This window comes from Polyodon spathula, chromosome 5 (assembly GCF_017654505.1).
Source record: "Polyodon spathula isolate WHYD16114869_AA chromosome 5, ASM1765450v1, whole genome shotgun sequence".
Classification (NCBI taxonomy): domain Eukaryota; kingdom Metazoa; phylum Chordata; class Actinopteri; order Acipenseriformes; family Polyodontidae; genus Polyodon; species Polyodon spathula.
In genome coordinates this window covers 56250870-56395048 of record NC_054538.1, presented here as the reverse complement: position 1 = coordinate 56395048, position 144179 = coordinate 56250870, and the positions used below count along the sequence as shown (strand labels likewise).

General features: G+C 37.1%; 3 protein-coding genes across 4 annotated transcripts in view; 1 reads left to right on the top strand and 2 right to left on the bottom strand.

The window, feature by feature from the left end:
• The window catches only part of LOC121316073 (nidogen-1-like), a 46325-nt gene extending 2192 nt beyond the window's left edge, over window positions 1–44133 (bottom strand). Inside the window, exons 1-18 of the mRNA XM_041250815.1 lie at window positions 43786–44133; window positions 33494–33796; window positions 32372–32616; window positions 30691–31103; window positions 29825–29974; window positions 28860–29111; window positions 28102–28302; window positions 27559–27792; window positions 25778–25915; window positions 20752–20880; window positions 20161–20304; window positions 19021–19149; window positions 16337–16567; window positions 13243–13421; window positions 5432–5558; window positions 4605–4776; window positions 3245–3402; window positions 2849–2972 (exon numbers count right to left, since the gene is read on the bottom strand). Coding sequence (XP_041106749.1) covers window positions 2849–2972; window positions 3245–3402; window positions 4605–4776; window positions 5432–5558; window positions 13243–13421; window positions 16337–16567; window positions 19021–19149; window positions 20161–20304; window positions 20752–20880; window positions 25778–25915; window positions 27559–27792; window positions 28102–28302; window positions 28860–29111; window positions 29825–29974; window positions 30691–31103; window positions 32372–32616; window positions 33494–33796; window positions 43786–43989 — 3533 coding nt within the window. The 5' untranslated portion in view covers window positions 43990–44133. The remainder of the gene's footprint in view (window positions 1–2848; window positions 2973–3244; window positions 3403–4604; window positions 4777–5431; window positions 5559–13242; window positions 13422–16336; window positions 16568–19020; window positions 19150–20160; window positions 20305–20751; window positions 20881–25777; window positions 25916–27558; window positions 27793–28101; window positions 28303–28859; window positions 29112–29824; window positions 29975–30690; window positions 31104–32371; window positions 32617–33493; window positions 33797–43785) is intronic.
• A 25931-nt stretch (window positions 44134–70064) lies between these two features.
• LOC121316072 (G protein-coupled receptor 137Ba-like) lies at window positions 70065–89723 on the top strand. The gene is made up of 7 exons (XM_041250814.1): window positions 70065–70599; window positions 77614–77663; window positions 82652–82874; window positions 85135–85284; window positions 85591–85716; window positions 87133–87254; window positions 88159–89723. The coding sequence occupies exons 1-7, from the start codon at window positions 70231–70233 to the stop codon at window positions 88268–88270; spliced, it is 1152 nt and encodes a 383-aa protein (XP_041106748.1). The 5' UTR covers window positions 70065–70230; the 3' UTR covers window positions 88271–89723.
• ero1b (endoplasmic reticulum oxidoreductase 1 beta) lies at window positions 76406–128756 on the bottom strand. Of its 2 annotated transcripts, XM_041250812.1 has the most exons (16): window positions 128298–128755; window positions 121860–121979; window positions 119761–119844; window positions 118383–118424; window positions 114819–114901; window positions 108967–109040; window positions 108508–108628; window positions 107874–107920; window positions 103694–103705; window positions 101560–101586; window positions 100415–100507; window positions 100065–100311; window positions 99257–99326; window positions 99036–99122; window positions 95803–95936; window positions 94754–95260 (listed from the first exon to the last, which is right to left on the bottom strand). In XM_041250812.1, the coding sequence occupies exons 1-16, from the start codon at window positions 128454–128456 to the stop codon at window positions 95200–95202; spliced, it is 1461 nt and encodes a 486-aa protein (XP_041106746.1). In that variant the 5' UTR covers window positions 128457–128755; the 3' UTR covers window positions 94754–95199. The 2 variants fall into 2 exon arrangements, with proteins under 2 accessions (XP_041106747.1, XP_041106746.1); XM_041250813.1 differs by lacking the exons at window positions 94754–95260; window positions 95803–95936 and adding an exon at window positions 76406–76628 and having other exon boundaries at window positions 128298–128756.
• Window positions 128757–144179: the final 15423 nt, after the last annotated feature.

Genomic DNA, 144179 nt, shown 5'->3' with positions numbered 1-144179 from the left:
ACTACAGTTTTTATAGTTGTTTTCTGTAAATCTTCCTTTAAGTCTCTTATGCTGTCCCTTTTCAAGTCAACAGACATGCTCCCTAAACATTAAAAAAAAATAAAATAAAATAAAAAAGTCCAAATAGTTTTTAAAACTTATACTGGTACTGCACAACTGCAAATAACGAAACAATTTTATTCCTTACTGATAGCCTTGCTTTAGCAATATAAAAAAGCATCCAAACACAGCATATTGTATCTAGTATATAGATTTACCTTCTAAAAATTCAGTTGACAGATAGGTAAATTGGTTGGTTAGGTTGAATGGGAACCAAGACCGTGCCGAATAATCCAGTCACTTATAAACCAGCAACAAAAGACGCATTGCAAGGGAGTGGATTCAACCGTAGGTAGATATTTTTATTTCAAGCCTGGACTGTGTTTCTGGCAATTCCCAGATATCTTACAGTTAGGTGTCCCACCGCTTCTATAATTCATTCTCTAGCTAAGGCATGCAGTACAGTCACAATTGACCATTGAGACGCCAGGAACCACTGAAGTACAAAAAGGTGTGCAGCAAAATTGCCATGCATATTCTTTAAACATGAAAAATATAAAGTATCATACATAGATCATATTTTTTTCAATGTGTAAAACATCCAACAGGCAGCTTAACCTGGCGCGTTGGTAGCCATTATTTTCATTAAGTTTCAATTCCTTAGTTATTCGTTAAGTGGTGTTACTGTTGCTTTTGTAGTCTATAGCCACAGTGAAAAAAGGCAGTCAGATTATTAGGAACTGTTATTAAACTTGTAATTGCATTATTTTGGTTCTTGGTCAATTTACGGACACAGTCATCTTGTATTAGAATAGGAACTTTGTGGTCATACTATACACTTATGTTTTAAGTTAACCTTAAAACTTCTAAACAATCACAAGCAGCTGGGGGATTTCACAAGGTTTGACCTTTCAAAAAACCTACTTATTAAAACAGCTTTAAACTCACTAACAAAACACTGCTGAAACTGGGGAATGCACGTCAGACAGTGGTTTACTGAAAGTTTAGTTATATGATAACAATTATTTAATTGTAACGTAGTCTTTACCAGTAAATTTTAAATCTTGTTTGCCAGTAAAAGTCTGGCAGAGTCACCTATGTCCCTTAACTGGTACTGGAGAAGTTCATAATTATAAACGTGCTAGGTCAGTGGTCCTCAAAGGTGTGCTGACCGAGACCTCAGTGATGTGTCTGTGAAGGGCTATAATATCGAATTACTGGAAGGTGAATTAGTCATTTAGCTTTCATGCCATTTGATAAATCTGTATTTCAATGTCCTTGTATTTTACATTTTGGAATACGTTGTTAGTTATAGGTCATGAATTACCATGCCCTCAGACTTATGAGAAAATCACTCATTAGCTTAAATCAGGTCTAGCTTAAATCAAGTTCCACAAATGGAACACTATTCGAATTGAAAAAGCCTTTCGTGTAACAGTACAGTATATCGCTGTTATAGGGTTTTCAAAAGAAAGGCACAGAATAGCACTACCCGAGGCAGAATAAAGAGTGGTGTCTGTATGTTTAACAGAGACAAGTGTGGAGCATGAACACATATGAAAGGCTTGGTGGGAGTAAAGCTGTGGTATAGGAAGCATTCCAGCCATGGCAGAAGAGGCATTCCATGGGAAACATCCTGAGAATCCACAGCCCACACAGCTGTACTATGAAACAAGCAAATCACTTCACAGAATAGGACTAGAAACAAGCTTTCTATACGCCTTTCAAAAAACATGATATTCGCCATGGTGTTGGATAACTGAATTTGAGCAGGAACTGACAAATTAATGAATATATCCTATTATTCTGGACCCTATTTACTTGCAGGATTAAAGCATTTCATTAAAAAAAAAAAACCCAGATGAAAGTTTATGAACAAATGCATTCATCTACTCATTCACCACTGCAGTTTTCTTTATGCAGCAACAATTAAAGCTTTCTTTTCTTTGCTTACTTAGTGACAAAAATGCAGTGTACTACTGTACTATTTGAAATTAAGTAGGCCTACAGAACTCCTCAATAGGGCATCCCACATTTACAAATATTTCAAAATGTTACTGGAAGCCCAACACAAGTTTGCATATGCGACATGTTTAACATACGTATAACTAAAAATAATAATAAAATAAAGATATTAGTTTTCACCATCAATAAAATCTAAATACATAGTTCAGTTCCCCACCATAGATTCAATTTGTAGTGAAGTAAGGTGATAAGAAAATGAAACCATCATTAATCCTTTGCGGTCCAATGTCTGACAAGGTCTGATATTACAATTTTTCCTTTCTGGTCCATCATCAAAAAGACAAGACAATCACAGGTCCCTAGTTGCTTTTTCTCGGGGGGGAAAAAGACGAGATAAGCTTTCAATGGCCGAAAAAAATGGGAGGTGGATCTGAGCAATACAGATAGTCCCTTCACCACAGACACAACACAGCACGCTCAAAGAATATCTGGGATATTTGCCAAGCTTTTTGAGATGTTATAGTAATAAAATAATGACTTGGATAGCATTATTGAGGAGTTTGGTGATAAAACGAGTGATCTGAAGATGATTTATCAGTATGCCCTACTATGAAGAGATATGTGACAAATACAGCGAACAAGAGTGGGACAGGGCCAGAGATGCAGTACTGAGTGTCCTTTTGATATGCAGTGCCTTTAAAACCGGTTTTACTGTAAATGAAATTATTTTTCAACCGTGCGTGTACAATAAACAGCTTTGTGAAAATAAATTGTACCTGACGTTCCTGACAGGAGCTGAATAAATGGACCGCAAAAGGTTAAAAGTCACAGAAAAAGCACATACCTCCTCCAGTCAGTGTAGTACAAATTCCTCCCGTAGCTCGTAATTCCGAAGGGATACTGGATTCCTTCAAGGATTTTTCTGCGGCCTGTCTGGTTTGGGTTGATGCACTCCACTCGTCGAGTGCCTGCAACGAAAAACAAGGGAATGTCATCTTGGATTTCATCAAGACAAATGTTATGATGTCAAAGGGTAATTGTACTGAAGATATTGGTACTGGCTTGCTTAGAGTTAAATCATTTAAGAATTACTGTATTTACTTTTTCTAACCATTTCAAAAGGCTGGGTAGAATGGAGATACAAAGAAATTAAGCATCTTAAACAAATACACACATGTACTTCAATCAGTTTTTAACCAACACATGCTCCAACCCCTCCACCATGGTTGCACTAACATACCTGCATCAGCCCAACAGAGTTGTGAAGAGTGAGAATCATATGTCAAACCGTTGGGAAGACCCAGGTCATCCTTCACCAGAATCCTTCTGTTTGTACCGTCCATGTAAGACGCTTCAATCTTGGGGGCCTCCCTGTTCCAGTCGGTCCAATACAGGTGACTGTTGGAAAAGCAAATCAAAAGTCATAATACTGCAGGGGTCCCAGAGTGGTTCACCTGGTAGCCGCGTGGTGTGCAGGGAGAGTCATACAGCGCAGGTTCGCGTCCTGGCTGTGCAAAGTTGCCGGTCTTTGCTGGGGATTCTGAAGGGAGTGTCGCATTGGCTCTGGCTGTCCCGTGGGCTAGGGAATCAAAACCAACAGGGACTGCTTCTCCTCATCATGCTACAGCGAACCCTGCTGGCCAGGCGCTCAAGCTCAAACGCAGACACCTGCAGCTGGCCTTTGTCCTCCAGAGTTCTAGGGTGTAAAAGAGATTGGAGGACGCCCACTGAACCTTCAGATATCCTGAGCTGTGTGGTGAATTGTTGCGGTGAGGGGAAACAAAATGTACTGGACATTCCAAATTTGAGATAAAATAATTGGGCACACTAAATAAATCAAAAAAATTCATAATACTGCTAACAAGGATATAACCTTACAGTCAACAAGGTATTACTGGATGTTTAACTGTGTTTATTTAACTCATGAGCAGGGTCAGAAACAACCCACTCATTTATGTAATAACTACCATAAACAGAAAATGATACAAAGCTAATCTAAACAAGAGCAGTACACTAGTTAAGACAACTGATATTTTATACCCATACCAAGTTGCTGTTTAATGAAAGAATAAACAGTTATACAAAACAGACACTTTGTATTCAGTCAAAGCATCTGACAATGTAAGACATACAGAAGCAAATTTTTCCTCCAAGGAAAAATGAGAACAGGTTCAATATAAATTGTTTATGTTTAAGTAATGTGGTTTGCAGGGTTTCTATAACTACCATTCTGCATTTCCATTCTGACAAACTCTCTGGAAACCTGATCCAGGCATGTTTTGAATGCAACCCATTAAGTCTTCAACAATGCTGATCCCAGATTACAAAAACAGGGCTTGGTATACAATAGGCTTCACATTGTACAAACCAAAATAGAATAATCCAGTCTACAGTCCCAATACTACATCCTGGGTAGTGAAATGGAAATCTCCTTGCATAAGACACTGGCCTTTACCTGTGGAACCTAGCTTAAATCTATCCAGGACAAAAGATTATTTACTTACTATTGCTCCATGTAGACAGTGGTCCACATCACAAAAAAACAATCAAAATTGGAGCTGGAGCTCTAACTTTCATAACACACTTCACATGTCACGCACCCTTTGGCGGAATCGGTGACGATAGCTCTGGGGTTCACCAGGTCATCGTCGAACAGCACACGCCTCTGACTGCCGTCCAGCTTGGCCACTTCAATCCTGTCCCGCATCGAGTCCGTCCAGTACAGGTTACGGCCCAGGTGATCTACAGCTAGTCCTTCTGGACTGTCCAGATCTAGAGAACAGAAAAATAGTGAATCCTCCCACTCTGAAGGCTAAAGAGACCACAGAACAGTCTGCCGCCTCACAGATTAAGTAAATATAAAACCGGGTCTTCTTACATTTGACCCATGTTGAGCTTTTGTGGGACAAGTCTTCCTTTTTAGAGTGAAAATGGAAAAGTTTGGGACAAAGGATAAAAAAAACAAAAACAAAAAAACACACACAGCAGAACACTTGTAGTGAAGTTTACAAGCTACCTAATTTTTGTAGAAATGTTTTTTGCTGAATGTCACTTCACCCAACTTTTAAACCCAGCTAATAAAACTTTATCTAGTACATGGCACACCTAATACGTCTGGGCTAGTCTGGTGTTCCAGTATTTCTGCAACACTTGTGGCAGACTAAGTCAGAATTGCCCCATTCCAATAGCTTGTCATTTCTGCTCAGTTACACGTCAAAACAAGAACGTTTATTACATTAAAAATGTATGTAACACAGCACATTTACTTCTGTGTAATGTTTATATTGTAAATATCTACATGCAGGTGTATTTAAATCCTATTCAAGTTATGGCTTGTTTTGCACACAGGGTTTCCGGCAGACTTCATGCACATTAAATTAAAAACATTTTAGAATCACTGCCTTATCCCAGGTGTGCAGCTACCCACCTGTTGTAATGACTGGGATGGCATCTCCTCCCTGCAGACTGGCCTTGCTGATGGACGGGCTAGTGATGTCGGTCCAGTACACCATCTTGTCTACACAGTCATAGGCCACGGCAATGATCACTTTATCCTGTGGGAACATCATATTTTACTACAGCACTTCTCTTACACCGTCTTGTACACCAGGTATTTAGTACACATTTTACTGATGCACTACAACCGCTATAGGTACAGTGCTTTGGATACTACACCCTGCTTCCTACACGGCAGCGGTGTCGTGACGAATTTTGCCCCTTGCTGAATTTTGCACTACTTTGAGATATGCAAATGCATGAGTGTTTCGTTGAACTTGTTCCGTGTGATCACTTAAGCTACCGGTATTAATTTATTCATCACCATGGTTTACTGTGAACTTTCGGTATTACAAATTAAATGTACATTTTAGACAGAAAAACACAAAATTGTGAATGTCCATTTCTGCACATTACATTTTTATTTTATATTTTACATGACTGATTACTTATCATCTGTTTAATCTAAATAATTTATTTATCGATGTGGTTTACTGTTAACTTTTGCTATTACAAATTAAACGTACATTTTAGACATTTTATATATATATATATATATATATATATATATATATATATATATATATATATATAAAAAAAAATATTTATAACGTGCTGTGGTGTGGAACATACTCTAATATCCACATGCCCTGGGTGCGTTATAAGTCATGAGGCGAAACCCGGACCCAGGCCGTGTGGATATAAGAGTATATCCCACACCCTGAAGTGCCTTATTGCCCTTATAAAATGGATCAACCAACATTACCAAAAAAAACCGAAAAAAACAAACAAAAAAAATATAGTAAAAATATGTTTTAAATTAACAAAAAAGTTATTTTTATTAAATATCCTTCCACCTCTGCCTGACTTTAGAAAAAATAGTCCCTTAAAACATAAAAAACTAAAATGCATTAATTAAAAAATAATTTCAGATGTTGAATTGAACAGTGCCACTGAAAGTGCAGTGTTCATTCGTTACACTTCTTGTAATTCTTGGTTTATTCATTACATTTTCAAAGTAAAATACTACTGCCCACTTTCATCATGACACAAATGAGTCTGCCTTTAAATCACTCAGCACAAATAAGACTACCTTTAAATCACGCAGACCCTTCCTCACAAGACCTGCAATAGTATCAGATGAGAGTGAGTTTTTTATAATCATCCTTTGTTATCCAGGGTAGTAACATGAGGTATCCATACCAGATTTGTGCTACAGCTTCACAGTGGTGAGAAAGAAGTTACAGTATTTGCATGGAATACCCGGTTACTTATCAAACTGACTTTGCAATTTACAGCTTGGTAACGTGGAGAACTACTGGGCCAGTGTTAAGAAACAATTTAAAACAATGCAGGGCACAGCAGAAGACATGATACCACAGTACACTGGACTCATTTAAAAGGTATGGCAGGAACTGTCGAGATGAATTTATAAATGTTCAGCATCAGATCACACAGCTGCGCAGGGGGTGGGTCCAGTGGCAGCAGGCAGGCAGACCGAAGAACGGACAGCGGGAGCAACGGCAACAAAACATCTTTTAACCCCAAAGTCTCTTTTGATAGGGACCCAAATCTTTTGTGAAAAGCTGAAAGTTTAAGAGATATTTTTAAGAAACTACTTATTTTCACAATGGGATAGGGAAACGTCGTAGTTCAGGGAGAAGGAACAGTGATCAGAATGGCGAGCTTTGAATTTTTGTTTTTAAATTCAAGGTGTATGGATATCTGCCAGTGATTTGCCCGTTTTTGAAAAAAAAAGTGCCGACCCATGGTGATATGCTGTAATATCAACACCCCCATGTGACCTATTTTGACCAATAAGGATAGAGTATTTAAAATACCTATATATAGGTATGGTTTTATATGGTTCACAAAATGATCATCGAACAATTAGACATAATGTAATAGAACTAATGGAAAACAATATAAAACGATATGAAATGTACATTGACTCAGTGACCCATATTGAAAAAATGAAATTAAGTGACGGCAGTATAGATTCTTGGGCTACAGAGGCAGAAGTTCTGGCAGCTGCAGACCTACTAAATAGGCCCATACACATATACATAGACTTAAAGAATAAGGATTGTTTTAAATATGAAGGCACAATAGAAACTGTTAAAAATAAGAATGATCCAATTAATCTTTTATACAACAATAACCATTTCTCAGTTATTGTATTTAAAGACACTGAAACCAGAGAAATGTCTGAAAACTGTGCCATCATTAAGAAAGACAATCAAAATACATCTAAAACAGTAAAAATAGAACAGTTTAAATGCAAAATAGAGAATTAAACAGGACTAGGACAGAGAATTCAAAACAGAAAGATAGGAGACCCAGAAATGGAAATGGTAACAAATACACTAAAGATAAAACAGAAGACATAGTATTTAATTTATCAAGGAAAAATTTAACCACACCCCAAAAAGAGGTATTGAGTAAAGGAATTAAGTTTATACCGACTAAAAAATACATTGATAAAGATAAACTGGCCACCGAATTAAAGGAATGGGAGAGACGCATGAGATTAGCAGAATATTTTTTCAATGAAGAGATCTCAGATTCAGAGGGTAATTATGAGCATGGGATTAAGGTTAATAGTACAAGCAGGTGGACTCCTCCAGATGGAAGAGACAAGTGGTTAGACATGTATATTGAAGTAGTTAAACAAGAAATTATAGCAGGCCTATACTTAATTTAACCAATATTGAAGAACAAGCTTTGACTGAGTTGTTAAATGATGATGATATAAGTATAATACCGGCAGATAAAGGATCGGGAATAGTGATAATGAACACAGAGGACTATATGAAATCTGTAGAATGTGAAATAAAGAATACGGATACATATGAAGAAGTTAAAAGCAATAGGATCAATAAATCGGTAAAAGAGGTTAAGGACATTGCAGAGAGACTATACAATAAAGGCATTATATCAGAAGAATTAAAAAAATACATGCAGCCACATAATGCAAGACCAGGCCTAGCAAGGGGAAATCCTAAAATGCACAAAGAAAATCATCCTATGTGAATGATAGTCAGCACAATTGATAATCCAACACACATAATAGCTGAAATAGCAGAAAAACAACTTAGGTCACATGTTGAGAAATTACCAAGCTATGTTAAGGATACAACACAAATTTTAAAAAGACTTGAATCACTAAAGCACAACCTTCCAGAGAATACAATTTTATTTTGCATGGATGTAAAATCCTTGTATCCAAGTGTCCCTCGTAAAGAAACCTTAGAAGCTTGTCAAAAAGCACTAGATAATAGACTAGATAAATCAATACCCACAGCAGAGGTGCTGAACATGATCAATGTAGTTTTAAAAAACAGTTATTTAACGTTTGTTTATAAAAATTACAAACAAACCGATGGTACAGCAATAGGATCTGAACTAGGAATGCATTTTGCCAGTACATACATGGGGAAATGGGAAGAACAATTACTTAGAAAATCAGAAAGAGAACCTTTAGAATACATTCGGTTTGTAGATGATATTTTTGGGGTTTGGACACATGGAGAAGAATCTCTTTTCCAGTTTCATAAAATGGCAAACGAAATACACAATAATATTAAGGTGGACCTTCGATGGACAAGAAAAGAAATAGAATTTTTAGATACCGTAGTAAAACTTGAAGAAGGTTCAATTGAGACTGACCTCTTCTATAAACCTACTGACATGCACCAGTATTTACACATGTTCTCTGCACATCCAGTACACACTAAAAGGGCAATCCCAAAGGGGCTAGGAATAAGAATACAAAGAATATGCTCTAAAGAAAGTGACTATGTAAAACAAAGACATGTATTAAAAACAAATCTTAAAAAAAGAGGATACAAAGAAAGAATTATAGAGACAGAGTTAAGAAAAGTGGATAAACTAAAAAGAGATGATCTACTAGATTATAAAAATAGAGATAAAAAGGTCAAAAGAGTCCTATTAGTAATGATGTACTCTAAACTTTTGCCCAATATTTCTAAGATAGCTTGGAAACACTTGCGTATTCTACATAATTCAGAAAAATTGAAAAAAGTGTTTCTTAAGGCCCCAGTTTTAGCATTCAAAAGAGAAGCTAATTTAGGTGATATTCTAGTTCACAGTAAACATAAAAGAATAATTGACAGAATAGGTTCTACAAATACTTGCACTAGTACATTTAAGTTTGTAAATACATGGACAAAAGTAGAAATATAATTAAACATAAGAACACCACATATCCACTAAAAACTAATACCTACTGTAAAAATAACAGTGTTGTTTATGGAATAGCCTGTGAAAAATGTGATGAAATAAAATATGTTGGAGAGACTGGAACAACTTTATATAAAATAATTCAGAACCACCTTTCATTAATTAGAAATAAAAAAATGAATGAACCAATAGTACAGCACTTCACCAGTCAAGGACATGACATAAATGATGTAAAGTTTGTAGTATTAGAACAGCTAAAATTAGATAATGCGACATATAGAAGAATAAAAGAAAGTAAATGGATAAATAGACTGAACACAATTATGCCAGCGGGACTCAACAGAAAAGAATGAACTAATTAATTCCAATAAATATATAAAAGTTAAAAATAATTAAATAAACAAAATTAATTCAAAAGTTGTGCATGCTGATGCGCTGGGGAGACCATATCAAGGCTGATCCTCTGAGCCAGCATTGCATGATAATATAAATATAAGCTTATATAAAATAATGTTAATTAGAATTAATATAGATTTAAAGATACAAGTAAAAGTGATGTCACATATATCTCACACATACACACACACACACAATTTTCTACACAGAAGGGATTTTGTCAGAAATGCCCTCAAATATATATTTTTAACCATTTAAATCATTTAAACTTGTGTCTCATTTTTGTACACTGTTATACCTCCTTCAAATTTAGAGAGCTACATAGTTAATTTAGCGGATGCCTTTATCCAAAGATACGTAGCTTTTTAGTAACATTATTGGCATTCATGTACGTGTCTGCATTTGCGTTGCCATGTTTCATTGCTATGTTTATTACGCTAACCCGTGCTTTGCTATATTTTATAATTCTTGCTACATTTTGGTTTACTGAAACTTGCATTAAGCATTTACCATTAGGCTAACATTGCTTGGTTTATGCATCAATCTTTTCATACCGCTATTCGCAATTCAGGTACTGTGATGCAATATTTCACCGCTAATAAAAGACTACGGCTTACTAATACTGTACTGGTATTACACATGTAGTGTATGGAAAAGGGTGAGTGATGTATATGTTTAGATGATTTTAAATGAGTCTACCTTTAATTTTAGTTTCTAAACACATACCGGTATATGTAATGTAATGTAATGTAACTTTACGCGAGGACATTGCTGTTCACAAGCTCTTTGTGTTTTGATCTTTTTATACTGCTTTCATGTCTATAATGTACATTTGTAATACCAAAAGCTCACGGTAACCCACGGCGATTAATACCTTAATAGCTTAAGTAATCACACAGTCAAACTTATCTCAAAGTAGTGCAAAATTCAACATGATAGCGGCACCATATAGAGTTGTTCCGTATCATGATTTTAATACAACTTTTGTTTACATAATATGCATTACACAAAAGCAAAGATCCAATTTCTGCATGCGAGTGACATTTAAATGCATGATTTATAGCATTCACATTGTCAAACGGTTTCTGTTAACAGAGGAGAAAACACACACACACACACACACACACACACACACACACACACACACACAGGAGTGTGATCGTCAACTGATGACCCTTTAAGTTTTAAAACTACCTCTGAATTCCTGGCTCGCAAACTCACCTTCCAATACAGCCCTACATATCTGTATTTATTTTTTTTGAATACAAACCACTTGAGATAAAAGGAACAAGCAAGACTTTGAAACACAAAGTTTTGCAATACCATATGTGAAGAGCGACACACTGGTTTGATTTTTTTTTTTTTATACATATAAAAGTTCAACCGAGAAATATTGCAGCCCACCACATGTTCTTCACTTGAGAAAATGTGGAATGTGCAATTGAGGCTTGTCTGTTGGTCCTGAAATATCTCCTTTGAGTAAAGTGACTACTCATGCAAGGAATGAACTAACACCAACACACAAGCTTTGCTGTACACAACCTGCATGTATCAATAACAATAAGACTGTTAAGTAGAGATGTTAATGCTATCTACTGCCATGTATAGTCTGAGAACTTGTTAATGTAAATCAGTCATGGAAGCTATTTATTTGAGGGTAAACACAGCTGTTTAGGACCCCTAGATTCTCTAGTGTCAAGGGCAGTCATCTCAGACAAACTTGAAATTCTATGTTTTCTCCGAAATTCATTTTTGGACAATAAAAGTTCAACTGCTTTGGTCACTAGTCTTAGAAATCAATACCTTTACGGCTGGATTTTACTGTAGCACTTTACAAATGGCGCTTACAAAAGTTGACCACAGTAAAAGCATAGCAGAATGTAATAAAAGCATTGTGAAAGCACGGTAAAGTATAGATAAAGAATAGTGAGGTATGGTAAAGAACATTGCTAAACATTGAAAACCAGGGGTAAATACACAGTATACCCATGGGAAAAGCACATTAAAACTGCAAAAATACAGCTGTAAACTTTTATACAGGAGTTTTTGATGAATTCTCTGATGCTGTAAAACGTTCCAGTAAAATCTAGCTGTAGTTGATCCTTGCAGAGTATAGGTTTATCAAATCAACCCCTTAGCAACCGTGTGGAAAACAAAATCTGCTTGAAAGGAACTTTAGAGAGAGCAAAGAATTATGTCCAAGGGTAACAGACCAAATTTCATATTGCAAAGTATTTGCAAATGTTACTACAGTACACACTGCTCTACAATGTCTCAATATCAATTGTATAATATATTATCTATATATCTATATATATTTATATATATATATATATATATATATATATATATATATATATATATAGCTATATATATATTATATAGGATGAGCAGGGATGGAAATAAGACTCCAAGTGCATAGCAGTTTCACCCATTCTAGATTTTAATACGAACTTGATTAGCCACAATGTATAGGTAACAAGCTCAGGTGTGCCATCTTAAACTCCTAGTAAATCAAGGAATAGATACAACTGCTATGTAATGGGAGTCCAATTTCCATGGAGGGGAAGGGTGCTACCCCATAGTGCCACTAATTATGTATAATCTAATGTTTGTCTTTTTTTTTTTTTTTGCCATTCCCCTTGGTTCATTTGGAAAATTATTAGATTACAAATAACAGGGTAAGGCGGTAACACTGGTAGAAACTGGCCATATAAAAATCTTTACAAAGCCAATAATAATGTACAATGTAATGACATGAACTGAAAAAATATATAAAAATTTTCCAACAACTGTGAAGGAATTACTGTGCATGGGCCAAAGGGTTACTTTACTTCATTCTCCAAACTAAGCAAGTCCTGAATTAGCAGAAAATAGCCCGCTGACATGAAAAATCAGTATGTCCCCTATTTACACCCCTATTTCCACATAGGGAATTACCATTTAAGTAAACACTTCAGTTCACAACACAGGTCATATAGCAATGCTTTCAAAGAAGGTCTTTCTTTTCTCCTCGGTGGCTTGAAACAGTTGGTAATTGAAAAAGGGGAAGGGGGCTCTCTTCGCAAGCCGGATTATAAGAGGGCAATGGGTGGAAGTGGTATAAAGGTCAACTGATTTCATGTGGTGCCACTCAACACTTACGGGGAGGTGCAGCACAGCCTTGGCTTCGCTCTTCTTCATGGTATAGCCCTCCAGAGGGACATGCTCGATCTTCCCACTCTGAGTGAAGAGTAAGTGAGTGCCGGGGGGCAGCGGGTGCACATCTGGCCTTGGAGTGGGTCCCACAGGAGGAGGGGAAGGAGGGGTGCCCGATTCAATGCCTGAGAAGATGCGGGAAGAAATCATTGTAGAATTAGATCAAGTGGATCTGACTAGGAACTGAATGTTCATAACTATTTACAAAACTCCTCACCACCACCTCTCTGAAATACTGATCACAGACAATGATGGGCACAATCTTTACAAAAACAGAAAAAAAAACAACCCTCACATTTTCATATGCATATTTGTTTTGGAATTGTTCTTAATCTTCTCTGTCATGTTTCATGATTAATAATTTCTCATTACAGGAGTAAATAAAATGAAGCATTATTATTATTATTATTATTATTATTATTATTATTATTATTATATTAATATATAATAATAATAATAATAATAAATTAAGAGCTAGATACAGATTTGGGAGTAGTCCTTACAGTCCAATTATACAAATAGGGCACTACAGGTTTAAGTTTACTGTTTGTATTACCAGCTTTTTTATTTGGGAAAAAAAAACAGAACAAGTATGTTGCCTTTTATTTTCATTATAACATACATTACCAAAACAATCACATTCTTGAGAATTATAAATACGGATTTTGTTTATATATACACACATACACATATACACACATAAACACACACACTGCCATGAAAAAGTATTTGCCCCCTGTCTGATTTTCTGCATTTTTGCACATTTTTCACATTGAATTTGGTCAGATCTTTTTGTGGGTTGTAGTAGTATATAAAGGGAGTCTGACAGAAAAAATGACACCAAAGTTTGGTGCTTCTTTCATTTGTTTGGTGTGCAAGGTAATCAAACATGTAGTCTTCAGGTGTGAAAAAGTTATTGTTCCTCCCTAGTTAACTCAACCCAATTAGATGGATAATTAGGGTCAGCTGTTTGAATACTTTGGTTAACTATCAGGCCTGATTTGGGCCAACCCTGCCCAATATAAATCTGATTAACTTTGGCCCTTACCAACAGAGTGAAGGTTCTAAAGGCACATCATGCCACGATTAAAAGAAATTCCTGAAGACCTCCGGGAAAAAAGTTGTTGATGCCTTCCAGTCATGGGTTTGCCAATGACAGATGATGTTTCTCTGTACTTGTTGATTACGCTTTGGATACCACATCTTGAAAATCAAGTAATGCGTGCTATTTCACTCTGTGTTTTTCCTTCTTTATGCAAGTCAAGGTTGTTATAATAGTAGAAAACACTACTGGAGGCTTTGAGTAAATTGCTGATGCTCATTATGCATCAGAGCAGAAAAATGCAACATGTCTAGACTTTTGCACAGCAGCGTGTGTGTGTGTGGGTGTGTGTGTGTGTATATATATATATATATATATATATATATATATATATATATATATATATATATATATATATATATATGTAATTACACACACACACACAGTGGCTCTCAAAAGTATTCACTGAACACATTTTATTGTGTTATAACATGTAATCAAAATGGATTTAATTAGTTTTGCCACTGATCAACACAAAAATAAGTCCATAATGTCAAAGCGAAAAATAAAATCCTACAAATTGTTCTAAATTAATTACAAATACAAAACAGAAAATAATTGATTGCATAAGTATTCACCCCCTTTGCTATGACACACCTAAATAAGCTCTGGTGCAAACAATTGTCTTTAGAAGTCACATAATTAGTTGAATGGAGTCACCTGTGTGCAATTAAGGTCTTTCATGATTTCAGGTTAAATACACCTGTCTCTGGGAAGTCCAACAGTTGGTTAGTACATTTCTAAAAAAAAACTACACCAGGAAGACAAAGGAACATTGAAAGCAAATCGGAATAAGGTTCTTCAAAAGCACTAATCAGGGGTAGGAGACAAGAACATTTCCAAGGCATTGAATATCCCTAGGAGCACAGTAAAGTCCATTATTAAGAAATGGAGAGAATATGGCACAACTGTGAACCTCCACTGCTGAGCTGGGAGACACTGTGCATACAGCAACAATAGTCTGGGTGCTTCACAAAACTGGCCTTTATGGGAGACTGGCAAAAAGAAAGCCATTGTTGAAAAAAACTCGCAACAAATTTCGGCTAGAGTTTGCCAGAAGGCATGTGGGAGAGTCTGAGACCAAGTGGAAGAAGATTCTATGGTCTGATGAAACCAAAATAGAGTTTTTTGGCCTCAATGCTAAGTGCTATGTTTGGCGCAAGCCTAACACCGCACATCATCCTGAGAACACCATCCCTACCGTGAAGCATGGTGGTGGCAGCATCATGCTATGGGGATGCTTCTCTGCGTCATGGCATGAAAAGCTTGTGAAGATAGAGGGCAAAATGGATGCAGCAAAGTACAGAGAAATCAGAGAAAAAACAAAAAGGTCAATGTCCTGGAGTGGCCCAGTCAAAGCCCAGACCTCAATCCAATTGAGAATATGTGGAAAGAGTTAAATTACTGTTCACCAAAGGTCCCCTTCCAACTTGATGGAGCTTGAGCAATTTTGCAAAGAAGAATGGGCAAAAATTACAGTGTCCAGATGTGCAAAACTGGTAGAGACTTATCCAAATAGACTCATGGCTGTAACTGCTGCCAAAGATGCTTCTACCAAATATTGACTCAAGGGGGTGAATACTTATGCAATTTCTGTTTTGCATTTGTAATTAATTTAGAACAATTTGTAGATTTTATTTTTCACTTTGACATTATGGACTTTTGGTTTGATCAGTGGCAAAAACTCCTAATTAAATCCATTTTGATTCCATGTCGTAACACAATAAAATGAGCAAAAGCCCAAGGGGGGTGAATACTTTTGAGAGCCACTGTGTTTGTGTGTGTGTGCGTGTATATATATATGTATGTATGCATATGCAAATAATTCAATGGAACTGCAAGAAAAGGTTCCAATATAAAATGTTACTGCTGCACCTGGGACAGCCACAGTGATTTCATTACAGTAACCCCCTGCCGGAGACATTCCTCAGCACTTACAGGGAGGCCTGACCCCACGCTCAGACCTGGTGCCAGGGATCTCTTGGCCGTTCCTATCCACACACCAGCACTGGCCTGCGCTGGAGTGACACTGAAGGGGGCTGTAGTTGCCGTGATCGTCACAATTTGGGACATACTGGCCGGGGACGGGACGAGGTCCCCGGGGGAAGGACCCAGAGGAGGTGCGCAGGATACTCTCTCGGTGACGCTGGCACAGGGTCTTCTCTGGCTCTGTTAAAAGAAGGGATATACAAATCGAAATGAAGTGGTACTGGAGAAGGCAGCTTCCAGCAATATTGGATATACCAGCATCAAAATGCACTAAAACAACATCAGTAACGGCTTGTCCATCACTTAAATTTATGGTACCTGCAGGGTTTTCAGTGAATAACAAAAACCTTTTTATGCTGGAGAGCAACAGTTTACAGTTTTTTGTACTCTACAGAGGCACACAAAACGCGTTATCCTTGGTTTGAATCTATTAGTCTATTTTAAAACTGCAGAACATAAGTTGCTTACAATTGTTTTAGTTTTTCTTTGCCCTCAACTTCATTAGAAGACACATCTTCAATAGGATTCTTTTTTTTTTTTACTGGATCTCAAATTAATTCAATAAAAACTCAAGGCAACAGGGGTTAGAAGGTTTACGTTCCACATCTTTTCAGCATCTCAACCACATTTATTACTTGTCATAACAACCACCTTCAGGATTCCCACAGATATGGACACATCACAACAATACTACCATTCTTCCCTTCCACTCAGCTGGGAAAGAAACATTTCAAGGGGCATATATTGAACTGTTAATTAATAATTAATAATATTATTATTATTTATAAAGGGAATTAAATAGCTATGCTAATACGTTTGATGTCAGATTTTAGAATATTACAGAATCATTCCAAATTGATTACATATCATAAATGTGTTTTATTTTGTATAGACAAGTTTGGGCTAGCCCTATTTCCTCAGCCGTTGCCACCAGCATCACTGTGTTTTGATTAGCCAGAAGGTGAAACACTACCTGCGCTTTTAAATAAAAACATTACAGCCCTATATATATATAGTCTTTTTACTGTATTATGACAGATGTGAATGTAGTTAAAGCTGACTAGAAATGATCAACTTTTTTTAATACACTTGTAAAGAGAGCAGACACTGGGCACAAACCAGCATTCCAAACACCGCAATAGACAGTCTTATTTACTGCAAAAAACAGAGTCACTGGAGCGTTTAACCTCATGTCGCTGTCAGGGGACAAGTCATAACGGGATGTGCATCACACAACACTGCATGCCTACACTACACACACACACACACACACACACGAGTGGTTGCACAATAGTACTGGAAACAAATAAAAAACACTTGGAAAGGAACATTTTTTTGGAAAAGAAAATGCATTTTAAAATGGTACAGAAGTAGCAAGGGAGGAGTAATATTTCAAATGATTGTTCTCTCTAACCTGGAGAACTATCGTTAATATATATATATATATATATATTGGTATATATAAACTATATCTATATATATATATATATAATTGCTTCTCGAAAATGTGCATTGCCACTCTACGGGTACAACGGCACATTCTTTAGTTTCTCACAGGAAGAAGTCTTAAAATAAGACTGAAGACACATTTTTATTATCTATCTTTATCTTAACATGATTGCTTTCTTTTACTGTCTAAGGTTTTATAGTTTTGCTGAAATTGTTATTTTAGGTTATCTATTAGGTTGTATTTTATGCATTTAATTTCATTGCATTCTTATTGTTAAATTGGTCTTGTTTTTATTTACTCCTGTTTTATCTATTTTTTTTTTTTTGCATTTACTCTCCTGCTTGTATATTTTCATTTACTGTGATTATTGTATTTTCAGCTTTAGCCATGCAAAGCACTTTGAGGCATTGCTTTTGTGAAAGGTGCTATATTAAAAAACAAAAACAAACAAACAAACAAAAAAAAGCTGCCCTGCCACCAAAGAGCTTTTTTTCCATTTCCTAAGCATGGAGAACCTCATCTGGTTCTTTTTTATCTGGAAAATGGAGTACAAAGGTTTTCCTTATTACTAGAAACAACATGCCTTAATTCTCTGTGCCTGTCTGTACATCTATGTGTATACAGGTACGTGTGGCAGGTAAAAAAAAAAAAAGGAGCCATTTCTTTGTCAAAAACCCCTTTGAATACCAGACCATATTGCAGTTGAGAAAGAAGGCAGGCAAACATCAGTCTGGATTCCAGGGCCAAACAAGTTATGAATCCCACAATTAGAATGCAGGATATGAATAGCCACCACAATTGGTTCTGTTCATTCATTTGTTCTTTAACCTAAGCTCAGCCAAGACGCTTCATTTCAATCCCAGCAAGGGTGCTTCACATATTCAGATTTGGAACTGTGCTGAATTTAGTTACAGAGAAGAGAAGACAAATTACAGATTAATTCAATGGAATTCAAATGGTCTTTGAGAGGTCTTTCAACCAATTACATTGATTTTATAGCTGTACACTGTACACCACTAGATTTTATATGTACACTTATACCCATATGCAGAGTGTCTGTCTGACGCAATAATAATAATAATATTAATAATAATAATAATCTCAACTCCCTCAACATTGGCCACTACAGCATAGTGTTTCCAAAACCAAGTTACAAGGGTAAATGAGTGATGATGAGGCTTACCTGTACTATCCGATGCACACTGGAACCCATCACCACGGTAACCTGGCCTGCACTGGCACGTGAATGACCCTTGAGTGTTGTAGCAGATGGCTTCAGGGTGGCATCTGCTGAGCTGGCATTCATCTATGTCTGTTAGTTAGATATAAGGATTCACTCATCAGAAATGTAGAAGGTATTTGGGGGCTAGGTGCGTAAACTACTAATCCATAAATGTTTTACTACCTCTGGAGGCTTGAGATAAAATCTGACGTGCAAAAAAAAAAATCTGATGTGCATTGGAGGCCTTAATGCTAGAGCAAACTTCAATCCCCATAAAAAAAAACAAAAAACCAAAAAACAAAAAACAAACAAAAAAAACTACCACAGAATTTCATACAATTGTCAGTCTGTGCTTGGAGAGATCTAGGGTTGTTGGCCGCATGAACAAAGTGTGTTTGTTGTCGGTTTCTTCAATTAAAAAAACTCAAGAATATGGCCCTTCTGTTGAATCATTCCATTGTGTAAATGGTAAGTACATTAGATTCTCCTGTTTGCCCTGTCATGCACAGTAATGATCACTAGAACCTGAAGGTCCTTTGTATGATATGCAAATGTGGTAAAACACTGCTTGCCTGCTGTAGGGGGCTTATCATTGCAGTCAGCCAGGGCACACATACCAGAACATCCAGGGAGCTCCCATTCCTCTCACAGGGTGCTCCCAAAGGAATCTTTTCAGTGCCAAAATCAGGTGTTTTTACTGGACACCTTCAATACATCAGACACTGTGATTCAGTGAACCGGTACGGCAGACAGTGGCTTGTTAGTGCACTGGTCTGAATCTATGCAATTTCAAGCATTTTCTGACCAGCAGCCATTACCTGGAGGTAGTTTTTTATCTTGAAACCGGCTTGCCACAACATCACTGTTGCATTTTTTTCAACATGCCATTTTTGTTACAATTACCCATGCAATGTATATTTTCAACTTAATAAGGCCTTCTACAACATGATGGGGCACTGCATGTTCTAAACAAATACATTTTGTAGCAAAATGAGCTTCATTTTATAGTTATGTTTTTACTAATTTTAATTTTTTAACAACCACCAAGGGTTACATTATGGCACTGTGTGTGTGTATGTGTGTGTGTGCTACTTCACCCACCATCACAGGAGCGACCATCGCCAATAAATCCTGGCAAGCAGGAGCAGATGTAGGAGGAGCCCCCTGTGTAGCTACAGCGTGCACGCTCAGGTATGTCACATCTGTGACTGCCGCTCCGGCAGTGGTCAATAGGCAGGTTAATCGCTAAAAATCAAAGAAAAAAAGGCTATGAGATTATTCAGATATTTAAAATATGTTTTCTTAATTAATCCAGCACCTCCTACCTGCAACCTTTAGAAGGGTATCCAATTATTACAATATGTATATAAAGATATTGTTATTAACTATCTATGGTTGTGAGTTATGCAGAATGTTTGATTGTACTGCATATGAAATTCTGGTTTGTAAGGCTGGATTTAAATAACAATACAGAGGAGTGGCAAAGCACTGTATCTTATGTGATACAGAGATGCGCATCACAGGGTTAATACTGTTAACATTAAAGGGATATCCATAACCCTCTATTGTCGTCACATTACTGCTTATACACTCCTGAGATCCTATGGGTTTTCCTTTAAATATTCTCCAAATTGTTCCCAACACATATACCCAAGGTGACTGAGAAAAGACACACAGTATGAAAGAACTTACCAATACAAGTCTGCCCATCGTCAGCAAACTGGTAGCCCTCAAGACACTCACAGCGGAAAGTGCCGGGCTGGTTGTTACAAACTGCGTTGTTGCCACAGATGGTAGGGCTCTCTCGGCATTCATCAACATCTATGTTTAAAAAACCACAGTAAAAAAAATGGTCACTGCTACCAGATGCTCCCAACAACACACATTTACACCCCCCCCCCACCCCCTCACGCATAGACTGCCACCCACCAAGAATATCATAGATGTCTCAAAGGGAAAGAATTTGGTCCTGAAGATTTTGCCTTTATTAGTCCAACCATTTAGAGGCCAACACTCTAACAGAAATAAATCACTGCACCACAGATATCCTTAATAAAATGTAAGCTTTACAAAATGTGACTAATGTGATCAACAGAGGTAAAGACAAAGAAGTATAATATAATAAGTCCAAGTACAAAGATAGTATAATCAAAAATCCACAGCTAAATTTGCATTTCGATGAACTAATCTGAAACAGTGGTACATCTAAATATTGCCAACCTTTAACATTATATTGATCCTGCTAGAATTTTCCCACAGAGGTGATTTACTGACTCACATTATTAACATCATCAAATACAATAAAAAGTACAGTGGAACATCTAACATACATCCCCTCAGTACATACAGTCAGATCACTTTTCAGCGTGGTAGGCTGGAAGAACACTTTAGCAGAACTTATATCAGTATTGATACAGCTTATGGCACAAAGACAGGCAGCACAAATGGAGTAAGCAGCACAATAACAAAAATGTTTCCAAAACATAAAAGCAGTCCTCAGCAGCAGCTTTTCTTTCTCTACAAAGAGTTTCATAATGACAGTGTCAACGAGAATGGAAAGCATGAAGTACTGTACCCCTTTATGAGAGTCATTAACTCCTTAAGGATCAATGACAAAAAGGGACACAAATTAGCCACTTATGTTTTACTATGAGAGCCATTCCATACAAAACCTGGAATGGCTTCAAATGCCATACATATTTTTCCATCTCTGGATCATACCCTCCAAGAAAATACAGCCGATATCTTTAGAATGCTATAAAGTTGCTATAGAAACTCTTCACTTTGTTGGGCAGGTTCAGCCCTCAAAAAACCGTCTGCACAAAAAGTGTCGGATGTATCATGCCGATATTTATGGTACTGCACTAATAGCTGGACACTAATTAGATTAGATGGACACAAAATTAAATACTTTTAGTGCTTTACTACAGCCCAAATTATCAATATGTCAATGATGTATAATACAAAAATTAAATATGCTAGCTTCAACAGTCATGAATGTTTTGTAACAAACTAAAATGAAAAGCAAAAATCTTACTGTATATTGAATCCCAAGAAAACATTTTGACATTGTGTTCCTTTGGTTTAAGATAAACAAAGGAGTGCCCATCAGAGACTTAAAAGGGAAAATGTGTGGGTCACTAGCTTATCTGAGATGGATTACTCAAATACTAATGCAGGTGTTCAAACAATTGTTTAGCACAGACGGCCTCATCTAAACAACCAGCAACTGCTGCACCCTGCATCAGTAAACATCAGACCTTATTTAGTAATTCTTTCAAAACCCCAGGCAAACATGGCTCTCTTCAAAGCCTAAACATCAAAAAGATACTTCAAAAACCATGTGGATGCCATTAAGCTATCTGATTAGAAATATTTCACTAATTAGGAAATTGAAGCTTGAAGCTTTACAAAAATGTACTACATTTTAGAACAAAGCAAAGTAATTTTTAAAGTTGTATTGCATTACACATTAGAGGAAAAATATATTTTGGGGTCTTTGATATTTTTATGTTTGATGCATGTTTGGAAAAAAAAAGTACAGCCTACATTTTTAACACACATCAATTCACACAAATGTGTAGCAACCAAGGTTTTAGCCTTTTTCCTCTCAATTCATTCTCTCCTCCATGCTGCTGTGAAGGGATTTTCTACAATGCTCGCTAGTGTCCTTGTTAAAGGAAATGCAACAGGATTGCACGGCTTGTGTTAAGTGTAGTTCTGACTATCCAGCGAAGAAATAATTGGAAACACTTCAGGGTTATACGTTTAGATTCTTAACTACTGGCCCCTTGGACCACTGAGCTTGTGTTTTTACTGGCCCGGATCAATTTTATCTGGCCCAATATATATTATTTATATATTTGTCATGATGGCTTTTATTTTCACTGTGTTTCTAACTGTGTATGGTTACCAAAGATAGCCCACGTCTCTCAAAAGTAAAAGAAAGTGGCTAAGCAAAGCCTTTCAGTATAGGTCACATCAGCCATTTAACATGCACACATCTGTGTGCTGATCAGAAAATGAAAATACTATTAAGATTTGAAAATGTATGTGTACAAACGATGCTCATTTTTTCACAAGCAACCCCGTAACCGAGCTGTTACCATATGGTTACAGCAATGCTAAAACTGAATTATAATAATCCTAATTAGGGATGGGTCAGTGTAGTCAAATACACGATTACACAAAAATAAAACTAAAAAAAATATTCGAATAGCATATTACATATTCGAGTACACACACAAATGTGTGAACTGAAATAAAATAAACCCATATAGCAAGTGCTAAAAGAAGGAAGTCAAATGTGGGAAACGTTGAAATTAGAAAGTAAATTTAACATTATGATGAATATAAAAGGCATACTAAATGTCAAGCAGAACAACGTAGTGACTAATAAGAAAAAGCAAGATACTTGGGAGTTTGTTATTATTTTTTAACCCTGGTCTGCAGTTCTCATCTACTCTTGACATTGTGAATGGATAGTAACATCAACATTTGCACTGACCATTAAAAGCACAACCAGGAATGTTCCTAGTTTTGAATTACTTACAGGTTATTGAATAAACAAAGTAACTTTGATTCATCTGAGGTCAGTACATAATGACTAGTTGTAATTGGTAGAAATGTTATGCTATTGTAATGTTGAAATGTACAAGATTTTTTATTGTTTTTTTAACAATATTTGCACTATTCAGATTATTTTATAAATGTTCTTATTTATTTGTTAGAATTAAACAGGGTGTAGAATATTTAGGTTGTTATATGATAGGTGTTACTTTATTCTGAATACAGCAAAAAAAAAGATTTGGTTATTTGTTCAACATTATGCTACTGCTTTAATTGGAGGAATTATGCTCTCTGACGTTGCTACTCATTGTGATCTGTATTTTAATTCAGTAAACAAAAGGAAAAACGTGCAGAAGGAAATAGAATATTGAACAAAGAAATATCATCTTAGACATTGTTTGTACACTGTGATCCCCGCTAAACCTTATTGGCCTTCACATTTTCCTTTTATTCTTTGGAGCGTAAGAGCAAGGACTTTAGTTTGGGTAATTAAATATGTGAAAATGTTGCACCCTGTGCATTCTAAAAGGAAACTATACTAATAATAAACACTATTAAAACAATATTCATAATACAAAATAACTATCCTTCTCCGAGCGTTGTCGCTTGTGTAGCCTCTCCCAAGTCCGTGCTAATCTTGCTGAGGGATGCCAACAAGTCCTGGAAAGATAGAAGTCACAGCAGGCCAACTACCTTGCATACTATTACTGTGAGACTGGATATGATGTAAACAGATGTTGAATTTTCAACAAATAAAGAATTTTTATTTGCAAGTCTGGGAAACAAGGCAGAACATTACTTTTTTTTTTTCCACTGTCATAATGAAGCAAGATGCAGTCTCCACTCTAAATGTTTGTCTTTCTTTATGATTATTGACTTCAGTGCCTTCATTTGGCTTATTGGTTGCTTAGCTGTAGAAAATCTGATTTGTAAAGATTGTCCATGTAGCAGAAGCGATTTTTACCAACACAGCACTTTGGTAAGCAGTCTTAGATTCTGACAGTACAACAAACATGACGTGCAGCGGTAAAATTTGGATTAGTTCAATTAGTTATCGGAGCGGGTGGGGATTGGTCTGTAAATTAGTTTTTGCAGCTTTTTGGCAGACTGGTCCATTTCCCTCGATTCATGAAAAGGAAGCCATGTGCATTATACTTATACTATGCGATCTCTACCGGCCCCGGGCTGCCTGGCCATTGTTAATGTCGAACCCTGTCTTTATAGAGCAAGAGTCGCCCTCTATGTTAACGGCACCAATAGTGTGAAGATGTATTGTGTACCTTTAAAAAAGCATTAAAAATAAAAACAAAACAGTTAAACTGCTGTGCTATAAAAATATATATATATATATATATATGCCATATATATTATCTATATATATATATATATATATATATATATATATATATATAAGATAAAGAGGAACAGTGAAATGGTACTTGCTCATTTAAAACACAAATCATAAATTCAAACTTCAAGAAACCAAGTCAAGTAGACAAACATTTCAGCGAATGCCTTTAGTGTTAGGCTATATACCACAGTGATAAAAGGCATTAACTGAAAGGTTTCCTCCTTAACCGAAATTTGGCACACATAGGACCAGCACTTCAGATAAGCTGCATAAGGGTGTTTTACGCATTGAAAAAGTATGAATTACTTACGATATGTAAATGTAATGTGTAACGAATACGCAGAGCAATTTTGCTGCACAGCTTGAGTTCGTACGTTATCAGGCTCCTTGTGCTTCATTGGTTCCCAGCGTCTCAACGGTCAACTGTGTATTTGCTGCATGTGGTAGCTAGAGAATTCTGGGAAAGCTAATTGTAACCTGCCTGAGAACTTCTAGAAACATGTGACCAATAAGTCTAGGTTTTCAGTTAATTAAAAAAAAGTAAAATTAAAGAAACCGTATGGTTGAATCCACTCATTTGCACTTCGTGTTTGGGACTGGTGAGTTAGCGACTGGATTCTTGATTTTGGATTCCGGATTTCTCTGTGCTGTTTTAGTCCCCCTCAACCTATTCTTTGGATGGTAAAGCTATATAACAAAAGACAATATTCTGTGTTTGGAGAGGGGTGCATTATATTGCTATAGCAAGGCGACCAAACTGAAACACAAGTGAATGTAGTTCTAAACAACCTCTCATACCATAACATGTGCGCCCATCTCCACGGAAACCGGCAGCACATTCACAGGTGAACCGATTTCCCTGACCGGGCCGACAGGCTGCGTTGGTGTCACATCGATGTGTTCCGGTGAAGCAAGGATTCTCAGTGGTTTCACCACCTGTTAAAAACAGATTGAAAAGATTACACTAAGGTACAGCTTTAATTATTACACGTACAACAGATTTTTGCCCATTCTGATAACTTTTTACTTTTATAGTCATTTGTATTAGTTTTCTTTATATATTAAAAACGATAAACAAATCAACCAGTACTTAAACAGCCAAATATAATCTCTTGTTCCACATAACCAGATGTAAAACCCATAGCATTAAAAGTTAAGTTTTACTGTTAATCATAATATATTTCTAGCTGCTGCATGGTTGCTTACCAATCAGACACATTAGCCCAGAACACACACTACAAAACCAATTTTTCTTCCCCACACTGCGATTCAAAAGTAACCTATGGAGTAAAAGTTGCACCACATATAGAAAAACTCACTGCCTTCCTCCAAGCATTCAGTTGGTAAGCTGCTTACAGTTATGTAGGGACTGCCAATGTTACGCAGTTTTTACAAACAAACCGCTTTTACTCTCAAAGCTGTAATGCGGTATTCAGAATTCTTGAAGCTTTATACATTATAAATGTGTTCTTCATAATTCAACAGCAAGTATGTGGAATGCAGATACTCGTTCACTGTATTTGTCTTCACTCACAATACTTCAGGATTCGTATTGATTTGTTTTTTACACTCCAAATCAATCAATCATTCAGTGTCAAAACTACCAAATGACAATGGGCTTCCTGTCATGAGAAAGTACTGCTATTTAGTTTTCATTACTTTTGTGTGAGTATTGTGACTGTGTCTTTGACACAAATGACTTCTGTCACATTTACTAACAACTGACCAAAGTACAATGCAGAAGTAGCATCCATTTTGGGGTTCTTATAGTGCTAATAATTTCAGCAATGACCTTGAATCCAAGCCAAGTTCTGTTCATTCGTGTCGTTGATAACCACACAACTGCTTATAACTGGCATTCAATAGGACGATGCATTGCCATGTTAGTCTGAGTTCAACTCTTTCTGTAACTAATTGTTTCTGGCAACTGCACCATCTGATTTTAAATCAGCATTTTCTAAAACAAGAAATAATTTCTCTTCACAAACCAAATGTAACATGGAATTTGGCAGACTTCACAAAGAAAAACAAGCCAAAGAGATTTTCATACTGCATACAGATTAAATAAATTGAGCATGGCTGTATAGCACTAAACTGACTGCAGAGAGCAAGGTTTAACCATTTAATAACTGTAAACCATGCACACTGAATTTGATATCTTGTTTTCTTTTCTTTACATTTATAAATTATACCATACCGATATTACTCAGTTTTTTTTCAGGCTCTTTTAAGATGGGAGTCAGAGCATACAGGATGTATACTACTACCTACAGTATGCACTGCACAATGGTTTAGGTTAAATAAATGAAGGCACAATATCAGTAATATTCTCCTTTGTTTACCAGACAAAAAATGTAATCTTTGTAATCTTTCTTGTTTTTTTTTCATTGTTTAACTCAGAAACCCTGTATGCTATATTCTATTAGAATTGTTCTCTATTTTATCCCAAGTTAAATCGTCCTTTAAGGTAGCCTCTGTTTGAAAACAAAATGTATATTTTTGGATTGCTCGGATCAAGAAATCCAAATGAACTTTATATTGTATAAAAAAATAGATCAAATAATAAGTAGAGTTGGTACCGCTGATTGAGCCAATCTTGTTGCTCGTAGCGTAGCGCATCAAATGAGCGTTGGAGTCGTACAGGACAAAGATGTTGTCCACAGTGAGCTGCTGGGAGGTGGGGATAGACCTGGTTCCTTCATCATGGCGACAGTCATGGAAAGTGATGGTGTCTCTCCACTGGTAGGAGCTGGTCTGAGTTCTGCCATCAGGGAAGGTCACAGTATACTCCCGGGTGGAGGAGGAGGTAATCACTGAAACAGAAAAGAAAAGCTCAGAAAACAGATACAGTTGAGATATCACAGAGGGGCTGCATCAATATCGGAAATTACACCAAATTCCAGATTATTACATTTAAAAAAAAATGTGTTCCTGTTTCAAAAAGCTTTGATAACTAGGACGACCCTGTGTATCCTCACTTACTGTTACTGTTGCCGGTTTCACCTTGAAAAAAAAAAAAAAAATAACAACTGAATATTGACAGGCAGCCGTTTTGTTGAAACAGCCAGGGCAACATTAGATTCACTTAGCTTACATATTTTAATTTATTTTTTTTTTTTTACCCGTGTTGCTGTAGTGGTAAATGTCTGTGTAAGGCTCGATCTGCACAGCAGAACCTTCCGGAATCTCAGGCAGTCGCCCGTCCAGCTCCGTGCTGACAACAAGGTGCTCGTGTTCATCAATGCCTTTGAAATCCTGCGTGATGTGGATCCTTTCATTCCCAGGGAGGAATATCACCTCAGCCTTGCGTTGGAACTCTCCGCCTTTAGATACACAAGAGAGACTTGAAAGGGTTCAATAAATAGGTACATGCATCTTCTATTGCCATTTTCTGGAAAAAAAAGCAATGTTATTCTGTTTGCACATTAATACCCCTATATCTATCAAACATAAATGCACTTGTCGTCACAGTGCCGGATTAGCACTAGTTTTGGATGACCTTATCCAAGGCAAGATTAGCTAATCCAAAATTTAATCTGAAACCAGCCAGAAGTCTTCACTAAAAGCAGGATTTAATACAGCTGGTTACAAAATTGACATTCCCATTTTTAGTCAAAAAGCTTACACTTAATGAAAGATACCTTATCGATAATTTCAGAAACATTTTCAGCTGGTTTCAGACCCCAATCTGCACTAACCTACTCAATGTTTAAGTCATCTTGGGAAGCCCTCCATATGACTGATTTTACATTATTTTGATGCACTACATGTTAATAAAAATATCAAAACAACCACGATTATGTTGAAAAAGAATACACATAACAAGCTGCATTGCTCTGGAGCGCATAGAACCCCCCCCCCTTGTGATCACTGCACTTACCAGTGATGCTAAATCCATTCTTGTAGCCAGGCTGCTCCAGTGCGAATGCCCAACCAACAATTCCACCAAGGGAGGAGAGCGCGGTCAGAGAGGGCCCCACACGCTCTGGAATGGAGCTAATGGCCACATACGCGCGGCCATCGTTTGCCACCACATACGAGTGCAGGTCATTGTTACTGAACTCCACAGGAGTGGGGTTACTGCCCACGTAGACTCTCCCATTCACTTTCCCATTCATTCGCTGAGGTTTACCTGTCAAAAAAATAGCTGCTTTAAAATATTCCAGCATGCATTTCAATTTATTACTGCCTAACAACTTAAATTATACTTGATTTCCAGGCCCTTCGTTTTATTTAACTGGAACTACTTGGACAAACAATGTCAGTTGAGTAGTTACTGTTAAATACAGTGCACTTTTAATTAACCACACTCAACATTTATGGTAGGTAACTATAGTCCTTTTAGACAATATTACAGGTGATATTTCTTCTAAGATTCTAGAAATTTTGAAAATAGCCGGCTACTGTCCCATATGAAACAGAAGGTACAATGTTATTTATTTTGCAGTAGAGCCCCCTTTGTCCAAGCTACAAAAACTTTGATTGAACTGCTGTTTGGATACATAGTTTGTGTCAACCAGAACGGATTTGAGAGGAAAATGTTAGGGAACACTCCTTCACTTTTCACAAACTGAGAACCTTTATTCAAGGAATAAACAGACTTCCTGACAGGCAGTTCAAAGCCAGATAACAAAAGATATCTCATGTTTGGAGCAACAGAACCCAGAACCACTCAGAATGAATGGCAGACACCAGCAATTAAAATTACATTTGAAGAGCCGAGAGCTAAAGCATACGGAAAAGAAATTTGAAAGTCAGCTGACTGGATGGGGTTCGGTCTTTACAGTCTGAAGTCACAGTGGACCAGAGTAACAAAGCTTTTTGCTTGTGGAAAAAACGGTTTACCTTCTGCCAAACACTGCTTGCCATTTCCATAGAAACCGGATTTGCAGCGACAGCAGTAACCAGTGGAGTAGTCTCTGCAGTCTGCAAAGTTCGAACACTTGTGTCTGCTGTTGGCACATGTCTCCCGGGTACCCGGGTTGTATTGAAAAACTAATGGGAAAAAAAAAAAAAAAAAAATTAAAAAAGTAGGAAGATCAGCGCCAGCCAAGACAGAACGGAAGACACCAGCCCCCTCCCCTTTCCTTCAACAGCCTGGGGTGACCTTCGATCCCCCCCAACACAGTAACGGATATGTCAGAAAATACCCTCCTACACTCCTCATAATACTGACATTTCTTAGTGTTTTAAAAATAAACACCTGTGCACAGTACATTTTAGAGGTTTCCAACATACCTTCCTTTTTTGGCTCTTGCAATCATTCCGAGTAGTCTTTTGTTCCTGTTTTGATGCAGCCAGTGTTCAAGTGCTTTGACCCGTGCCAGACTTTACCATTGCCATGTGTATCTCAGACTATATCAAGTGTCTGTATAGTTAGAGTCATTAATATCTAAAACAGTTATTGTATATTAAACTAAACAGCAAAGTTAAAGAAAACTTGATTCACAGCAGATGCCCACTATATCGTACTTGCGGTGACAGATACTGATATTGACCATGATATTAGGATGATGGTACAATCCAGCAACTACAATGGCCCCGACATACAGGTCAAAGCACAACAGCATAAACTATATCAAAAAGTGAATAAAACAATTAAAAACTCTCAAACTCGTTATTGCAAACATCATAAAAAAGGAGCATTCTAACTTGAAACTACTCTAAGTGAAATAAGGCTCTAAAATAAGGTTTTCACTTTCAGAGCTTACCATTGACATCAAATTCATCTTCCACATCAACTACAACCTGTGGATACTGTGGGTACTGCTGCCTGACTGATTGAAATTGCACAGGCTGCACCAGAACATAGGGTTCTGCAGGATGTGTTTCTGTTGCTCCAGTGGGCTCTTGTCCTTCTAAATCCTTGCTTTCAGGCTGCTGGTTTTCAGGCTCGGGGAGAGGATAATGGATCCTCTGCTGCTCCTCTCTCCCCACTACTGCAGGAGCAGGAAATTCCGTGACCTCATCGTCGTAACTCTGGTCCTCCCACGGCCGGGTTTCTTCCTGAGAGGTGTCTGGATCTTTTGGGAAGGCGCTTACCTCTCCAGGCGCAATGCCGCTGAAGTAAGGCGAGGTTCCAATCTCATACACCCATACTCCTTGCTTGCCAGAATTGCTATTCCTGAAAAAGTGTTCAATACTAGGCATTGCTGATTGATCTAAATGATCTGCAATCACTAACACCTTTATTAGACCGATTTAATATAAATAACACACAGAAAGGGTAACACATATGCATGCATAGTTGTACTGAATCTTTATTGTGTGCCCAGAATTGTTCCTAAAACAAGCAAATGGAGAATGTATTGTATTTTTACCCACGTATAAAAAAGAGATTGCCCTAAAATCCTTATACCACCGGGCAATAGTCTCTTTCTGTCATGTGATTGGATCACTTCAATGTCTGTCCTGCCCCATTTTAAAAGGAGCACCATCCACCTCTACTCATAACAACAAGATAAAATGGCTGAATGAAAAAACTACTGAACAGCTATTCTGTGACAACAAAAAGTTAATGACAAAACAAACTACAAAAGAAAGAAAACTTGCGGTATGAACTTTAAAAAAAAAAAAAAAAAACTTCTGTTATTTATTTATGTCATTTAGTTGTTTAATTATGTGGTGTCAGCTATCTGTAAACAAAAATACTTTATAGCCATAAATATTTGTGACCAAAACATTTGGCGAATCATACCCATAAAACCTGTTTTGCTCCACAAATGTTGGCGACCTGTTGCACTGGTATATTACTACATTTTTTTTTTCCAAATGTGTAAAAAGGCATAATAAAAGACTTGTAAATATTTATGGCTTTACAGTATATAAAGTCATCTTTACTATCCAATCTTGCCTCATTATTTTGACTAAATATATACTGCAGACTCAGCTCATACTGGAAAATGAAATGCCTCAGGTGAAGACTATTGTTACCTCCAGTGGCTTTGGGCATTATTATAGCCCAAAGGGTAACAACAGCCTTCCATCTGGTCAATAATTTACCACTATAGCCCTCCTTTCCAGTCCATATTTACTATATTACTTCTTTGTTTAAATGCTCCCACATTATTATACTATGTTTATATCAAAAGTATATATATTAAAATAAATAGCAATAAAATGCATACACTTTTTATATTAATTCAGGGATTAATTTACCTGGCGGATCTTTGCTTTAATTTTCAACAGACTATGCTTCAACACGGATTCATTCCAAACCGATCAGTAACTGGCATTTCTTGACTAAACGTGTCCAAATCAAAACAAATGGAATCGGAAATTATTTCAGACTTTTTAAAAGTTGAAAAAAAGTTATATAAAATCCATATTGGTGGCATTATTGCTTGAACTATCGAAACGCAATATCGCTACAGAACTAAGAGGACTGCTTACTGGTAAAGGTCCTTGACTGACTGTTCACTGCTGGAGGTGATTGGGTAGGACAGCCCGTCAGTTGTTCCCCACAGGTAGTATGTGACGCTTCCTTTGCTGAAGCCTGCTCTGGCAGGAAGCTCCAGGTCACTGTTGTAAGTCTCCTTCGCACGAGTCACAAAAAACTGCAGGTCATCCCGTGGATACAGGAAAATAGCATAGGAGGCAGTATCACTGGAGGCCAGAACAGCTTGGAATGTATTTTTCTGGAAAACAGAGAGAAGTAAAACAAATAAAAAGTAGCATTTAGTGAGTTTGTTAGCCTGGACAAATACACAGCAGAGAACACAGGCAGCTTTACAAATATATTTTAAAATTAACTACCGTAGATCTTAACGTATCCATCCTTAATGGACTATGGTAGGTTTCCATACTGATTTGCACCACTCCCAATGTGAAATGGGGTTTGACCCAAAAAAGGCCTTTCATGACTTTAGAGGTTCGTGGGTAAACAATATACGCCAATGTGATCCAAACTGCTTCTACAGGTTTCATAAAGTGATTCCTACAGTCCTACATTAAACTGAACTTAAAATTCAGACTGAAAAGCAAAATATGCTCTCTCAATGTAAAATGATAACTACAACTGTCTTTTTTAACCAACCAACAACATAATTAAACATGGTAATTATGAACTAGCTTACACAATACTCAAACTTGTTACAGACCCCATACAGTAGAATACAATCTAAAATGTACTGCATTGAAGGTCTCCAATTAATTTCAACAAACTGCAGTTAGAAAAAGTAATAAAATATGTTTAATATAAGGTGTGCATTTTCCACATAGATAAATGTGAAATATACAAAGTGATGGTAATGCATATCCGACAGCAACTGAATCCCTTCCCTGTTTGTTTGACAAGTATCCTGAGAACTGAACAGACTAAAAATTCCCAGGAAGTAAAAAGTAAGCATGAAAACTTTGACCTTCCTTAAAATTAATAATAGTATTTATTTAATTTAATTTTTATTGAAATACATGTTTGCCATGGCAGCCCTCTCCAATTGAAAAAATAAATAAATAAATAAAAGGAAGACTATAAAACACAAGTTTCACTACTATTATTTCTCCCAAATTTACCTTGCTGTCAAGTACGTCTCCCCTCCTGGTCTCCTGGTGGGCAGCCACATCCTCCCAGGTAGCAATTAAAGTGTGACTCGGGTTGAATTCCTCATCTTCAGGAAATCCCCGGTTGATATGTTCGGCTGCGAGCCGGAGAGTCTCTGGGTTGGAGTCCTCTCTGAAGTAGACTCTGCCGACCCCGTCACTGGTATCCAGGTCAGCCAAAAACGGAGCAATGGATCCAAAGCTGGTAGGGAACTTATCTACATAGTCGCTCTCTTCAGTTGGTTCCCCTGTGGCAAGGACTCCATTGGTGGTTATCTAATGTTAAAAATTATAAAACACACTACATTAAAACCCAACAAATCTCTATTTAACTCCATAACATAACAAACATTAGCTAAACAGCAAAGAATGACAGTTAACTTGCAGTTAACTCCCCTTAAGTCCATTCTACATTTTTTATTTTAGTCTTAAAAGAGAATTTTGGTATAGGTTTGAAATTTCAGTGTTCTTAACTCCTGTGGGTGTTGCAGGTGGGCAGGTTTATGATTACACATCAGAGGCCGGTTTTTCAAAACTAATTTAATAATAACATTTGATAAAAATGATCCAGAGTTTGTAATTCTATATTTTATGATCAAGATTACTTTTATCTGGATCGTTTTGATCCTTTTTTTTGTCACTGCTGGATTGCATTTATCCAGATTACAAATAATTACGGTTACAAAAACATACAACTGTTTTTTTTTTTTTTTATTATTTTAATTTTTTTTTTATATCGCAGTTAAAGCTAAAAAACATGTAAATATGGTTAATGGCAAACTAGTTTTATCCATGCATACTGTATATTACAGGACATCTGAGTTTTAATGACAATTAAACTTGTTTTGTCAACATGGAAATACACTAGGGAACGCACTTATTGTGACGTCTATATCATTTATATTACACTATTTATTTCTGTTTTAAAATGGAACATTTACCTGCAAAAAAAAAAAAAAATTATATACATAGTATATAAATATATATAGTATATAAATATAACAAAAGTCTGGCATGCGTGGGATTTTAAACTGCAACCTTCAGTTTGCAAGCGTGATGAGCGAGTATGTGAGCTGTGACCGAAGAGAATATGCAGTGAAAATGCCAAGACTGAAACGTAGCGTTATTATTTTGGTGCTGTGAATTCCAGCCCCTGACTGGAATTCTCTGTATTTTCAAATAAAAAAACCACTGAGAATTCAACACCGTCTCTCTGAATACTACTTCATAAACAGGAAAATGTTACAATATACTAAATGAACGAATCAAGCTTATTATGATAGTTTGCAAAGCCAGATGAAAGCTTTCAATACAAAATCGGGACAATACATAATCATTATTTACAAAATCTTGTTCATCTCATTAAAACTGTAACTTTACTGCTATACTACTTGCAAATGTTGTGAAATGGAAGTACAAACTTTGTGTCGTGAAAGCTAGAGTGCCTGCATTGAAGCTGCATTAGAAGCATTTTCTTGGGCTCGATTCCCACACAGGGTTTATATTGCAAACTTCAAGATATTTTATTTATGTGTAACAAACACATTTTTAATGTGAAAAAAAGTTCATATGAATGACACCTTCATTGAACATACATACTTTTGCACACATAACTAGCGTGCACAATAAAAGCGGATCAAGCTTGCAAACATTTCACCTGTAAATATTTTTATAGGCTGCAAGTGTCTCCCAAAAACACAAGCCAAGTTAGAAGAAACAACTGGGGCAACCTTGACCCCCATCGGTTTTACAGTTGTGCCTATTTGCTTTGTGCTGGGCAAGGTTGCTCCAATGGTTTCTTGAAACTTGGCTTGTGTTTTTTTATATCTCTACTTTAAATAGCTGGGCACTTCTGATAACTTGGCGTTTTTATTCACATTTTCAATGTGTTTCATGTTTCAGTTTTCCCCTGGAAGCGTTTTTGTGCAACCCTGCCCTATACCTAAAAGATAATGTTTACACTCACCTGCTGCTTAAATGATAATCAGGTATTTGATTTTGCATTGTGCAGTAAATCTGGAACACTGCAATACTGGGGTATTTTTCACAGCTCATTGGTTACAAGTTATGCAAGCATTCCTGGATGTTCAATACATGTTCTCCAGTCTGAATTAATTTAGCAGTGACTTTTACAAAATGTATTATATAAACGTCAGTGTTCGGGGGAAAGTTTAACTATGAAAGTAAGCAAAAAAGGCTATTTAATGTATAATACTTCATTTCACTCTCACTGCTTCATTAGTATTATTATTTTTGTTGTTGTTTTGAACACATTTTATACAAGAATTGCCACTAAGGGTAGGATTGGATTCTTTGGGTGTTTTGTTAAACTCAATTCTCATACAAACACAACAAAAAGGCTGGACAATTGTATGATGACTGCTTTATACTGGCCATATGTGTAATATTAAACCAGTACCAACATTTCAGCCAATGAGATGTACAGCAGTTCCTTTCTGCCAACTGGAGTTCCCAATAGGGAGTGAAACAAAACACAAATTTGCAATATTTTATTCAGTTCCTAATTAAGATGTAGAGATAAACAGGACAAGCCCAGATCAGACAACTGTACAAACGTCATGCTAGATTATCAGTTATAGACCTGATGTATTGCAATTTCCACAGCACAGGTCTAAAACCCATTTATTAATATTTCAAAACCCATTTAGTGGACTACAAGTAGCTACGTAGTGTTTTTGGTCATATATCATGATACACACCCATCACAGATCCTGAATTATTTTAGGAATAAATCTGTGCATCCCTAGTTCCCACATTTACTTGTCAAAGAACAGCAATGGTACTGAACCCAAAACATCCTTTCCCACCCTGACAGTGGACTAACTTGTATTTATTTAAAGATTCTTATACATGACTTATCTGATGAGGCTTCCTGTCATCAAAGCCAGGAAATGCCTGCTGATTACATTTTACAGACAATGTAAAAAAAAAAAAAAATAGAAATCAGTTAAATTAAATACATTTGTACTTCCTTGGCTGTAGTGCTTCATTTATCTACTAAAGGGAAACTGGATTTTATGTCAGGGGTAGGCAGCCCTTTCAGTTCAGCCCAGGATTTAGTCCACTTCAGCTGTTATGACCCCTTTTTGCTTCATTTGAATATTTCCTGTTCATACAATATGATGAAATGTACCCGATACAACATGTTGTCTTGTGGTACCAATAAAAAGGTTCTACATTAATGGTGAGGCAATACCAAGAGTGTCCGAGAAGCCAGTGAAAAGTCTTGGTAGATGCTATGATGGGGATATAAAGGACACAGTTTGTGTGGGAAAAGTTAGACAACAAGCAGTGGAAGGGTTGAAGAGCATAGACAGCAGTGCTTTACTGGGCAAACTGAAACTCCGGTGCTTTCAGTTTGGTGTACAGCCAAGACTGCTGTGGCCAATGATGGTGTACGAGCGTTCCTTGACAACAGTTGAGAAGCTGGAAGCTTTAATAAGTTAACATGTCAGGAAATGGTTGGGAGTTCCACGCTGCCTCAGCAGAGTGGGACTTTATGGTAAAGGAATACTGCAGCTACCAGTCTCTGCTCTAACCGAGGAGTTTAAGTGCACCAAAGTCTGACTGGAAATTACATTTGTAGATTCATGAGACAAATGCATAAGGGAGGCAGCACCTGTGTTGGAAAGAAAAAGAAATGGCAAAGAAAGCTGTGGAAGATGCTAAGGCTGCCCTTCAAATCGGTGATATTATGGGGCAAGTTCAGCATGGAAGAGGGGGTCTTGGTATCAGTTCTGCTCCTCCTACATGGCACGGCAATCCCAGCTCAACAGAGGAAGCCGCTAGTCAACGAGGTGCAAAAGCAGCAGGACAGGATCAGGTGTGTAAAGGCCATTTCCCAGGCCAAGCAGGGAGAATGGGTGGAACAAAGCAAGATTGCTTGGCAAGACCTATGGAGGATCAGTTTTCTCATCAGATCAACATATGATGTTTTCCCACCATCAAAGAACCTAAACCTCTGGGTGGGTGAGGATCCCTCATGTCCTTTGTGTTCATCAACTGCAACATTAAGGGACATTTGGACAGGATGTAAGGTGGATCTTAACCAAGGACGGTTTACTTGGCACCATGACCAGGTGCTGTGTTGTTTGGCCTTAGCATTGGAAGAAGCGTAACCTGACCAATAAGTTGCCACCAGTTCCATCAAAGCATTACACACAAAAGACAATATTCCTCCGTCCAGGAGAGCAACCACCAAGAAAAGGTGTTAAAACCAAGCCTCACCCAGGTCAACTGGAAGCTGCTAGAGACTGGAAAATGCTGGCAGATGTTGGTCAACGGCTTATTTTTCCATCTCCGACTGCCACCACTAACCCTCAACCAGACATTGTCTTGTGGTGTGGATCAGCACGCCTTGTTCATCTGGTAGAGTTAACAGTGCCATGGGAGGTTGCTGTGGATAAGGCGTATGAGAGGAAGAAGCTTCGGCATGCTCAACTAGCTGCTGAAGCGGTACAGCGAGGCTCGAGAGTCCAGGTTTACCCAGTGGAGGTGGGTTGTCGATGATTTGTGGCACACTCTACAACCTGGTTTCTAAGAGATGTCGGGTTCAGTGGCCAAGAGTTGCGTTGCACAGTGAAGAACTTATCTGAAGCAGCAGAAAGGAGCAGCAACTGGCTGTGGTTGAGACGGAAAGATTCTGGCTGGGGATCTCAAGCACAATAGAAAGAAAGCAACGCTGATATACGGGTAAGGAAGCTGGGCTGTTGAGCCCTCTTGGTGTTGTGAGCTAGTCGACGAAACACAGAGGGCGGAAGGTGCCCACATGAAGACCCCAGAGATGTACCCTTTAGCTCAATCAAGACGATTGTCATGCTGATGCGCTGGGGAGACCGCACTGTGATTGATCTCCGGAGCCAGCATCGCAGCCGTTGTGTGTGCTGATGCGCTGGGGAGGCAAAATAAGCTGATCCCTGGAGCAAGCATTACAGTTCAGCCATCAACACCAGGCAGAAGGATATCTACATCATCAGATGTTAAGAAAAGCAAATGGATGGAGATGCAGACGGATCACACTAGTTTACTGTAAAGCTATGTCTTAGTTGGTGCTTATCCTGGCAAGGATCGAGTTCAAATCAGGATGAAGTTTTAACATCTACTATCATGTAATGGAAATAATTATGAAAACAACGTAATTAACAGATCAAATTCTGGGATAAAAAATATACCATGAGCAATCATGAATCTGTTAAACATTCCTTCGAGTTATAAGTGTATAGCAGAAAAAAAAAATACAAAAAAACATTTGACCAAAGGAAAACAGTCTTGTTTATAATTTAAAATATACAAAACAACTTTAATACATTTGTTTATTATAATTTATCTTATCTGCAATTCCACTGGTCAAATAAATGTATTCATAATCATACTGTAAAATAAAATACATTTTGTTGAGGTTAAAAATGTACAGTATTTTACAAAGGGGGTCTCTACAAAGCTTGCAACTTTAAATTAGGGGAAGAAGCCCAAGAACCGCTCCTGAAAATAACTCAAGTTTGTCAGGTCAGTGAACTCTTTTCTTTAAATTGTGAATGCACTCTTGTTGTGTGCAGCATGAGAAATTAACCACGTCTTAAAGCACTTCACTCAAAGAACCTCAGCAAGGCGGGCACTTGTATATCTGACCTTAAAGAATTGATGTGTCTTGCAGACATGCCTCAGGAGAAAAACAGAAAATCCAGTGATCTGTGATTTTAGCATCAAATGTTCACTTCAGGCCTGTAAAGCTAATTGAGAGCGCATGAAGCACATTCCCTGCTTCAGAATCTGTGCCTTGGACAGCAGATAACCTGAGGATTTCACACATCCGAATGGCAGTCTACACAGGACCGCTCCCAGGCATTGAGCATGATGCATGGCTGTGTGTGTGTGTTTGAGGAATATTTTCACAGTAATAGCTATATTTGAGTGTATGAGTGCCTTTTACCAATCCAATAAAATCCATTTACATATGCAGTAAACAAACATGCCATGGATGGAATTTGGTGTACAAAAGTATCATCAACATTTGCGTGTGAAACTGTCAAAGGAATGTGTATACTGACACAGATTAATTCATATTGAAATATTCTTTCATAATCCTCAGTAATGTACCATACACTTCTCTGGAGATCAATTAATCAACCAATTTACCTTACAAAACAATTAGACTGCATTTGAATTGTCAAATGTGATTTAATATAACAGTAGTTTTCGTTAACTTGAGTAAACTACTAGACTGTACACGCTTCATTACAGAAACATTGTCCCCCACTGTACTAAATAAGGGAGGTCTTAACCTCCTAACAAAATGCATTCAAATTACAGTTCAGTGTCTGCTGGGGGTAACTGAAGTCCGCTATGAAACCTAATGTCAGTCCAAGGATTTAATAAGAAGAAAAACAATTTCATGGTCTTCTCTCGCCTTTTCCTTTTAGAGGACTGGGTTCAAATTTATATTGCCCAGACAAGTTTACCTCAATATATGCTAGGCAGCTACTATATTTAGGGCTTCTGATTTTTGATTTTAACCGATAAAACACCCCCGATACAAAAAAAATGTAATTGGTGCATAGCCAATAAACACAGGAAAAACACTGGAAATGGTTACTCAATTCATTAATTTGACCCATTTACCTGTGAAAAACATTAATAAAAATACAGTAACCAACAAAAAAATAAATAATAAATTCCCCAGTACAGTTGGGCGATGACCCTCCTTCCTTACTTGTATCTCACATTGATTCGTTCTGAATACTTTAAACACCCCCACCTACTGCGTGGCAGCACATTCCTACATTTCTATTGGGGATTTGTACACGCTTGAGAGATTTAAAATGAGATTACAATTACTTGTTCAGGGCTGTTCTTGCTCGCGAGATTTAAAGCTATATTAGAGATCGACAGTATTTATATGCTCGTGGAATTTAAAACAGAACTGCAAACTGGCGAAATGTAAAAAAATGCCTAAACACACAGACAGCCCAGAGGAATATGCCCGTGACCATAAGGATTTCGTTATGGAAGACAGCAAAGGAAAGAATGTACAATTGAAGTGTGTCAGGTTAATACTGTGACAGAAAAAAGAGCCTACAAATTCTGAAAAGTAACCGAAAACAATAATTTCATGCAGTATAGAAAAAACGAAAGATCCAAATTTTTTACATAAAACTTGAACATAGCTAAAAAATAAGCACCGAAAAACGAAATTAATAAAAACTGAAAAAACAGAAGCCCTAACAATATTACAAACCACAAAAGAATAATACATCTTCAATAAATGATTGATTTCACAAAAAGAAATAGTATGATTGAGTCACTTTCTAAATCAAAGAAATCACTGAATATTAAGAAATGTAGAATTTGGCAGATTTAGAATATACATTAATGTATTTAAAGTGTAGTCTTCCCAAAGCTAGTCATCCGTAATGGCTTTGGTCCTGCTGGTTGAAGAGTGTTCATTAAGGACTCCATGGGCATCATTATGGAAGCACTCCAACTCAGTTATAACTTAAAAGTTGAGTTTCCATCAGTGATTTATCAACCAACTATCAGTTAAGAAGAAATCGCTGATGAGGCAAGTGGGGTGGAATTACTCAAAATCTTGAACCACGCTCTATGTAAAGCCAACAGGAAAGTATAAACAGATGACCTACTATATTCAACTAGAAGAGGATAAATAACATTAATTTCAGGTCGACTAAATTCTGCAGATATATTTTCACAGGGAAAAAGGGTTTCAGGTTTTGTGTGCATGCAAAAGAAGAGATGTATATTGTAACTCATGCCCCACATAGAGAATGCCCATTTTGATGACTAATTGATAGGGTTGAGCTAGAATTGCTGGTTTAAAAAAGGAAATTGGTTTCAGTTGGTTCTATTTGAATCCACATCACTTTTTTTTCTGAACTGACACTGCTATCATCAGAACGACCATCAGTAACCAAAAATGATTAACGTTTCCAGCACTTCAGAAAATCTGTGGTACACTGCAACATGTCCATTGTTTGAATGTGAATACTTAATACATTTACTGGAAACTTTGTAGTTAGTCAATTGAACTTATTTTTTCAATATTTTACAACCACTGGCTAGCAATTTATCAGATAATTTCACCATCAGCATCTCCAAAATAGCCACTGTCTTATCTCCAGGTTAAAAGGCATAATTGAAGAATGCCTGAGGATCAGCAGGAGTTACAGATTAATTTCACCCTCCTACAATAATATGGCACAGATTAGCAATGGCAACAGCGAGGTTCTTAAGGCAATAGCTGTTGGAAATCAATCAATTTCTCTCACACTGGCCGAGTCTTGCATGAACTACAACCGTATGCTGAAAGAATTTAACCTCAAGCCGAATCCTTTCTCGGTTTGCCCACTGGAGAAGCGGCAATCATTCTGGGTTAAAGTTCAATATTACACCCAGCTGTTGGGCGGGAAAGCGATTACCTTAGAAAAAAATGCAACTTGAGGTGCAAGAGAATAAAAACGGTCAAGTCCTCCTTCACCACCATCTGTTAATTCTTAACTGGAGTGACGAACAAAAGTCTCACAGCCTTCAATTAAAAGTACATTAAGATTTGAAAGTATGATGGTAACATATATATCCCCAGTTAGTAAGTGATACAAACACCACATTGCAGGTGTCAGTAAACATAAGTTACCATCACATAAAGCAGCCTAGGTCAGTCCTGTTGCTTACACTGGACCAACCGTGTAGAAGTAGGTACACATGACCTACACTCTGAGACTTTTCCACTGAAGCTAAAATATGAGTGTAGCATATGTTCACCAGGCTCATTTAACTCCAGATTTTACAAACTTAAAATAACGCTGAATTCACACTGATGTTAGCCTTCCAGCAAGTACTTCTGTGTTGCATTCCTGTACAGTTGGTACATAGTTTCCTCCAACAACCTAATTTGTGGAATTTGAAATGAATTACATAAAATGTGTTGGCTCTTTGAAATCAACAGTGGACTACTTCCATATCCATCATGAGGCAAGGTAGTGCAAGTCAGGAAACCCTGCTGTTTATAAATCCCAGATCAGTGGTATGATGACCCTGGGAAGGGAGAGGTCAATGCTGGGTCACTTAATCTTTTTTGTGACCAAATTATTTTATTGGGTAGCAATAGAAGAATACAAGAAAACTTTGAGCATAGCCTGGGGCAAGTGATCTTATCTTATGAATCTTTTGCTTAAGCATTAGCAATCCTTGCTATAAAACTTGAGTCAGCAGTGTCTGAAGCAAAAAAGCATATTTTCTAGAACAAGTTAATTAGCTGCTTTTGGGCTGGGTTTGGGTAACATGAAGAACATTGCTGTTCTTAGCATATGCTCTTAACTGATGGATCTGTATACTTTGAGTGCATGACAAGAAAATGAGGCAACATTTCAAACACGTATAAAATGCATTTAGTGAAAAAGCCAATTGCATTGAAATGGACTGGATTTTTAATGCACGTTGTGCACTGTACACATCTTAAAACACAACAGTGCCCAGTTTCACTCAACATCGCATTCCTCTCTTTGCAGATATGCAGAGCTAATCATAAAACCAGGTGGCTCCGCTCGCTCCGAGGTTGCTTATTCCTTGGACAGTCCCCTTAAGCCAAAACTTTACATCAAACTTCCCCACTTTTGGCAACTAGCTCGCATGGAATTGGGGCTGGCGGGGACTAGGATACACTGCAGCTGAACAGCAATAACTACTGACTTGATCAGAGCACTCGACAGGGTTTCTTTATCACTGATGTTCAGGGAGTCGAACTCAAAACTACTGTAGATAACGTATTACATTTTTATAATCGTGTTTTAAAACAAATCTTTATTGACCTGTGCGTCAGTAGTTGTCCGGTCAAGCAAACAAATTGATACACACGCTAAACAATAATCAATGCTATACATTTTCATAAGAATCAATTTTGTAATGCACGTGGAAAGTGCTTCAATCTAACTATACCACATCTAGGTGCTAATGTTTGTCATCAAAGACAGTGAAACTAGTGGTAACTAACGCCCAGTCCATATCTTGCACGACCGAATTGGTCAAAGTATTGTCAAATTTAAAATACCATTTTACACATTACTTATTACAAGCCACAAAAAATCTTTATATGCAATATAATATATATATTTTTTTAAGGTAGGTGTACCATTTAAAAAAAATTGTCCTGAAAATGAAACATGTGCAGTATATTCAGCATGCATTATCCAACTTCTTACCATGACTGTGTTCCGCAAATGAGATCTACTTACATAAACACTGCTGAAAGAACCGTCGTAGAACAAAAGTGGTTGTCGCAGGCTAATTCTTTGTAACTTGTTGTCTCCCTGCTCCAAAACCCGATCGCCGACCTCTTCTCCGTAGGGGAATAGCTCTCTGCGGCTCAGACAACGTACCGACACCGATAAAGTAAAAAAATGCAACCATACAACCCAGCTCTGTCCCAGTACAGCCATCACCAATAAACACGAGACAGCGAACCAGAGCGCAGTCAAATAGGTGGAATATGGGATAGTTAATAAAAACAAACTTCTAATGAAGCTGCCTGAAACAGACCTTGAACTCTCTGCAATAAGTTGGAAAACTTATTCCTCAAGCAGATCTAGGGTGTGGAGTAGGGGCGGGGTGAGTGATTGATAGTGTTGTGGGTTGTTTTTTTGTTTTATTTTGGGGAGGGGGGGGGGGGGGGGGGGGGACACACACTCTTTTTGATACTGTTTTGTGGAGCCATCAAGAATTGAGCTAGAACCACCAAACTCATTGCATTTGTTACCGAAGTAAAACTGCATAATAGCAGGAATTTGCTTTTACAGTAATGTCCACTGCACTGACTAGCAAACTCATTTCTGGTTGACGAGTTAATCATGGGTTTATATGTTGGGTATAGCAGTTTATTAGGCCATATTAAGAAACAACACTTAAGTGTTAATTTTCACTGAAGGGTGCTTCCTCAATGTGTGAAGATACTTGGGAGCACACTTACGCAAGCACTAACAACCCAGTGTTGTTTCTCAATAAAGCAAATAGATGAAATTAGCTACTTAGGGAAGACTGAAAGAGCTCACATTCTTTTGCTTCCTGCTTCTACCTCAACATCCAGAGGCAGAGCATATTTCTCAAAATAATCCAATGAATGCCACCTTCTTTCTGTATATACATGCAAAAATAGGAACTGCATTTAAAAAATCCCATTTAGCTGCTAACTTAATTTGTTCATTAACAGTTTTACAACAGCACGTTATACTGATATTGTGCCTTTCAAGGCAGTCTGCACAATAGTCTTAATTGAACAGTAAAATCTAAATATACAAGCAAGACTACATCCTTTTTTTCTGGAGAGAGACTTTCTTGTTTTTTTTTCTGATTGTTTTATTTTGAAACAAGTAAAAAAGTTGTATGTAGGATGTAAATATAGTCAAATCAAAGAAAGGTAAAGTAAAAAGCATCCTAAATAACAAACCATCATTGTAAAGCATGTGTAAAGCAATACAGTAAATCTGTATTATAAACATGGGAAAAATCATGGGAAACCACAACATTACAGTGCAAGTTTATCATGGTAAACTTAACCATCCCCTGGAAACTGAATCAGGCACTGTTGACTGGTATATCTTTCAACCACTGGGCATTTAAAGGTGAATACTACATACTTTTGGAGGGAGGTCCGGAAGCACTATGAATCCCATTTCTACTTGAGAGAGAACTTGGGATCAGCTCAAATTCCCTTTTTGAGGGAATTAAGTGTTGTATTACAGGTCAAGCCAGGTCTCAGGCAAAATCATGTGAGATATAGATGTCTGTGGCGAGGCTACTGTCCTGCACATGACATGGTAAATAACTGTAAATGTTACATGTATATTTGTATTAGGGCGGGGAATTAAGATTGTATCTACTTCCCCTCCAACAGGGAGGCCAGCCATTTGAGAATGTGGCTGAAGTAGGCTGTCTGAAGTGATTGGAGGAACTTAAAAAGCTTAATCGGGTATTTGATTGCCAATTTATTTTGATCATTTGTATGTAAAGTGAAGACAGCGCCTCAGCTTAGCTTGGGTGATTACTGGTTATTGGTTTGCTTTTTGTTTTGTAAATCCTGTGTGAGGTGACTTATGTGTGTGTTTTTTTTTTTTTTTTTTTTTTTTAAATAAAAGTGCACTACCAGATGCTGAACTGTCTGTCCAGTGGCCTGCATCCTCCCAATGCTACTCTTTCACATCTTGTTGGAACAGTGGCGTGTATTGACAGACAGTATAGAAGACGTGGCTGAACTCGACAGATTCCCAAGTGCTTTGGAGGGATCTGGAGGAGCTGAGAGGCCAGCTGGAAGCCCAGGAGTGGTGTCTCATCTGCAGGAATGTTGGACACGTTGTATCATGATGGCCCTTCAGGAACTGGTTGGGGGTTCTGCTGCTATCCTGAGAAAAAAGCTGTGTTGCACAATTACAGTCCATCCTTGTACATGTAGTCAAGCTAAACTGGCCATTAAATAACCAATTTAGTTAGGATAAATCCTTATTTCATTGACAATGACTCTTAAAACCTAAAGCTGCAGTCAATATTTTTACTCTAAAATATTTTTCCTTAGTGTATGTGTGCAATGTTATTCTATGGTTCAGCCTTCCATACGAGGTCATTTTTACAGTAGGAATACAAATTTCCTTCCTTCTTCAAAATATCACTTTGTTCAGAACTAAAAAACTGATCGATGGATAATACTTGAACAAAGAAGTGAATTAGTTCAGGGTACACTTGTTCCTCCATGCTGGTGCGAAACAGCTGTTCTGATTGAAATTAACCAGACGAAATGGCTGTCAGCAGAGGTTTGCCAGTGTTGACTTGATAGATTCCTAATGTTTATACAGCAACAAATTCCATTAGATAAGTCTAATATGCATAGCCTAATATGGTAAGCAAACCCCAGCCTACACTATACTGTATATGAGCCGTCATACAGTAAATGCTGTATATAGTCTATATGTTAGGACCCTATCGGGTTGAAGTTAATTAAAATTTTTAGAACCCCGAAATCTTTTCATATTCGGGGTGGGGTTGCCTTGCAAATTACCCCATCACGATGCAGAAAATTCACTTAACCCGAACCGGATCTGTGAGCAGCAACGTCATAATGCGCGTCGTCTTCTAATTAAAGCTACAGTACAACATTAACTGTGCAGTACACGGCACAACAGAATAAAATAGTACATCATATAGCAACCCCAATATTCTACGTTTATTTAATTCTAACAAATAATAACATTAATAACTACATAAACAAGATTTTTTTTAAATAGTTGTACCGAAGATTTAAAATTATGTTTGCTAATTTTGTTAGTTTTTATTTCTCTTCACACACAATCACCTTCATTTTCATAAGTAATACATAATAAATAATCGGATAGTTTGATCATTTTATTTGAAAGCATAGGTCTGCAATGTATTTATTTATTTATTTATTTATTTCCAAAGTAGCATAGTTTGACACATTTGGGGCTACTCCAAGAATTTCAATCAATCAATCAATCAATGTATTTTTATATAGCGCATTTCACTGCAATGCCATCCCAAAGCGCTTTACAGGAAAAAAATAAATACAAAGTACAATGTCATAGGTGAAATAATAAAAAAAAAAAAAACATGATTGCAAACATTAAAAAAACGATTTACATAAAATAAATACAAAAAATATCCCCCTGTTACCAAAAGCTAGGAAAAATAAATGTGTTTTTAGCAGTTTTTTTACATTTCTCCAGAGAATGAGAGCCTCACACAACTAGTAGCAACGAGTTCCAATGTTTAGGAACATTAGTGGAGAAACCTTGACCTCCAAGAGTGGAACACCTGGTCAAGGGAACAGCCAGCAGCTCTGAGCTTCAACAGCGCAACTGACATGTAGGTATAGAGCAAATCCAATAAATATTTAGGACCAATTCCCCAGACAGCCTTGAAGGTCAACAGAAGAATCTTAAAAATTACCAGATATTTGAAAGTTATCCAATGCAAAGTTTCCAAGACAATGTATTATGTTCAGTTTGTTTTGTACTTGTCAGTATTCTTGCAGCAGCAGCATTCTGAACCAGTAAAACTATTTAGATTTTATTAATGTTATTATTTGTTAGAATTAAACAAACATAAAATATTGGGGTTGCTATTTGATGTGCTATTTTATTCTGTTGTTCCCTTTCAATTCGAAGATGGCCATCAAAACATCTTTATGGGATATACGTCTGCCTACTGGTAGGTGTCACTGAGCTCTTTCTATCAAAGCTGCCAATAGGCTCCCTCTCCTCAGTGACCCCCTATCCAGACCAGCTGTATACTCCTCACGAGGCTTCCTCGTTGTTGAGTTGAGATGTACGCATAGCTCCTGCATGCGTATTTGGGATAATGGTAGCAAACTGTCACTGCATGCAAACCCTGCTTATTTCCCCAAGGTGGTTACAGCCTTCCATATGAATCAGTCTGTGGAACTGGAGTCCTTTCATCCTCCACCGTTTGTTTCGGAGGAGGATAGGAAGTTGAACTTGAGTGTTATGTGGATAGGACGAGAGCGCTGCATCAGTCTGACCAGCTCTTTATCTGCCACGGGACACATACCCTGGGACAGCCCGTTTCGAAGCAGCCACTTTCACATTGGATTGCGAACACAGTCTCGACCGCGTATGATGGTGCTGGCTTACCCCCACCTGGGCGCGTAGCTACACATTCTACGAGAGGTGAGGCTACGTCATGGGCCCTCTTCAGAGGCGCTTCCATGGCTGAAATTTGTGATGCGGCTAGCTGGGCTACCCTGCATACGTTTTCCAGGTTCTAACGCTTGAATGTGATAGATCCCTCATTGCCCTCTGTGGGCACAGGGTCCTTGAGGTTGCACACTCGCACCGCTGACCTTGGTCAGGCAGGGCTAAGGCATCCTTCGTATGCTGTCGTTCTTTTCTCCCTCGCGACGGCTCTGGTACTCGTTTTCCCATAACAATGTTTTGGTGGCCATCTTTGAATTGTAAGGGAACTTTAGTTTACCTATCGTAAACCTGGTTCCCTGAAAGAGAAGATGGCCACCAGCCGTAAGGTCTTGTCGGTCGACAGGTTATGTACCCTCAGTAGGCGGGACCATGGGCGTCCCTGAGGGGAGGGGGCCTATCGGCAGCTTTGATAGAAAGAGCTCAGTGACACCTACCAATAGGAAGGCGTATATCCCATAACGATGTTTTGGTGGCCATCTTCTCTTTTAGGGAACCAGGTTTACGGTAGGTAAACTAACGTTTTGTGTACTGCGCAGCTAATGTTGTACTGTAGCTTTAATTATAAGACCGACGTGCACTGTGACGTTGCTGCTCAGTGCTTGTGTTTGAGTGATCTTCAGGCCCGGAGTTGGTTTCAGGAGGACCATAGTACAGAAAAACAATTTTCTCCCAAATGATCGTGACAAGGTGATGTTCTCCAGACTGGGATCAATTCATTCAGTGCAGCTGTTAGTTGTTATTTGAATGCAACTGTTAGAAGCTGCAGTACAGACACACGGAAAGTTCAATTGAATGTTTTACTTACACAAAATAAAAGTAGGTGAAAAGAAACTAAAATAATGACACACTGTTCCTTTAAGAAAACATCCTACAGCTCTTCTGTAGAAACATTTGCTTAGTCAAACAGCATAACAAAAGTAAAGATAATTAAATCATTCCTTTTGGAACAACATGCCTGCTCAGGAACACTGCCCTGAACAATGGAGAGGCTGCCCCTCATACAGCAAAACCAGGTGATTATAATGACAACAAAATACGGAACTATATTATCACAATTTGTAATAATATATATATATATATATATATATATATATATATATATATATATATATATATATATATATATATATACACACACACACATACATACATATACAAAAATGCAGAATTTTTGCCAATGTATGTTTTTTGTTCAGTAGAAGTAGTTGATATATTTTCTTCCCATTACAGAAATAAAACAACCACACCTCTCCTGCTTACCTTTTACAGACAAGTTTATTTTGAATGCATTCAGACAGTGTACAAGTGAGTATACTTATTATGGATCAGTTCTTAAACGTCTGAGAAATGACACTAAGCGTAATGAAAATATTAGTACTTATTTTACCACCAGTACAAACAAACAACTTCTCTCACTGAAGATATCAAAATCCTAATTTTGAAAATATGACATTGAATATATTCCGTTTGCATTTGCTTGAATTGCATAGAAGATGGTCTTGATTACCAGAAGTGTGTGCTCTGCTTGGAATTGTTGTCTTGCCTCAAACCTTCAATGTTGAAACACCATTGTGACAGAAATACAATGAACTTTGGTTGTAAATCTCCCTCCCAATCTGTGAGGATGCTAAGCGAGGACAGAGTTTTTTGGACGGGCTGGCTTGACAGTTCTTTCCCTGGGTCGGGAAGTCGGTCAGTCTGGAAAAAAGGCGAGACTCCATTGCAAGAACCTATTGACCTAGAAGGGAAACAACGTAGGAGCTGCAGATTGTAAAGGCAGCTGCATTTGGAAGGAGAATTGTAATCTGTTCCTTTGCATTTGGTTTGTAGTGAGTAAAACCCAGAAGGACAGTAAAAGTGAATTGTTGCTAGAAATCATGAGTGTTGTGTTTTTGTCTCGTCTTGTACGTTACCAGACAGTTAACACAGTTCCAGAGCTGTCGCCAGGGGCCAGCACGAAACCGGACAACACTGCGCCTTTGTCACGAATAAAACTGTATTTGCACCACTAGCACTATTTCATGCACTAACGGACTTGTGTATGTGTTTTGTGTTTTCTGTGGGTGTATAATAATAATAGGATTATTATTTGTGGGGCAACACAGGGATTATAAATTAAGTAATACATGCTGCTCCATTATTATTTACTGTTTGTTTTGCCGTCAGGCTCTGGACTTAAAAATAAATAAAACAAACCTACACCTGGATTACAATTGTCTGTCTGTTGTTTAATCACATGCACCTGCACACTATCAACCACTTGCCACACCATTTACAGCAAAAACACCCAAAAGAAGCTGTACGTTGATGTTTTTTTAAAGTCTGTTTTGATTATTTAAATTGATTGTAGCTAACAAAATAATTCCGTAAATCGTACCTTGTGAATCGTACCTATACGGTCTCAAAAGTGCACGTTATAGTAACCTTTTTTTTTCAGCATTGTATGTGTTACTACACTTGGTTGAAGAAATCTGTTTGCAAGCGAAGCATTCAGTTTTCGTTGCACTTGCTTGGTCATTTCACCTGGAGAGCGTTCCCACTCCTTCAAAGGTTTATTTCTTGTCATAAACCGACCAGCTGCTTCTCCTATTAACTGACATGCTTTGACCCTGAAAACAGTGCTGTGGTCACATGACCCAGGAAATGTAAGTGTAATAAATGACCTGAGAAAAAGCATAGAAACTGAGAATGTTTGCTATAGCATGTATGTTTTTAAAAGTGCACATGAGTCGAATTTAACTAATGGAAGTGAAAAACAGGTCAAATATATGGAATTATTTTGTTAGCTACAATTACTGTAAATGCTATGTGTAAGCATTACACGGTTGTAGGCTGTGGATTTAGAAGCCAACAACAGTATAACAGTTTCATGAATATCAAACTTACTGTAATCCAATAAAACTTGAAATGAGATCCGTGAGATATGAGCTTTGTGAGCCAGGTACAAAAAGGATAGGCATTTAAAGCTGTCCTATATCATGACAAATGTGGTCCTAATTTTTTTTTTCTTTTTTTTTTAGGCTACTGTTTCCCACATAATTTCAGCTGCAGGTACACAAACCAAATTTACTATGGTAAACTTTGAACTTTTAACCAGAAACACAATTTAAATAACCTAAAATTAGGTGTCACTTTAAACAACTCAATATCAGAAAAACACAACTCACCTGTGTGACCATTCTACAGTATAAGGCCACTAAATAAATATTGTCTGACACTGTCAAAAACTTATGCTAAATAATGTTAATACCAAGCTTTGTGACAATACATGGTTTTCCAGATATAAAATGCAAGTGTGACATATAGATGGATGGACAGACAAAGAGACAGACACCCTCATATGCCCCCAGCATCTGATTAACTTATGCTAAATAGTGTTTAAAACAAGTTTTGTGACAATTGGGCAAGCAGTTCTCCAGATTTACTGCACCAGTAAACATAGAAGTCCTAGTTCACAAAAATGATTTAGCTTCTTCAGAACCAGATCTTAACTGCTGTACAATATAAGCAGGCTGTCTTGCCAAAGCTGTTGCAGACCTGGTATACAGTATTTCCCTTTGCCTGCATTACCTCATTTAGGTCGCAGTGGTCAGCCTTGGACTTGTGCCGATACCCGTGCAACATTCACATAACTCAAAATTGTAAGCTTTAGGTTTTTTTTTGGTTGTTGCTGTAAGCCTTTGATTGGTGCTAGTGTCACCGTAATATGAGACATGGGACCCCTCACCCTCTCACAGCCACTTGCAGCCAACAAATCAGAATGGCTAGATTCAAAGCTTAATATTTAATTATCATCCGTAACCTAAAGAGCACCTGTGGAGGGGTGCCCCGCCCCTGTGTGTAATTTATGTTTATATGTATGTATGTAATTGTGCACAGAGTGTGCGTTATGTAGCACAGGTGATTTAAAATTAGCTCATGTGAAGACTGTGCTGCTCAAATTACAAGCAAATGAGGAAGGCACAGTTGCATAAAAGAGAAATACATCTTTCACTCTGGGTTGGTGTGTTCAGGGAGAAGGAACTAGAGAGAGAAGGATAATTAAAAACAAATAATAACAATTGCTATGCGTGCTTGTTCTAATCAGACTGCTACTTGTTAAAGGTCAGTGTATGTTTGTTAGTTTGTTTTGGCCATTGTGCCTTTTCTTTTGTTATTATTATTCATTATTATTGTTTCACTGTTTTGGTTTGTATTTAGCACGTTAACTTAATTCCTATGAACACTGAATGATTTTGACACATTATTGTTTTTTATTTCCACCCAGAGCACACATGGATGGAAGTTGTTTAACAACAAAGACGATAAATGATCTGATCCAGATTGAGGGAGAGCTGAGAGAGAGACAGAAAACAGAAGAGAGAAAACAGTTGAGAGTAGGCAAGAGAGAGAGAAGCAATTAGCAACAGTAAGACACCTTGCTAAAGAAGAGTTAAGTAAATTGTGATGATTTTCATTACATGAAAGTAGTCTTCATGCTGATTTGAACTCAGCTCTCATCAAGATAAGCACCAACTAAGACATAGCTTTGCTGTAAACTGATGTGATCCATCTGCATCTCCATCCATTTGCATATCTTTTTCCATCTGATGATGTAGATATCCTTCTGACTGGTGTTGATTGCTGAAGTGTAATGCTGGCTTCAGGAATCAGCTCATTTTGCCTCCCCAGTGCATCAGCACACACAACAGCTGTGATGCTGGCTCTGGGGATCAACCCAGTGCGGGCTCCCCAGCGCATCAGCATGACAACCATCTGGATTGAGCTAAGTAGGTTACATTTCTGGGGTTTTCAAGTGGGAACCTTCCATCCTCGGTGTTTCGTTGACTAGCCCACAACACCCCAAGAGGGCTCAACAGTGATTCTGGTGTCCCAACATCACCCCCCTCCATCCCCCACTCAGTTCAGCCCAGCTTCCTTACCTGTACATCAGTGTTGCTTTCTTTCTATTGTGATTGAGATTCCCATCCAGAATCTTTTCGTCTCAACCACAGCCAGTTGCTGCTCCTTTCTGTAGCTTCAGATAAGTTCTTCACAGTGTGACGCAACTCTTGACCAATGAACCAGATGTCTCTGAGAAACCGGGCTGTAGAGTGTTCCACAAATCCTCGACAACCCACCTCCACTGGATAAACTCGGGCTCTCCATCCTTGCTGTTCCGCTTCAGCAGCTAGTTGAGCATACTGAAGTTTCTTCCTGTCATACACAGCATCTTCCCATGGCACTGTTAACTCTACCAGATGAACAAGGCGTGCTAATCCAGACCACAAGACAATGTCTGGTCAAAGGTTAGTGGTAGCAATCTAAGGTGGAAAAATAAGCCATTGACCAACATCTGCCAGCAACTTCCAGTCTCTAGCAGCTTCCAGTTGTCCTGGACGAGGCTTGGTTTTAACACCTTTTCTTGGTGGTTGCTCTCCTGGATGGAGTAATATTGTCTTTTGTGTGTAATGCTTTAATGGAATTGGTGGCAACTTATTGGTCAGGTTACGCTTGTCTTCCAATGCTAAGGCCAAACATCGATGCACCTGGTCATGGCGCCAGGTAAACCATCCTTGGCTAAGATCCACCTTACATCCTATCAAAATGTGCCTTAATGTTGCAGGTGATGAACACAAAGGACATGAGGGATCCTCATCCACCCAGAGGTTTAGGTTCTGTGGTGATGGGAGAACATCATATGCTGATCTGATGAGGAAACTGATCCTGCACTGTTCCATTGTCCATAGTCCTTGCCAGCCGATCTTGCATTGTTCCACACTCTCCCATCTCATCCATCCTGTTGTCATATCATCCATGTATGCTTGAATTGGTGGTAGTCGCATTCCAGAAGCCAAGTGCTCTCCTCCCATTACTAATTTTGATGCCCTAATAATTACTTCCATTGCCATGGTAAAAGCCAGTGGAGAAATGGTACATCCTGCCATTATTCCAACTTCTGAAGTTGAAAAACTAAATTGCAAATCTCCAAAACAGGCTTTCACTAAATTTGTTATTGTCATCGGTAAGCTGAAAAATCAAATGCTGCCCAAAGAAGTTAATGTGGCACTGAACCATATGCATTAGCCAAATCCATGAATGTCACATGGAGCTCCTTCCTCTCCTTGTTTGCTGCCAGATTACACTGATGTGTTCTAAGCATCCTGGGAAACCTGGAATGCCTGCTTTTTGTACTGAAGTGTCAATGAAGCAGTTCTTTAATAGGTAGGTTGACAATCTACGCAATAATGCTGAAGAAAATCTTGTCTTCTACGTTTAATAAGGAAATAGAACGAAACTGACCAATGCTTATAGAATCTTTTTCTTTTGGTATAAAGACTCCACATGCTCTTGGTACAACCTATTTTTCCCATGCCACTTTCATCAATTTCCACAGGATTTGTAGAACTCCAGAAGCACACTTGTACACTCTGTATGGAACTCCATTAGTCCCTGGAGATGATGATGCCCTTGCTTTTTCCACAGCTTGCTCTACTTCTTTCCAGTTAGGTGCACAGTCCTCCATTTAGTATTCGGATGGATTGATAGGTGGTATGTCTGAAGGAATTGACATAGGCTCCTGCCTTTTTTAATATGTATGTGTTTCCTCCAAATATCTCACCAACCCAAACTTAGATGATGTTAGTGTGCCATTTTTCTCACTGGTGAATATCTTCTTTACAAATTTGAATGGATCTTTATAAAAGTTAGTTCTCACATGCTTTTTCTTTTTGTAGCGTTTCCGTAGGTGCTCAGCTCTGCACAATGTTGCAAGCTTATCTTTTATGACCCTTTGTAACAGATGGAGTCTCTCCTTCTGACTTTGTTCTGCTTTTCTCCATTGCTTCCTCAACTGCCTCCTTTCTCTAACTAAGCGTTCAATCTCCTGCTGCCGTCTAGACTTTCCAGGAATAGTGTACTTTTTCCTTCCTTTTTTCAATTCCAAACCTCTCACTTCCATATGCGTAGATGATGTCCCGAAATTTATGCAGCTTCTTTTCAACTGTTCCATTTAACCTTTCCAAAGTAAAACAGAGATCCTTGTTTACTGTGTCCCACACAGTTTTCTCACAAGCTCTTGGCCATTTAACTCCAGGCTTGTGCCCGGGATCACTAGGTTCATCACTAGTTGTATCCATGCAAGTCCTCCTCACGTCTACGACAGGGGTGCTGATATCCTGTGAACCGTGGTTTGCTTCCTGTCACTGGATTTCATTCGACTGACTTGGCTGACTTCGTAAGAAGTACTGATCAATGCAACGCCCTTGTCCTTTCTCCCTCAAGCACTTAATTCTCCCTTGATGACTCTTCAAACCCCTGACCGTTGTTGCCTTTTTCCAGCAGCAGACACAAACCTGGAGTTCCATGTCTTTGCTAACTGCAAATCTTGAACTAGTCTTTTGTGAATTGAATTACACCTGTGTGTTAAATACGCGTAAGTATATTTATTTTCTAGTCTGACCTATGCACCCTGCTGATCGCACCAATAAGTAGTTGAAACACTTTACAAACGAAGAAGTTAAATAAATTGTATTTTAGTTGTGTTTGATTGCACAAGTATATTTCATTCTTGGTCTGTCATTTGTACAATGCTTATAAAATCCGTAATTGCATTAGTATTGGTTATAAATAGTGTATGATTTTAATTTTTTTTTTATTATTATTATTTATGAATTATAATTCAAAGTCAGTCAGTTGACTACTAAAATCACAAAAAATATTTAGTGGATACGAAGAAAAATAAATGTATTAAACTATATATAAATATATATATATATATATATATATATATATATATATATATATATATATATATATATATATAATATAATTAATTTAACAAAGTGCCATCAGTTTAACGGGCAGTTCTTTTTATACCGTATAAAGGAGGACTTGATACGTTCAAGCAGTTAGAGACTTCTAAGAACAAGGATTGAGAGTGGGGGAAAGCAGTTAGTAGAATTCTAATTGCTTTTTCTTTATCCCGAGTTGTAGTGCTGGAAGGCCATAGAGGGACTACTATTATTCCAATATCAGAGGCGGCACAGGACCATTGTTGGTGTGTTGTGTATGACAGAATGTGCACACCTTGTTGGAGACTGACCAGCGGGGACACCAGTGACACCAACTGAAAACCTTAGTCTGAGGGTTGGGCTCGGTGGTGGAGTGGCATCCCATGTTGTGGGGATTTAATCAATTTCCAGATTGGGGAGCAGGAGATTGGAACCATATCTGGTACTGATAACCTGGCCAGGGGAATTAGTTAGCAAAATGGTATCTTGACTGTTTATTAACTGTTCAATGTTTTTAATATTTATCCAGAATAAAAGTAATCAAATACTTACCATGTTGTCCTGTCTGTGTGTCTGGCTGTTGCCCCCCACTGTGGATGCCTCGAACCTGTGTGACACAAGAAATAGCAGGGTTAAAGCAAAGTTATCGCTGTCTTGACCTTTCTGCTCCCTCCTATCTCCAGACTCAAGCAATCCAAAATACTTCTACAGTACAAATCAGGTCATTCGAGGTTCCATTCAATTTGTTTCATTTCAGAATGGAGAACAGATTTATTAATTAAATTAATTATTAATTAAAAAGAGATTTACTTTTAAGACTCCAATAAACACGATTTTGTAAATTAAGTGCTTCCATTATTTATAATGCAACAAGAAAAACAGCAGCAAGTCTATTCAAAAAGTAACATCCTGTTTGTAAGACAATTGGGCTCTCTCCCCACTCTGAACATCCAAACAAAACAGCAGGATCCTCCTTTTTTCCCTTCCCACTACCCTTCCAGGTGAGTCCTGACTTATAGTTTTTATCAACAATCCCAAATCTATACATATTTCCCCCCTAAATTCCCTAGTGGATGAAATTAGTATTACCAGTCTAATTCACCACATTACATCCATATAGTATTTCACCCAGAAGACATTGCTGTTGAGAATTAGCCTAGCAAGTACAAGTAGGACTATCTGAAAGAAAGATAAATAAAAAGTCCTTAAATATAATACAGTCGGTGCCGCTTTATCAGGACACCTCGGGAGGCAGTTGAGATGACCATAGTCCCAGTTTTTTGATTCTTAATGAAAAGAATGAAATCACATCACATTATGATTAAATGTTAAATACTTCATTTAAAATATGAGTCTGTGACCAACTTTCTTTAACAGTAGCCTAAGAAACCACGGAAGGCTCCTCCTTATTCAAGAGTTCATCGTTGTTTACACAAGTCACAGTGTAATCATGTACTCCCTGCACTGTGCTACTCGAGCTGCCTTGCTCTGAAAATGATCTCCGTTCATCATTTGAAAATACTGTATCCCAATTAAACAAAGTCACGTCCCAATTAAACGACATAAATAGCATTGGGAAGAACTGTCACCCGAAGTTGTATCCCATTTAAACAGCAATCCTGGTTATCAGGATCCTGATTAGGCAGCACTGTCTGTCGGGTACAAAATATTACCTTTTCAAAAATATGTTTGTCATGAACAGTGCTTCCTTTGAAATCAAGACCAATATTCTGTAATGAACATCATTACATGTCAGGAATTTATGTCATTTTTAAATTAAACAAGAAAAATGAAAAGTCAAAATTAGACGCTCTGTGTACTGTTGCCCAGGTTACATTTTTTTCTTCTCACAAGGGTACTATACAACACATGTAGAGTAGGGTAACACCCTACAGTAGTGGTACAGTATACATAAGGAGGTTTCCTTTACTCAGCTGCCAACATGGGACTTAACAAGTCAACATCTCATATGGAAACAAATATACAATAAATATATTTTAAAAATATTTTGAAATATTTAAAAATGACTTCAAAAATATATTGAAATACATTGTAAAGAATTGAATATATTTTAGACATACATTGACATATACTTGAAATCATATCCCAACATATAGTATGAAATGTAAGGGAACATATTTCAAAGTATGCTTCCATATACTTTAAAATATGTAAAATTATATATTTTTGCAATATTTAGATTTATATTGCCTCCTATTGACTGCTACCCATGCATTCTACCCAGAATTCAATAGAGATAAATCAAGTTTTATTCATCCAACCCATACAGTAACAGAGTATAATACAGGTCAATGCATTTCGAGACGGGGGGGTGGGGGGGGTCATACCAAACGACTCACACACACTTTACGGTAACACATCGCACTTACCCCAGACAGGTACAATAACACAAAGGTTAATATCCAAAAAGGGGAAGAGAACAATTCAAACGCTCTGCCCAGCATTCCCCCGCTCTATACATATGCTAATTAGGTCCCTGATTCCTTGTACTGTGAGGTAATGTCATTTCTAAAATTGTTTGTGTCAAGATAATAATGACTTGTGTGTGATAATATAAAGTGTTAAACTTCTTCAGGAGAGGATAAATACAAATTAATAATCAATCAAAACTGTAGTATACAAGTGTTTCTTTGCTTTCCTATATTAGTAAAATATAATATCTGGTAATTAATTAAATTTAGACCCAGGATAACATTTTAAGAATTGTTAAAATGCACTAAAGAAATTGTGTATGTTACAGAAACAGTGTGAGCACGCCATGGCATGCAAAGTAGCCTTTTTCTTTTCTTTTTTCTCTTTTTTTTTTTTTAGAATGTTTTGCAATATATTTGATGCAATCCAAAATATATTTTAGAATTCTGCCATCTATAATATATATATATATATATATATATATATATATATATATATATATATATATATATATATATATATATATTATATATATTCTTGTAGGAATGTACTGCAAATAATTTGGAATGTTTTCTGAAATGTATGGGAATATATAAAAATATATATTGCACTACACATCCATTTGAGAATGTTCCAAAAATGTCAAAAAGAATTAAGAACATTAATGTGACATACCTCCTGCCAGGAGATATGCTGTCTGACATACCTATGTAGTCCAATTATGGTAACAAAGTGCAGGCAATATACTGGTTAATGTATTGGTGTATTTAAATAGTTCTATTATAATTAATTTTAATAACGATATAGTGGTATTATATTTATTTAGTTGCTGAAAGCCTGTGTTGGGCTTTTATAGAATAACTGTGTCCAGCATCTGGAATTTGGAAGAACATGATATCTGTAAATATGTCACCCACGTGCAACACTATGTTGTCCACTAGCATTTATATATACCACATAATTAGGACACAAGTTAGAACATGTCCAGATCTTATTGAGTAGCAACCATATTCCTATATTTAGTTTTCAAAGTAGACTAAAACAATATTCATGAAGTGTCAACCAAAGGGCTATTATCTTATTTTTTGTTGTTGTTTTGTTCAGACATAACAAGGTATATAAGCCACCATCACCATCACCACCATCTATCTTCTCAACACTGAACAAGAAAATATACTCTCTAATGTCTCCTGCTGCAAGAAACATCCCTTTGAACAAAGTACAACAAACCTCTTCTGCTTAAAACATCAGCAGCCAGCCAGCCAGCCAGCCAGCCATCCGTCAAATCAACCAAGAGGCTATTCAAACAGCCCTGTCCTTTGGCACAGAGAGATAAAGACTAATGGACGAGGAGAGAATGGACTGTTTTTTAAATCTGGTTCATTGTTGGGTTATACTTTGAAGAACTAAACTGCTTTGCTGAACCTACTATCTACATAGCCATCTCCACGTATGCTATTCTTGCAAAGAGATTTGTGTTTGAGGGTGTCAACAAATAGGCACTATTGGTGCAGTTGATAGACTAGAGAGCCATGTATATTAGTGAGTTAGGATCCTGGCAATCATAATTAGTCATGTACTGTATGAAATAAAAAAAAAAAAAAAAAAAAACATTATTACAGACTGAAACTTCACAACTACACAATATGCCGTTGTGTGACTTGGCTTGGTCCTGTCTCTACACTTTTCATGGTAGGTCTGCTGTAGAACAAGGTCTTTGCTCATGATCTTCATACACATTCATCATTACTGATGTGTTCCTGTCCACAATGACGGCCTACTTTTAAAGCTGAAATACAGTGCTTTGTTTATGAATTCCCACAGTATATTTTTTAAATGAGTGCACACATTATGCATTTTATTTTATTTAAAAGGGATCATATATGGTATTGTTTAAGATTTACTCCTTGCTATATTTTTTTGGGACATACATATTGAGATTCTAACAACAACAGCAACAGAAAACAGCACCGTCTTGGGTTCATTGTGTACTATGGAGGTTAATAAAGATGTCTAGACCAAATGTTTCACACTGACTGAAATAGTTTTTTTTTAGTACTTCTACATTTAGGAATATAGAAGACTAGACTTATGCAGAACAATACATGTGTTGCAAATCTTTTTAGGTTTTTAAAGTTTGAGGTATTATTGTTTCAAATTACTTTGTATCATTTTATTTTTCAGCCATCACAGCTTGCAAACTGCAACACTATGGCCCTAGTTGATGTAAGCAACACCAGATTGTTCATATGTAGTATTTCTTTCATGTACTGCAGGGCTACAGGTTAACTTTGCTATGCCAGATATATTGAGACCGCAGGGGTGAGTTTTAAAATAACACCAGCATGTAATCACTGAAACAGAAAATACATCAAAATGAATCAAATAAAAAGAATACCTTTGTGAAGATTATTAGGTTATCTTGCAATATGTTATTTCACAACACAACACAGCAAATAAAACAGAGTAAAAATCACCAGTTAAATAAATAACCCAAGCAGAAAATGTCTAATTTGATCAACAGCTGAAACCTGTCCAGTAACACACTTAACTCGCACAGCTGTTATTGCTTTGTACCCTTGTGGTCTCTATCAATATTATTGCAGTAGCTTGTGGTAAAAGTATAGGAAAGTGTAAAGGATCATAGTGAATGTATACTGCTGTGTAAACTGAACATAACTTTGGGACTACACAGCATTAACACATAACTATAGTTCTGAGAAAAACATTGATCTGATCTCCATACATCACCATAGGTTAATTCTTTTTCCCCAGCTGATGACACCAGTATTATAGACAGTTATTCAGCACTACTATTCAATAATCTAATGCTGCTTGGCACCAGGAAGGCGTATTTAAAATGTCAAACTAGCACATTTGTATCCCCTTCATTTAGACAACTGGAAGAGATCCAACAAATCAGCACAACACATGCTTGGTACAATTCATGGAAATTGAATTGTTCCCACTGTGAAATACAAAAAAGGAAACACTTTCAATGTAAATAGAAAAATAATTGCAATGATATTCCCTCAAAATATTATTTTCCACAATAGTAAGCAGTACTTGAAGAACTTTTAGCTGCTAAGGACACCCATTCAGCAAATGCTGATACCAGACAACTGAGATAAAAAATACAAGATTGGTGGAGAAGACTGTATTTCTTATACATACAGTCCTTGTATTTACATACTGTCCCAGCCAAAAGTCTGAGAATGTACTGAATTTATCAAAAAAGTCATGGTGTTGGAACCTTTATCCCTTTTTACTACAGAAAACAAGAATGTCAGTAATATACATCCTCCGCCATGTCTTTAAAATCCAAATTAGAGCTGTCAGTATGATGACTAACACATATACCAGCAGTAGGTATAGAATAAGAATTAGCAATGAAATGTTTAATCACAGTTTTATAACTGATTCTCCAGATCCTGTATATACAAAAATAAAATCGGAATGGATGAGTGTGGCAGGGTGAAAGCCCTGCTCGTGTAACTAGTATGTGGGGGAATATATGATTGGCAGGGATGGGGTTAAATCTGTCTCGGCCAGCAATCACATTTGTGGCCATTCCCCAATTAGGTAATTGAGTACTAATTAGGGAGTGGCCACCTGTTTAAAAGAGGAGAAATTATTTGTTTGGGAAGAGTAAGTTTTTGACTTGTGTTGTGATTACCTGTAGTGAAGGCGAATGCCTGGCCTACATCTGCTAAGTCTTTTGTTTGAGTTTTTATTTTGGCCCTGTTTATGTGTTCCTGTTTGCTTATTGTTATTTTGTTCTCTTGTGGGATTAATAAATGTGCACACTAGTGCTTGAAATGCAGTTTCCTGGTCTCTGTCTCTTTCCTGACGATAACATCTGGAGCCACACCGTTATCCTGCCAGAATGATTATCTTAAATTATTTTCTGGGTTGTTTATTTTCTATTATCTTAATGTTTCTATAAAAGCTAGTGGTAGACTATTTTTGAAACCCCCAATTAGACTTATTAATGCATTCAACTGACAAGCTCTGAAACTAAAGGACTGGTGAAAAACAGTGATGGATGTCAAACAATGAGGAATTTACAATTCCACTGGGTTCACATCTGTTTCTGCATTGTTTTTCTGGTTGAATGAAATTCTTTTTGGTCTATTAGTACTGGTGCACTTTTCATAACCAGAGGCTGTAGTATTAGTTGTTTAACCTAACAGGGCAAGGGGAAGAGAAATTGCAGTCTTTTGGCACCACCTTGTGTTTTTTTTTTATTTGTTTGTTTGTTTAAATGTCTTAATTAAGAAACTCATATAAGCATACTAAAGAGGAATTATTATGCATGGAATACATTAGGAGAATCACTTTTTCCAATTCACAAAGGTTTTGCAATCTACTTTTGCTTTGTTTTTTTGGGGGAAGTACATTCTTTTTGGTTTACAGTGAAAAGGAGAAATGCGATTGCATTTTATTGGCGCCACCTTGTGGTTATTTGCTTAAAAAAACGTATATAAGCAAATATGCTGGTTGATTCCATTCTTGTAAATCATTGAGATAAGTTTTAATCTGTTAGTAGTATCATTCTATAAACCTGTTTACATTGTCTTTAGTGGTGTGAATAATGAAGTCATTAAATCAAGTAAAGTTATTATGACAGGTCTGGGATCTGAGCTAAGTATTTAAGTACTGTATGTATTGCCTTAAATCCCCTTTTTGTTTTTTAATGAATAAAATATAGAAGGATATTTAAAAATATATATTCTGGACTGTTGTTAAAAAAGTCAACAGTCCGAAACAGTTTAGTGAATAGCAATGTTAAGAATCCTTGGTGCCATAGGCAAATACAAATGTAGTCTTGGGCACTGAAATTGTTTTAAAAGAAGTGTAATGAAATGTACAATGGACAGGCATGCTCCAATAGCTTCATAATATGATATTCAAGCAGACTAGACATTATAGGATGGTAGCTAACTTGAGGCGTCACGTTTTGATTTTTTTTTTTTTTTTTTTTTTACGATTTGCGTGATGGACTATTTGGCCTGTCCGAGTCTGTTTGTGATCCAATGTGGTATGCTAACTACAATCTACTTATTGTATTTCGCTCATGTGAAACCCATTTATTCTGCTACAGATATTAAATAATTTTGCATCCTTTTACCAATAACACAGGAAGTGAGTTGTGATACATAAAGCACATTAGAGATTCTAAATGGTATATTTATTCCAAATTGTTTGAGTACTTACTATCCATTAAACACAGTGGATGAGTTGTTTATTTCTGGTTTGATAACAATGTGTATGTTTTTCCTTTATGCAAATGTGTTAATAACGATTTGGAGACAAGCTTTGAGAAACTAGTCCAATATAAGTACATTTTCTTGATCAAAATGGACATAGCAACACAGCAAGTTTAAAATGTGTATTTCATTAACAATATCATGTGTGATAACTTTCCCCAGCAATGGGAACAGGTTGATGTTACCAGGGTGACTTTGTTTTTACATCACCTACAATAGGCTTTTAAATGTTAAATAAATTGTGTATTGGGTGTATGTAGCCAGGTGAAATGAAAAATGTGTTAATTGCTTGTTTAAAAGACTTAAAAGTGTGGGGGATAGATTGCACACCAGTTATTTGTTAGTAGCAATGTGTACAAATTAGCTTTTTACTTGTAATGTAGCAATGTTGTATGTTTATTTGTCCAATGCATCTGTTTTACTACAAATATGAATTACGTAGTTTATAGTGCAGGGGTGTCAAGATCCAGTCCTCAAGGGCCGCAAGGGCTTCTGGTTTTCGTTCCAATTTAAACTCTCAATTATAATAGATCTAATTATTTGTTGAATTTGACATATGTAATATTTTTCAAGGTCTTTTACAGTTGATGGTTTAAAAGATGCACTTGATTCAAGGTACACTACCTATGAAACATTTTGAGGCCTGAAGAGAAGTGTTAAATGTGTCCAGTTAATCAAATAATTAGACCAATTAAGTAATTGAGAACTCGGGTGGAACAAAATTCAGAAGACACTGCGGCCCTCCAGGAACTGAGTTTGATATCCCTGGTTAGAAAAACCCCGTGGCAGAAGCCCTGCTTTTGTAAATAGTGTGTGTGGGAATGTAAGACTGGCAGGGACGGGGTTAAATCTGGAACATTTGTGGCCATTCCCCAGTTAGGTAATTGGGTGCTAATTGGGAAGTGGCCATCTGTATAAAAGGAGCCAGAAAGTCTTTGTTTATTAGAGGTAGTGTAGATTTCAAGATGGTAGTGAAGGCCACATGTTATTATTTTGTTCGTGTTTTTGTGTTACTTTTGTTACTAAACGTATGCACCAGTGCTTAAACTGCAGCTTTCTGTCTCTGGGTGTCTTTCCTGCCGGTAACAGCTTGGGCCATGATGCTGCCTTGTCACACACCCTGAAAATGAAATATGTGTGTTTATAAAGTTTTGAAAGGAGCATTTGAATGTAACACACACACACACACACACACACACATATATATATATATATATATATATATATATATATATATATATATATATATATATAGTGCACGGATATTTTTTTGTGTTTTGTATTCCAAGGGGCTGCTATTGTCTTATTGTCATTGTTTATACACTTCCTTGTTATTTGCTATTAACAGAACATATATTGTGGGTTATATTGTTAAACTTTTATAATACTGTGCAAGAACAACACTTAGCAAAATAAAAACTTCATTAAACCTTGAGATTTGTTTGTTTCAATCTAATATATGCTTTAGCAACAATCCATTTATATTTAGTGAAACTGTTTCTTGGGTGTAAAGCCATCTCCCCACCTTCAAGCACAGAGAGGCAGGATAATCAAACAGTTAAATGGAAAAACAAAAAAGCACTTCTGCAAATGTTGCAGTGTGTATGAAAGATATGGTTATAAAAGCGTTGGTTAGATGGTAGTTAGTAATTTGAAACTGTAAAAGGTATAAATATGAGTAATGCAGTACCTTTGTATTTTAATGGTCTTATTCTGTGTCAGTAGGAGGTCAAGGGAAAGAGAGAGTCACTTGAGAAAATAATGTTCATAGCAAAGACAAGAACATTTTGTAATGGGAATCTTTTCAGAAACATGACCCTTAATTATATACATTTTTTTTCAAAGAGATTTGTGATGCTTTTGGCAGGCTTTTAGCCCTTTGCCCTTTGAAGCCTGGCACTGCAATCAAGATTGGAGTTGTGTATCTGGGAAACAGTGCAAAACAAACAAGCATTACCATATTTAGGAAAACCAGAGATGCAAGAGTTGTTTTTCTACTCAAAAAGGCTTTGGGGTCATGTGAGAAAGGGGGCACACAGGAGTAAGCAACAGAGTTGTAAATGTTTAAACAGATACAGGGTGAGTCATGCATGGGTGGTTTCAGTCCTGATGGTGCCATTTTGCCCATCTTTGCTGGAGACTCGCAGTGAATGTTACAATGGCCTACACAGATTTTTGGGCCCTTGCCTCCAGGATTCAACAGCTTGGTAACAGCCATTGCTTTATAGAGAGAATGGAGGACACTGGTTGATCTTGGGCTGACTGGACTGTTAGTGGTGGGGAGGCAACATTGAAATGGGTTACAATTGTTAACAAATTAAAATAAAGCAAAAAAAAAAAAAGAACTGGTGTAGGATGTTGATAGGGTGTAGGGCAGACAGGGTGTCACTGATTTGACATGACATCTAAAGTAAATTGTGCTGCTTGTATACTTAACCATTTCTCAATTGTTACTGCTAATCTAATTCCTTTAGTGAAGATGGAGTTGCAGTCTATTCTCCAGAGTGACATTGTCATGTTTTAGGCTGTTCGTATAGCAACAGGAACCAACCCTTATTCAATAGGACATTTTCACGCAGTTTAAATCAATCACATCGTATTATTATTGTCAAACAAAACCGATTTGTGGTTACTGGATGAGAGTAATAATACAGTTTTGCCAGCATAACACCTGGCACACACTCTCATAGCATGCTAAATATATCCCTTTGTCAGCAGATTAATAATCCAGTTGCTGCTAAACAGAGAACCTGACTAAGGAGTTCTGGGATATGCATCACTGCTTCTTGACTAACACTCTTAATGGCTGATCAATATATTCTCTACTGTTTGTGAGCATTTTCAGCAGTTTGTATTGGGGTACAGAGCAAAACCTTTTTTGACTGGTGAAAAACTCCTGCCACAATGTTCTGGTCACACGCTATGCTCACTATCTGCATTTGGTTGATACTTTGTTTAGGTTGCTTGTGGAGTAACTTTTCATAACGAAATATGAGAGAGAGAGAGAGAGAGAGAGAGAGAGAGAGAGAGAGAGAGAGAGAGAGAGAGAGAGAGAGAGAGAGAGAGAGACACTGACTACATTCCTTTTTCACCAAATGAATGGTTTCTCTTTTTTTCCCCAATTAGCACAAAATTACCTAATTGAGGAATGGCCACATCTGTGATTATTGGCAAGACAGATTTAACCCCCGCCCCAACCTTACATTCCCCACACACCGGCCCTGAATATCCAAGCTTTTCTGACTGTCGAGGAGGGCATTTGTGGCGAGGTTGTAACTTTACTAAGAGTCAGGTTTAAACAGACTGAGCCAGCAAGTTTTGGGGCACTATTTTCAGATGCAGGGTTTTCACCATGCCACATATAACATATCATTAAAGTGACAATTTGGTTGGAAGCAGAAAATCAAAATACAGAAACTAACTGTTCATTTAACAACTCTATTTATAAACAAGAATACTCCATGATACCAGCTATTAGTTAACACAGGGTCACTTGATTACCATTGCAGGTGCAATCTGGGATAATAATTGTTCTTTCTACTAATTTTTTAACCAAACAAGAAATGGGAAATGTTCCAGGCCTAAATGCACAGTTTATCACATGACATATGACATGGTTTACATTCTTTACATGGTTTACATTCTTTTTTCCTACTGCCTTTTCTATTTGCCTTGATTTTCTGTTTCTTTGGCAACATTGACTATTGTGCCTTTTCAGGATGGACAAGCAAGGGATGCAACACAAGCACAACTCTTAACAAAAACCAAACAAGTTGAGTAGAGAAATGGAAAGCAGTGCGCCTTAAGGGGCTTGAACAAATTATATTGATGTCAAAGCAAACAATCTTTGATAAAACCGCTTGTGCATCTACTGTGTTGCCATAGGGAGGCTCTGTTTACTGGCTTTTGCCTATTTACAATGTTATGTGATGCATGGCCTGTTATTAAATCTGACTTGCGCAAATGTGTCAGGCTCTTTTGTACAGTGTTTAATAGTCTTGCGTGTGTAGTCACTGGTAAAGTGAAATCTCAGTGACACAACTTGCCAGGTACCTGCACCACAGCATGTGAATACCTAGAATTGGTCTTAAAAAACCTCAATAAAAGTGGTTGCTAATGTTTATAACATTAATCTGACTGAGAAATTTATATTCTTTGAGAACGCTTCTCAGTAATTCAAGTGCCCAGATGTTTTAAAGATTGGGTTTTAAAGAGAGTTTGAAATGTAGCGTAATGTATGAGTTAAATAACATTGTGAGGGTTCAAATGTAGAATACAGAAGGGTTAACTTCAACAATTATTGAATAACATCTCAGATCCTTCCTACATAATTATTTTTAAATATTACTAGGCTATTGAAAGATTGAGCAATAAGCCAGAAGTCCATATTGCTTTACTTTACATTTATATCACCAAGTAATCTTGACAGTTAAAAACACAAAGCAGGCATTTCTATGCATTAGAAATTCTTAGAGATATTTGCAAACACAGAAAAAAGAGTATCTGTTGGTGCTCCTTCATTAAATAAGTGCTGAGGCATTAAAGTGGAGCATTTGTGTTTCTAGGATTTTAAGGTTGACTTGGCTGGGTGAGGAGCTGCCGTGAGAAAATCTGGATGGGGCAGAGAAAAGTCTTGCAACATCAACATCTTGACAAGTCTTTGTTAGTCAACGCTGTTGATTGGAGGCTTTCCAGAAGGCCCTTGAAACATCCCACCAATCATGGAACTACATCTACTATTGTCACAGTTATAACAACATTTTTTAGTGCACTGAAGCTGGTAGTATATTGTGGCAAAATAATAAGGGGTAGTTTATGGGTATCGTCTTGGGTGAAATACCCGCAGCACTCTATGTATGTTCCTGTAGTGTTCTGTTTCTAGAACAAGTATAATATATAGAAAATAAATTACGTTTAGTCCTAAATTAAAAAGCCAAATGTGTGAATTACGTTCCTTATATCAAGATGGGCAACTGCTGAGCAACAAGGCATAATTTGATATGAAATGTGCCCTTTATTATGAAAGTTTACTACCTCCTTTTGCAAAAAGGGAGAATGAGTAATAAACAAGCAAGCAAAAAAGACTGGTTTGGAAACCAGTTTTGTGAGTGTTAGGTTATGTAGTTCTTTTCTACATCCAGAAAAAGAGAGCTAGACCACCAATTATCATTTTACATAACTTCAAAAGGAAGTTAAAAACACCACAGGCTTAACATGTACAGTATAGCAGGGTACTACGTTCTGTCTAAATATATACAACTCTTGACTCTTTATGAGGAAGGTCAAAAAGCCTGTCTTTGTTTTGTAATGTTTAAAAAGGAAGACATAGACACAATGTTGCAAATCGCTTCCCTAGCACCAAGGCAAATTTTGACGATATCAATTTGTGGTAGTGAAAGTAATGCTACATAACCATCTACAACCTGAACAGATTTGAAAATAATAATAAAAAAATAAAAAAATTGTCATAATTGTTTCCATTTGAAGCAGAACAATATCATACCAAAACGATATGGGACACTTATCAACAGAGGATCAGGCATATCTATTTATATGTACAGTAGAGGCAATCTTACATCTGTTTAACATCTGCGTCAGAGCGTGATACTGGAACATGTTGATCTACTTTTTTACTTTTATATATATATATATATATATATATATATATATATATATATATATATATATATATATATATATATATATATATTACCAGAATGGTGAATTTTGAAGTCAGAATATCAAAAAGTTGACCACAATAAATGTGGACAGTAATTTTAATGCTGCCATGCCTTTCCCATGTCAAAAGGACCAGTGCAATTTCTTTTTAAAACTTGAGAACATAAATATTGTAGAACAGGGACTTATTTGTATTATTTCATAGTACTGGTTCTGGTTTTCCAACCAATTTTATTTCGTGTACACGGTACAGTAACGAGAAAAATAGACACAAAATATCTTTTGAAGAAACAAAGATAAATAAATAGCAGATCAGATATTCTTCCTAGACCTCTTACAGGTCTGCAGCGTTGAAAGAGTGAAACACCATTTTGCTTTTTAATCTCTTTCAGTCTCAGTTGTTATAAAAAAAAAAAAAAAAAAAAAGAAATCCCAACAGGAAGTAGCTTGAAAAATAGAGTCAAAATAAACAAACAAACTTACTGGTCAGAAAATCATTTTTTAAAACCTCAACACACAGATGGTAATCCCCTTTAAATGGTTTAAACAAATATCAGCACTTGTGGATGGTTTGGGGATTGCCCACAAAGAGCAGATTTCTGTTTCCTGCCAATTGCTGACAAATGATTCATTCTGAATAGAGATCATGTGCTGAGCCTCTGGCCGTCACTGTTCTGCAGAAGGAGGAAGTGAGGCTTGTTTTCTTTTTCTCTGCTAGAGTGTGTGTTTCTTTCAGACTGCATGGAGCTTAAACCAGGGACTGGGAACAGGTTGTGGTAAAAAGAAGTAGGCTTGTTGTCAGGGTGATGGAAGCACCAGTGCGGGACCTCCCGACGAACGATACTCAGCCCCCTACCCTGAGCCCGGCCGTGCCCCCTTATGTGAAGCTGGGCCTGACAATTGCTTACACTGTCTTCTACTCGCTGCTCTTTCTTTTTGTCTACATCCAGCTCTGGTTGATCCTCCACTACAGGCACAAACGCTTCAGCTACCAGACGGTCTTCCTCTTTCTTTGTCTGCTCTGGGCAGGCCTGCGGACAGTACTCTTCTCATATTACTTCAGGAACTTTGTGACAGCCAACTCGCTGAGCCCCTTCGTCTTCTGGCTGCTCTATTGCTTCCCTGTATGCCTGCAGTTCTTCACTCTCAGTCTGATGAACCTTTATTTTGCACAGGTTAGTACTATATAGCTGCATGCCTGCAGATTTGATTTATTTATTTTAGAATGTTTGCTGTTTTAGGATATGTGAAAGGTGAGGGGCAATGGCAAAGGCTCAGGCACAGTACTGGCAAGTGTCTCGACAGCCTCCACTCACATCCCTAACCTCCATTCACATACCTAACCTGTACTCAATTGTATCAAATTGGTGGCTTTGTTTATTGTTCACTTGGAGGCAAGGTTGACAGGCATGAGAATATAGTGTTATCTTCAAAAAATGTGTTAAAGGATGAACTGCGAACATTGGCTTCAAACTATTGTATATAAAACTAGAAATGCCTGGTATACACATGGAAAATTGCAAAATGACTGTGCAGATTAACCATAAGCAACTTTGAAATCAGAATAGTATTTATTATATGGCAACATAAAGTGATACAGTACAAACCAACTGAATACTTAACCAATCTCTCAGCTATTTACTTCTGGACTTCTCCCAGCAGAGGTTGCTAATTATAATAATACTGCATGTAAGTTTTGTATGTTTGTTTTGACCCACTGCACCACCCTTTCCCTTTGCTAGGTTCTGTTATACTGAGGGATGAACCACAAACTTTTGACAATCCCAGCAGCCCAGGGATGCTAAACAGTAATCACTGGGCATGCGTATCATCTGTAGCTCTCTTTGTTGCTTAATAACTAAGCAGCTCACCATTGTCAAGTGTTTTCTGCTCTGATCGACTGCTTCTATTGAATTACATTAAATAAAATCTTGCGAAAAAAATTCCTATTTTAAAATCTCAGCCTACGCAAGCAGCAACAAGTCACAGATCACTTATCCTCATAAAGGATCCTCGTAAATTCACAATTCTGAGAGAGAGAGAGAGAGAGAGAGAGAGAGAGAGAGAGAGAGAGAGAGAGAGAGAGAGAGAGAGAGAGAGAGAGAGAGAGAGAGAGAGAGAGTTAATAAGAGAGAGAGAGAGAGAGACTATTGAGTACTCTCTCTCTCTAGCTGGTGAAAATTTTGCCTCTCTCTCTCTCTCTCTCTCTCTCTCTCTCTCTCTCTCTCTCTCTCTCTCTCTCTCTCTCTCTCTCTCGATAAACCTTCATCATTTCCATGATTTATAACTTTTAGTAATCTGCTGGTGCCCGTCCTCTCTGATTGCTCATCTACTTACATTGGCTAATTTGAGAGCGTCTATAAAAACATCACAAAGGTTACTTTAATTGAAAACTAAAGGGATACTAGAATTGAACAGCAATAATGTACTTGAATTGAGGTATCTGAGATATTCTGCATCACACATCATTTATAAGCATTTTACTTACTTCATAGGGAAGAAAGCCCTCTGCTGTGACACCAGTTTATGAACTGTGCTCAGGGGCAGACTGGGACCAAAAATTGGCCCGGGAAGTTCGGGTCCACCGGTCACATTTATGTCAAAATCAACATACCGAAATAATAATGAAGTCAATGCACGCAACGCGCCGTCATGATGAAGTATCGGTAAAAAAAAATAGAGTTTTAAATTGTTAGGGTAAAACTTCTTTCTAAATTGTATGCTATAGCTACTACCAGGTTTTCAAACATATTAGAGGCGATTTAGGTGAGGCAAAGTATAGGCTATGGCAGTTGCCATACCATGGCTTCATGACCTAGAAGTCGCAAATAATAATTCATTATTATTTGTCTCCGCACATCTCTCTGTCTGCCACCGCTTATCGGCCAGTGAATGCAACATTGTATCAGAGCTAAATTATTTTGCTAATTTGTCCAGTTTACGCACCACTGATTATTTAATTGATGGCTCTGCTCTATGCAATTACAATTTTCTGTTTACAGTAATCGGTGGTCTAAGATCTAATTGCGTATCAGATTATTTTAAACACAAGATTGCGGTCAGTTGGTAGGCTATTACTTAGTATTGGTATTTACTGTAAGCAAATAATATACATGGGTAGCCCACAGCGGCGGCTGGTGAGGTCTGTGGCAGGGGAGGCGAGAGCGCGAGTGGAGAATCAGCTCTCTAACTCAAAGTTAAAAAAGCAGAACATTTTAATAATAATAATAAACAAAAAAAAAAATATATATATATATATATATATATATATATATATATATATATATATATATATATATATATATATATATATATATATATATATAAGAAGCTTCAGTCTGTGCTTACTTTCTGATACCTGACAAGATCAGGCCCCATGGTGGTACAGTGTAGGAACCAGAAGGGACAAATGGAACCTAAATAAACTTAAATGCAGAACAGAAAGTACACAGTGAGATAGCTTCAGCTGAAGTAACAGCTAAATCAATAAGATCACACACACACACAAAAAAAACAATTACATTCTGCTCCATTAAATTATATTCCCTTATATTGGGTAAATGGTGTGCTAGATGGGCCAAAGAGCCTCCTGTCACTCCCAGAGTTGAATGTGTTCTAAAGAATCCATTATTGCAACACATTACCAGTGTGTATTGGTTGAGCAGTGCCCATGCACACAGTGTTTAATTAGTGGCAAAATCATACAGATAAGCTAGCTTGGGGAAGAACAGAGAACCATGGTAAACGGCTAAATTACTGTTTACAATGAATACTTGAAAGTAGCTTTCAGTAATCCCTTTAGTTTTTGCATTCATTTTCATGTACTTTTTTTATAGGCATTTGATTGCATCTCTAGTTTAAATTAGCTGTCTTACTGTTTTAGAATTGGTTTTAATGTTAAATTGTTGTTCTTCTCTGGGCTGTTTCCTGTTTAAAACAGAAATGGTTTTGCCATGATGCAGTGCAACATCTTGAAAGGGCTGTTATGCAAAACACTCATCATTGTAATCATTTTGCAAAGTCATGGCACAAAACTGAACCCAGCTAATTCAAGCCTGGTTAATATCTATTGTTTAGTTATGTTCAATATTTCTTTCTCTAGTGCTCAAGCGTGCACTGGTACCTAAGGCATAGAATGTATCTAAACTACACTCCCTAAAGCAGGTGGGATGTTCATGTCTGTGTATTGCTCACAGGAGCTGGTCCTACGAGAGGAGTTAGATGTGTCTTCACTAATAGGCCTCTATGCCAGTGAAGGTTTACCCTGACCACCACCACCACCTACCTCAGATACAGGTTGGTGCTGTACTGAAGACCATTCTTACGTTGCTGAGCGTTTGCTGAAATATGAACATAGTCAGACCCAAAGCATAAGGGACTATATGACGGCCAAAAATAAAATATTGACTACGTAAGCTGTTTACCCTTACAGCTCCAGTCTTCAGTGTGTTGTTTAGCATTATGGAGCCCTGATAAATATTAAAAGGTGATATTGTTAAAAGATGGCACAGATTCAAAAATGGATGCAAAGTAGGAAAATTCCCAAAGGGACCTACATAGAAATTATTATACATGTAAAATAGGTGACAATAGCTCATTTCTGCAAATATGGTAGTTCTTTTAAAGGTTAAATTACTTTAATATATTTCATTTTTGGCTGTCACCTGTAGGCAAAACTCCCATCCTTAACCATTTATTGTCATGTGGTTGTAATATCATTATTATAATGTACAGAGGTGCTATTTTGTCTGTTTTGGTATATGGGGATAAAAATGGCTTTTATGGTTCCTGAATAATTTTTTGCCACTCATTGTACACATTCAACATTACTGTACAATAGAACTTTGTGATTTTAAAGCAAATAAAATAAACCAAAAAATAAAGTCTACTCCATCATAAATACAGTACAAAGGTGACTCCTTCAAAAATCTGGAATAGTGAATTCTTTAAAGAGTTTCTGACAACAGCACTCTGCTGGCAGTTTAATATTTTGTAGTCATCTAGTTCTTCAGCATACTAAAGCATGGCTATCCACCAGCAAGCAACTAACATACAATGAAAACTGCAGCAAAGAACACAGTCAGAAAAATAAAAATATACTACGCAGTTCCATTAAAGTTAAAATTATGTGAACTCAGTAAATAATTTGCAAAAATGCATACCTGTGATTGTCAGTGATAAGTACGTGTCTTTGCGCGTGCTTCATTTTGAATGAACTGCATGTGCCGGAACTGTTGTGATATGTACTTTGTAAAAAATATTTTATTCAATGAATAGAAGCAGTTCAGTGAGGGGCAGTCTGTTTTCACCTAATAGTGGAATGGGTATTGTCTGTGCATATAAAAGTGTTTTAACATTTGCTGCTCCCTTATAAAAGTACCACAGTAAAGTGCAGTAAAGCAAGTAAGCATTGTAAAGCTCACAGGAGTAGGATAAAGCAAATTTAAACAAATGACAATCCCTGGTAAACTATGGTAAAGGCATATAGTACATGGCAGATTTGCTTTTTGTCCTGTATCAAGTGATTGTTCACCCAGGCCTGCATTATGTATAAATATGTATATTTCTCAGTCTAAATGCTCTGCCTCCCTGTGATTGTGTTACGTGTGGACTGAGTTTTCAGAGCTGTAATATTTGCTGGTTCCTGTTCCTCGTTCATTGGTTTGAAGTAATTCTCAAACTTGCCTCAGTCACTCTATTTTCATTCAGATAGTTTCTATTCGTATTGTAAGGGTCAGTTTTCACAAGGGAAGTTTGTAATACTTATTTCTGTTTTCACAAGATAATTCTGCTAATTAGTTCCGTTTTCATGATAATTATTTTGTGAAAACGAACGCCAACCGCAATTTATTAGGCTTCAGACCATCATACAAACTAATGCACTACTTACATGTCATTGTAGACATAACTTGTTGCATCCTAGTTCATATTGTATTTTAGTAGTAATATTTATTTTGCATTTACTGTAAACTATACTGTTTTTAAATATTAAGCTTACATTGCAAACCCTTACTGCCCTGTAACAGGCGTCTGTCAGATAAAATAAATAAATAAATAAATAAATAATGCAATATTTCACGAGCACAAGTAAATTCATAAATCAGGAGAGACTGTAATGCATGGCTGATGTAGTAAATAAAATCGCATTCTATTTGGGGTTTGGCCTGAACCATAAGGACATGTTGGAATGTTAACATTAATGCATTTGGATGGAATTGTTATGCAGTGGAACACTTAGGTGAAAGCACCAATCTGCTGATGACAACTGAGCTGTATTTAATGTAAGAAATAGAACACTCTGGACAAGGAGAACAGATTAATGTACTTGAAATGCATTCAAGAAGGATTTGTTGTCAGCCAGAATGACGTTAGACAGTTGCTTAATATTAGTGACTCCCAAGATGTTAAATTTAGGCATAGAAATCGATATAACATACCATAACTCAGGCACTGATTTTCTATGGCATCTTTATTACTACGGCAAAAGTATCAAGTTATTTTATGGAGGCTGTGAAATGAAGAATGGGGATTCCCAAGCAAGTGTGTGGAGATTTGGGACTGACAAAATACTGGCACTGGTTTTGTTTATATTTTCACAAGAAAATTATTACTTTATAACCTAATAATTATCTTGTGAACAGAAACATTATTACATTATAACATATTAATTAGCTTGTGAAAACAGAAATAATTATTACATTTCAACGTTATAGGGCTGATTTTTTTTTTAATAAATTTTTTGCTCTACATGGCAGCTATAGACTCTGTACTTCTAAAACTGAAATACAGTTAAATTAGATCAAGTGTTCTGAAAATCTGTGCTACCTAGAAATCTGAGCTGCTTGCAATTGCAAAGAATGTGAATACAGATATGTCAGGACGTGCGTGGTGAAGTGCAGAAAGGGACTGTCCACACAAAGTTCAGTAAAAAAAACAAAAAAAACATGCTTTATTATTTTAAAAAGTTGTTGGTCATAATAATAACATCACCCCTGCTACCAACAATGGTATCGGGGGAAAGAAAAAGACAAGAGTCTCCAAATAAAAATACAATGATTAATCTGGTACAGGGTTACAACCTTGATCCCTCTGTTCACGAAAAGCTGAGCAGGTTATGGTGTGGAGCTGTGCTGGGCTATGTACTGCTGTGCTCTGCTATGCTGTGCAGTGGATAGTGTCCTGGATTCTCTCGCTGGCTGTGTAGCTGCAATGAAACAAATCAAACACAAAGCTCTCTGGCACATCATCAGTCAGCAACGTAAGGTCAATGCTCATGCAGCTCCACCCCATAATCAACCCGGCGATCTGCCTTATCCAATCGCTGCATGGCTCCCAGCTGATCAGAATGGATTTGTTTAGTAGCAGTGCAGCCATGTACCCCCCCCCCCCCCCCAAGATGGCCGACTTTCGCCGCAACACATACTTCGGCCATGTCAAAGACAGCATTACACTAACCTTACCAAATGTCCTTCCTGGTCGGGAGGCAGACTTACAGCTAGGATTCCTTCTCTCTCTATCACATATCCCACCTCTCAGAGTGGAGCCGAAGAAACACTCGGCTAACCTCAACTCCCCCGATGGTCCCCCCTCCCGGGAAAAATAATCAGCATTTCGGTGCTCTTTTCCTGCATGATGCTTCATGGTGTAAGAGAAGGGTTACAGCGCCAGATACTACAAGTTATCTGTGTGTTCGTGTCCCTCATCATGTCTAATCACTTAAGGGGGGCGTAGTCTGCGACAAGAGTGAAGGAACGCCCCAGGAGTTTTTTTTTTTTATTAAAAACATTGGGGTTCATCATAAGTTTAGTTCCAGTTTTGTTCTTTGACACCATTTTACAACCCCGATCAATTTCCTGTCTTCAATGCCATAGCTGTTGCAATACGCTATATAACATTGATGGACAGGTTTCTGACCAACCGACACTCATAACTATTATGCATGTAACTTGTTTAACAAATGCTAGCAAGTTTGGCTTTCCTGCCTCTCCTGTTTGATGTTTGTAAATACAGTAAAGTTTCAAAGAGATATGGAGACTGCATTTAGCCTGTTGAGATGTCTGTTGACATGGTTTGTGTTTTTAAAATGCAAATTCTAATGCAAATGGTGTCAGTAGAGGCTCACATTGCATACTGTGCACTAAGCTATTGTGTTTAAATCATATGCTGCTTTTCTCCCCTTAATCCTACAGGTTGTTTTCAAGGCAAAATCCAAGTATGCACCAGAGCTCCTCAAGTACAGGTCAGTCAGTTTATTATAGTTTCATTTTAAACATCGTTATCCCTTCCACTTCGGTTGTTTGATTCAAACATAATCGAAAGTGCTTAATTGAACCAATTAACCAACTGAGCTTAGCGCTGTTTATTACTCAATGGATTTCTTTCATGAAATCCTTATTCCTTGAAACTGACAAATCTGATGTCAACAACTGCTTTACTCATAACAGAGGCTTGGTTTCCACGCAGTTTAGAAACTCAAAATTCTTTCTCAATTGTCGTGAGAATGTGACATAGTGTACACATACATCATATTATAGGAAGTGCATGGCCAAAACTTGGTCCAATCTATAAGGGTGGTTAGATCGCCTTCTTACTATAAAACGGTGCAAAATGACAGAAGGTTTATTGTTTTTTGCATGGCAAGTTTGAAAGCAGTACCATATGTTCACAAGTCTTCACTAGTGAATATCTCGTTTGTGATGTAACCTCGCACAACTTTCTACTTTAACTGAAGGCCATACCAAACAATTCTTTACAAACAACTGAGATCTGAAAGCAGCCATGGCAAACTTCTTCCACCAAGTAGAAAAAAATAAGCACGCAAAGGAGTCTGGAGACCTTTTCATTCACTAAGGTGTTTTTTTTTTCTTAACGTGAAACCATTTATTCAGTGTTTCATATTATTACCATTTGCAGATGACTCCTAAAATGATAGTGCTTCATAATTTAGTTGTTTTATAGCAATTCACGCTACAATAACCTTAAGAAGCATCTATCACGGGTACCTACCAAAAACAAAAAAAGTCATGTTTGTACCCCAAAATGTATTAAATTAGCACAGTTGGGAATTCATGCCAGTGGTCTCCTATATTATTGCTGCGGGGTACCAACCTCAGCACCAGGCTTGAGTGACTGTGCATAGAGTTCAAGTAAAAATCTCTTAAACTCATTACATAGAGCAAGAAACATGAAGAAAAACAAAAGCTTTGTTCCACAAATTTGTTCAAAAAGACAAATATGGGGCTTAATATCGACTTGCTGCAAGACTAACAAAACAACATTCCATAAAGTTACAAAAATGACCAGGTGGATTAGCATCTATGGAGGAATTTGTTGAGCTTGTATGGGCTGCTGGTATACTAGATCACCAATAGCACAAAAATATAACAACACTCTACTTGTGAGAGCCTTGCACTGTCCCTGTGGAATTCGGATTCAGGTATCTGTTGTTATTCTAATTCTTCTTCTTCTTCTTCTTCTTCTTCTTCTTCTTCTACTTCTTCTTCTTCTTCTTCTTCTTCTTCTTCTTCTTCTTCTTCTTATTATTATTATTATTATTATTATCACGAGAAGATTATGTATTAGGAAATGTGTGTGCTTAGGGTTGCCTAGCTATTGTAGACTGTATTTTGACTGTATTTTTTTTTTTACTTTACCTATGATTCTGGATTTTAGTGCTGTTCTTATACTACCATAAGAATCAGAATTGCAGAAGCTCTGTAGGAAACCTTATATGTACTGTGTATATATACACTGAGTGTACAAAACATTAGGAACACCTTCCTAATATTGAGTTGCACCCCCTTTTGCCCTCACTCAATTAGTCGGGGCATGGACTCTACAAGGTGTCGAAAGCATTCCATAGGGATACTGGCCCATGCTGACTCCAATGTTTCCCACAGTTTTGTCAAGTTGGCTGTTAGTGGATGTCTACTCCGAATAGCTCGTTCCATCTCATCCCAGAGATGCTCAATTGGATTGAGATCTGGTGACTGGGCAGGCTGCTGCATTAATCTGAATTCACTGTCATGTTCGTGGAACCATTCCTGGACAATCCTAGCCTTGTGGCATGGGGCATTATCCTGCTGAAAAAATCCATTAGCAGATACACTGCTGCCACGAAGGGATACACCTGATTGGCAATGATGTTCAGATATCCTGTGGCATTCAAACGTTGCTCAACTTATCAAGGAGCCCAATGTGTGCCATGAAAACATACCCCACACCATTACACCACCACCACCAGCCTGCAATGTTGACACGCAGCATGATGAATGCATGTACTCATGTGGTTTTCTTCATACCTTAGTTCTCCCATTAGCGTGAAACAGCAGGAACCAGGATTCATCAGACTAGGCAATGTTTTTCCAATCCTCCAGTATCCAGTTTTTTAGTTCCTTAGCCCACTGAAACCACAGTTTCTTGTGTTTTGATGAAAGAAGTGGAACTCTGTTAGGTCGTCAGCTGCCATACCCCATTCGTGTCAAGGAATGACGAGTTGTGCATTCTTTTATGGGTCTTTCGGCATCAATGTTGTACTGGACTGTCAGTTGACTAACTGTAGCCCGTCTGCTGCTCTGCACAATCCGTGTCAGCCTCCTTTGGCATCTTTCATCAATGAGCCGTTTTCGACCACTGGCCTGCCACTGGCTGGATGTCCTTTGGGTGGTGGACCATCCTTGATACACAGGGGAAACTGTTGAGCGTGAAAAACCCAGCAGCGTTGCAGTTCTTGACACACTACTACCATACTCTGTTCAAAGGCACTTAAATCTTTTGTCTTGCCCATTTACCCTCTGAATGGCACACATACACAATTCATGTCTCAATTGTGTCAATGTTTAAAAATCCTTCTTTAACCTGTCTCCCCTTCATTACACTGATTGAAGGGGATTTAACAGGTTACATCAATAAGGGATCATAGCTTTCACCTGGATTCACCTCGTCTGTCTATTTCATGGAAAGAGCAGGCGTTCCTAATGTTTTATATATATATATATATATATATATATATATATATATATATATATATATATATATATATATGTGTGTGTGTGTGTGTGTGTGTGTGTGTGTGTGTGTGTGTGTATGTAATATGTATAAATATATATGCAGTCAAAAAGATTTGGTAAATAATACATGGATAGTACAAAGTGCTCTTTTGGGATGTTGGCATTTTTGTGGTAGATGTATAACCCTATGTCTGGGTTTTTGTTTTGTTTCCACCACTTTATTATTGTATTTTTTTATTGGCCAAATGAGGCAGGCTTCACTTGCGGTGAAAAAGCTAAAAATGTTTTGTAAACCCAGTTAAGAAAGTGTCACAATATAAGTAGTTGCACAAGACCAAACTGGAACACAAACGGAAACATTTAAATATACCTTCCCTATTTTAATATTAATTACGTCATTTGAAATTTGAAACTAAATTGCCCAAAATATACTACCAAAATATCAAGGCAAAAAGGTGCAAGTTATTTGAATTTTTGCATGTAACCAAGCCACTGAGAAATGAAACATTGAACCATATTTTACCACAGCTTGTTGCCATGGATACTAAAGGTACTGTACTAAATAGTAGGCCTAAAAGAGCAATAAAATATAAGTTCAATTAATTGTAGCTCATAAAATAGTTCCATGAATTCCTCCACCATACACATTCATTTATTATATAGATCTTTGTCTTTCACTTCCCGGGTCATTTAACCTGGAGGGTGAAATTGACCCCATACCTTCACTTGCTTCTTTCCTTTCGATAACCTTAGTTGCATCCCTTATTGACTGACATGCTTTGATGCAACTGGGGTGAAATAAACAAGGAAGTAAAGCAGTAACAGACCTTCTGGAAAGCAAGGCAAGCAAACTGAAAACTTTCTTGCAGTCTTTGTTTAAATGAAAACAGATGTTTGCAATCACATGTATTTCATTAAAGCTGCACATTTTAGACCTATGTAGCTAATGGAAGTGCAAGATAGGTACTTGTCTGTAAGAATACATTTTTTACTTTCAAATCCATTAGGACGTAAAATAATTAGCGCCACAAAGAAAACATTATTTATTGTGCTAATATTGATAATATTGCACTATTTCTCAGTAATTGTTGCATTATTATGCAACAATTACTGAATTATTATGATATTATGTTGCAATAAATAGACACACCACTCATGTCGCCATTAACTAGCTGTAAGTTAGCTCTCAGTCATTACAAACAGGCCACTTACTTGTCAGGAAGTTGTGAAATGCAACACATACCGACATTTCCATTAGGAGTACAAGAGGTTATGCTGTTGAACCATTTTCCTGTAAGACAGTCAGCTTGGTGTACAAAGCTGTAGAACAGGTTGAACCAAGCACTTCACTTTGAGATGCACATGTTTAGCACAAACAATTCTTGTTGATATTATTGAAGTGTGCAAGTTCTAAAATGAATTCATAGTTTTATCTCATGAGACAATCATTGAACTAGTATGTCAGCTAGTTATGCTTGAGCAGTGTTAGGTCTGTAAAAATAGATAAATGAATATGCCACTTCCTTAAAAGATGGCACTTTTTAATTTTTTTTTATCATGATGTACCTTTTTGTAATGGTCTCCTTCAATAAACTACAATAAAAAAGTACTTCTGGTCTCACAGAGAAGCATGTTAATATTACAAAATTAGAAAAAAAAAAATAACTATAGTTCTTATAGACCATGAAATATAGAATGTATTTCGTTCTAGTTTTGTAAAATTAACACGTGTTTTTCTCCTTTCAAAAAATAGGTAATAGGTTGCATATTTCCCTGTCCTTTCCTTCCTGAAAATGTGCACTTACTTTATAATTAGGCCTTATGTGTTTAATAAAGGAAATCACACACAGTCTGAGTTCAAGATCTGAGAACTGTGTTAGTTTATATTACATTTATTACAAACTGTGTAGTCCTCAATGTAAACTGGACTCTTACATTTTTAAGTGGAATAGAAAGACAAAAAGCTTTTCATATGGAACAACAATACACTTTAGTGTACTATAGCATTTCTGAAAAACCCACGGTACCCAGGAAGTTGCTTTACCAGTTAAAAAAACAGACTCATTGTTCAAAAACAACTTCAGCCAACTATCAAAGGTATAAGATAAATCTATCCACAGTGATAATGGAATTTCAGGCCCTGGTGGTATGATTTGGGCATTAGATACACAAGCTCTGTTGTCTTGTGCTCTTTGAACATTTACTCCCTCCATTTTAGGTTGCCTCTGTACCTGATCTTCCTGTCAATCAGCCTGGTCTTCATGGTGGTGAACCTGACGTGTGCACTCCTGGTGAAAATGTCAAACACCGACCCAAAGAACATTGTCCTTGTGCGAGTCACCATCAACGACACCCTCTTTGTGCTCTGTGCTATTTCTCTTTCCATATGCCTCTACAAAATTGCAAAAATGTCTTTAGCAAACATATATCTGGAATCTAAAGTAAGTTTCCGTTGTTGTTGTTGTTATTATTATTATTATTATTATTATTATTATTATTATTATTAGTAGTAGTAGTTTGCACATGAGAGATGTAAGATAAGAGTATTCTTGCCACCTGCTGTAAAATAAACACAACCATTACACCTGACTTCACTCTTCTGCAATTTTCTTGAATACTTAAGTTTTATTCAAGAAAATACAAGAAAACTGAGCAATCCTTGGGCAGTATAGATTTACTACAGCTATACTTTTTTTGTTTTTGTAAGAAATGACCTCACATACACCAGTGATGGCAAAGACATTCCCTCAAAGACCTTGGGGGCTATTTGACAACTTCTTAATAACCAGTCAGTCAGGCTTCAAAATTTAAATGAATGTGAATAACATTCCCACTGTGGAATGCCCTGAGGGTCCATAATGGGTCACAAAAACTAAGGCATTTATCATAAGCTACTGGCATGCAAGCCATGATGAAAGAATTATTCCTTATTGGCAGTGGCAACGAACCATCCAAATTCAAACAGTCCTTCGTCCACACTAGAAAGGATCCAGAGCAAAAAAAAAAACCCAGCGCAGCTTACCTGAGCAATCCTTTTTAAAACAGTGGAAGGACACATCAATATCTTAGAGTGTGAGTGCAAGTATGTTCGTTAATGCTGTTTTATAATTGAATTATGGTACTTCAGGGTGAGATGCTGAAATGTCACAATAGTGTTGGATTAGAGGCACTCTCATGTCTCACAATGCCCACAGCATACACAACACCCTGTCAAAAGAAGATTTCTATAAATAATAACAGTTGACTGGTTGTGAATTAAAATGTTGTGCCCAACTCGGCAAGCAATGCACATTGCATTGACTCTCAAAAAGCAAATAAAAATGGGGAAGCCCCCAGCAGCAGAAGAATCTTATTATTATGTTCTGACTGACAGCACTTTTCATAGCTTCTAACATTTTACCCCAATTTGGCTGTCTCCACTACAACGCAGTGAGATTTTTTTGGAATATCATGGTTTCATAGTTTCAGTAAACCACAGAAAAAAATTGCACGTTTACATTGTTCTATTTAAATCTCTATTAATGGGTATTTTATACATTTATAGGGATTTTTCTTTTAGGTATGCTCTTGTTCTTTAGTAGCCAGATAGAGGCAGTGTGTTTTTGTAGGTTGTGCACTGCTCCATATCTATTAGGAAAGGCAGTAAAATGATGAGACTTCTAGTCAAAGGCACTGAAAAGATTAATCAAATCAAAACCTCACTTTGCCATACAACAGTATATCAATAGTTTTCAATAAACACACAACATCCATCATATAAACCAACAGTATATTTCCATGCTGCATTTCCTCTTGAAGGTGCACAATTTAGCTGCTTCAGCCCACTCACTGCACAGCCATCACTTTTCACGTGCAACAACTGATGCAGATAACATCTGCCTACTGTATATACAGCTTGTCTCACAAAATGTAACCGCAGCAAGCCAAAAAAAATCTGTGACTGTCACTTTGTTTACAGTAAGCAGTTGTCCAATCCATTTGCCTTGCATCATTTCACGTCAATTATTTTGTAGTTTCTTACAATTAATGCAATGATATTTAATCTAAATCTAAACATGACTTGGTCAGAAACTCTTAAAACATATTATATGAAGTGTCTTGAGCAATAGTGTTGAGAGGTTGGGATCTTTACTCTTCATCACTTCAATGGAATATCATTCAGTTTCTGATATATTACAGTGGTGATTGTTCAGGTGAGCATCTAATACATAGTAAATCACTACATTTTGCTTGATGGTGTATGTTACAGTGCTGCCCTATACACTATTCTAGAAAACACACCTGTTTTTTCTTGCAGTTTTTTAAACATTCCTTTGATCATTGCAAGAGACCAGTAATGGATTAAGTCAACTGATTTTACAAGCAATGGATCTAAATACTGTTATACAATTGATATAGGGCTCTATCAAAGTTATACCTGTAAATTACAATGCATGCAATCTAGTTGTAGTTGCACCTCCTTGGTAATTTGATCTTGATGTAGGGGCGAACTTTGTTCTCTGGGTAATCAGTGCAAAGTACAAAAATAGGCAAGTAAGAATACAGGTCAGAATTCAATGTTAAAGTTTTGTCAAACCCTATATTAATTGGTCTCACACATTTGAGAGAGTTGGATATATGACAATCATTTGAAAGAGTGCCAGGCATTACAAAGGTTAAAAGACAGTTAATAATATTCACCCATTTCTTTCTTGTTTTTAGGGGACCTCAATATGCCAGGTGACAATAATTGGGGCGACCGTCATACTGCTGTATGCCTCGCGGGCCTGTTACAACCTGGTTGTGTTGGCGCTTGCCAAATACAAAAATATTAACTCGTTTGATTACGACTGGTACAACGTATCTGATCAGGTAAGGTTATGGATCATGAGCTTGAGGCCATGAAAAAAAAAAGACAAAGTAGAATTGCTATTTCTTCGAGACAAATATTATTGAAACAAACATGTTTTAGATAACTCATTTGCTCCAAACTGATTACAAATTTTAGGTTAGTTTTAACACACAATAATTGTTCATAAAAACAAAACTCTTCGGAGGTAAAATAGATACATCTGGCCTACTCCACAGACAATTTAAATTCAAAAGGTATTTAGTTCAAGGTTACAACAAGGTTACTGAGCACAGTTGTCCCTGTGTTTTGTTCCATTCTCCGGACAGGCAGACCTGAAGTCTCTTGGGGACGAGGGGTACGTTGTGTTCGGGGTGATCCTCTTTGTGTGGGAGCTCCTCCCTACTACTCTAGTGGTGTTCTTCTTCCGGGTCCGAAGACCAGCCCAAGATGGGGTAAGCTACATTGGACTTTACCATTTACCATGCACAATAGACATGCCACCATGGTAAAATGATTCAGATTCTCTGAAAAGCTTGTGCTGAAGTATGTCAAGACCAAGTTTTATCACAGTTACACAAGCTCTTCTTTAGATGTATCCAATATGTTTTGTGTGACATATGGATGCTGGGACAGACAGACTGAACTGATGCCTCCATACCCCTCCCTCCTGATTCTTAAACTCTTATTAAATAATTTTATTATAATTGGATGTATGTGAATTGTGACATACAGACGATTGATCAGAAAGATAGACACCCTTCATATACGCTCTAGATTGTGACAGAGTCCATACCTATAAATGATTAAATTTACTAGAACTATAGACGGACTGTTTCTATTTAGTAACATGGTGTAACAATAACGACTCAGTTGGAATTTCAGCTTTGAAGGGAATTCTATAATTTTCTTACTGTTGCTGAAGGTTTTCCATTAGAGTGGCCTGTATTTTATGCCCCATAAGTAGAACAGAGGGAAAGTAAAATACAGGAGATTATACTGTCCGCTGAAACATATTCAAAACCAGGTTAGTACTACAATCCCCGTGCACCATTAGCCTCCTAAGAAAGCAATTATACAACTAGTTAAATATTGTACCTATCCCATCAAAGAAAAAAAAAAAAACTAACCAAGCACATTGAGGTTCAATTAATCTCTGTCCGTTCACTTCAAACAAGCTGAAGCACTAAGGAATAATCCAAGTAAACCTGCAGTCAATATTTACTGCATTAAGATTCATTTTAAGTAAACTTTTTAACAGAAGCTGGTTCAATAATTTCCCTGGATGCTCCTAAAAAACAAGGTGAGAAAGTCTTTCTTGATTGAAATAACATAATAAAATGTAAGATAAGCATATGCTCAAGCACAGCATCCACCAACGCAAATAAATCAGAAAGGTGCAAGTTCATTTTGTTCTGGACCAGATCGCCTCTTTCTATATATTACTTATATCAAAGTAGACATTTGGATGAAGTTGTCCTGGAATCGAGTTTAGTTATCCTAGTACCCCATATACTTAAACACTACAAGAGCAATAATAAATTGATACAGTACTGGCGCTGTTACGAACTGATGATTCTATTATTTGGATTGAGCTCTCCATAGTAAACAGGTGATGATACGAAGGTGAGGGTCAAGGTGAGTTCATTCACCAATCCAATGGAACCAATAGAAGAAACAGCTGCTTCAGGTAACCCAAATTAGTACTCAACCCACTCACTTCAAGTTTACAATTTTGATAGTGTTTCTAGGGAAAATCCAGTCTTGGAAAATGTCATTTGTTTTTAATAGAGAGTAATAATACGTGAGATTATGAAACATGAATGGCCATTTTTACATCTGTATTTCAATGTGATTATTATTATTTGTAGACAGGATCTAGAATTCCAAGCCATGTGTTTTCGTCCAGAGCCTATTTCTTTGACAACCCGCAACGCTATGACAGTGATGACGACTTGGCGTGGAATATAATACCCCAAAACTCACAGGCCAGGTAAAGAACTTGCTACATTCAGGCATAATATTGATGAGACACGTGAACCTGCTCAAAGAACGGCATACTTATTTGTGAAGTATTTATTAAAAAAAAACACTTAAAAACATTAATATTAACATTATATAGTCATAATAAAATATGACCCATGGGTCACATGCTCAAAGAATCGGTAGCACTTTAACTATGTAAGAACATGGCAGTAACTGGATAACTAACGTTTCCTGTTCTTCTCTGGTAACTACAGGTGAAATAAGTGTGTAGTTACCATGCAGCCATTAAATTACATCAGGTTAACAAGATGTTGTTCATAATATTATATTAAGTATTATGTATGTATTGTATGGATTTCCACAAAAAAAAAAAAAAACCCCAAAAAAACCATTCAAGTTAGAAGCCAGATATGCTCTGGGATAAAAGTCAATCATAACATAAACTTACTCATTCAGATGAGCTCTTCATCGATAGAAAGCTAGTAATTTACTAATTTAAAATCCAGCCAATCAACGTCACGATTATTATGAGGCAGCTGTGCATGATTCAGTCATACAGACTCTTTTTACACAGTTGTAGGTAAACATTTGCCATGCCATTTTTGTATTTGTACCTGTGGCAATTTGCAATACATACGAGCGTGTGCGTGCATTCTTAAGACTATAAATTTAGCAAAAATGATTTGCCTGCTAAAATGTTGGTCCCGGTTCTGAAACAAGCACAAGAGTTTGTTCCAACAAATGCATGTTGCAGATGGGTGGAGTAAAATTATTATTTTTAATTCTTTAGTTTTACTGTACTTTTGTAATAATTTTTTATTTTATTATTTTGAGAAAAAAAGGCCCAGCCTCTTCTTCTTTGACAGTGCTGTGACTAATGTGTGCCTGGTGTTTCTGCACTCTCTTTTCAGTTTGACGGCAGAGTGGTACGACTGGGGGGGTCGTAACAACAGCTTTGTGGCGTACATAGGATCAGAGGACCCACACTCCACAACAGTCCCAGAGGAACTTAACCCTTGCTGAAGGGGAGTCTTCTGCTGTGTACATTTGCACATCTGTCGACTTAAACGTAAGCGTCTAGTCCTTCAGAGTGTGCTAGATCGCACGTTTGTGAGCTGTACCCTTTTGCATTCAAATCTTCACTGTAAATAGCAATTCATATTTTCAGGGGAAGAAGGTAAAGTAAAATACTGTACAAAAATGACAGAAAAGTGAGATGTAATATGGGTGAAAAAATGCATCCACTGAAATGATCATAACACTTAATGAACAATCTGGGTTGTTAATTTTGAGTTTTAAAATGATACCCAACTATGTTTTTATTTTCTTTGAAAAGCTTGGACTCATGCTGCATGCATTCATTTTAAGTCCCACATACAGTACAGATACATTATACTGATTATACCCTTGCAAAAGAGAACAAAGTTAGGTCAGTTCCACAGATGTGGGATAATGTTCCTTTCAGCTTTTGATGAGGTATTGTGAAGTCCATTAGCTAGGAGCTGCCTGCCTTTAATACTTCCTTGGGCAGTGGGACAATAATTCCTTGCTGCAGAATAAACAAGCACAGCACCAAAGGATAAAGGTGCTACGCTGTTTATTTCATGGACTATGCCATAGACTTAAATCATATTCAGTGGAATGGAGTTAACCAATGGTAATCCAACAATCTCGCTCTAATGGAAAATGGTAGCACAATGGCTTATGAACCACTGGTAGAATGGTACCACAGAGGTACTTATAGGTATCTCAATAATATGAACCAACGCAAATGAGTAATTCATTGCAGTGCCTTATCTGTACCATTGTGTTACACTACAGTATTAGGACCATGTGTAATATTTAATCCAAATCCATTTTGTTGGCATTTCTGACAATATTGGAAAATACATATTCCAACAAGTTCCTATATCTCCCATCTTTCACATTGTACATAGTGCAATTACTAATAAATTTTACCTTAGAATAGAGTAATTTGCTCAAAAAGCAGTGAAAACTGATTTCATAAATGGGTGTTGAAAATATGAAGCAATATCAGCATCAATATGATGTTAAAAGTATACATGACCAGCTAGTGTGGACTGCATTATTATATGTACATGCTAGTTTTTGGGAACATTAAGCAAAATTCTAGTGCTAACAGTTTCTAGAAAAGTTATGGATGTTGTTTTTTTTTCCCCCATGTGTGTACGCTATATGGAATTAGGAAGATGAGCAAAAATATAACTGAGGGAAGTTAAGGTTAATGTTCAAAATAAAAAAGGGAAAAACCTCAAACAATACAAAATATTTTAAACATCATAACAAGGTTAGGGAGGGGTAGTAAAATACTATTAAAATGGCAGCTCTGTTCTTGAAATATTCCAGTGTACTTGCTGTAAGTGAAACTAACATAACCATTATCTAAAAGTGCATATCTAAGAACACATGGCTATTTATCTACTTACCAAGTATGTAGGGCACTCATTTTTATTTTATTTTTTTTACAAAATACACGACACAAACTCAAGGTTCAAAGACAAATTTATCATCTATAAAACTTACCCAGAGCTGAAGCTCCTGCTCACCTGAAAGTCTTTCTCTAGCGTGCAATACTTACCTAACAGTGTTTTCTACAAAAAAGTAGCCTGCTTTTGTGTCATATATAAGCATAGATGTGTCATGTACATACCTGGTTTTGCACCAGCCTTTTACTTGCATTTCATCTTACTTTATGGTGCAACACAGTATACTACTTATAAAGAATATGGTTATATATATATATATATATATATATATATATATTTTAGAATTTTTGTTTTTCATATCTTGTCTTCTGGGTATTTGTTATTTTATGTAAGATCTGTTTATCATGTACACATTGAATCAGTTCACCTTACTATGAATAAAGCACTTTCTAGAATAAATGTTTTTATTGTTCTTTTTTATTGCTGTATAGTGTGAGACTGATGTTGTTATGAAGCATGCCATGGAGGTGTATTGTGCCACTGTAAAAACTGCAATTTTTTCTAAGCATTTTACAACCACACTACATTAAATCAATGACATATTCTAAGACAAAACCCTTTCAGTGTTTGGGGGTCCCTGAGTTTCCTTCTGCTTCTATATTTGACCTGCACTGAAACTGTTACACTGTTTTACAAATAAAACCACTGGTTCATTGTTACATAGTTCACAAACAAGAAATTAATGACAGGCACATTTCAAATGTTAGAACCAGAAATATTTATTTCTCTCTTCAAATAAATATCATTGACAAGTAGACACAACAATTAGGTGCAATTCAACATGTTTCGGTTCCTGCAACAGTTTGAATTTACTCTTTTACAAAACAGTAAAAGATTAGGATAGTTCACAGAAAAAAAGCAAAGAGATTATCCTACATATAGATAAAGTTTAAAGACAAACTCCTACAATCAGTTTTGTCACTGTGAGCAAGCACTTTTTTTTTATCTTAAGGCAGACAGTGGATTGCACAGATAATCTTGTGCTAAATATCATGCATTTCACACATGAGAAGAGAACACAGTACAGTACCACAACTTGCAGGCTTTTCCGTTCTGAGCAACCCACAATTTCCTTCACCTTTGCTTAGCAAAAGGAAAGCATCAAAAGTTTAAACAGAAAAAAAAAAAAACACAACAACAACAACAAAAAACTATTGTGCAACAGACGTGGCACAACAATTTCATAGGCAGCATGTTATTTTAGGGAATGGAAATGTGACAAACTGGAAAGGCTCAGTATATTGCCAATATACTTCAAACACGTCTCTGTATATGCATATTTTAAGCCTACAACATAAACAATAAATTGTGTATGGACTCAGGTGTACATGGTGAGTTTCTTATTATTTTTTAAAAGGTGCAATCCTTGCTGCAATAGCCACCAAATGCAAATCTATTTAATTTCATTCCACTTTCTAAATTCACTCCCAACCACGACTTTGATCTGAAAGTACAGCTGTCCAGAATTATTTCTATAGTAATTCTAACACATACTCCTTTAAATCTTACCAACCCAGATATTTAGGTTTACTGGTGATTCTACTCACTTGATAAAATACATTTAAGAAGATCCAGTGTTGGTGAGGCTCATTATTCCACAGACAGCTCCTTCTCAATCAGATTTTAGAAGGGCATGACCATGAGCAAAATATTGCATCACACAACAAGCTATCCTTTTCCTTTTCTTAATTTGGTACAAGGACAGCAATGTCATAATTAAAATGTACACCCAATCTGACAATTACTTACCAAATAAAACAAATAAAGTCAATATCATACAAAAAATAAACCTTGGTAAACATGTGAAACATCTGATCCAGGGACAAAATGCATTTTTTGTTGCCACAGACAAATTTGGTTCCAATCACCACCTTATGTAAAGCATCCAAAGTTACTTAGGCAACATTTGCCAGCTTCATGTTGAGTGGTCGGCAAAAAAAAGGGTAACTCACAAAAGAAAAAAATGTGGTTTAAAATTATCTTCAAAAGGGAAGGGATGTGTGTGTATATATAGTGTATATATATATATATATATATATATATATATATATTATAGCAAAGGTTGCAGTGTTCTGTATTTATTTCAGGTCTGACTGGCAGGCTGAATTTTTTCCACAAGTTCTGTATTATTCTGTCCGGTAATTTTTGAACTACAGCACTTTTTAAAAAGTTTTTCGTTTAAGTTTGGTGTAGGGAGAACGTTTTTTATTATTCACCTGTAGGTAAAACATTGCTGAACAGCTAATACTCCCATTTGGCAAGCTACTGCATCTAAGTCTTTAGTGCCTTTTGTGGGTGGGGAGGTTTAAAAACGTGTATTTCAATATAAAAAAGTACTTGATGAATGCTTTTGTGTAGTTCTGAGTGGACCTGTAACAATACCAATTGTATCAATATCAATTAGGAACACTCACCAGTTTGAACTACAGCTCCCAGAATGCACACCGAACGGCTGTTTGTAGCTAACATTTCAAGCTTCTCACAAGCGTAATAAAATTTAAAACCTATGTGTACACTTAAGCTGAGAGACTGTGTGCCAGAGCAGCTACAGTGGTGAAACATTTCAAACAGACCTAAAACGATTATTTACACTAAATTAGTATTGCAAAAACTGAAAACACTCACCCATGTAACCATAAAAGCCAGAATAAATTCCAAAATATTTTTTGTTTATTTCTAACGTAAAACAAATAGCTATGCACTTTGATGCTCTAGTGTAAATAACATGGAATGTACAGAATTAAAAAAAAACACAAAACAAAAACACAGAAATGCCAAATATACAAAGCCATTTGAAACACTGTAGTCATGCTCGTTTATTTACTTCTGTTTTGTCTTTAATAAATCCTGTGCCAGCGTTTCAACTCCAACTCCTCTGTTTTGCAATGTGGTTACCCAGACATGTGACATGAGTACCTTGTCACAATACCGTTTAAATGTTGATCAACGCGAAGGACTCTTCATAAAACTACTATATATTGACATTCAATTCAAATTTGCCGTTTCGTCATTATTCTGATACAGAAAAACGCCAAACCCTAGGGAACATCCTGCTATAACTAAAATTTCTCCATGTCCTGGGGGGGGAGTTTGTTATAGTGAAGTTTGCCTGTATATGTATATGTGTGTCTATGTTATATGAAGTTTATATATATATATATATATATATAATCGTTTGAACCAAGGGACGACGGACAAAAGAGAGGGGGTTCGATGTGAGAGGGGCCCCGGTAGGAGTTAGGCTCTCCCCTGCCCGAGTGTCCCCGGACTTGCCTCACTACTCACGCACGGCCCCATGAAAGACAGTTGAAGACTGTGACTTCTGTCAACTTCTGACAAGGGGGTCAGGTCCGCGTCAACTTTGGAAACTTCCGTTTAGACATGTGTCGGCCTCCCGCAGTGCTTGGGCACACACAGGAGAACGTGAGGCAATCGTATTCAAGCGGATGTGGCGGGCACGTTACGCGCTGTAGAAAAGAGCCGGCTCCTTTGCAAGGAGCATATATCAGGCTTATGTCTTTGTATGTGATTACATCACCTACCAGCCGTGCTGCTTCTCTTTCTCTCTCTCTCTCTAACATACATATATATATATATATCTATATATATATATATATTATGTATTATATATATATATATATATATATACATACACATATATACATACATACATACACACACACACTTTTTATAATGTTTATGAGGGCTCTGCATTGACTCTCACTACATTTTTATTTACTATTCATAACTCCAGTCAAACAAAACTCCACAAAGGGTGAAAGTCAACAACAACAACAACAACAACAACAACAATAATAATATTTGGGCACTTTTAGTTTGTTTTAAAAAACAATAACGACTGTTTAATATCTGTTTAAACACTACATCGACTTGGCCTGTGTCCTCATAAGGTAGGTTTTGTCAGACTTTCCTTCCTCGTGGAGACTTTTTTAAATGTCAAGCTGCTGTCATGAATCCTTCTTTGGTGCCTGTGGTTTCTTAACACAAAGCAGGAATATTGTTGAAGGAGCCACCCCCCCCCCATTCAAGAAACTGTTCAAACAATATTAGCTATAACATGATTCATAAATGTCTTTTAAAGGTTAAATAAAGTGGCTTTTATGGTCCTACAAACATTAATATAGTTGAAAAGAGTTTGCAGTGGCTTCTTACAATTCTATGTTCATATTTGTTTGACAGTCTTTGCAATCATTCTGTAGATAACAGCAGATGGTTTAAAAAGAATACACTGTCCCTTTGGTTTTCTGTATGGTTCTCAATTACACATTAACTGGAAAAGCATGCAAGTGCCAATTAAAAGTGAATCGTGGGTCTGGGTTACTCATCAAAATAAATACACCAAAAGCCTGAATGGCTGCTAACTTTCAAAATGGGATTTAGCTAACAAACTCAAATGGGGACTGAATTCACCATCAGAACCAGTAGCTGTATAGTGTATGCTACATGAAGCAAGCTTGAATGGTCAATGTTTAAGTATTTTAGAACCTTCCATTATGCACAGGAACTGAAATGTACATTTCCAGTCTTTTAGCAGTAGACAATAAAGGGTGGGGAGCAGAACTAAAATTTGAAACAACTAACAATGCACCAAAAACACATACAAAAGAAATCTAATATTTATGGTGAATCTTATGCTTGTATCAGTTGCATCAGGTCAACAACATTGTGGTGTTATACAGTTCTAATCTTGAGTTTTCACTGAACAGCTAAGGTCAAAAGTTTTGCATCACCCTATAGAATTAACTAATTTTGAGTCAAAGTCAAATGAAACTTTCTGAACAATGCTATGTTAACATATTGAATTACATACCGATTTGTAGTATTCCCTAGACAATGAAAAACTGAAAGAAAAGGAATAATTTAACCTTTCAAAATCTAACATGAAATACTATACTACTATTATGGTTTCTGGTAGACTTTTGTGATATCATTTTGTAGTTTCTTTAATTACATGATGTTAAATAAAATATCTAAATTATGTTCAAATAGTTTATATTTTTGCCTCAATCCTAAAATTCTAGGTGATGCAAATCTTTTGGCCACAGCTGTAGTCTCTCTGAAGTCGATACACCACAATTTCTGTAACAAATTCCTTAAAATAAACATCTTTGTAAACTTAAAGAGCATCTCGTGATAAAAGAAGGGGGTCATAAACAGAAGCAAAAGTAAAATTTATATAACTAGCTGCGTGGTACATGGTAAAACATAGTACTTCAAGTATACCTAGATACTACAAAGATGCTACAAAATGCACTGTTTCTATTTGTGTGTAACCCGTTGTTAGGATTCACAGAATTTCCAGATGTAAAGTACGGTAGATGAAATGTTTCCTGAAGAAGTGGTCTCATTCTGGAGGAAATGCCAGAATCAAGCGATTATTGCAGTGCCCAGGGGCTGTCACCACTCTGTGGCTGGTAATGCTTGTTACCTGTTGTCCTGCAGAAGAGTTCTGAAATTCTGAAGCTCCATTATACTTGTAGAAAGCCTATAAAAAAAGGCATAGTATGTGGATTAGGTTATTAAAAAGTAAATTTACTGGAGCAGTGCACAACATACTGCAAATCTGGGCCTACATTTCAAGATGTGTGCTGGAGCAAACATGGTGTGTTAAATGTTTAATGTGGGTGACTTAATAGGATTAATATCAGTTTTCATCGATGAGGTTTTGTGATAATAGCAAACGTCTGTTTCTGTGGTAGCTCATGTTATGCTTTTGCTGAGCAGATGTTACAGTGTTCCATTTTACAACAAAACCTTCATAGGAGAAATTATAATGTTTTGTGCAAAGGTAGTGGACTATACAATATTGAACACTGCATCCAACAATAGAGGAAAAATGTTAATAAGACACAGGTAGTATGTATTTATACTAAACATACAAATTTAAAAATAACTAAGGAACAAAAAGTGGCTATGTAGAGTTTATGTCTCATAAGACATCTATTACGATACAAAATCTAATATAAAGGAAATGTTACAGTAAACTGTACAACACGCTTTTAAAATAGTATTGTAAATTATTCATACCTTCCAAAAGCATTCAGAAGAGCAACAATTTCCTGACGCGTGAGCTGAAAACCTTTAGAAGGGCTGTTCTCTGAAAGATTCTTAATTTGTTTTTCCGAAAACAAAATCTTCAGTGCTGTCCCTAACCCCTGGGTCTGGGAGGAAAACAAATTCATGCATTGCAACAGGATTTCAGTTCTGGATAAGTACAATGACTCTTTCTACTCTCATCTTACGTAATAATGGTTTCCAGTTATAAATGGAACAGCTCACATAATAAAAGTTACTTTCATTAAAATTAGCATTACATTCTACTATATATAAATCTGGTGGATTTTATTAATTTTACATCACCCTCGAAAAATAAAAAAAATAAGCTAATCTTGCAAGCTAAACATTAAACCAGTCTGAAGAGTGACAAAAGTTGTTGAAAGCTGGGAAACGTTAGGTTATTATCATAAACCTGGTTCCACGAAATAGAAATGTAACCATTACCATTTGGGTATTTACTTCTTAAAGACCTGAAACCTGAATAAGATTTATCAAAGCTGTGCAACGAGCCAGTGACGCGGTTATGGCCTTCCCCCGAGGACATACAGACCTCAACGTAATTTTTCCTTCAAGCCTGCTGCAATCATGGACGCAGCAGCCTTTCAGTGAACCAGGGTTATGATAATAACCTAACGTTCCCTTTCAAGAAATGTAACCATTACTGCATGGGTAAGCATACTAAAGCTGTCGCAAGGGCAACATTGCAGAACGATCCAAATCCTATAAGGTTAAGAAGAGAGGCTGCCTCATGTGTTACCATACAGAACCCCAGTAACAAGTAGCTAGGGCTAAAAAACGAGGGATAAATTGACTGACAAGCCAGTTTTGAATCCATGACATTAAGTCTATAAAACCTAGTAAAATGTATGGGGAGTAGCCCACACTGCTGTGTTGCAAATGTCTTTGACAGATGCACTCTGGAATAAAGCCCACAAAGTTGCCATGCCCCTGGTAGAATGGGCAGTGAGCTTTTCTGGAGGGGGCAAGTTGGCCAGCTCATAGGCAGTCCTGACTGTGTCTGCTATCCATTTGGACAGCCTCTGCTTAGACAGGGCTTGACCATGGGACTTGGTCACAGAGCAGACAAAAAACTGTTTGGACTGCCTCCAACCTTTCGTCCCATCAACGTCGTATGTCAGAGCTGGCACTGGGCAAAGCACATGGAGCTGTTGCTCCCAGTCAGACTGGAAAGGAGGCGGATGGAAAGCATGCAATTCCACAGACTGATTAACATGAAATGTGGTGAAATCGTCTTTGGTAAAAAAAGCAAGATTGACAGAGCGTAACCTTTGTCCTGGCCTCTGTAAAAATTAGTCAGGTTTTTGCAAAGGAGAATGTCTGCATCTCACTCACCTGCTTTGCGGAGGTGAAGTGAGTTCCTGGTGAGACCGAGACAATTTTGACATGGCAAGCTGAAATAGCTGCCAGATAGACCTTTACTGTAGGAGGGGGATTTTCCCTCATCAAAAAGGTCATGTAAAACTTGGAGTATAACTACCACGAGGCAGGTCGTGGCACCAAACCAACAAGGCAGACACCACGTCTGAAAAACACCCCACATGGACGCTGCTCTGGCATTCCGCAGGGTTTCAATGACCCTATTAAAAAGCCCCAGGTGGCTCAAATGCAGCCGTTCAGTGGCCAGACCCAGAGCTGCAGGCTCGATGGGTAGGGATGTTACAAGGGCCTACGTGCCTGACTGAGTAGGTCGCTCGATGGCTGGCCGCTCAGGAGCTGCATCAGGGTTGAATGGGCCAATGAGGGGCTACTAAGAGCACAATGGCCTGGTCCTGACTGATTTTCTCCAGACACAGTGAGAGAAGGGCAAGCAGTGGGAAGGCATATAGTAGTTGCCTCGGCCACTGGTGTGCCAAGTCACCTACTGCCAGCAGGTCTCCGCCTCCTATCATGAAGAACTAGAGGGTACAGTGGGTTGATTCCTGGAAGGCAAAGTGATCTATCTCTGCTCTCCCAAATGAGGCTCACCATCTTGGGGTGAAGACTCCACTCTGAGGCGCTGAGGACTCTCTCCTAAGACAGTGACAAGACACTGTCAATAGACAGTAGCGGTTCAACGTGGGCTGAAAAACCCTGCTGTTGAACCAGGCCTGCAGAGAGCGCATGTGCAGGAGACCCAAAGGAAAGGTCTGGGAAGCTGCTGCCATCAGGCCCAGAAGTCAATGGAATGTCACTACTGTGAGCACTGTTGAGCTGATAAAGCTCCAAACATGCGGCTATTCTCTGCACTCTCCTGTCCGACAGAGTGGACAGCATGGACCTGGAGTCCAAGCACACTCCTAGATAGGAGGCTGTCTGAGAACGCGTGAGCTGGCTCTTTCCATGATGCACTGTAAGGCCCAACCGTTGAAGGTGGCCAGTGAAAAGTTCCATACGGGCCTCTGCCTGTGCTGAAGACTGGGCACAAATGAGCCAGTCGTCCAGATAGCTGAGTAATCTGATGCCTTTATGAGTCTCAATAGGGCAAGGATAAGTTTCATGCACTTCGAGGCACGGGGAGCTAGAGAGAGGTCCATTGGCAAGACACGGAACCCATACGCTGTTCCCTGAAAAGCGAACTGCAGGTACTTCCTGTGCACATTTATATGCCAGGGCACTTGCAAGACTGTAGTGGCCCTCTTGATCAGTGGTAGAAGCTCTGCCAGCTCCTCTTCACCCACCTCATCAGAGGTGGGGTTGGACAGTTTGTCCTCCTGTTGCCAATCTGCGCTTGTAGCCCCACCAGTTCCTTTGTGGCATACTCTGGCCCCAGGCAGGAAAAACATCTGCCAAGCTTGCCTAGGTTGGTTCGGTGACTTTACCACCGGGTCGGTATGGTATGGTAACCTTGTCCCAGGTCGACGACCTCTGAACCATGAGGTACTGGTCCACCGGTTCACCGTTACCAAGGGTAGCAATGTACAGGGATGTCCACCTGTACAAGCCAATGGCAAACCACTCACACAAGACTGAGGGAAGCCTGTTTGTTAGAATGAGCTAACGAATTACCATATAGTCATTAATTTGTTTTATTGTCTAAAATAGTCTTGCCATGATTTGGATTTGACCAGGATGAAATACAGTTTGGAATACAAGACATTTCTCCTAAAATTCCACATGAAAGCATGTATTTTTAGTGAAGCTGCATGCACTTATCATAGATTATAAATATATATAAATAAAAAGGTGTAAGAGAGATAACATACCTGAAGCTTACCCCATAACCGACACTTACTACAGCCAACACAGTCCATTATACGGGATATATTTTTAAAATGGAGCCTGAACTCTTCCTAAGAAAGCAAAAGTGGATTACGGTTGCAGTATTCTTTAAATATTATGTGTTTTTTAGGTTTTTATATTTTAAAAGGCAAACACAAAGTGCAATAATTAAATAATTATACCCAATTGAAATGAGTGCATTTACCATTAATATCTTTGCTTCTGTTTTGCCTCCAGCAAACATGGACTTTTCATCAAAATGCATAGGGAATGCTCTATTGAAAGAAGCAGATTTAACCTTCATTAGAACTACAGTATAGAATGTAACATACTCCTTGTTATGTGAACCCAATATCCTTTATAGAACATTTAACCTTTTCAGTGTCCATTACGAGAGTTCTCCTCATTTTTCTGTCTCCTCCAATGTAACCACCTGTTCTGATAGTGTAAAGATGTATTTTGAAATTGGTCACTGCGTCACTTATAAGATTTAGTTTATTTATTTATTTGAAAGGGATTAATTCAAATGAATAAATAAACAAACAAGGAAGGACTCTGCTTTTAATTATTGTTATTACAAGTTCGATCAAGTTAGTTTTGTAATCTTTTGTAATTATAGTTCACAAACTAGGATCCCTCTAAAATAATGCTGGTTTGTTGTGACAGCTAGATTTTTATAATTTTAACAGTAACGTGTGAACATGGAAATGGAAATTAGACTTCCATTGCATAACGTTTGATCCAGTCCTGGTTTTAAGACACAAAGACACATCTGAGCTTGTTACCTATACACTGTGGCTAATCAAGCCCATACTAAAACCTGATATGGGTGAAGCTGCTATGCAATAGGGGTCTTATTTTCATCCCTAATATCTATGCTAGTGCACTACATAAAAAGGTGATGCTGTAATAGTTGTGAATCTTAGCTGCTACTTTTTCCTTGAATTTCTGTAGAATATCTGTATTTGTTTTACATGAATAATAAATAAATTAAGCAGTATTTGTCTCCTTACTTTGTCTCATTAAGAACTTGCAAAAGTAATTCCTTTGTAGCTGCATCTTCCTCTGCATTGCCGGTATACAAATCCACAATGGTCCGTTCAAAGTATGGTGCTACTTTGGATAAAGCACGCAACTCTATCAAGTATAAGAAGTACAGGTTTTTAAGTCTTCTGGTCCCTTCTCCCTTAGTTTCAACAGGATCAAAACGATGTCTGAACTCCTTCATATTTGTTCCCCATGTAGTTTTTCCCCAGCTCTCTGCATTTAAAAAAGAAAGACAAAATTATGTAATGTTGAGTATACATGTCTATGAAAATCATGAGAATAAAAAAAGATAAGACAAAGGTTATTCTTTACTTACCTTGTATCAGATATTTGGCACAGAGATGTATGTTGATACTTGTGTGGAGCCCAGAAATCAGTCTGTAAAACACTCTTTTCTCAAGACACAGACCTGTGTACAAAAATAAAATTAAAAACTTGTGAAGTCAGCTACTTATCCAAATACCTGCCGTTTTAAAAAGCTGCAATACCACTGTTTCGTTTGAGTTAATGTTTAAGTTTGCTTCAGAACAATATGTATTTAGTTAACGGTTCTAACTAAGTTAATAGGCTTTACATTTTTAATGTCATGGACCCATTAGTAATTGGAAGTTACTGTAACCTTTAGATCCTTCACACAATGGACAGAGCTATTACTGTAAATGTTCTGCCTGAAGCTAGTATCAGGGTTACATCTTTGACAGATAGTAGTTCTAAAGCATATAAAGTTAAAAAAATCTTTGGAAGTAAAAATCTTAATTTACCAATGTGGCCACATAATACGTTCACTATGGAGTGGAAGTATAGGCCTACTGTAGGTTTAAAATATTATATTACTACATTCTTCAGCACTAATGACCCTATTTTGCAATTTTCTGCCACTTAAAAGCAACCTTATCATTCTAGATTTTATAAAAATAATTTCTGTGTATCCCAAAATATGGACAGAGTAATTATTTTTTAAATAACAGTTTACATCATTATTGTCAAACTAAAATTATTATTTGATGTCAATGGCATTTTAAATATTGCCTAATACACTATAAAAGCAAATGAACAAGTCTTCAACTCTTCCTAATTATTGAATGCCTCCACACTTTATATGTGTTGATTGAAATATGTTTCCTAAATGCAAGTGTAATAGAACCACAGGGCAAGGCTAGCAGTGTGTTAAGTGTCTCAGTAAAAGTGAGACTCTTTTGAAATATTAATTTTGCCTGCTCCAGTTGGGCTTTTAGATGTTGTAATGAATTCCAAACATTGTAACATTTTGCAAAATTAGTTCAGCAGTTAATAATATGGAGTTTTTATTTCAATGTTTCTTCTATTTAATACAGTTCAGATAAAAGAATCAATTAAAAAGAAAAATACATACATCTTTACAAAAAGCACATGTTAGTCAAAATCATGACACATGCTTAGAGTTAAACTCTAGCCAACTAGGTGTCTACAGAATTAAATTACCTTCTAGCCAGTTGTAGAAGCCCTCCCCTGTGTAAATAAAAATATATTAGCAATAGTATTTCACTTCTCGTTTGAATGACAATTCCTATACAATGGAAATAAATAACAGGTTAATAAGTTGGTGTTTAAAGCGTTTATTTATTAGCCAGTGTGTAGCAGGCTACACAATGGGAGGTGTGATGCAGTGGGAGTGGGGTAGTGAAAGGTGCAGGCTTTGCTGAATAATGGGTTGATGAACCGAGGATCTTCATCTCCTGCAACTTGTGTTACAATGTACAGTACCGTGACAAGGTATTTGCCCCCTGTCTGATTTTCTGCATTTCTGCACATTTTTCACATTGAATTTGGTCAGATTCTTTTGTGGGCTGTAGTAGTATATAGAAGGAGTCTGAGAGAAGAAATGACACCAGAGTTTGGTGCTTCTTTCATTTGTTTGGTGTGCAAGGTAATCAAACATGCAATCTTCAGGTGTGAAAAAGTTATTGCCCCCCCCCTAGTTAACTCAACCCAATTAAAGGGATAATTAGGGTCAGCTGTTTGAATACTTTGGTTAACAATCAGGCCTGATTTGGGCCAGTCCTGCCCAATAAAAATTTGACTAACTTTAGCCCTTCCATCAGAGTGAAGTTGAAAAAAAAAAAATAAAGTTGTTGACGTCTATCAGTCTGGAAAGGATTACAAAGCCATTTCTAAGGCTCTGGAAGTCCACCAAACCACAGTCAGAGCCATATTGTCCAAATGGAGAAAGTTTGAGGCCAGGAGTGGTCATCCTGTCAAAATCTCTCCAAGAGCAAGGCGTAAAATTGTCCAGGAAGTCACAAAGAACCCTAGAACAACATCCAGGGATCTGCAGGCCTCTCTCGCTGTGGCTAAGGTCAGTGTTCATGACTCCACCATCAGAAAGACACTGGGCAAAAATGGGATTCATGGCAGAGTAGCAAGACGGAAACCACTGCTCACTAAGAAGAACATGAATGCTAGTCTCAAGTTTACCAAAAAGCACCTGAATGATCCTCAAGAGTTCTGGAACAATGTTCTATGGACAGATGAGTCAAAAGTGGAACTTTTTGGCCAACATGGGCCCCGTTACGTCTGGCAAAAACCAAACACTGCAGTCCACAGTAAGAACCTCATACCAACGGTCAAGCATGGTGGTGGTAGAGTCATGATTTGGGGATGCTTTGCTGCATCAGGATCTGGACGACCTGCCATCATTGAAGGAACCATGAATTCTGCTCTGTATCAGAAAATTCTACAGGAGAATGTCAGGCCATCCGTCCGTAAGCTGAAGCTAAAGCATAGCTGGGTCATGCAGCAAGACAGTGATCCAAAACACACAAGCAAGTCTACATCAGAATGGTTGAAGAACAAGAAATTTAAAGTTTTGGAATGGCCTAGTCAAAGTCCTGACCTAAACCCCATTGAGATGTTGTGGCAGGACCTGAAACGAGCAGTTTATTCTCAAAAACCCACAAATGTCAGTGAGTTGAAGCAGTTCTGCATGAAGGAGTGGGCCAAAATTCCTCCACAGCGCTGTGAGAGGATCAAAATCAACAGGAAGCGTTTGGTTACAGTTATCGCTGCTAAAGGTGGCGTAACGAGTTATTGAGTCTAAGGGGCAATTACTTTTTCACACGGGGGCATTGGGTGTTGTATAACTTTCTTTAATAAACAAATGAAATAAGTATCAAAATTGTGTGTTATTTGTTCACTCAGGGTCTCTCTTATCTAACATTAGATTTTGGTTGAAGATCTGATCACATTCAGTGTCAAAAATATGCAAAAATGCAGAAAATCAGACGGGGCAAACTTTTTCACAGTACTGTACCTTCAGGGGAAATCACTCTTACTCACTCACCAACAAAATAGCTCTACTCAAGCTACCATGGAGGGTCAGAAATTCTCTGTATTGCTAACACAAGTTTACGTTTCCTGTGTTGGAACCAATGGTTAATTTTAAGTTAGACTACACACACACACACACACACACACACACACACACACATTTGGATAGTTGCTTATCCAAATGGTACTGTACTTTACATTTTGGGGGACAGTTAAATAAAGAGGGTTCTACTGTACTGAGGCTTTTCTTTAAATGTTCTTAGAATGTGAAAAAAAGTGATTTACTTACCATCATCGTCTCCTAAAGGAATTTAAAAAAAAAAAAGAATTACAATAAAATATAACAAAACATAAATTAACTTATGACTTATTGTGGCAGGATGCCCCACCCCGAGCATATGTTTGTATTCTATGGGTTATCACGGGTGATTTAAAATAAACAGTTGTATTTAGGCACAGGGATTGCACAATCACTTTACATGCAGATAAAGTGTGTATTAGTATGTGTGCACGGGGATTGCACAAATTAGTTCACGTGCTGGGATTCAAGTGAATGATTAATTAGTAACTGAATCCCAGCACAGCTGTATATTTAGAGGCAAAAATCACTCACTCTGGGTTGGGTGTTCAGGAAGAATGGAAGAGAGAGCAAAGTAAAATCTGTAAACTCAAATAACAATTGCTACTTGTGCTGACATTGCCTTGCACGATACTTGTTTGCTTAGTGTTCGTCCACAGTTTGTTTTGTTTGTTCAGGGTTCTGTTTTCTGTTTTCTGTTTAAACCGTTTATTTTCAATAAACAGGTGCAACAGCGTAATTCATTCACCACTGTGTGTTTCTCTTCCTGGCCTGACGTATCCACACAAGCCACCCTGTCACACTTATCTACCACCAGTTTTTAACCGAATCACTACCTCAATTAAACAATGAATCCCTAACGCTATAACTAAAAATACAAATACAAGTTAAAACCATACATTTTCAAAGTTTGTATAGACTTTATTTACAAAGTTAACCTTATTCCACAATTATCTAAGGCTGAGCAAAAACTGTAATTGTGGAGATCATGGCTGGATATTTAAAAATGATAATGATATTCAATTGACACCAATTTCCTATTAGTGCAAATTATGTTGGATCCCTCCCAGGGAAGACACCTGTAAATAAAACTAATCGGTCTGCATCTATGGCCAAAAGTTTTGCATCACCTAGAATTTTAGATTTTAAACAGTCTACTGGAAGACATAATAATAGTACAGTACTTTAGATTTCAAAATGTCACATTTTTTTATTAAGTACATGGAAAACTACAAAGCTGTATGCAATTCAATACATTAACGCATCATTATTCAGCAGGATTCATTCCACTTTAGGAAGTAAAATTCTACAGGGTGGTGCAAAACCTTTTGCCATAGCTGTAGTTTGAACAGCTGAATGTAAAAGATATTGGGAAATGTATTAACTTGAATCCAGATTAGTGCCCCTGTAGTGTATTTTAGTGCTGTTTTGGGACTACAGATCCTCTAATGCACTTTGAGTTACAATAATGCTCATGCATAATGTGCCTGCAGACAAAGCAGTGGAGGGGTTGAAAACAGCAGATAATGCACCACCATACAAAAAAGGAAAGATGTTACTGCAGAGTTCAACACTACTTTCTCAACCATTCTGGAAAAAAATGCTACAATAATACAGGCTGATGCTGAGCATGCCCTGCTTTTGTGGATTGAAAATGCCCGTGATCAGAATGGGACATGCAGGTTTCAAGTGCAGTTCATTTACAATGTATACATTTTTAAAAGTTCACTTACAACTGTATTTTCAACAAAATGCACATTACTTTAAAATTTTTAATTGTTCTGTAATTGAAATATGACTTCAGTGTTACTGTAAGTTTAATAATGGACAGGGTGCATTTTGCTTAGACTCCTGATAATATGAATTACTGATAAAAAAAAAAAAAAAGGCTAATCCCTTGAAATTCATATTAACAAGAATTGACTGTATGTATAAACATAATGAGATTGACCTTATAACTGAAACACATTTCACTTTAGGACTCATTTTATTAGCTAGTCTGTTTGCAAAACAGCAACCAGGGAAATAATTGGAAATGCAAAAAGAACCCCCCCCAACCCCCCCCCCCCCCAACCCCCCCCCCCCCCCCCCCCCTCCATCAAATAAAAAAAAGTAACAGAAAAAGCACAACAAACAAGGACTACAATATTTACTTTCTACTTTGTGAAATTAAATATTGAATGCCATCTGTTCAATGCAGTTTAACTAGGACAGTGGGTTTTATAACTGTCTTCAGACTATATAGAACAATCTATCATCAACATTCTACCGCCCATAAATATTTTATTTGAGTTACAGTATCTTGTTGGGCCCAAAGCACACAAGGAAAAGTAAAACATTTTATAATGATTTGTGAACGTACCATCAACCCTAAAAAGACTAAAAGTGAATACACTGATTAAGTAAAGTTAGAAACTAACAATATTTGTGCTACTAGTCCAAAGGACTAGTACCTCTGAAACTTGCTGGTCCTGATGTAAACTTACTAGTACTTACGTGAAGTACCAAAGTTGGAATCAACAACAGATGGGGTCCCTAAAAATAGCCTTAGATTTTATTTAGTTAATAAACAAACACTGTTATAAATTTAGATTATTATTTTTTTAAACAAAGCACCTTCGAAAATGCTCGTACAGATCGATCAATAACCTGTTTGCACCTCGTTACTGAACGACTAACTGTACTGTGTGCTGAGAAAATGACACTGACAGCACCGGACGGGATGACAGAGGAAAAAATTCTTTCAGCTATGTCACCTTGCCGACCATGAAGCTCCGTCTGAAATTGACACCAATGACACAAGTAAAATGTTTATTTTATTATTCATTACATGTGTTGCTATTTACAATAAGGCTGGCTATGAATCACTATCTACAATAATTAATGTACTCCTGTACACAAGTGGTCTTCACTAAACTCCCAATTAAAAGTTTCACTGTGGCCCTCGTGATGAAATTGTTAGGTGGCTTTTTTTTTTTTTTTTTTTTTTTTTTAATCATCAGTGGGAGAAAACTGCTTCAGCAAGTACAGCGGAATCTGCCAGAACTGACGGACGTATAGATACTAATGAGAGGATAACAAATACCAAAGAAAAACGAGGGAAATGCAGATTTTACAAGAAAGCTGGGAGACTTTGTATAAATGGATTGTATATTTTTAATCACTGCAATAACAGTTCTGCTTGTTAAGCACCACACTATATACTGACAGAACAGGTGATTTATTTGCACTATGCGGGACCTTATTTTCCCCCGTTGGTGCTTTAGCCCCAGAGTGCTTACAGAATCACCGCCTGTTCACCTATTATCAGTGACTAAAGCCTGGTGAGTACCGCTCACCAGTACTGTACTGGTATAAGAAAAGTGTGTTTTAAAAAATAAATTTTAGCTAAACACTAAGCTACAGACAGCGAGTCCCAAGCTTTAAACATGTTATTGTTTATAGATAAGAACTCAACTTTATTATGAATATACTGTGTTATTATGTTTTAAGCAACGTACTACGATAATGCTCATTATGGTAATTGTTTGTTTATTAGTTTTAAAACTAAACGTTTAGTAAAACATGGCCTATCGTTTGACCTCGTTAGTACAACTGGCCCCCTTTGATAATGACATCTTCAGTCAGGGTTGTAACCCAGTATAAATCTCCACATTTCTGTAAAATGACTTTACACTTACTTCAAAAGATGCAACGTGTTTCAGTAAATTCAAAATGGTAAACTTCGCATCCTGCGCAGAGGGAGAACACAAACGTAAAACACCTTTAAGTGGGGTTGGCATTGCGGGGGAATTGAAGGGAGGTTTCGTTTCCGAGTAACTGTTTCTAAGCATTACTTGTAAATGCGCATTCACCATTGCTACACCCAGTTAGAAAATTGACTTCCCTGCATTTTTGTAACGCAAGACTGAATGTGAGAGTATATGTGTACGTTTGTTTTAAGTACTTGCCCAAAGGACTACTGAGACACAGATATCAACTAGTCCTCATCAGATTTAATTCGCCTTGGGCGAGCAGGAGTTTCTAACCTTGCTATTTGTTTCATACACACACACACACACACACACACAGAGTTTCAGAAAATTCTTTAAAATCAACTCCTGCATACAGTACCATGTATTTTTCCTTAAACAAGAGAGGGGCTTATGTTAAAAAAAAAAAAAAAAAAAAAAAAAAAAAAAAAAAAAGCCTGAAGCTGTATATTTTTAAACATTGCCTGTAATGAACAGAATTGCTATGACTTTACAAACATCATTTGGCAAGAAAAGGAGGGACACAACTGTCTGCCAGCTCTGGGCGCAACATTCAAAAGCAATTACCAATGCAACACTGTACCTTACCACAGCTGGAGCCAAGACATACACATACAGCCAATAATCTAGATATTTACCTCTGCTTGGTGCCAGTGGATTTAAGGGGCGGTAAACAGATCTGGGTCTGAAACAAGACAAAGCCCATTATTAAACTATAACACACTAGCCAATTTACAGCCCAATTAATTTTTAGGATTAAAAAATACATTATGAGAAATGCATGCTGTACGTATAGTAAATATGGGTTGGGATTTAATTAACATACCATACACCCAGTACTGGAAAAGTATATTATTATATAGTATAATCTATAGTTTGATACCATAGGTATGTAATGCTCTCAATACTTGTGGCTGTAGGGCAGTTGTAGGGCTGTACTGCTAACCAGGTTTGGATCACCGTATACCAAACTGCAATGCAAATGAATTCAAATGTTGCCAGCTAACAGATTCTAACCCCCTTACTAGTCACGGGCTATTAAACTCCCAAAACAATTAACATGCGACTCATAATGGTAATTTAAGACTTGAAACTGTGCCTATTTTATTTGTAATGTTACCAACATGAACATTTTTAATTTCTAGTCACAAAAAATTACGCAAATTGAATACATTTGGCCAACTGCCCTTTACTTTGAATTCTTTATGTGTATCAATGTTTCCTGTGGCCAATTCATTAATTAAAAAGATCCAATTCATTAGTTTATTTTACTTGAAGCAGTTTTCTTCGTAGATGCTGTTCCACACTCTCCATGCTGAAGGTCCTTTGTATCCAGTGTAGCGCTCTGGGTTAAAAAGCAGGTCCACATATTCTGCATCAGGTGATGTCTCATCTGAGGAAGAGTTATTGCAATGTATAATCTTTCTGTTCACCAAACAAACCTAAGCAGCAGATGTTGCCAAGCTACTGAACCCTGGAGGAAATGGGATGCCTCGTCTGGCTGATCACCTTGTCTCCTCTGGGGCCTAACCAGCAAGGGTCATTGTGGCGCAGCCAGCAAGCTCCTAATCACATCACACACCCCACACTCCAAGCAATAGGGGCACTGTGGACATTACAATTATTCATGTTTTAATAAGGAGCTGTGTATTTTAGCATGGCTAAAATTGGTTAATTCCAACAAGAAATATCTAAATATAATGGATAAGAAAAAACAATCAAAACACTTACCATCGAGTTCGCAAAAATGGTCCTTTGCATCATCATGCCTTGCCCAGTCTACAAAAGCTTCTTTACTTTGGTTGCTAAAAGAACAAGATGTAAAACAAACTGCAAGTCATTAATATAGAGCCGCATGCAATAATAGGAGCTTGTCTATTCTAAAATTTCAAGTACTGTGATCCTCAATGTCGGCTGCAGCTTGGAAAAATACAAATGTCACAAGTTGCGACTACAACATTTTGTTTTATTAATGTTAGTACTGTTAATATTACATTACTGTTCAAGTTGTTTATGTATACCAATTTTTATTAGTTTATATTATTCATGTTCCAGAAATAAGGATTATAATTTTTTTTATGCTGAAAACCTGGAAGTCCTAAATATAATGTTAAAAAAAAAAAAAAGGGTTATATATGTGTGCATGAAAAACAAAACAAAAAATCCATTCTCATCCATGTGCATTATATTTTGCTTTTAAAATTTATTTTAGATTCAACTGATTTGTGTATGAAATACTAAGCAGGATAGCCACCTCAAGATTGTTACTTGTGCAAGGAAGAATCTACCGATTAATCAACTAATGCCCATAAATTAACCGATCAAAAATTGTAAATCGAGTGACAGCCCTAATTATTTATATAATCATATACTGTATATTAGTGATGAGCGATTATCACTTTTACAAGATTAGATTATCGATTCCACATTTGTAAATAATCCTGATTACGATTATTCTAATAATATCCTAGGGGAAAAAAAGTCACAAAAAGGTTCCTGATTAAATGTTTTTCTTTGGAACATCAACAACTTTTTTCAACAGCACTTTCAAACCTACAAAAAATAGACTGAAGTCACTTCTAAAGCAGCATTACCAATATACAAACAATACGACTACAGAAACCATTTTTAAATAAACGCCCTGTCCACACTACATAACCAATCTAGAGAACCGTACTCAAAACGGTTCTAATTAATCCAGCTCAAAGCGTCCACACTGAAGTACTGTTTCATGTTTAGTCAGGCTTAATGCGTCTACACAAGAATAGTTAGTTTGGTTACAGTTTCTAGCAGAGCAATGAACAGCAGAAATTAATACAATACTATCCCATCATGCACTGTGTTTTATTTTAAAATATTGAGTTATGCTTCATATTAATATAGGTGCATATTGCTAAAATGAAACAAAACAAGTATTTTAGAAACATTGATGATGAGTGACCAAAAAGAAAACGTGAAGTTTTATAGTGTAACAGATCGATTGAAATTGTGCAGTTTATTAATCGTTTGAAGTCGGTTTCGGTGTTTAATAATTGGAAATTAACCATATTTTTCGTTTTTAACGAGATCACGTATATTATATTTTAATTATTGGAAAATAACCATATCGTTCGATTAATGCTCATCACTTTATATAATATATAAACTATATATATATATATGATTATAGATCTATATACACATACCACACACACACACTATCTTAATATGATACCAATATATATAACTACTATTACACAAATATATATATATATTATATATATATATATATATATATACACATATACTACATAATATATATATCGACCATACTATATATCTATATAATATACATATACCTATATAGGAAGTCTAATATCACCCATTACCCTATATATACAGTTTGCCCTAGAGCAAAGTTTCACATCCCCTTTGTAACCCGTTTTTCAACCATTTGTTGTGTGTCAGTGCCTCAGAGTTCATGCAATATCAAAAAAACATTTTTGTCTCCATACAAAAAATACTCCACAGTTTAAGGGGAAAAAAGACTTTTAATTGCAGAAAACAAACCATGTATATGATTAAAAAACTCTTCAAGTCTCCCAAGCTTCGTTTACGCGCTGGATGGAACCAACTCACCTTCATATGGCCGACAATACAGCTGTGAGGTAGAGTTCGGGATAACCGTCTCCACCCCCCTGAGTTAATACTTGGTGGAAGCACCTCTGGCAGCAATTACAGCTGTGAGTCTGTTGGGATAAGTCTCTACCAAGTTTGCACACCTAGATTTGGCACTATTTGACCATTCTTCTTTACAAAACTCTTCAAGCTCTGTCAAGCTCCTTGGGGAGCGCTGATGGACAGCAATCTTCAAGTCATGCCACAAATTTTCAATTGGATTTAGGTCGGGGCTTTGACTGGGCCACTCAAGGACATTTACCTTTTTGTTCCTTAGCCACTCCAGTGTAGCTTTGGCTGTGTGCTTTGGGTCGTTGTCATGCTGAAAGGTGAACTTCCATCCCAGTTTCAGCTTTCTTGCAGAGGGCAGCAGGTTTTCCTCAAGGACTTCTCTGTACTTTGCTCCATTCATTTTTCCTTCTATACTGACAAGTGCCCCAGTCCCTGCTGATGAGAAACATCCCCATAACATGATGCTGCCACCACCATGCCTCACAGTAGGGATAGTGTTCTTTGGGTGATGCAGTGTGTTGGGTTTGTGCCAAACATAATGATTTGCATTTAGGCCAAAAAGTTCCATTTTAGTTTCATCAGACTAAAAAACTTTTTGCCACATGACTACAGAATCTCCTGAATGTTTTTTTGCATACTTCAAACGGGATTCAAGGTGGGCTTTCTTGAGTAATGGCTTCCTTCTTGCCACCCTACCATACAGGCCAGATTTGTGGAATGCTTGGGATATTGTTGTCACATGCACACTTTGACCAGACTTGGCCATAAAAGCCTGCAGCTCTTGTAAAGTTGCCATTGGCCTCTTGTTAACCTCTCTGATCAGTCGTCTCCTTGCTCAGTCATCCAGTTTGGAGGGACGGCCTGATCTAGGCAGGGTCTTGGTGGTGCCATACACTTTCCACTTCTTAAGAATAGTGCTGATTATGCTCCAAGGGATATTCAAGGCCTTTGATATTTTTTTATACCCATCCCCTGATCTGTGCCTTTCAACAACTTTGTCCAGGAGTTCTTTTGAAGGTGCCTTGGTGCTCATGGTTGAGTCTTTGCTTTGGAGTGCACTACGCAGCAGAGGAAACCTACATGAACTGCTGTATTTATCCTGAAATCATGTGAATCACTACAATTTAACACAGTTGGCGGCCACTTGGTGTGTGATTTTGAAGGCGATTGGTTACACCTGAGCTAATTTAGAGATTGCTATTTACAAAGTGGGTGGATACTAATCCAACCAAGCGATTTCAGTTTTTATTTTTAATTAATTTTCTACAGATTTCTAGAATATTTTTTTCACTTGGAAGTTGTGCTGTGTGATAGGATGTGTAGCTAAATGAAAAAAAAAAAAAAATTAAATGCATTTTAATTCCACGCTATAAAGCAACAAAGGTGAAGATTTTGAAAGGGAGTGTAGACTTTTTATAGACACTGTGTGTGTGTGTGTGTGTGTATATCTATATATAGGGTGACCACAAAGTCCTATTATCCCCATGTTTCTTTCCTATGATGAATTTTGCAATACAATGCTGGTCTGACTGAAACAAGCTGTCAGAGATACATTTTGCCTCGTCACTCCACCCATGTTGCAGAAGCTGTCTCACGAAACATTACAACAGATCACTACCTGTCATGAAAATGGCTCTCACACTGATCCTCCGGGCATCTAAATACAGTGAAATACTTGTACTGAATACAATAAAGTACTTCTAAATACAGTTATCATCATGCTTCCACATGTTTCAGTTGTGGGTCAGACCACTGTAGAAAATAAAACATGGGGGTAACAGGACTTTGTGGACACCCTGTACATCAGTAACTGAAGTTTTCTAAATGTTTACAACTGTTGTTAATTTCTTGTCCTCTAAATCAGTGGGTTCCAACCTTTTCTTAAAACTGTACCCCTTCTGGGTCTGGAGGTTTCACCGCAAGTACCACTTTACAATTTTTGCTGTACTGAATGGTACCACAGTTGCAGTAAAAGGTAGAATAATCTGATTAACACATTTTATGGCATAAATGGAGAATAAGGGGCCAAGCAATTTAGCCCAGTTGCTGCTGTCCTCGAATAAAATAAAAGACACTAAAAAAGCAAAGTTTACTTTATGTCACAACAAGTCTGGGACTGACAAACCGCTGGTTTAGGACAGAATACCTAACAGTTACTCTTAAAACTTTTATATAAGTCTATAGATGCACAGAATCAAAAGACACCATTTAGGAATCTCTTCAGATTATTCGTCTTCGCTTTCTATGGGTGCCATTTAAAATGTTTACAACATCAAAAACATTAACCTCAAGATAAAACTATAATAACTAACAATGATAAACTTTAAAGCCAACATAAAAATGATCCAAAGGGACTCAGTATAACTTTGTCGCTTTGCACTTTCTGCTTATTTTTCTTTTGTAATTAAGAAATGTATCCCCTTGAGGAGCGATACACAGGATAATCTGGATGTACTCATCGAAAACACATTCAACCAAATGCTATTGGTGCTACTAAAACGCAGCCGCGACTAATAAATAAAACAAAAACCATCAAACTGTAATTTTTACTTCTAAAAACTGCAGAAAGATTGGACTTCACCGAATAGTATTCCATTACACAGCGAGTTGAAAAGTGCAAAGTTCATGAGCAATGCAGAGTGCTGTGAGCAGAGCTCACCATAGCAGAAGCCAGACGCCTGCTTCACTCAACCTAGTAATATTTCGGAGTGGAAATCACATGTGTGTACAGGTGGATGATCATTTTGAAATTATATTATACTAACCTTTGCTAAAGAAAACTTAAATATTTATGCACAGTGGTTTAGAGATAATATATAATACTGTTAATTTTTATTCAATATCATTATTTTCTTTCACTTTCATTTTTGCATTTCATCATCCTGCATACCCACGACCCCCAGGGGTATGCGCACCCCTGGTTGAAAACCCCTGCTCTAAATGACTAATTTCATAAGATGCTGTTTATAAAATTAATTGTTTTCAATACTTCCTTAAAAAACAAAACAAAAAAAAAACCTAACCTGCAGGAAAAGTTCTGTAATTTACTATTTGTACTCATAATCTTGTGAAGATAAATGCCAACCAAATAATTCAGAACCTGTCCCTTCCACCTCAAATAACTGAAGAAACACATGGCTGTACTTTCCAGGGGCACGCATAGTCATTATCTATGCATAGTGTACTCGTAAAATAAAAGTAAATGTTGGCTCTTCTCCACAGTCTGTCAAAGTAAGTACTGAAAATTTGCAGTTCAAATATTGACATAGCTGTTCATTAGTGCCACAACGGCTGTATGTAGAACCTAAATCAAACATAACAAATTAAACAAGAACTCTGAAAACAAATCCAGTTTACCAGACTGAGAAAAAGAAATGTATAGTCCCACTGAAACATGGGTTGCAGTGGTAAAACCCACACCTTCTCGTGTATTTCTGCTTATATATTCTGTAGTGTATTTTGTACTACCAAATAATGGATGTGTATAAGTTGTAACAATTTACAACTTTGGTTGAATGTCACCTGATTTTACTTTGGGAGATCAATTTACAGAACATCTGGTACAAAATATCACTAATTAAAGTTATGGCATAGTATAATTAAGCTAGATACAAGCGTAAGGTGATCTTCAAAGGCCAGTCAGTACCATACTTAACATAAGAAAACCCAGCCTTCTGCTGAAATATGAGTTTCAGCGTAAAAACATAGGTCAACACTATGTAAGCTACTAAAAACCATAATAGATAAAAGTATATAGGAATGTTTTTTTTCCGCAATCTGCTTAAGAAAACGACAAAGTATGTATAACCCTTATAAAATGAATAAAACACATTTAAGAGACCACTTTTATTACAATAAAACGCTATATGCAGTACATATTTCAACGTGATGAGTTTCTGAAACTGAATTCTTACCTTAAAGTGCTATTTATAGCTCCAAGTTGATTAGCCTGCACACAATCCTCAGTTTGTTTTACAGTATTTGTATCCTGTGAATACTGCAAAATATGGAAGTTTGAATGACATTCAGGCTTTAAGGTGTTAAGTTAATGTACAAAATAAACATACTGTTATGAAACAACATTTAAAGGACCAGTGACACCATAATCCACACATCCTCAAGAAGATGTATATGTCGCTGGCTGAGCACATGAACAGGGATATATGTACATCCACATATTCCCAAACTCTCAATACCTTGTGTTAATGAATGTTTTTAACATCCCTCAACATCATTTCTTTAGATACATGTAGAAATGACATTGAACATATGGATAGAAAAAATTGCCAGATTCTGACACTCTTTATAAAGATGTTGGACTCAAGCTGTGACTCCGATCTGACTCAGACCGTGTAAACTGGTGAAGTTCCAATAATAAACCATTCAAAATGCCATGAGGGTTTAACTATCAAATGTTCAAAATATTTGCATACTGTAGTTCTAAAAAAGGTGTTTCCTACAAATTGTTATCTCTATAAACCAAACTACTGTTTTTAATATGCATAATATACCCTGCTTCTACTGTGGGCAGAAAAAGGAGCATGGCAATGTGGTAACGTCACATGGAAAGCAGGTTTCAATGCAGGGAGAATATTGTTGGGGATGTTAACAGGATTGTTAACTGGATTGTCAAATAGGTGTTCGTGATATTGTAGAGTACATACAATTGTAAAGTATGGAGAAAGAAGATAACATTGCGAAAGAAGCTTCAACTGCACTAAACTGCAGGAGGCTATGAATATGCACTGATTTTGTTATTATTAAAAGTCTGAATAAGGCAAACAAAGGCTATCATTTGCAGTAATAGAGGTTTTTGCAGATAATTCATTATAGCATTTTAACTTTTTTTTCTATTGCATACATTCAAATCTTATATTATACATTAAAAAAAATCTAAATGGACATAGACAAAATAATAACTGCAAAAAATATATAAATGAACATTTAGACTCCTTTAGTGCTTTAGATACTATGCTTGGATCTAGCCTGTCCTGTTTTTTCTTTCACTTATACAGGTCATAATAATAATATAATCTTTATTTTTATATACTAAATAACAACGCAATGTATTTAAATTGCAAAATGGCAATGTATATTAATTCAACTGTCTAGGAACAAATACAAATCTGCTAACCCAACGAGATCACATGTATCCAATATAAAATGTTGACTTTCTATTAATCTGAAATAATTGTTGTGCAAACTAAGCCTTTTTAGAGGTCGAAACATAATTATTCAAATAATTTATGATTTTAACAGGAAGAGGGCACATGTAAAAATGATTCTCTGAACCTTGTGTATGCATGATCTTTATCAAATGAAATTAAAGCTCATTAAAGCTACTAGCACAATGGGTGTTGTGGTGCCCAGGCTCTTCTGTGTCCGTCTCTCCTTTGGGGGCAGTATCAGGCTTCTGGTTTCCTATCCTTTTGGACTGGACAAATATGTACCATTCTTGATCATAGTTTTGTCAATAGCAATGTTTAATAGTTTTATATATCTGGCAGTTTTCAAATCAAGTCGCTGTGAAAGTATCTTTTTGCCTGTTGAAAAATCACATTGCACCTGGTGTGTAGCAGCCTTAAGCTATTTTCAGGAGCTCATTGCACACTTTGCTGCACATAAACAGTTCAATTTAACATCCCTTAATAACTTTAATAAGGTAACATAAATAAACGACTGTGTAAAAAACGGTGACAGTCCTCAGTAGCAGTTTCATAGTCTGGGTGTTCATATGACTACGGCTGTTTTCTTTTTAGGTTAGTTGATGAAAAAAAAAGTTCGAGTCTGTTTCATCTGTTAAATGTAAAATTACTCTGAGGAGCTATTAAATTAAATAGTAATGCTAGACTAACTAAAACAGCCTAATTCAAAAGTATTGAAAGAACATAAAATGTCAGTTGAGATCCAAAACCACAGTGAAACAAGCAATAAACTGGGTGAAGCTGCAAAATGAGCTAAATGGATACTGAGGGAAAATATCTGGAAGCTGCCTTAAAATTAGATGCGCCTGTGAGCAGGTCAGTTGATGTTTGTTACGATAGCTTCATTTACTGGGCATGAATTGAAATTAGTTTTGTTTGTCTGATTACTTTCTTGCTGCATTCTAAAATCGGTATATTGACTGAATTCAAGAGTAAAGACCTTACCATAGAGTCACATGTATTACAGTAACAGTCTTGCCAGTCTGACAGTCAACAACAGGATTGCCAAGGCAAGTGCAACCTTTGGCCGTCTACGTGATACAGTGTGGGATAGGAGAGGCTTCTAATTGGAAACTAAACTCAAGGTTTACAAGGCAATCATTCTACCAACCCTCACTGATGGCTGTGAAACCTGGACAGTGTACCAACGCCATGCCAGAAAACTAAACCACTACCATCTGAACTGTCTGAGAAAGCTTCTGAGGATCCCGTGGCAGGACAAAATCCCTGACACAGTAGTCCTTAAACGTGCTGATATGCTGAGCATTCGCTCATTACTTATGAAAGCACAACTCAGATGGGCTGGCCATGTTACCAGGATGCCCGACTCTCTCGCCTCCCAAAGCAAATCTTCTTCAGTGAACTGAAGGATGGGAAGTGATCGCAAGGTGGGCAAAAAAAACGCTTCAAGGACACCCTGAAGATGTCCCTCAGAGCTTCAAGACAGAGCTGAAGTCTTAGGAAGGTCTTGCTCTAGAGCATCTCACCTGGCCTAACCTCATAAGGGATGGTGTAACCATTGCAGAATGCAAAAGGGTCAGCAATGCCATGAGACAGCAGCGCAAGGCAAAAACCTACAACACTTCCTCTGGGAGCACTCCAACATATCCTGTCAAGTGTGCCATAGTGTGTTCCGGGCTCAGATTGGCCTCATCAGCCATCTGCACACTCACCGTACTCCTGAGGCATCTTAATGAAAATGTGTTATGGTCTTCATCGACATCAACTTATGATGGACGAACCGAGTAACAGTCTATAATAAACCAGCATACTAAACGAGAACTTTAGGGGGCTGGCAGAGTTGATATTAAAAAAAAAAAAAAAAAAAAAAAAAAAAAACGAGCCCAGTATAGACCAGTAAAAGAAATTGATAGTAAAGTGAAACTTGTTAACATACAGTTCTTGCCTTTTCATCACACACTGATAAAATTGTTTACTTGGCTTGCACTACAGTTATTTAAGAGCTTGTGAAGCAAAGAAAGACATGAGCGGATGTGGATTATATCAGTAGTACTTTAAATGTCCTTTTTTTTACCCTCCTAATAGGTGTCTTAAATTTAGTTAATGAAACAATAAAGGTTACACCTCCTTTTTACAACTGCTTTGTAACCTTCTGGTTACAAGCCCTGGACTCTGACCACTGGGCCACACTGTTTCCTTAAACACTGCAAGTTAATTAATCTGAATAAGAATACATTAGACGTAGATGCTTACGATTCAAGTCTTTTAACAGAAAAGCAGTAACAGCTGTTCAAAGTAAAACCAAACACTTACTTTATTGTAGTTGCCAGCTTTAATCCCCATTGGAACTTTACTCTGTAAACAAAAGAGGTGGAAGGTAACACTTTCAAAGAATGGCTGCAAATTCATAATGAAATCCAGCTAAATATCAAGGGAATAACACCTGCATATCTCCTGCACTTCCTCGGAGTTCTGAAGTCGTTCATTTTTAATTCTGCCCTGTTAATTTATGTGGATGTTATTTCCAATGTTAGGTAATGGTTTATTTCATATAAAAAAGTAAATGTGGCAGGATTAACTATAAATGCATCTGAGAAGCACTGCTCCACTCTTGATACGCTTTCATTTCTCAGGTTAGCTTCCAATGCCCTCTCAGCGGACAGCAAAATTAAAATTAAATAGCTACTTTCCAAAGTAAATCAGGTTAGCAGCTAACCGCAGGCTAACAGCAGGCAACAATAAAACTTTCATCTGCAGTGAGCTATAACTTGAGTTTCAATGGGTAAAACAAGGCCCAAACATACACCACTTACATGCACAAACTGCTTTGCCAAACTTGGACAACAAGTTGCAAAAAACACTTTTCTTAAGTGCATGCTGAACATACTAAAACCGTACCTTGCTTAAAAAGACTTAGTCTGCCGTTACAGTTAGGGATTTTGTTTGTTTAGAAACCAAAAGTGTCTTCTACATTTTGAATGTGGAACTACATTGCTTTTACCAGTGTAAACGTTCATCAAAGTCAACAGTTCTTCACTGACTGGTGTCTGGACCTATGGTGCAATGTTAAAAGCACATTTACATAACTGAATAAGCTTGCAAGCAAGTAAAACACAAATCAAGAGTGTTTAGGGAACTACAGCCTATTTAATCGTTTATTGTGCCAGGGATGGTGGCTCTCTTGGGCATTGATTTACTTTGACAGTTCATTTGATTCCTCATGTACGGGCCATGGGATATGTGCTAGTTCATTTAAATACTCACAAAATAACTTTGTCACTGTGATGCAAGTAGTTGCATTTTGAAATACACCTCATCGTCCATCCTGGTAAAAGCAATTTCAGGACACCCATGATCACTTATAATGCACAGATGTGTATGCGCAAGGACTTTAGATTCAAAGGAATAAGTAGTCCCAGACCATGCCAATAAAAGCATGCTCAAAGGACAACTAAATTGTCCAAAGTACAGTAGGTGGGTACAGCGGAATGCGAATTTATACTTGATTTTGATAGTTCCTTCGCGAGCTGATTTTTTTTTTTTTTTATTCAGCAGAAGCAGACATGATTGTCTTTGATCTGGACATAACAAGCTGGAACGTAATTTGAATTTCAGACTGAAGTATCTGGAAAATTCCTCGTCTCACTGACAGCTACAGAGTAAAGCGATACAAAGGAAGCCATGTCCATACCTCTGGGCAAGGTTCCACTTGACAGTCCTTGATGGAGCAATGTCCATCATCTGGCCAGAAGGGACATGGTCTCTTCAGGTTTACCTGCAAAAAAATAAAAAATGCAGCATCATTATCCGACATGAAAAATCTTTACTGGGGCAATGCACCATAGGAACAGCACTAATACAGTTTTAAAAGAGCATGTAGCTCTGCTGCAGTTCACTATATTAAAATATACCCCTATGTGTTTTACTTTCAGAACTGCAGTATATATGACAAAGCAAAAATCTGCAAATGAAAAATGGTAATGGCCACTCTCATTTTTATGGAGAGAAAAAAAAAAAAAAAAAAAAAACGGTGTACCAGTGCTCATTAGCTTACCTTTTTTGAAGTTTCATGGATATATGTGGCCGCAAATCTTGCAAACCACCTGGACTCAGCTGTCAGACTAAAAGCTGTGTGAAGGACACATAGCACTTTCTCCAATTAAAAATTTCAAACCCATGAAACTCAACTACTGCAGATAGAAGCCTGGCTGCACAGTTGGTATTTTTTTTATTTTCTATTTCCATTCCCTAGAGGGCAGCTGTAACACATCTCCCAAGGAAGCATTCTGGAGTCTTTCACTAGCTCTACATCAAAAGTCAGTCAGATTACAGTAGTTCGGTCCTGTTCTTTAACCCTGACAGCGTGGCCAACGACAAACCCCAGTAAGGTCCAGACCGGCAACTCCTGTTTTAGTCCCAGCACTTTCCAAGTCTTACTCTTGTGTGTTGACTAATATTTCTGAATTAATTAATGTCTACCACTAGCTGCAGCAGTTAATGAAATAAATTGAAAAGACTATGAGTTTTTTATTATTTGATGAAAGTTCCCCCTGCACAGACAGAATTAGTACAGTCTTGTCAGTCAGGGATGTAAAGGATCATTCTGTTGTAGATTTACAGTATAATAAAAATGATTTCCATATTGTAATTTGATGATTTACTGGCAATTAAAAGCAATGGAGTAATATATGGTAACCATATGCAGATATTATACAGCCACATTAGTACACAAGATGGAGTCTATTTACTTATTATTTTGGTAACAGATTTGAACTAAGTAATAGCTAAAGACACATATTTCTGTCATTTTTAATTTATGTAGAGGCTTTAAAATACAAAAATATCACAAACATACATTCCAAATAAATTTTGGTTTAAAAAATAAAATATAAAAACCACATTCTTGGCAGGGGACACTTTTCATGATGTGCAATAAACTGATTGTTTGTTCTTGTTTGATCCTAACATGTATAAATTATTGACTATGAAGATGGATTAACAAGCATATGAATAAATTCTACTGCTTGGACAATGTAGTGAATAGACTGCGTGGGTTTGCTTCTGCTGTTCACCATTTCTTGATCTTACAAAGATGGGTCTGCTAGCATTGCTTGTTTTCATTCTGGTTCTCTGCTTTACAGATATAGAAATGGTGATAGTCCAATTTACTTTTAGTCAATATTTGAAGTTAATGAATTTTACTAGAGGTTCAGGAGAATCTCTAGCTTTTAATTGACATTTCCTTTTTATGTACAGAGCTCCTGAATCAGTTGCCATTAGGTATTTCTCATGGAGCATTACTGTGCAAATTTCTAAATGAAACTAACTAATAATTGTGTGAATGATGTTAAGACAGCATCACAGCATTACAACTATTTTTGTCACCCCATAGAAAATGTAAGGATTAAAGTAAGGGAGATCACAGTAGTTTAGATGGGTTTGATATCCAGAATATATTTGTGTACACCACCCCTGTTTATACTTGTACTGTAATCCAGTCTGTAGTCTGGTAATTCCTGATGTATGAGGGAATATTTGCGATTATAATAGACGGATACTCCCTATAATCTTCTTACCCTAAAAAACAGTTTTCTGTAAACTGACATACAATTTAGCATGTTGATGGCAAACAAACCAATATGCTACTCCTTTATTCTATGATCAGAATTTTCTTATTTAGGAATTAATGGCAATTATTAACAATTACATGAACTTGTACAGGCTTTGTAAAACTGTGCCAGGAATGGTTCAGTATGTATTTATTTAAGATCCAGGTGTTATGGAACTTACTTTATAGTATCTGAAGAAGTCTCTCTCTATTAGTTTCTGAATTTTGGGATAGATCTTGAAGTTGTTGAAGACATCAATGCTTTCTATGTCACAGAAACAGTCATCTAAGACACCTGTCAACTATAAAACACAAGGTCTTAATTAGCATTTACCGCTACCAAGGCATGCATGATTAAAAGCAACCACTTTGGTTTGCTGAAATGGACTTGGGTCGTACAATTCAGTTATATTTTCACTACTTGAAAAGAATACATACATCATCTCTGTAAAATAAAACATTTAAAAAAATGTATGCTGAACAAAATATTAAGCATTGCACATGAACATTTTATCTCAATGCAAAAAAAAAAAAAAAAAAAAAACAAGAAAAAAAGAACTTGACTGAAGAATAATTGTGGGTTACAAAAAAGGTATTGTAAATGACTTATCTACACTAGAGGCATTCAGAACACATTTGATGGACGTGCAAGAGTCATTTCTGTTAGTGCAAGTTACTGTAAACACGTCCTTACTACATGAATGCTTACTAAACCTCAGAGAAGAATTCTGTTTCTGTTACAGGAAACATCACCATGGTTCTTCGGTCCATGTAACGCTTATCAATTCAATTTCTAGAGCATTTCCTGAAATTGAAAAAATGTAAATAGGTCTGTTTTTTTTCTTCCCAAAACAACAAAAACCAAGCTAGTGATTTTCACCAAAATATCCATATAAACATATTTTCGATGTCAGAAAACACTGAATGATAAGCATTACACGGAACGTATTCCTATGTATATAAACCTTACATGCTTTACAAAATGTAGGGCACAGATTGCGCATCGATTAATTCAAATTGGTTTGGTATTTTAAACTGCTGGAACACTAAAATACTACTCATACAAACAGCTGCTGTTTGGCTCTGAGAACAATACAATTAGTTTAAGACACACATACTAAATACTGTATGCATATGATTTGCAAATGTGGGGTAGTTATTACTTGTATTATATTTGCATATGGTTTAATAACTGTGGTATAAGTTTGCTGTCACTGCTCTTCACCATAGTTGAATTCTAAAAATGCGATGCCCCAAGCTGTATAATTTTAGTTTTTACATAGTTACAGTACATAGTTAAAGCCCTTCAAGAAAAAATCAGGTCTTGCTAGTAAAATGATATGTGTAATAAAAAATACAGCAGGAGAAAACGCAATACTTTTTTTACATTTATGCTTTGCTTCTTAAACATTAATCTTGAAGATTAATACCATTTCTAGTCGGCGAATGACATCATTTCAATGTGGGTGACGTTTAAATTTCAATAATGTAAAACTGCACTACTGTCAATACAAAATAATTAAAAAAATGAATGACCTACGACAGGCACCAATGAATTGGGATTGTATTTTAGGGTGGAATTGAAAAGGATTATAGTAAAAGAACAGAAAAATAACATGAGCCAGACCAGAAGAGGCCACCCACGCTAAACTAATTGTAATAGTGACATATGCCACAGAACAGTTATACATACACAAATACATGACTAATGATTGCTCAACACAAGGAGCTACTGTAGGACCTTGCATTCAGTCTTAATTGAATGTGGAGCTTTGTCTCACACATTAATAAGTGAAAGCATGAGCTAATCAATTTGGTTAGTTGCAGCTGATACAGTTATTATTGTCCTTTAAAAATATATAACTGAGGGATATTTTGTTCCATATTGTTTCTTTTTTTTTTTTTTGCACCATCTGTTAAAGAATAACACAGCTTGCTTTTACTCTACAGACAGTAATGTTTAATAAACATAAATTAATACTACTTTAACATATAAAGGAATTGTACATTATAAAGTGTTAATTGAAACTACTATAAGTTCACAGTATTTGTCATTAACTGTATTTGTACAGTTATTTGTTCCATTAACCTAACATTAAAAACACAACTTGAAAGCACGCCAGTTTCATACCCTTTAAAATGCTGTCAATGGCACCGTAATTAGTGACAGAAAAAAGAGCACTAGATACAGCACACAGACACGTACTGTACCTACAGAATTCAAAAGTTTGATAACACGAGTTCCACTTTTCCATTTTGTTAGGCTGTATGAGTGCAAAAAAATACTGTTACCAGTCTACACAGGTATATATATATCCATATATATATATATATATATATATATATATATATATATATATATATATATATATATATATATATATATATATATATATATATAAAATAAAATACACATTAAGTGGGTGATATCAACACTGACCTCAGTTCTGGTATCCCAGGGAAATATGCGTAAAAATAGCGATGACAGCAGTCCTAGAACTACACAGTGCTGTCTGCTCATGCTGTAAATTGCTGTTTCTGGGAGACGGGACACGTTTATGTTCCCGATGTCAGTTTCTAAACTTATAATTCCAGTACGAACACACACCTTGCTATCCTTCTGCCAAAGATTACTGTGATTCACGGTGACAGCTAACCAGTCAATTAGCTTCCAGTGTTGCTGCAGCAACTCCAGCTTAGCTGTCACTTCCAGCCCACTTATTTTCCAACGACCCCGCCCCCAAATAAAAGTTGTATGGAAGCAAACTGGCCAGCACCTGCTGTCTTATACTTGTAGTTTTTTTCCGCTCAAAATCCAGTTAAAGAACCCAACAACCGTGCAGAGCGGGACTACAAATTCCAGAGGCTACTGTATAGAGGCTCTCGAGGGACCCAATCAGAGTAAACCACGCGGTCTAAAATCACAAGTGGTCTGTGCCCAAACTTTCAACATGAACAGTTAAAGTTGGAGACCAAAATCGTTTTGTATTTCATTGAAAAAACAATAAATATAGCCCCTTCCCCCAAAAAAGTCGCAAATTTGACACGGTACTATGACCAAAAGAGGCAGCTAAAACCTAACTAAAGAACAGTGATATTGTTGTAAATAAACAATGACATCGTAATCACTACCGAAATTACTTAACATTACAAGGAATCTACTTACAGAGAGGCCTGGAAAAAACAGAGCCCTGGTTAGAAATATAACAAAATATATCTAAAACAAACACAATTACACACATTTTATTACCGTTTAATTCAATAACAAAAAAGAAAACCGTTGTTTTAAACAACTCAAAACCACCACGTATGATTAAGATCCTTTAAAAAAAAAAAAAAAAAAAAAAGTAATTACTCTATTATGGAACTCATCTCTAAACTATTAATTCATTTCAGTACATTAGTAAACACAATCCCATCTCCGCCTAATAACAGAAAACCACTGTACACACGTAGGAGGGCCCTCATAAGCCCAGACCACATTAATGTGTAGGTTAACAATTTGTATTTGAAACAGTTTGTCAGAATTATACAAAAATGCAATGCAAGAAGATCAGTCACATCTGGCAATGTGTTGTATAGATACGCAGCTGAAGACTAAGTATGAAGACTCGATCTTTTATACCGAAACACTATTGTTGTTCTGTACAAGTTTCAGTAGTTCAATGTTCAGTGAAAAAAATAACACCCAAATCCCACTGTTTAATTTTTGTTTTGTTTTATAATGCAGCTAGGTTATAATAAAGTGTACAATCCACAGGGTTAGATCAGAATATGTTTGATTATGTATATTATGTGTTAAAATAAAAAAAAATAAAAAAAGCAGTGTTCCAAATTTATTTCATTAATGGCATGAATGTATTTCCCTCAGTGCAATCCTCAAGCTTTAAGGTTAATTGAAACATGTCTCTGAATTGCTCTGTGCAAGGCTGATCTTACGCACAACTGAGCAGGGGTTTGTGTCTATCTTTGGATAAAATGAGGTTATTAATTGATAGAAAAAATATGCCATTTTGTTAGTATCATTATTATCATCAATGTAATATTGCCGAAAACTAACAAAAAAAATCATTGCTTCAGGAAGCTCCAATAAAAATACATACCCTACAAAAATCTGACTAAAGCTGCAAAACATGTTAATAATGACAATATGCTGCAAATAACAATTTACTTGAATTGACAGAATAAATGATTGTTGAATACTGTGTATATGTAACAGAGACTTAAACTTGCCCTCAAATGTCAGGTTCCTTACAATACCTTCTTCATGTTGTGCATTCGTACATTAAGAACATGCTATTCCTCAGTGGCCTTGGAGAGCAGTAACAGCATTGTGCACAAAGGAACGATAATTCAGCCATCAGCACTGTGGCTTCATTTTTGTACACAATTACGCATTCATAAGTTATATGTCTATTCCACTGAAGGTTGTCCCTTGCAGCCCAATCGAATTGAATATGATGATTGGATTTTGATGGCTACCACTTAACTGTTCCATGCACTAACTACTCTTACTCAGCTTCCACGTCATTCTACTATCTGTACATCGTCTGTAAAATACTTGCAGTACCTGTGTTTCATTCTATGCTAAAGACATTTACGTTTTAACCTGTCCACATACCATAAATGGACATGAGGTCCATTCAATTTGTACTTGTGTGTGAATATATATATATAAAGCCAAATACATGTAGCAAGTATATCTTAACGTAACTCCCCCAGTTTAGTGTGATTTGCAAATTAATGCCTCAACGGTTTGCATACTTGTATCTAAGACACAAATCTAAATATGTATTGACAAAAAAACAGCTGTCTGAAATTATACAGTATATGTTTTTATCATCCAGTGCCCTGTAATATTAAAATCAGCACTCCCAAAAATAGTGGCATCATCTGAAATACCCACACCTGTGGTATAAATATCAGCCGTCTGCACTGTGGCGCTCTGAAGGAGTATACAATATGCCTGAGAGAGTAGGTGCATGTGACACGGCACCTTTTTCACAAGGTCATGTAACTGGGCATTCTGACTGTTGGTAAAAGGCGAGGCAGATTGCCAAAGACCTTGGACTGTCAAATGGGCGTTTGCATAACATTATTGTGACGTATCGTCAGGAGATTGTGACCGCTGCCCATCGACCGGCACAAACTGTGCACAACGGGCACTTGTTTGCCAGGTCCATTCTGATAAAGCCTTGTGAACATTGCTAGCTCCATGACCAACATAAAGCATAATGGGGACTGATAGCATGGGCAGCGGGCGAGTGGCCTGACAGAAACCCATGCTCACTCATGCCAACGTACAGCACAGAAAGCACTGGGCCTGGTAGATGTCAGACAGACCTCTACAGTTTTGGAGGACTGTTCTGATCTCAGATGGATTCCAGTTCCAACAACTCCATTCAAATAGGCGCATTTGGGTATAGAGGAGGCCTGGAGATTAATTTGCAGAACGATTGCTTAAAAGCAACAGTAAAACACTGTAGCTGCAATGTCATGGTCTGGAGTGCGATTTGGTTCAGTGCAAAGATGTCTCAATTCGTCACGTTATATTGCTACCCTTCAGAACCATCTCATTCCATTGTACCGCAGAAAAGGGGTTTTGCAGTTTACATTGCACCAGCTGCAGGAAGACAGCACCACATACTGAATGTCCAGAATCACCACTACCTGAAAGAGACAACATGGGCTGCAACTTCATTCCTGGACTCCTCAGTCCCAACATGAACCCTGCTGAACATGTCTGGGAACAGCTTGATAAACAATTATGAAAAACCACTACCTGCCAACGTGAAAGAACTGCGGTCAAAACTTATCGAACTGTGGCAAAATCTGGACCAGTGTATAGAGAATCTCACCGATTCCATGCTTGCATGGGTTCAGGCCCAAAATGCCAAGTTACCAGATTTGTTTTTGCTCAGCTTTGTGGTTATGTTGCGTCACAGTTCGGTGTAATAAATGTCAGCTCTGTTTCAACACTGCTCATTTGAATATGGCAGGGCATTGTATAATATATGCCAGGGAATGAACGTGAGGATATAGCAGCAGTAAAGATTTACAGTACAAGAATCTGTTTAGTGCAGTGCCAGAACAGCAAGTCAGCTTTTTGTGCAAATAATATAGGACACAGTGTGTAGACTGACATTAATATATATATATATATAATGCAAAAAATTCCGATTTTATTTAATGCATGTACTTTACTATTTTTACCGACAACCACATTTTGGGTGAGCCATACCACATGAATATTTTTATATTTAAAATGGCTTACCGTTTTTACGTCTTTATAAAAAAATAATATGTGTTCAACAAACATTAACTAACACTGTGTAAAATATTCTTATTTTGTAAGAAAAAACTAAAGATTCAAATTTAAAAAAAACTGTTTTGCGGAAAGCCTTGCTATAGCAGCAAAAACAGACACTGTCACTTTAAGGAGATGCATTGATGACGTCAACATAATGTGCCAGAGGAAATTGCTAGAAGAGTTAAATACTCAGTATTATTTACATTATAACAAGGAATTATTGGGAAAAGTTGAATGCTCAATTACAATAACACTGTAACAAATAAATGTCAAACTTGTGTTTAAAAGGAAATGGCATAAATATACTTACGTGACAGAAGCAACTCTGATCTGAACTGGAGGTTATAGACCGTTGGCTTTGCTGTGTGCTGCCGGATTTAATGTTGTTCAACCATCCCAAAACAAAATCACTACCCAGCAAGAACACAACAAGAGCCAGCCCTCTACACCGTAATGTAATATTTATCATCACGGATCAGAAAGTAAAACAACAACAGAAGGCTTTCTCGTAGCATTCACAATCGAAACCATAAACAAACGTAGAGCCACTGGAAACTACAGCGAGCAGAAATGATACGAAACCATTAATAATTAAAAGAATACTTAGACAACACGTCGAGTTTCAATCAGAAATAACGTTAGAAATACTACCACCCTGCTACTAATTTTCCTAACAAAGAATAATCAAACGTGATATATTGTTTAATCAGCTCACAGCAGAGTGATGTGCTGTAACCCCGAGAGTAGAGTGATCAGCCAGTGTTGAAGAATAAACAGTACTACTGCCCCTGGAGGTGAAAGGAAGAATAGTTTTTTTGAAATACGTTTTATAAAGTACAGTAACATACTTGCCAACATTTGGAAACTGTGCAGAATTTTTTTTTTTTTTTCTATGTGTAAATGTCGGGACGGCCCTTCTTTCCTGGACTGCCAAAACACAGACGAGACATTCGGTATCGGTGGAAAAACGAGTTGCGGTTCCACTGCATTTGTACACTCAAAGGTGGCATCAGAACCCATTTTCAATCACTACATTTCTAATACCGGAAGGAAAGAAAACAGGATGTGTGGCCACACAAAAAACAATGACATTAACAAAAATAGATATATTCATTAATTGATAATTATATGAATAAAATGCAAATAAGCAAAACATTCTACCGCACATACTAATATATGGAAATAAATACTATTAATAATATAGTCTACACCCCCTTGAACTTTATTCACATTTTGTTGTGTCAGTGCTTTAGAGTTTCATGCATTTAAATGAGGATTTTTTTCCCCCACTTATCTACACACATACTCAGCACTGTTAAGGGGAAAAAAACGTTTTTATTGAGAAAAAAAAAAACAACAACTATATATTAAAAATACAAACCGGAAAGATCATAATTGGATAAGTCTCCACTCCCCTGAGTTAATACTTGGTGGAAGCACCTTTGGCAGCAATTTGGGTGATCTTCCAACCAGAAGGCTGGTGGGAAGGAGTTGTATATGAGTCTTTGTCATTTATGCCGGCTTTACTGAGACATTTCCCGGAGTGCCAAAACACACAGAGGTTGCGTGGCATTTAAGGATACAAATGGTCACGTATAGTTTTATTTAAGTTGTAAAACCAAAAATACAATGTTCTTTTCTTACAACAATATTATACAACTGTACTTTGATTAAGTAAAAAAAAAAAAAAAAGTGTATTATATGTATTCGCTATTTACAATTGTTATGAATTTCCTATTCATCAGTATTACAAAATTAACTTGGCTCATCAGGCACCTATATATATATATATATATATATATATATATATATATATATATATATATATATATATATATATATATATATATTTTTTAGCCATGTTTATCACACGGAAATGTCTGATAAACAATGACATCATTAGTTGCGCAGAAATCCACTGAGCACCAAATTGTTGTTAGTGCGGCTGTAATACTCACACACACAATTAGTGCGCATTAACTAACCGAACTAAATTAATAACCGCACTCGATACTTGCTCTGAAAAGGATTAACTAGCGCGGTTGTCGCTGTCCTTTGTAACCGAAGTGTGTGTGTATACAAACCATATTAAGAGCAATTGGTGAACTCACAAACGTATTTAGCCTGTGTGTGTAGGTAGCCTAAGTGATGCTTCCAATTAACATATCGATTTTGTATTTATAATCATGGCTACACTACCTCTAATTGTGATTAAAAGTATGGCCTGCTAGTTTCTTCAAGCTGTACTTCTGACTCTTCAGATATTTATCCATTAATCTCTGATGCATACCCAAAACTTCATTGTTAGGACCCCTGTTTGACCATGTATTTGTTTTGATTATTTTAGCTATGTTTATTTTGTTAAAATATTTTGTTTCTATTGTCTTATTTCCTCCACTTAGTTTACCTACTCCTTGATCACAACATCACCTGTATTGAATTATTTGAAGTGTAATTGTTCTAAATTGGTACACATGTTTAAACCTATTAATTGGCAACTAACCAAATAATCTAGTTATTTCAATTAAACCTTAAATTAATCAGTACAATAATCCTAACCACTATGCCCTCCCTGGCTTGTTAGGGGCACTACTCATATCATATTGGCCAAGCCCTGGCTTGATGAATGAAATGCCATTTTCGTGTGGCATATGAGATCAGGCCACAGCTGGGGTCAGAGTTGAGCTTCAGGAAGTAGTCATGGAGTACAGGAAGTCCTTTTTATTTGAGGGTGTGCTTCACAAAGGAAGATTCTTTGGGAAAAGGAAAGACTTTCCCCAATTACTTGGAATAAAATCATAGGAAGTATGATGTACAAAAAAAAATCTGTCTCTCTCAAGCAGTCACACAGTGAGTGTCTAAACAAAGTTGGCTTCTGAAAAAGGTTCTCACTGTCAAAGTAAGATCTTTAAGGTCAGCACGTGAGTGGTAAACTAATCTAAAATGATATACACTAAACAGGCAAAACATAGTCAAACTGTCCACAATCTCCAAAAACCTAAAGAACAGTTAATTCCTGTTTCCCGAAACAAATTGTATTTACAGTAAATAGATCACAAAAGTGGAGAGAAAAGTTAATATTCAGCAACACACATTAAAGGGATAAAAACAAGCAAAATAACAGCTGGCTGAAGTGAATTTCTGGGGAAACTCTAAATATTTATGTAAATTGATAACACAGGTCATTGAGCATCAAAGTGTACGACGTTACAACATGATCAAAAACAAAAAAACAAAAAACAAAAAACAAACACAACTTGGGTTGCTCATGGAGGACATCTTCAAAGCTCAGCTCAAAGTTTTTCAGCCTCTCCCTCAGACCCGGGTTGACCCATCAAGTTTCAAGTAAAAGAGAAAAGAGCTGTTGACAAGCATCAAATGAATATCTAAAGAAGATGAAGAAGCAAGTCGGCTCCCCCATTAATGTTTTTGTTTGCACAAAAATTAATACAACTTTATTATTCTGGTCTACTAAAATAATAAGAGTTGGGTGTTTCAAACTACATTATTAGACAAAGAAAAAGAGTGGTGATATCTTTTATTGGACTAACTGAACAATAATTAATCACAAGCTTTCAAGACCTCAAAGGTCTCTTCTTCAGGTGAAAGTAGAAAAGAAAGATTGATTTGCACATTGAAGGTGGCATCAGAACCCATTTTGAATCAATTCTAATAAAAATTAAATAAATTAATTCATTGATAATTATATGAATAAATTGCAAATAAGCAAAACATTTTAACAGCACATACTATTATATGGAAAGAAATAATACTTCGATAATATATATATATATATATATATTTCTATAATATATACTCTATATATATAATATATATATATATATTATTAATGGGTACCATCACGTAAAGTTTCGTTTGTGAGTGGACTGGTGGTTCCACGAAAGTTTTATTGAGGCGGGATTTCAGAAAGGTTAATGCCATCTCCAAATTTGATGCATATCCCATGCCTCGGATGGATGAGCTCCTCGACCGACTGGGAGGAGCGCAGTTAATTTGGACTTTGGATCTGACGAATAGATACTGGCAAATTCCAACTACCCAGAGTATTCACAAGAGAAAACTGCGAGCTGGTCCTAACACTCCATCAGCAGTCAGATCTACCTGGAGAGGGCATATTATTAGACTTTCAGCCGTCATTGAGGAAGCGGGGCTGACAGCTAATCTGGGCAAGTTTGTATTTGGCAAACAGGAAACCCAATATCTTGGCTTCATTATGGGTAATGGCCGGGTCAAGCTGATCACCTCTGAAGTCCAGATGGAGATGTCGATCCCGAGAACCAAGCTGCTTGTGAGATTGCTATTGGGGTTAGCAGGCTACTATCACCGCTTAATCCCCGAGCATACCACCATAGTTAACCCCTTTGTAGAGCTCACCAAAAAGACAGCTGCAAAAATAGTTAAATGGACAGTAGAGTGTCAGGAGGCCTTTGATACGATTAAAAGGAGACTGCCAAGCCCCAGTGCTTATTTTACCAGATTTCAGTAAGGAGTTCATCCCCCAGACCGATGCCTCCTAGGTTGGTCTGGGGGCGGTCCTGTCCCAAGAAGAGGATGGGGTAGAATACAAATTATTTATATGAGCAAGAAAATGGCTCCAGGGGAGATTAACTTCTCATTGAGTGTTTGGCCATCAAATGGGCCACTCTGCCCTTCGCTATTACTTGCTGGGGCATTCTTTTACTCTTGTCATGGATCATGCTCCTTTAAGGTGGTTACACACAATGAAGGACAATAATGCCAGGATAACTTGGTGGTATCTGGCACTGCAACCCTTCACACTACACTGAGAAACATTGTGCTGTTTTTTTTTCAAGGGAGGGGGTATCCATTGGGGAACTTACAGTTGGCCGAGTGTTCCTTCGGCATCACTCTGAGGGGTGAGATGTGTGAGAGAGAGAGGAAGAATTCAAACTGTAAATCTCCCTCCTTACCAGAAAGGGCGCTGTGTAAGGTTGGTGGTATGCTTCCTCCTAGGTGGGCAGCCTTGACAGTAGGCTGAAACCGGAAGGTGACCATATTAGGGGGAGCGGGGTAGTTGCACATACCTGGAAGGACTCCATTGCAATCTGCTGCAGGGCGGCCCTCTGTTGGAGAAACCATGGCGACGGGTTGATTGCGGGGAGAAGTTTTGGGGTACAAAGGGGAAAGCAGCTACGTCAGTACTCGTCCTTGCTCTGAAAGCTTAATACAGCCAGAGCTTGTGTTTTGTTATTGTTGTGTTTTGTAGAGGAGAATTAAGAGGCAGGAGCTGCAGCCACAGGGCCAGCACCAAACCCGGAGCATGTCCCTCACAGCACAGCACCAGCAGTCATCGTTATTCCCAAAGGAAATGTACACATTTTTGTGGATGGAGGACTGTGGTTTAGAAGTGTTTTCTTTTTGTTTAGAACAGGACTGTAACCTGCTGTGTTCCCCCAGATACCATTGCTGGTAAAGGGGTGGATTATTATTATTATTATTTGCTGATTTAAAATAAACACGGAACTTTTGGGAGAATGCTGTCTGGACATTGCATTGTTTTACCACATCACTCACATCCTGTTCACACACTGTATAAAATAAGCAGTCACAAAGTGGACAAACAACTGTAACATTTATAATAATAGGTTATATTTAAATGTTTAAGCAAGGGGTACAAGTTGAAATAATTAGAAACTTTAAAATAACATTGATTTAAATAGAAACTAGTAAGAAGTTTTGAACGTACTGAAATGGAATCAACACAAGTGTTTGTGGGTTAGCATTTCCTGGAGGGAATGTTTAGTAGCAACACAGCCCCCCTTCAGCCCGGAAGCAAGTAGCTTCTTATTGGTGCTCACACAGCAAGTATCCAGTCCTGAGTTTATGATGAATGTCTGTCCTGTATTGTTGGTCCCCGATTAAAGTCGCCTTGTTGAAGACCATACCTGGAATGGTTTTAAATTGTTGAAACCCACACAGAGTCTCTGAAAAGTCTTGCAAAACTAAGTCACATCGATAATTCAGAAATTTGAGATAACCCTTTTAATTTTATGGTGGTGGGGCTACAGGGGGGACTAAGGTAAACTTTGGGATGGCATCAGCTGCCCCCTCCCCTCTTGTCACCCCTGGATGTTACCCAGGTCTCTCTTTACTACCTAGGTTTGCAATACTTATCAGGTGCGGGTGATAAATAATACAATTAAATAATAGAATTAAATTAAACAAAACTTGCATATGCAGATGTTTCTTTTAAGCATGGAAAATCCGACCCTCTCCCTGCGACCTTACACACCCTCCCACTTTACAAGACACTGGCCATTCAACGGCCACTCCACCCCTAAAACACAACCACCCACTCTCAAGTTCACAAATGTCAATTTTTGCCCTCTTCCACGGGCAGGCTTAAGGGTGGGTTGGTCCCTCCGATGTTTCCAAGGAGGGACCTAGGACCAGTGAGGAGGGACACGGACGGCTTGTCCAGGGCGACCACAACGCAGGCCGGTGACTGGGAGCCAGGACTGGCAGGCAGAGGCGTGCAACTGTGGACCTGCACAGCGACTTCACCTGGGATCCCAGGTGGAGAGTAGCACTAGGCAAGGGGAGTGGAGCAATCACCAGGGGGAATGCTAGTGATGTCTGCCTCTTGCACAGAGGCATCTGGCATTCAAGGGGGAGTGGAGCAAGGTGCCTGGCTGTGCTGCGACCTGGGAGCCAGGTCAAGCAGAGGGAGGTCTGGGCATTTCGGCCCGGTGTCCACGCTACCGGGACAAGGGACCTCCCTCGGCAACGCCGGACTGGCATGCAGGGGGGTCGGGGCTGCTCCTGCCTGCTCTCACCTCTGGAGCAGCAGCTCCAGCTCTGTCGGCTCCCGCTCCTTTATTTCCAATGGGGGCAACCCCAGCTCCCGTTTTTGCCTCTCATTCTCCACCTTCTGAGCAGCAGTGTTCTTATTGATCTGAGCGATCAATTCTTTTAAACTGTCCATTCTCTCTCTCTGGGTCTTTATGGGGGCCCACACACACTGCCACCAAATGTAAAACAGACTGCCCTCTAAAAACAGACCCAGGACACAATGACATGATTTTTTGTAACGTGGTTGTGCTATGTTTTTTAAATAAAACTAAAATAAATAAACAGAAGCAAAAACAAAACACCTAGCTCCCTTGGAGCACTAACTAAACAAAAGACTTGCCCTAACTAACATGGTGCAGCTAAGCTGCTTTCCCATCCGAGAACAAAACACAAATCAACACACAAGGTTTGACACTACCTTCTTTTATGATTGTACATACAACTGGACTCTTCACTCTGTAGCCACCCCTTTTAAAACACCGCACCTGGCACTAATTTGCAATAATGACCAGGTGCGGGTGATAATTCAAAAATAAACAAACAATAAGTGCAATTAAACAATAGAATTAATTTAAACAAAACGTGCATATACAAATTTTTTTTTAATCAGGGAAAATCCAACCCTCTCCCCGCGACCTTACAAAATGTGTATATATATATATATATATATATATATATATATATATATATATATATATATATATATATATATATATAATTTGGCAGGGAGGGGGTTAAAATCCTCCCTGCCAAAAACATGTGTGAATGCACGTTTTTCTTTAATTATTTCATTGCTAATTATCCCACGCACTGGGGGATCATTGTAAATTAGAACTGGGTGCAGGGTATTTAAGACTTGAGGTCCCTCTGCACAGGACTTGTAAGTAGAAGGGAGCAGAAGGCATGCTCTGTTCCCGAGCAGTCCTAAAAGGTAAGTGGTTATTTTGTTTATTTAGCTGGTAAATGACTTGGCCGTCCTGCAAGCTAGTCAGGGACCTGCCTCAAGTGTATAGTAAGAGCTCCAAAGGCGCGAGCTGTTTGTTTTATTTTAATTTATTTTTGTATTTAAAGTGTGTGTCCAACAGCGCGGTTTCTTTTGAATCCTATGTGTGGAGTGGTGTTTTAAGGGAAAAGAACCAGAGTGAGCCGGCTTTTGCTATATATAATGATAAAATAATACAAATCAACTTTGTTAAAATGACTGTCATGATACATAAATTTTATGAGTTTGTCTTCAGCCTAGTTTACAGGTTTTTGATTACATTCATTACTTAAATGTAAAATCAGCAGCTTGTATATCATTTTGTACATATGGTTCAAATTGTATTTTTGATCTCATTAATGGCGGACACACAAATTGGTTATGCAATAAAGAGTTGCCTGTTTTATACAGTGGTGGAATGATCTTTCTATGGATGTCAGGACTGCCCAGTCCCTGACCACCTTCCGGCACCTCCTCAAGACACACCTCTTCAGACAACACCTGTAGAACTCAACAACAACTCTTCCCTTCTGGACAATAAAGCACTCTACCTTTAAATGCATTAACTTGCACTTATCTGCTCCCTACTTTACTGTATTTAATCCTGCACTCAACCTAATCTGTAGTATTTCACTTGCACTTGTATCTACCCTGATGTAACTAACACTTATCTGCTCTTGAACTGCCCGATATCAAATCATATTGTGTTTTTTATTTGCTCTTTAGGACTGAAGTCATTGTATTTTGTATCTTGCTCTTAACTGTACTGCAATTCTTTTTGTATAGAACCATAGATAGATATAAATAGGCCATGCCACCTGGAAAATATCATTCACTTTGATTGGAGGAAGGAAATTTAAAACAAATTGATATTTAAATAGGGAGAATAGATTAAAGCGAAAAGAGAATTACTTCTAGGGATTCTGTGATGTAACATTTTCAGACCTGGAAATATTTCTATTGCCACAAGATGGCGAAAGACTTCACATGCCATAGCTCAGTGTTTTGTAATAGATGACCTGGCTGCAAAAATGTGATAGATACGAGCTCTTCACACTTTTACAGTTGTGTTAATTAAGAATTGGTATATTTGTCAGGACAATAGCACAGTATTTGAACTATTTTAGGATGTTGCAGCTACTGCAGTTAAACTGATCCTATTATGAAGGTGGTTGAAGGTTTATCTGTGAAGAGTCATACTAACTGTATAGATATAGACTTTGCTATAGAATTGCTTTACATTGTTTATTTTATTGCAAAGTTGTATTATGCAATAATCTTACAAGAATGCTTGCAGGTATGTGTAAAAAAAAAAAAAAAAAAAAAAAAAGTAGAAAAGCCAGTGAAGAACAAAAACAGAACAGTACTCGTAGAAAACTATGATAATCTCAAAAGATGGGCAGAACATTTCAAGGAACGGCTAAATCTACATACTCCAGCTGAGCCCCCAGACATACCACCTGCAGAAACTTCTTTGCAGGGAAACACAAACTTAATAGAGAAGAAACAAAAGAAGCCATAAGGAAACTGTACACAAGAAAGCCCCAGACCCTGATGGTATTCCACTGGAAGACATCAAAGGAGATTTTAGAAACATCCACTGTAATGCTGTTCAAACTTTGAGAAGATATAGGAAACAGAAACATTGTTGTCAATACCAGGGAAAGTCTTAACAGAATTAACTTGAAAGACAGAACGACAAAATGGCTAAGAGACGAGCAGTCTGGTTTTCAAAAAGACAAATCATGTGTTGATCATGTGACTTGTTAGAGTAGACTTAAATGCCTTGTGGAAACTGATGTTATTTTTCTTAGTGATAGACTATGTGAAGGACAAAATCTCAGTATACACTGGACACTACTTAGCCAGCTGGATGGTTTGCACTTCGCTGATGACATTCTTGGTAAAATTACTGGTTAATTATAGGCTTAATTGCTTTTATTTAGTTAAAACCTAATTACTCAAAGACCTGAAATGTTATTTAACTGGCACTTCTAAGCATAGAACTATGATTAAGCAATAGAACCCTTATTACCGCAACACTAACGTAGGTCAACTACTGTACCAAGGAAATGCCTGATAATCAGACTTGTATTGAGATTAGAAACTGCTGAACAGTAGTTTTATTATTATAAAATCAAAGTTTTAATTCTCTAATTTGTGGGTTTATTTAACTTTTAAATGCATTTCTTCAATTTTGGTAGTGCCCTGCGCTAGACCTTCCTGATTGGTGGATGAAAGTTCTAAGGTTTGGACTTTGGACAAAAAGAAATGAAGGCAGCTGTTGACACCTGTGAGAGCTGTGAGTGGTCTGCATCCACCAAGCGATCATGTCCCATATGTTTGGCTGCAACTTCCCCTTTTCTATTTTTCAACTTTGTGCATTCCAAATACCAGGTGCTACTAAAGAGAATCACAAAGATTTTTCCTGCAGATTGTCATTAGCGCAATTTCTTTTAGTAAGGATACAACTTAAGACTATTTCCAAGCTCCTAAATTAAACTCCCGAGTTCCTTTTTGAAAAAAAAAAACAAAACAAAATGATGATTTGGAGTAAAGCCTTTTGAAAATGTAGCCTTCTGAAAAAGACAAACGCGCCATTCGCAATGTCTTCAGTATTGACCTAAAGTCAAAACTTTTGTCATTGAATTTGATAACTTCCTTTTGCACACCACAGACAGCACTAATATCGGCAGACAAACATTCATAATAAGTGTGATTCATAAACATGCCTCCATATGAAATAAACCATTACAGAATACCTTTGGATTGAGCAGCTACACAGAACATTGTTGTGAGACTTGACTTTAGCCTGTCTTGATACTTTTCATAGAGGGCCTCTACAGCATGACTTACATGCATAAATACCAAGTCGACAGTATTGTATGTATTCCTGTCATTCTGAAACGAAACGGAAAATTCTGTAATGTTTTTTTCCTATGGTGCGTGATTTAGGAATCTCCCTGATGTTTAGAACAATCAGTTATTTATGTTGTGTAATTATCTAGGCTAGGGGATATTTTTGGTGTCAGATTATGGTGTCACTTCATTTTAGACCAGTTGGCAATGAAACAACTATATATCATGTCCAAATTGCTCACATTATTGTAATATGTACAACATGTTAGGTGGTTTTGTATGGGCTGGGGTGTTTTTATTGCAGCCAAAGATTTTTTGCTAAAACTAATGTGCTTTTAAAGAGCACTACTGCTTTCCACATTTTAAGTGCACTATGCATTCCAATGCTGATTTCAAAATCCCTCTAAAAAGTAATCATAAATGCTGAGGTAAAATACCAATATAAGAACAGTAGCCTACTTGACTTGGTTAAATATAATTGATTGTGTGTGTGAATAGTTAAGCATGTCAGTGACATTTATCCACTGCCATAGCTGTAAATTCAAAAGTATCTAATGAAAAAGTGATTCACCATGTCCCCTACATAAAGAACGTTAGTTTCACATGAAGACACGCAGACAGATGCCTCTATATACCCTCACATTTTCATACTTTCGATAATTATGCCAAAGAATGCCCAAACCAAGTTTCTTCACAAATGAATAAGTGCTTCTCTAATGAAAAAATGGAATAAATTATTAATTAGGCTCCAGCCAAAGGTGTATAAAAGGGTGATCATGGGTGTTAGCGTGGCATTAGTGGAGATGCAATGTTGGCGATAGAGGTGGAGGTTTGTGTTTGTGTTTTATGTCCGCAACTTCTGAATTAAGTCAGGGTGTTTTGATCCTGATCAAGTCACCCGTGACATGACATTTCCAGGATTGTGGTGAGCAACTGTAGAATGACTTACACTGGTAGCTTGATGATTTCATAGAAAAAAAAAGGTCTCAGCAAAATAAAGTGACCAAACAGTCAGATCACAATTGCACTATTGAAGAGCTACTATCGCGTCTACGTAACTTAGAACAACACCTGTTAGCAGCAGTGTTTTCATCAGGGCTGCCATCCTGGAGGTTACATCTTTAATCTTCATTCTCGTCCAGCAAAATCTTTGAGTGCACCTCCAAAATTAAGTCCCATCGATGCACCCCATAATGTTGCATCTCTTGATTACAGCCGGTACAGACTGAACTTTAGTCTGCTCTTAGTGTGCCACAGGGTGGTGTAAAGCAAGAATAACTGGTGTAAAAGATTTGTAACATTTAACATAAAATGGTTGAGCACTCTGCTTTTATCTGTCTTTTTAAAATGCAATATGAACTGTTTTGTATATATTATTTTATATATTTCCAAGCCAAACCATGTTTATTTAAATCAAGGTACATCAGTTGTTAATGCTATGTGCTCAATCATAGAGTTTGAAATTATTTTCAAATTCTTATAGAACATAATAAGGACTAGTGATGAATGTTGTGTGTGCTAAAATTACAGTTGTCCACACAGAAACAATGACACCATGTCTTATTCTATGGGGATAGTTGGACACTTATTGTGCTACAATTCAGATTAATAATTTTTTATACTTATTAAAACAATTACAGTACTTAACCGCTAGATATTGCCATGCCCAAAAAAAATTGTGTTCCAAACAAACTACAGATTTATACTGGAAATATTTGCAAAAAAGACAAAGACAATCTTGAAGCCAGTAATGCTTAACACAGTCATGTAGAGCATTTTGATTAATAAATACAATATTGAAAATCAGTCGAGTTATAACACCAGTGATACCAGAACAAGGGTTTCAGTTCTGATTTGCAAGTTCTGTAGTGACAAGTGTCATCATGTCTTTATCCATGAAGAGAAAGGTGGAACAAGAGTGCCGTGAGGGCATGAATGGAAAGCCAATGTGCTTAATTTGAAAGCAACAAGTTTGTTGTGAAATAATACATTAAAAGACACTATGAAGCAAATCAGTTTAATAAACATGATACATATACAGGAAAGTTCAGTGAAGATAAATACTCTGAATTAGCATAGTCACTGGAAAAGCAGCTATTTACTAATGCTTGTAACATTAATGATGCTGCTGTTATGACGAGCTGTGATTACATACAAAACCATTTTCCGACTGAGAGTTTTTAAAGAAATGCTGCTGAAATAGTGTGTCCTGAGAAGCAGCAAGCTTTCGCCGGCATGAATACCAACAAACCAAAATGTTATTCTCAACTTAACTTGATTCTCAAGCTATCCCCAGCTCAGTCATTTGCTCCAGATGCTGATGTGATGGTTCAAGCAAAGGTCCCTGGTATGAGGAGCAGCAGCAGCAGCAGTCACTTATTCTTTGTCTTTATCTTTTGGTTAATGCTAAATAAAAAATTGATCTATATTTATTTATATTTTGCAATATTTTTTAGTGTTGGGACAAACATGGAATTTATATTCATTCAAGATTTAGATATTCGTTCGGATATTTGTTTTCAAAATGTTATCAAGCCATTCTATTGTAGTATACGTCAGGGTCGAGTGAAGCAGAGCTCAGGAGACAAGGTGGGATTGTAAATAGTAACAGTTTATTTGTTTGTTTAAAACCGATAGAAAACAACGAATCCCTGTTCGGGTTGGAGTTCACGCCAAAATAAAACAAAAGATCAACTCGAAGGAACGTCTATCGATCTCACTCTCTCTCCACACCCTTCTTTACTTTATCTTCAATTGTCATGCTCTCATTTCCACTCTCCAGACTCGCTTTAGGATTCCCACAACCACTTCACAGTACCAGCCCCTTTTTCACCCTGTCTCCCTGTCCCTCACGGTCACTCAGCATCCCCTCAAGTCCAAGTCTTGGCACAATCTCCCACTGCAGGGGATTGCCCCACATATTTAGCGTCAGTGGGGTCTTGCATACCGTCCAGTCCTTCTCTGCAACCCTCTGGCTCTCGCCAATTCTGAAGAGTGGAGAGGAATGACTGGCTGATGAATCCTTCAGCAGCAGACGAGGCCTCCCCTCCAAGCAAGCACACACAGACACACCATCTCTCCTTCCCTACTCTAACGGCGTGACCTGTTCCCTCACAATACATGTAACAAGAACAATACATAGGACAAGACAAACAAACTAGACAGACAAATACCCCTTCTCCACTGGCACATCCGACCAAGACAAATACCCCTTCTCCACTGGCACATCCGACACATGAGGGCTCGGTAGGGTATGGGTGGTTCTCCACTGGCTATTTGTTGAGCTGAGCGAGAACCAAACTGTGAACCTCTGGCCTCATAAGTCATCTGAATCCGTCTGCGAGCAGAGCCAAACCAGGGGCGGGGTTAAGGATTGTTGTGATTACGTTGCATCAGTCAGTATGCTCCACAAAGAAAAACAACCAACATGACAGACATGGAGTGTGATGAGAGAAAAGAACAGCCTTGGGACACTGAGGAAGTGCAGGCTCTATTTCTCTGTGGGCAGATAGAAATGTTCATGAAGATCTGCAGTTGTGCGTCAGAAATGAGAAAGTTTGTGCCTGAACTCTTGACGATTTAAAGCAAATGGACATAAACTGTGGGTACAGTATACTTAACTCAAAAACACAACATTCTACCAAATTTCTCATCCTTGACCTTTATTATATTAATAGAAAGAAAAAAAAACATGCAAAAAATAAAACAATTCTAAACTTATTTACAAAACATTTACATTTATTTACAAATTTACCTATATTATGCATATAGTGAAGTCACTACTAAAGCAGCAGTATACTAACCAGTATATAAACAATACCACTTCACAAAAAACATTTTTAAATAAAGAAGAAAAGCACATACAATCTGACAAAGCACTCTCTTGCTCTCAACTGCCTGAAATCTTCTCTTTAGCTCTTTTGAATGCCAAACTCTCTAGGGTTGATAATCCTGCATAACAGAAAATAATAATACATGGCTGGAAGTTTAGTAACTAATTAAATATAACATAATACAAGAAAGAATGGCAACCTGAAACAAAATATTGTATAACTAATTGTTAGTAGTTAATAATTACAATTATTTTTATAATCTTTTGTTTCAGGTTGCCATTCTTTCTTGTATTACATTTCATTTAATAATTACTAATTATTAAAAATACAAGAAATAGTAATTTGAAATATTTTTGTTTATTATTATTATTATTTAAAAAAAATAAATAAAAAATATTAACCTGTCTTGCTGACTAAACTAAAATGAGAAACAATAACAGATACACAGAAGTGGAAGTCCCAGTAAAATAATACAACTTTGGGAAGCTCACTTATAAATGCATATCAAAATCTATGAACCTTCAGTTTCAAGGGTGATTGATCTGACATGGACTGACCCTATAGGTATATAATTTAATATCCGCCGCTTTTCTCTGGCGGAACAAAATGTCATTAATAACGTTATTGATAAATGTGTAAATAAAATTAGTTTGTATTCATGTACTTACAGTATTTAAGCACCGAGCTGATCATAATTAAATACCAGTCCCCATATTTCACTTAAGACTGGAGGGCTCCAATTTAACTAATCTCTCCCTGCTAGCGTTATCTTTGGCTGCTTCAAGTTTTTATAAAAAAAAAAAAAAAAAAAAAAAAAGTGTGACAGGTAGAAACAACCAATGATAGCAGGGATCTCTATTAAGCCATCCATTCAGAGAAGAGGGATGCAGTTACAAACTGACCGTGGATGAGAGGAGGTGTCTATGCTGAAAGTGGTTACATTTAAATGTGAGTTTAAAAAAAAAATACAGTTACTTTACCTTTTTACTTAAAATAACATATCCTTATATAAATACTGTTGTGCCGTCAAGCTAACCTGTTCAACACTACTATACAATGTGAGTTTGGGTTTTTGTTTTTGAATCCCCAGGGCTGGGAATATGGTGGGAGGATACTGAAATAAATGGAGAATGCTGATTTCTTAAAAATTGTAATTTTTAACATTCAGAAACTGTTGTTGTGGTCTCTGACACTGCCAGGTGGAGCTAGACAGCGACTTGGATGCTAACCCCTAATTTTTGATGTGTACCAAACCATTTCTGTTGGTACTCACGCGAGAACTTAATGAGAAATGTTATGTGAACCCCTGCCCTCAATCCTGTGGAGAGTGGTGTGGTTTTGAGGAGTACCATTGCTAGGTCGGCAGAATTTTAACTGTAGTAATGGTCAGGTAGGACAGCAAAAAGGTAGTAATCTACACAAGAGGTAACAAAGGCAGGAATACTGTAAGCATCACAAGGTCAGTATGGTGTTTGGCTGATGAATGCCTAAAATTGTACCCAAAACAAGCTGTAGAGTTGACTCAAAATAATTTGGGACCAGACCCTCAGTACTGATTTGTTTGGAGTATGGAATCTGTATCATACTAAAAATGCTTTGACAATTTTTTGTTGTATGTATTTCACCCAACAGTATTTACAGTCAGCTGTAAATGGTCTACACACACACACAAGTATGATATTTA

Excerpts from the sequence above, each read along its gene's own strand:
- LOC121316072 (XM_041250814.1), top strand. The coding sequence starts at position 70,231 with ATGGAAGCACCAGTGCGGGACCTCCCGACGAACGATACTCAGCCCCCT. Across the intron at positions 70,600-77,613 it reads TGAACCTTTATTTTGCACAG|GTTGTTTTCAAGGCAAAATC; the intron begins GTTAGTACTATA and ends TTAATCCTACAG. Across the intron at positions 82,875-85,134 it reads ACATATATCTGGAATCTAAA|GGGACCTCAATATGCCAGGT; the intron begins GTAAGTTTCCGT and ends TCTTGTTTTTAG.
- ero1b (XM_041250812.1), bottom strand. The coding sequence starts at position 128,456 with ATGATAAATATTACATTACGGTGTAGAGGGCTGGCTCTTGTTGTGTTC. Across the intron at positions 119,845-121,859 it reads ACTTCTTCAGATACTATAAA|GTAAACCTGAAGAGACCATG; the intron begins GTAAGTTCCATA and ends ATTTTTTTGCAG. Across the intron at positions 100,312-100,414 it reads TGCCAAATATCTGATACAAG|AGAGCTGGGGAAAAACTACA; the intron begins GTAAGTAAAGAA and ends TTTTAAATGCAG.